The 144179-nt window shown below is 38.0% G+C and overlaps 1 protein-coding gene across 3 annotated transcripts; it reads right to left on the minus strand.

Annotated features, from left to right (window-relative positions):
* Positions 1 to 22813: 22813 nt before the first annotated feature.
* On the minus strand, positions 22814 to 82241 carry SNX13 (sorting nexin 13). 3 transcript variants are annotated; one of them, XM_051609923.1, is made up of 26 exons: positions 82006 to 82241; positions 63991 to 64103; positions 60367 to 60469; positions 59057 to 59146; positions 58559 to 58680; positions 56025 to 56146; positions 55767 to 55868; positions 55010 to 55098; positions 54518 to 54601; positions 51898 to 52036; positions 51315 to 51403; positions 50518 to 50617; positions 50085 to 50278; positions 48437 to 48541; positions 46932 to 47064; positions 46150 to 46187; positions 41200 to 41269; positions 38634 to 38773; positions 36289 to 36396; positions 35257 to 35367; positions 33838 to 33999; positions 32602 to 32673; positions 29993 to 30138; positions 28154 to 28222; positions 26537 to 26649; positions 22814 to 26347 (listed from the first exon to the last, which is right to left on the minus strand). In XM_051609923.1, exons 1-26 carry the CDS (start codon positions 82015 to 82017, stop codon positions 26100 to 26102), a joined length of 2874 nt encoding a protein of 957 aa, XP_051465883.1. In that variant the 5' UTR covers positions 82018 to 82241; the 3' UTR covers positions 22814 to 26099. The 3 variants fall into 3 exon arrangements, with proteins under 3 accessions (XP_051465883.1, XP_051465882.1, XP_051465885.1); XM_051609922.1 differs by having other exon boundaries at positions 38634 to 38806; positions 82006 to 82230; XM_051609925.1 differs by lacking the exon at positions 33838 to 33999 and having other exon boundaries at positions 38634 to 38806; positions 82006 to 82230.
* Positions 82242 to 144179: the final 61938 nt, after the last annotated feature.

The raw sequence follows: 144179 nt of genomic DNA on the forward strand, positions 1-144179 counted from the left end.
CAGCAGCAAAGGAGTTACCTTTCAGCCATCAGCTGGTGTAGGCCTGCATGGACGTGGCATCAGCATGGACATGGTATCAGCCAGCCAGATAATGGCCAATGTTCCTGGCCTCTTTTCTGCAAATCTTGGTGCAGTGAGAACATTTCTTGAGAGCCTCTCAGCAAGAGTAACTGAGAACTGTTATAAATGAACCAAAGTGTAAGAACTGCTTGATAAGAGCAGCTCAGTAAAGTCTGTCTAAAGTGTACCTGTTTCTACCATTAAGATCATCTTCAGCAGAGGAAATAAATAAATGCAATATTACATAAACATAATCCTGTTCCTTCACTCAGAAAAGAAACACAGACTGCATACAAAAAAGAAAAACACACAGAAATCCCAGCTCTAGCTAGCACACAAGTCAAAATTAAGGAAGCAAGATGAATTTTCCTTGCAGTCACATCAGCATAAGTGATGATTTGTGGCTATGCATAGTCAATATCCATCTATATCTGTATTGCTTCTGAAAAGAAGATTCTGATCTGCACTGAAGCAGCCTGCTGACAGTAATCTGAAATCAGTGACAAATGTACAGGACCCTCAGTATATTTTTCATAGCATAGATTTACTGCAGTCACTAGCTGCCATCTGAATACAGTTGTTTAAGATCAAAACCAAATACCTCAGCTAGAAAGTACAATAATCAAATTACTTTGAGAAAGGATATTGAGAGTCTTTTCCCTCTGCCTTCCAAAAAGACAGCCCGCCCATACCTAATCAAACAAAAACAGAAAGACAAAGTGCACAGAAAGCCAAAGTGCCTCTGAAGCTACTGACAGCACCAAAACTAGCAAAACTGGCAAAACAAACTAGAGCATTCAACATATTAACAGTTAACTTTATATAATGGTTTGTTCATTTTGTTACAAAGTGGTTTTTTTGCAGAACCAGTGTTAAAAGCCAACCTGCAAGAAACTGTGATCAGTCACCTTTCTCATTCAGGATGGACCCACACCAAGCAGGGTAAGAAAGAAGACGCAACCCTCTGGATGGGGGACTTGTGAAAGGGCTCATACCTGCCAAACATGGTTTTCTCTACATGGCCATGGTGGGAAGCTGCTCAAATAATACTCCTCTCAACTGCTGGTAGGTTGGTAATGTGTAACAGACAAAAATGAAGCACAGGCGGGACAATTAGACAGGGATGTGACACAAAAAATTGCCTCCTCGGTCTCAGGAAACTATCATTAACTGAACAACACCTGGAAAGTCATTGGTTTGCCTCACCAATGGATAATCTTTTTTATCTGACCATGAAGCCAAACAATTATGGCCTTTCTGAGCACTTGGTTTGTATGCCACCATGTCACCCGTGCTGACCCTCAGAAAGAACAGATTTGAAAGGTATCCATCTTCATCATCTTGGAGCTGCCTGTGCTGTGCTGTGCCTGTAAATGGTAGGTGCCAAAACATTATCTCAGCCTGGGATCCTCACCAGCTTCTGTTTTGCTTTTTTCAGCCATTTTTTGGGGAGAAGACCCTAAAATGCAATTAAAATATTACAGAAAATATTCAAGAAAAATTATTGAATTCAAGGAAAATGCTGCATTCATTTCAAAACACTGAATAAATCCTAAGACTTTCTATCCCACTGTTTTCCTGTTGTATGCTAAGTGCACACACATTGAAGAGAAAAAGTTACATGAGGAGCACACCCTTAAAGTATATTACTACGTCAGACCAGCCAGTGTTACACAAGTGTGTCATGAAAGATCCTGCTATCAAAGAAATTGCAGATTACTCACAAGGGAGTATTATTAAGGTAGCAACCAGCCACCTCAACTCTAAATTTCCAGTTTTTAAATTTATATCTTAAATTTAAGCTAGTAGGAGCATGATCTGGTGCATTATACAGAATGGCTTTTTGGGAAAAAACACCCACCAACATGCTTATTACTGCCTTAACACAAGCACTCTCTTCCTCTTTTTAGCATGCCCAGAATGAACATGCTCTTTCACACACAATCCAGTATGGATTAAGATAAAAGATAAGAGACTCTTTTGAAAGCTTTAGAATTTGTTTCTACTTTGAACAGTTAGTTATCAGAGTTGTGACTCAATTCAGGGGCCGTTTTCTGATGAAGCTGAAATAACCACTCTCCTGGGCTGGGAAAGGATGTTACTTAAAGGGTTCCATTAGTCACCAAAGCATTTGTCTCTTAAATGTGCAACTTTTTGATCTTGGAGGTCAGTAATAGATTGTATCTCTATTGTTGGCTGCTTTTCCTGAAGACTCTCATCTAAGCACTCCAGCTGATGTTTCCCTAATTGCAGTTCCTTTCTACAACAATTTGCCATGGCTCCATTCAAGAAGGGGTTCATGCAGCCTGAAATTACATTTCGAGGCACTTGGAACAGAGTCTGCTCCATCCTTTCTGGCTGAGAAGGACCTGGCAAGAAGAGTAATCACAGAGCTTCACATCGCAGTAGAACTAACCAAAGGGACCCATTCAGAGTAGGGGATGGTAAAATGAGAATGATAATAATATACAACTAAATCAGAGCCATCCCACAACAGGGTCTAGTCAGCATGTGCTGGGCCACAAGTGAGCATTTATTTGCACTCAACTACAGTCAGGGAGCTTCCAGCATATGAAGAATGCTTTAAGAAGGGGAATGACAACAATTATTAGCAAAATTAACAACAACTGCAAGAAAGAAAGAAAGAACATTTTTTTTCCTAAATAATTCAGACAAATGGAGTAAAACTACAAAGAAAAATTTTGTCTTTAAGAATCTCTCTCCTCGCAAAGCTCAAAGACATCAAACCAGGAAGCAAGCAGTGTGACGCATCAAGGTTATTGATCGTCCGTGTTCTTGTTTCCAGTAACTATTTTGATCTCCAGTGTGTTTCAGATGGCTTAAACAGAAGAAAGAAAAACAAAAACAAAACTAAAAAAAACCAACCCCAACAAAATACAAAAAAACCCACTTCCAACAAACATGAAGAAACAATTTATTTTTCTTGCTTTTCCTTCCTTGTTACTGGAATTGCTCCTTTTTTGTGTGCACATTTTAAAGCAAATACCTTCAAAAACCAGTTTGCGTTAACCCAAGTCATGACACACACACAAGACAGGCAAAATACTGAATGTCCTGTATGTATCTTCGACAGGTGTGTAAGACCTTTAGAGTCCACATCTCTGTGCAAAGTTTTATATCAGGCTACAATGGAGAAACTAAGTTTTTGTTTAACCTACCAGCTGAGCATGTCATTAGTAGTCAAGACAGTGCCCCAAATCACTTGAATTTCATCATGTTAAAAACAGTCCCTCCAGGAACAGAAAGCAGTGCCCCAGGTCACCTTGAAGATAATAGATACAACATATGGATTAATATTTTGAATCAAAACCTGAGATTTCAAACTTCCTTTTTCTTGAGAAAAATCCAGCTATACTTTATTTCCTGTTGTCATCTCCTTAAACCCTGCCAGGGAAAATGCAACTCAGGAACAGCATTAAATGTGCACACTACACCTGCATGAACAGTTAAGCATAAAACAAGTTTATACACACATAGAATGGGAAACTTTTCAAAGTGGTCATTAAAGATAACTCACACAGGGTTTATGAGAAATTACATATCTGAAAAAAAATGAGGCTGTGATGTGATGCATATCACCCTGTGGCAATACTTTGCCAAACAGACCAACCTTCTAATAGTAGCATAAATACAGTCTGTAATTTGAAGTCCAAGCATTTCAGGCTTGAAATCCAAGGAAAACACATATATTTCTTAAAGCTAGTCTTTTCCACATTATGATACAATTATAGAAGCTGTAAATTCATTTAGTAGAGGGTCGTAAACATTTGCTAATTCTTTCTTATTCACTAGGTGGCACGATTAGTCCATCACTCCTAGGCTAATGCATTTCGGATATTTTCTCCTATAGCTATTGTACAAGTCTGTCTGAAAAGCAACGTTACATTTTTAAGCATTTTAAGAACTCTTCTGGGTTTTATCTGGACGTGTTTTGCCATCTCAAGCAGGAGAGCAATTTTTCAAAAAGACTGTAGAAACTCAAGCCATAAAATGCAGCATGTGCATATATCACTTTATATTTCTACTGCTCTGAATGGTGATATAACCACATCAAACAAAAGATCCAGCATAGGCATAGGAAGGAAAAACTAAACTGTGTCTGAAGCTTAACTTAAAGTGTTTATACTTCGCTCAAGTTTCCTATGAAAAAAATATTTGAAGGAGGGGGAAAAAAAAAACTGAGGCAGCAGAAAATTGTATCCATTTCTAAATGTTCAGCTGTGGAGCCTGAGCTGAAGGAATAGCAATAAATTATATTTTTTCTGGTTTTAGCCCTTTGGTTATTTTTTACTAAACTAAACTTAAAGCAATAGCTGATGTAGTACAGGTTTGCTTAACTTTATAGAGGAAAAACGTGAAAATGAGAGGAACTGAAGTTGCAGTCTGACTTTTCTTAATCTTGAAGCACTCATAATGCAGTATAGAACACCTAGAGCTTTCCACTGAGGCCCACACACTAACAGGGAGGGCAGATCTGCCAGCCCAAGGGTTTATCACTTAAGTGTGTAGCAAGACTTGGCATGCAGTAAAACAGCCTGAAACCCTGTCAGCTCTAAAGTTGGTTTGGTCAGTAAGTCAACAACTGTCAAGACTGATTTGAAAGAGAAAGGCGGAAAGAAAAAGCTGGTTTTGCTTTGATGGCAAAGGAAGGCAGGAGCGCCTGTTGATTGCCTGTGCTGCTTCTCCAGCACGCTTGGTGGGCTCCTTCTCCTGGAGACCCCTGCAGTTTGTCCACAGGCTGTGAACATGGCGGGTACTGCCAGAAGCTAGCATGATCTGTCCCCAGCACTAGCCCATGGAGAAGGAAAAGGCAAGAACAGCCAAATGAGAAATACTTCTGGCACTGTTCAATCCAAACGAAGACCCAATGTTTGCCCACAAAAGGCCGGTGCCTGCTCCCCATGAGAGTCTTCTCCTTGGCATAAAAGTGACAGAAAGGTTCTGCTATAAAGCACCTTTCGAGTTCCAGAGGGAAAAGAGCATGTATGCATGACAAATAGCTTTCTCAGTGGTCTGTGGTCTAGCTACAAAGTAGACCTAATACCGGGGCTGCTGTAAGCAAAACCTGAAGAGGAGAGGCTGAAATGCCAAGGCAGATCTAACAGGTAACCAGTACGTAGGGAGGAGGTGCACAAGTTCTTGCAAGGGTTTATGAAAGCCACAATTCAGTCTAACTGGTGTGTCACAGAAAAGAAAGGTCCATTCACACAGGTGTCCCAGACCTCCCACAGGAGAAACTCTAGCATGGCTCAGAGAGTAAATCATGCACTGGGTTTCCGAATGACCAAGAGGCCTTAAGGATTATGTTTTCAAAAACACTTACTAGTTTGGCTACTTCTGAAAATCTGGATCACAGGTGATGAAATAGGAGATAGAATAAATCTGACTGTTAGGTGTCAGAATCATAAATAGTAGTGACAAAAATCCCTGTTAAATCTTCCCTTCTGTATAAAATGTTGTTCCAGTGTTTCCTTTTTTAAAAAATAATATATTAATATTTTCAGAAGTGGGTGCTTCCGAGTAATTCCTGAGGTCCATTAAAAGTATTTATTTGAATGTTTTTCTTCTTCCAGTTTGTCACTTGCTCACATATCACAAGTTTAGAAAAAGGCACAGAGTACCACTGTGCTCACAGCCAGCTCCCTGAATAGTCCCTCTGCAGCTGTAACTCAGCAGGAAAGCTGAGCTGCTTGGATGTGTTAATTAGTTGGCAGCTCTACTCAAATTTTCAGCTGCCATGCTTAGTGTTACAGGCCTGTCTTCAGGAATACATATTCATTTTGTTGTTTCACCAAGAAAACCCTGTAGAAGGAAGAACCAGTTCTGAGTTTAATAGGAGTTAATGCATTACTTTACATGCTCTTCATGGTTGAGGGCCCAAAGTCTTCCTTTTGGTTATGTAACTGAGACAGCTGCAAAATGCTGGCAATGGCCTCCACTAGATGAGTCAGTTGGTTCAGTCCAACTCCTAGGAGATAAATAACAGCAGATATATCTACCTTTCAGCTATTTGACCCAGTCTTGGGAAGGAAACAGTGTATGTGTGCCTCGTCCTGCTCTAGCTGCTCACAAGCAGCTGTACCTAAGTGAGCAAAGCTTGAGGTTAACCCCAGAACTGTAATCTTGCAGCCACAATTGTGACTGGATGTCCCTGTCACACAAGCCATCACAGAGCTGTGACAGTCTCTAACACAGCACTCAATCCAATAAACATTGAATCTGTGCAGCTTTTTGTTCTGTGTGGTTTTGTGTCAGTGCCTCATTGAATCATCTCAGCCAAATCCATAGTTACCTAAAACTGTAGGATGGCAATTTTTTAATTATTTTTAATTTTTTAAAAAATTCAAAGTGTATCTGCAGTGAAAAGTTAGCTCTACTTGTTCTTTTTAAAAGCAAGATTGAAAAATTGCTTATTTTATACATTTACTGCATTGTTTTAAACACATTTTAGTGTATAATTCTCTGTCTCCTCAACACCAGCAGCTTCCACATGTTCTGTGCACTGCAGGAGGCTATCTCAGTTTTCAGAAACTTCAGACAAAACCGGAGTCACTTCTGAGCACTGAAGAGCTTCCAAAAGCCTGGGAATTGTCTTTGTCTCCATTTCATCAATAAGCAGCTAGTCATTAGATCTCTCAGTATTATTTCCGCCACTGTTTTCTGGACTCTGTTAATAAAATACACCCCAAACAGGTTTCTTTCATGCATAGGTTTTCTTCTGCAGCTTTTCCTTATTGCAGGACAACATTATTTTTACTGGTGCAAAATAAACTGATGAGGTAACAATAAAGTACCACGCAGTAACATATTTGGAGGTCAGCTAAGGTAAATGGAGTTTGCCTAATTTTCTTTGAACAGTACAGCATTTAGCAACTTCTCATACACTTTGGATAGGTGGGTTTATCTTAGTTTGCATGTATATCTATACAACTTCCATGCAGTCTGTCTGCTCTTCCCGTAAAGTTGAAAAAAGCATTAGAGAAGCAGCATCAGCCTCCATAAATAATTTTGCATTATAATGGCACAGCAAAAGTGAAGGGCAGAAAACAGCTAACAGTGTGGCCCTTCAAGGTAACAAGCCAGGTGGATTAATTTGTGGTTTTATGCAAACTGTGAAAAAAGTGCAAAGTGCCAAACCTGTTGCTTATCTACTATTAGTGTCCCAGAGGTGAGATAGGTTACAGCTGGAAAAAGAAACAGCACAAACATGATTTGGCAACTGGGGAGAGGACTGGCCACTGTCACCCATGCACATGGCCAAGGCAAAGGCATCCACCTGGGTAGAGGTCCTGAAGCTGGGCTCTCCACCTGTAGTGGCCCCAGCCAGGCAGCTTTGAAAAATACTCCCTTTAAAATTATTAGGGATATAGTTTGTTTATAAAATACCATGTCTTAAGGTCTGTACCCTCACTTTCTTCAGAAAACTCAGGCAAACTGCTAAATATATGCCTTTTTAAGGAGTATTTGCAGTAGGAGAGCAAAGGTGGCATTGCTTGCTCCACTGGAAAAGTACAGGAGTACCTGGTCAATTAAGTGCTTCAGTTCTGGTATTGCAGTTTCTGCTTTTTAAGGAAGTCACCTTTGGTTTGAAGCTGAATAGGACTGCAAGTGTTTACCCATACAGCCATACTTTGAATATTGAGATATTATCACAGTGCTTAAACCAATATTTGCTAGATTTGTTTTCAAGGATTACATTGAGAAATTAAAATGAAATTCTGAAAACAAAGTGTTACTGATAAAAATCCACATTGTTCACCATTTTATTATCCAAGAGATGATTTAAAGAGATCAAATACGAACTATTTGCCCTTTCTTATTCCCACGGGAATACTTGAGACACTTTTCGATTTTTAAGGGGGGAAAGACAGCTCTAACTGCTTTCACTTCCCACACTTCGTATCTTTAAATGGTTTATGTATCTCCTCTGTATTCTGGAGCTTTCTGGGAGAGGAGCAGAGCTGGCTAAAGGTAAGGAGCATGCTCACTGTGATTGCAGCAGCTTCCCTGTGCTTCCTTCTCTGGGGTACCACGGACTTGTCAGAGAGTAGGGGGGAAACTCAGGCTGTGACTGGTCATAGCTGAAAAAGCAGGTATCTATAGTGATTGTTGCTTTATATCTGTTTTAAAAAAATAATAATAAAAATAATTAAAAAACCCACAAACAACAAATCAAAACCAAACCAAAAAAACACACACACAAAATAATAATAATAATAATAATAATAATAATAATAATAATAATAATAATAATAATAATAATAATACCACCACCCACAAAACATTGCACCACATCTCATTGAGGTCAGTTTCCACGGTCTTTCCAGAAGGTGGCAATCTTGTTTCACATTTGTGCCATTTCCAGCCAGACTCCTGCAGCAGGACTGCGACTTGTGGCCTGCAGAATAAATAAATAAAAAAAAAAATATTTTAAACAGACAGCTACAGGCTTATCATAGGCACAAAAACAAGAAGAAAAGGAAAAAAAAACCACACCACCACAACAACAAACCAAACTCATTTCTAGAGATAAAAATCTAACAAATTTGAGTATTCTGGCTGAAAAAAAAAAATTTAAAAAGTTGTTCTCAGAGGTAGAATTATTTTTGCAACTGTCCTTTTCCTTGTAATGGCTTTTTAGGAGTGAGAAACTGATCATAAGCCTATTTTTACAGGAGGAATTTTTTAGTGGAAGTGTGTGCCATAGAAAACTTCTGTTTTTTACTGGAAGTGCAATTTGCCTACATCACAAGATGAGCACAGCAGAGATCTATATGAGAAAGACACTAAATTTTGCTTCCTGGAAGAACTCAAAGTAGTAAAAAGCTAATTGGTGTCTGAACACAGAAGAACATTCTTTGAGTAGGTATTTGAAAAAACAATAAAAATGAACACACTACCAAGCAATTCAGCTTTGGTTTGCAGAGAAAATAATTTCCCAAAAAGAAAGGTGAAGGAGCTACTTCTTGTACAGGGGCAAATCCCACCTGCAACACCTTATTCACTGGGGGAAATGGGAGATCTACCACAGCACAGTCTGTGATCCCCAGGAAACCAGAGGAAACTCGAGTCTGATGTGATTTTTCACTCCTTAGGTCTACTTTTCTCCCACACCTTTCTGTGTGTTTTGGGGTAGTTTGGCCATTCTACCCTTCCAAGGTCCTGGATGCAGACAGAGACACACCAAGGCCTTAAAACGTGTCACAGAAAAGAATTTTGTTTGGAACTTTCATGGACCTCAAAGCCACAGGCCTCGTTATAATTTTTGATAGTGTGTGCGCTCCATGCAGGGATTACTGTAACACACACAATACTCCAAGTGATTTGGTCTTTCACACCCCCGAAATATTCTCCCAAATGAGGACCTCTTGAAAAAGAACTCCCTCTTGCAAATTGCATGTAAAACCCTGAGATCAGTTTCTGCAGAGATCTAATCATGTTGTAATAAACCATATCTGATGTTAAAGATTTCAAAACATTTAACATTAAGGGAAGGGCTCACCTACAAACAGCACCACAAGCTGACATTTCTCAGGAGCTTCCCGTAATGTGCCCAATGTCAGGATTTCTCATTGTTGTACCTTGGACACATGCCAAGTTAGGCTTTTGGTGCATTAATGCACTTCTACACCTACAAAGGTGGCAGCTGAAATGGGTTGTTTCCTCTGAGACTCAGCTGTGCCTCACAGCAGGTAGTTTTTCATCATTGTGTAATTTCTTCTAAGTCCCTCCTGATATTTTAAAGGAAATAAGAGCACATAAAAGTAAAAGATGTATATTTCTGATTCTTTGAGTCACCATCCATTCAAGCCATGCTGTGGCTGCAGAACTACAGAGGTCCTTGTCCCCTGGCTCTGAAAGTACTGCACTGATAGTTGACATGCTGAGGACATGGTTGTGTTAGTTTCTGTAAGATCATCAATCTCTCCATCCCTTTGAGTGGCTGTTGCTCTGGGCATCAGTACAGCACAGTAACTGTAAAGGACAGAAAGCAAGAATTAGGCCAATAAATTATATGTTCCAAAGCACAACAATCATTATGTTGTGCACAGATATTTGCAGTTAGCTTAATGAAGTGAGCGAAGGCCCCAAGACTAAAGGGTGTGGAAACATTCAATCTCCTGCAGACATGTAAAAGCAGCAACAACCCAACTCAACATAAGGCCAAAATAAATCACTAAGATAAGAGGAGATTTCTCCAGGAGACCAAAAAACACTCGAACATCTGGACAAAAAAAAAAGAAAAAGAAGTAGTTAGTTGAATGTGTATTTTGGATGCTTTGTAGGAAAAATATCTGCAAAAGACTGTCTTGTCTTTAAGCACTGAACATTGAGACCCAGGGCGTTTCCTGGGGATTAATAACTACCTAGGAGAGTTAATGACGTGGAGAAAAGCTGAGGGTCATTAAAACCAGTCAGTCATCAGCTCATCAGGAAACGTCCTCTGCTGAAATTTGTTATGATTGCAGCTTGCACCCCTCCCTCTTGGTAAATACAAGAAAAAAAAGTAGCAGCATACTTCATCCTGCATAGCCAGAGCAGTCACACCTCTGCCAGGGGAAATGTTGGGAGGCAGCATCCTCATGCTAAGCTTTAAAAAAAAATTGATAAAAATTCTCCCCTCAAATTTAGATTACACCACATAGACACTTAATTAATGTCACACTTATTAAAGGGGGTAGAACGTTAATGCTAACATGTGACAGAAGGTGTCTCTATCTTCCCTGTTAAGAGCATCATGTACTACAGGGAAGGGTTGGTGAAAAATTTCTGGCAGTTTTCTGTGTGTCCCTGAAAGCAAGAAAGTGAACACAGCACAACTCTATAGTTTGAGCTGGAAATGGTCTACAAAAAGTTTCACAGAACTGATAACTGTTCCTCCCTCCCTAACTTTTGCGCACTCCCACTCCAAAGCACTCCCTGTGCTGAGCTGTGCTGCTTGTCAGCTTGCACGTGGGGGATCAAAGGGACACCCTGAAGCCTGGATCACCCTTGCCAGCTCTGTCTCGCCCCAGGATTACAGCACACATGTGAAACAGACCTGCCAGCACTCAGCGGGCACAGCATGGACTGGGGCACTGCGAGGAATGCACCCAGCCCCCTGCAGAGCCTCAGGAAAAACAGCAAGAAGGAAGAGTAAACGCATGATCTAGAATATATTGTGACAGTGTACTTTGCTTGCAAAATTTGGTGTAACCATTGCTTTCTTCTCAGTTCCTTTTACTCTGGCGTGTGGAGATCCACAAGAGGAAAGATGATGTTACATAGTGAAAGACACTGAATACACCAAGTTAGGCAGATAGGCACATCCTTGCAAAATCAAGTAGTTACCCTATAAAATGAGGTATGTATAGTAATTAGTGCATTTTAATAGCTTGTAGTTTGGGATACATACAGTATCTGCACATTTCAAACATGAAAAGTAGTACTGTTTTATTGTATTTCAGTGCCCTACGATTGGGAATAGTTGCACCTAGAAAGTCTTTGACATCTTTCAGTAAATGCTAGATATCTGTTAGGTTAATTATTATTTGATAAGTTCTTTACATAAAATGTTAATTTTGTTAATAAGTGCCCTTAAAGTTATTAATAGTACTTTTAGCTGAACAAGGACAGAACAGGTTTTTGTCTGAAGGCACCCATGTAGTATCAGTTACTTGAATTCTCTGATTTGGCAATGAATGTTGGGAGAAACATGGTTATCTGAACCTTTCATTTGTCTGAGAGTTTGCCAGTAACAAGGGCAAGTCCAAGACAGGGAACAGCTGCAGTCACATATTTCATACCTTAGGTATATGCCATGAGACCGTTGCAGGAGCCGGCAGCCAAAGCAAAGTCACGATAGCTCTGGCAAAGGCTTTCTTTCAGGGAAATCTACATGTGTGTGTAAGTTAAGGTAGTCAGCCATAAAACCTTGAGGCAGCAAGGTTCCCTTTAAAATGCAGATCTAGTAGTGAAGCCTGTCTAATCTAAAAATGCTTTTTTACAAAACCTGAGCGGTATGAGGCAGGGAGTGTGTTCAAGAAAGATAGCTTGAACAAAGAGTAGTTACAGGTACAGCCATCAAAAGAGCTTAACCAACAATTTTAATTTCAGCCATACAGAAAGATCCAAGTGATTAAGGCATTGAAACAGCACAGGAACTATGTGACTGAGGTACTCCATACTGTCCTTAAGGCAGATAGCAGGGCAAGAACAAGCATGGACTGCTCAGGCCATCTCTTTCAGCAGCAGAAGCTTCAGATAATTTTCAGATAATCATAGAATCATTTAGGTTTAAAAAGACCCTTAAGACCATTGAGTCCAACTGTTAACCTAGCATTGCGAAGTCCACCACTAAACCATGTCCCTAAGCGCCACATCTACTTGTCTTTAAATACTTCAGGGATAGTGACTCCACCACGTGACAACCTTCTCAGTAAAGAATTTTTTTCCTAATATCCAATCTAAACCTCCCCTGGCACAACCTGAGGCCATTTCCTCTTGTCTTACCACTTGTCACTTGGGAAAAGAGACCAACCCCCACCTCTTTACAACCTCCTTTCAGATAATTGTAAAAGACTCATAAGGCTGACCCTCAGCCTCCTTTTATTCAGACTAAACACTCCCAGTTCCCCCAGCCTCTCCTTAGAGGACTTGTTCTTTAAACCTTTCACTAGCTTCATTGCTCTTCTTCTGCATGGTAGAAGGTCTGCTCTGTTCTTCCCCCACCATGCCAGGGTGGGCAGTGGAGCTGTGTATGAGCAATTTAAGAAACACAGGGAAGGAGTTGTTCATCTCAGACAGAAAAATTCGTATACACACTGCAGTATCTATGCAGGGGGGACCTTCTGGTACAGAGAGGCAATTCTTTCAGAAGTCTCATTTTATTGATTTATTTAGGTAAACTATTCAGAGACTACAAAGTAAATCTCTGTATTTTCTTCTGTACAGAATCTTGCTGCATTTTCAGCTGGGAAACCATCTTGCTTCTCTTGACTGAACATTTGGTTCCTCTCAGGAGAAGCATTCCACCAAATTTCTCTTCTTCCCCATCCCTCACAGGAAAAGGATGCACCACTTATGCTTACAGACTTTGTTTGGATGTTACTCCTCATGACTTTTCAAGATGTGCTGGGGCTGAAAAACACAGGACAGAAACTTTCCTTTTACTGCAGTAAAGGAAGAAGACTTATTTTTAAGCAGTCCTACTTTTGAGCCAAGTGCCTTAATCTTGCACACAGGAAAATAAAAGTTCACCAGGAGACATGAGAATCTTAGGAAGTTCAATCCAGCCTGCTGTCATGAATGCTAATTAGGCAAATGTATTTCCCCAGTGTTTACTTCCCTTCCAAGCTTCATTTTTATTTCCTGTCTCAGTATAACAATCTTAGGCAGCAGCATCCTTCATCAGAGAGAATGTATAAGAAATTCCACAGCCTCCAAATATTAGCCCATATGTGCTGGAATTTTACCTGACATTTCTGTCATCAACAATAGGCTCACAAGAAAAATTATTTGCCATATCAGCCTTATGATACCCATTTTGAAAAGCAACATTCAATGTAAGGGTTAAAATATACATGGAAAAGTGAGGCAAGGGAGAGGGAAGACTGCCAGAAAATCAGAAATCTCTTCCAACATTTTATACAAACTTTTCACCTTCTGAGTTGAGCTGGAAATCTGTAAAAAATAGGGCCTCACCATCCACACATTTTTTACTCAAAAATAGTGGCGATCAGCACAAAATGTAAGTAAATACAGTCAGATAAACAAAAAAGTCAACTTAATAGCTCTATTATGGTAAACCTGCAAGACTAGGAGAGAGAAAGAAGAATACAGAGAAATTCAAGACATGCAAAACATAGAGAAGCCTGCAATTTCACTGCATAATCTTGTCAAGTATCAGGGACTATATGGAAATTGAATGTCAGCAAAATGAACCTTTATCACTCAGTAGATGGATATCATGCATGGCACCTGGGGGACAGGGAAGACCAAGGTATTCTGACAGCTCCAGCAGCAGCTGCCGAACTTCAGCTAGGCACCACACTCTTTGCTCCATGCTTGCTTGAAGAAACACTTGCTGTACATAGAAAGTAGGTCTAAGAGGAGAATGAAGCTGGGACAGTTTATTGGGAAAGTCTACTGCAAATATTTTTTTTTAAATATCATATGCCAAAAACTGGGAAAGAAAATGTTTCAGTCTTTGTTACTGGAACTCTCTGCAACTTAATTATTCCTCTTACAATTACTGCTTCAGCTGGTTCTGGAGGACTAAAAAGACCATGTACTCTGAAAACAGTTACAGCAGGAAAGCAGAAAATTATAATAGACTAATTTAAAAATATGGTCTTTGTGACAGCACTCTGGAGAAGTAAGATCTCATTTGCCAAAGCCAGGGGAAAAAGCAAGCTACAATAACCTGTGTGACAGTGATAGCCTTGACATGCGTTAAGTTTCAAGCTTCAAGCAGCAACCGGCTGTGACAAGAGTGACTTTTCTAAAAATTCCTCTTTAGTCATCATGTGCAAGCAGACTTACTAAATATCAAAACCTGAAGACTGAAAGATTTTTTCTTCTCAAATATCCATTCTACATCCATGAAATACATGCAGAATGAGGGTAACATTTTAATGGATGTTGGTTCTCTTGTTCCTCAGGAGCTTTTACATATACATGGGCACAAAAAACTAACAGAGCAGGGCAACAGAGAACACTAAGTAGGATATCAGGCCATCCTTAATACAAACAAAATAATTGTTTTGGGGTTGGGAAAAACAAAAAAGAGTTTCTATAGCTTCCTTACACAGTCTTTATGAGCTGGAAGGGCTGAGCACAGGCCTTTGCCCTTTCCACCTACAAGATCGTGTGTATGATGCCTGCTCCACCGACACCACCTGCAACTGCCAACAGTGCTGTCCAAAATTGCTTCTAAATTAAATGTTTTCCAATTATTTTCCCATGAAGCCACAAATAAATAAAATCTTCATGCAGCTTCTCAGTGTCCTGGTTTTGGCTGGGATAGAGATAATTTTCTTCTTTAGGACCCGTTTGCTTAAACATGTTTTAAACCTAGTTTATTATTCAAAAACAACTGCTAATATACTCTCAGGTACAAATTATGGAGAGAAAAAGGAGCAGTATTATTTAACACAGGAAATGTACTACTATAAAGGGCTTTTCCCAAATTAAAACAGCAAAACTTGGTATCAGCGGTCATATCCTTGCAACAATAATAGCACATTAGTAATAGTGATGATGAGTTTTGCAAGACAATGAGGTTGTAACGATGGAAATACCCTGAGCCAAGAGGCTTTAGTGATAGTCAAAGCTGGTAAGTTGGGTTCTTTTCTGTAGAGCAAAGTAACAGTCTGTTTAATAATATACATTGCTACATACAAACACCTCAATTAGAAATTTTCAGAGCTGACAGAAGACAAGAAACATTTACTCAGGGAGAAGAGGGCAGGGCAACCTGAAACACTGAGATTCTCTAAAAAGGGAAGTTCTGGAGTTAACATTAGCATCTGTATTGTGCAGATTCATCATCTTTCAGTCTGTTAATTTTGCCAGACAGCCATGCATCTTATTTTTGAAGATAGCTGTTCTAGAGAGGAAGGATTAAGCTATCACAGCCTGATGTCCAAGAAATTAAATTTGCTACTTCTCTGAATGTCACTTTGGGACTTCCTTAAACTTTTCTGGGGCACGGGGGTGGGATGTTGGATTTCTCCAGCGCTGTTGCTTTTTGTGTGCTTGCACATGGGAGGGAAGGAGAATGCAGCCCTTACACGTGACTCACTCAGAGTACAACTGCCAGGCAGCCTACCCTTCTGCAAATACCATTAGGAACTTTACTGTTCAAAAAAAACAAATCAACATCAGGACTGTAATCATTGCAAAGCTGCTGAATGGGTCATTCTGTTACCTAAGGTCCATTATAATCCCAAAACAACATAGTTAGGATGGGAAAGACTTTTTTAAGTTATTCGAAATATGCATACTCCATTTCAGGTCCTGGGAATCAAATTACCAGCCTGTAAGCGAGATAAGGCAGGGAGAGAGTGCGGAAACCCTGGGGTAGCTGCAGGACTGGGGTAATTTGCTCAGCTCAGTCCTCGGGTGGAGCAAAACCCTGATCACACCAGCTGGAACGTGTGCACTGCAACCCCAGACAGCTGGGAGGAGAAAAGCCCAGTCACAAATTAAATTAAGAGGTGTAATATACTGTGAGAAGAAAAACAAATTGAGATTGTGAAAACAGGTGCCAACTGACATTTACTCAATACTCAGTCACACTTTCCTTTCTCTATATGTGATTAGCAGCTAAACTGAATTAGGATAGATTTCATGCTTTGGTGACCTTCCAGAACCCCCCTATGGAAAAAGACAAACACCTGTAGCTAGGAGGTTTTTTTCAAGAGGGTAAAAGTGCCCAACTACGGTGGAGCTGGGTTGGCCAAACTGATACACCAAAGCAAAAATTTATGCATATGTTGGGTAGCTGCAATCAGATTAATTTTTAAATTTCTTTTAATTAGTCCAATAAGTAGCACTAAAAACAGGGCTTTAAAGCAGCACCAGACTGGCAAACTAGTGGATTTAGTTATCAGCATAATTCAAGACTATCTTAATAGTTGTTCATAGAAAAAGCTGAAACTGATGGACACTATCCTGAGGTCTCTGAAGTGAAATACAACGGTCCCAGTTGTTTCCCAGAGGGACTCACACCATTTCTGCACCTCTGAAAGCAGAACTGATTTTATATCAGCTCCATTTGGGGCTCCTGAAAGAGAAGGTTTAGCTGAGAAGATGCAAGAGATCACTGTGATGCCACTATACCTGAACATCATGGGCTCGGCACTGAGCATGGTTGCTTTTGTGTGGAGGGCTCACAGAAGTTTTTCTCAAGGCTTCTCGTGCTCCACACTGGGTCCTCCTTTTAGCTCCCCTTTTAGCAGGGAAGCTACTGCAGTTTTTCAGCAAATCAACCTGCAAACAAAGCTGTCATTTCTCTTGAGCCAATTCAGATGCCAATGAGGTCCCTGACACAAAAACCTTCTCATAGGGTAACATTTAGTAGAAGGCGTGCCAGTTTTAAATGGTAAATCCCAGACATCCTCCTTGTACATGATTGCAGAAAGTCTCATTTGAAACAAAAGAATCTGCAAGTCTGTTAAGCAGGGTCTGTGGCCACAAAACAGACATTTCTCTTTTTCCCAAAACCATCAGAATCAGCAGAACAAATGATTTTGTTGGCCCTTACCAACAGCTGTGTAAGGATGTACCCACCCTGATCACCCTTGGCTACAGCAAATATTCACCCTGTCCTGTAAGGCTCAGTAACACACTGACTCCTGCCACCCTAAAACTGCAAAACATGAAACATTCCCAAACATGCTACAATGCACAGATCCCAAGTGCTTTGTGAGAAAATGCTTCTAGCTACACCTTCCACTTAAAAGCTCACTGACTTTATTTGATAACATGAAGTTTTGAGATTCTCTCAACAGAGCAGCCTTGAATCAACATTTTTTCTCAAAGGTCTCCACAGCTGAACAGATGATGGCAAGCGCGTACTGTAAGACCACTTGATGAAAATATCAGGGGCCTTAGGAATAGTTCACATTCTCTGGCCTTCAGTTTCATGATCATTATCAAAATAAAATGTTTTTGCTTATTCCTTGCACACCTGCTGTGTGTCAGTTTTCCCCCACTGCAGCTCCCTCACTACACACACTGCTCATACTGACATACACAATCACTTTCTTTATACCAAGCAGACCTTAGGCAATATTGGCCCATCACACACTGATAAAAACCACAGCACTTAAAATATTTTGTAAAGAGAGAGGAATGTAGACCAGTAACATGGTTCAGGGTTTGATTAAATGGGAACAGAGTTCTGGAACCTGCTGTCATTAAGTTTTGGATCAAAATTCATAAATATTTCTGAGGTATTTGTTTTCATCTCATATGACCAACTATTCTTGTGAAAAGTCAGCAAATCAAGCCAAGAGACAGACTCCTTGATTTTTGAAGCCATAAACCATAACCAAAATACTCTGTAGGGAACAGAAAGGATGGATGGAAAGGGTGTAGATCCAAGAACTCCACCGCCTGACTTCTTTTTAACCTCTATAACTCAAGGGGGGGGGGTGTGGGGGGATTTGGGGGGTGTCACATTTGACGTCTCAGCTCCTCTATCCCACTTCTTCCCATTGCTCTTAGTAACTTCATTGCCAGTCCATGAGAACCTTACCACATGTGTTATTCCATGTACACTTGCAGTACGCAATCTTTTTTGAGATAAATGTTCTCAGAAGCATGCTACCCTGGTTGTGCTTACAATGAACCAATCTGGGGAATAAAAAATGGTTAAATGTTGACTATATAATTGAAACAGAGCACGCTTTAAATAGTGATTTATCTGGTTTAAATGTATTTGGAACTGGCTTAAATTTTTTCTAAGTTTAGTTAGTTTAACAAAAAACAGTCTCATACATATTCCCACACTGAGTAAACAGTAACTGCTGCAGCAAAACCTACTAAGCACAAGCAAAACCAGAAATGTCTGGTCTGCTTCAAACACATTAAAAAAAAAAAAATCAATAGCAGATTTATTTTTAACTTGACATGTTACACTAAGGAAATGTTTAAAATCTCAGGTAGTTATCCTTGCAAGATTTTCTTCTTAGGTCTTGTAAACTGAAAGATGCAGCAGGCTTTTAGTATTTAGCAATGGAATTTATTTTGCATGTGGAATTGTTAATAGCAGAGAGATTAATTTAAATTTAATTATTCCAGGCCCATAAGAGAGAGACTTAGAAATAAAAGTCCTAAATGTGATTTCTTTCTCCATGAACTTAAATGACTGCCACAAAGTAGAAGGTAAAAGCACTCATGGTGGAATCAGGCTTAAAGATGCTACACTTACTTATTTAGCATCTGCATTGCTGTTTCATTATCCGCTTCCATTAGCCAAGATTTCAGTCTGTGTTCTCACCTGCATTTATACTGAAAAACTTGGGTAATTCCATGTTCTGAACATCCATAATCCACACAAAATGCAATTCTTTGCCCACATCTTCTCCACAGACACAGCCTCTCTACCTTTAAGCTACTCCAGTGTTCTTGCAATGTGTGGTTTCGTGGCATTGCTCACTAAGAGGTGCTTATATTATCCATATTTCAAGAGCAACTTCACTCAAAGTATCAGAAAACACCCAGTGTCACTGAAAAAGATATGCAAACGTATATCAGACTTTTTTAGCCACTTCTGATGTAAAGACCAGTTGCAAACATGATGAAACTTAAAACTCAAGAAAACAATCACCCAGGAAGAAGTCTTCCAAACACACTTGAACATGGCCATACATTTTATTTTAAAATGAAAAATCAAAAGCGTAATTGTTTCTCTATATTCAATTTTTAAATAGTAACATTCCTCAAAAGATTGACAGAAGAATCTGTATGTACTTAATACTCTGCACTGCAACATATAAAAATATATAATGTTTTTTATACTTTGTGTATAGTTTTATAAAAGCTGGTGGTGGATATATATTTTAGAACTCCTTGTTTAACTTTTCCTTGGAAAAAGGAGCATGAGATTTGCTGATTGGAAAAAAACTGAGACAAAAAAACCATGTTACCTCTGGCAGTTCCTCATGGTGGTACTTCTTCCTTTTTGTCTTTTAACAAAAAGACAAATATTTTTTAACTAAGGTGGCTGTCCAAAACAGATTTAACTGATTTTTAATCTGGTCAACAAAAGCAGTTTACAATGACTATGTAGTTTATTTGGAGAATAATTCTCTTAATAGCTGGTAAACTCTACAATTTCTGGGAAAGGAAATGACAACTTCTTGTGAAACAGTTATTTCTCTGATGTAAAATGCTGAATGCAAAATGTTTGTCTCGGAACCATTTACAATATTAGAGATGAAAAAATAATAATTAATAAATAATAGAACAGTAAAGAAAGTGCCACTAACAACCTACAGAGTTCAATTATTTAGTCTAATTGGTATAAGCAGTGTGAAAGTTTAAAAAGCTGGGGTGGGAAGAGAGCTTGGTGGATTTTTTTGTTGTTTTAAACTTCCAAAGTAATTCTGATGTTGAGAGTTATTTCTGAGCCATCTTCATTTTTCTTCTGCAGTGCTTTCCTTCAGTTTATTCCATTATCCAAGTTAATGGAAACAGTGAGAGTATTGTGCTTCATTTGCTGTTACTAAATGTTACTGTTTGTTTCCTGAAGAAACTGGTTAATGGACCAATTATGCAGGCACATCTCTTTCAGTTCAGTAAATTACCACTTGACTTGGCATAAAATAAATCACCACAACTGGTTTCAGTTAAAACAATTTTAAAACTTAAAAGGTACCTTCGTATTGATTGTATTAACTCTAATCCACAATACTAAACGTGTTCTGGTGGTCACAAAAGTGCACACTTTTATTATATGCATTGATGAAAATCAGGTGAAGGAATTCTTCTCAAAATGGATAGCTTAAGTTGTGACTGTCATTTTATTTAGATATGAATTAGTAGTTCAGTCTTCTTACCTATGGATCTTAAATATAGGATACAGCCAAATCACATTTTCTTATGCCATTTACAGTGAAAGGTGTAACTATTGTCTTCTCTCTTTGCATAGAGGGCATCACCAGAATGGACAGGGAATGCCCATGCAGAGCAAGGTGTGGTAGGAAGACAACTGTGTGTTCACTGATGCTGCTTCATCTTTACTGCGTAAGTTCCCAAGAGCTACTCTGGTTCTTCTGCCTTCCCTCACACACATCACTGTGCAGGAAGCAATATTCCAGCTCTGGATTAGAAGCTAAAACTAATGCTGATATGATTTTGCCAGATGAATTCAGCCATGGTTTAATTTTCTCTCCAGAAATACCCTTGTGAATAAGAAATGTGTCCCCTTAGTATTATCAATAAATGACAGGAATGACACTGCTCCTTAAGCCAAATTAATATGCACACAGCACAACTGACACTGATGTCATTTTTGCTGAGAAATTTCAAGATTGATCCTACTTTTGTTAATATTCGAGTGGGCAAAAAATAAAGCAATCCCTCCTTCCCCCATATTTTCAAACTGCAATAAAATGCTCTACAATTTACACTGGCTCTATTTGCATCACAACATTCCTTATTATCCAGTCTTCCCAATCCAATACACTACATAGAATAGAGATGATGTGGCCTATCCCAGACTGTAATTACACAAATCCCAGTGAGACAAAGAATCAGTCAACCTAGTCACATATAAGACCTTACTTTGCTAACTGACCATATTGATTCCTACAAATTTTCCCTTTATTCAGTTTTTCACTTTTCCTCTGTTGGCGAGTTGCATAGAAACGCAGTTGTTTCACTCTTCAATCTCAGTCAGGAAAAAAACCTGACAAATGCTTTCCTGTCTGGTATCCACCTGCACTCTAGCCCTCGAGAGCGTGTGACAATCTGTTACAACCTATGATTACTATGTGACTGATTCTACTGTTTGAATCACAGTACAACCTTTGCCACAATAAAAATCTTGCCAAATAAAGTACCATAATACCAAAAATTTTAACTTGAGAAACCAAAGGACTGTTTAAGTAATTGTGCTTATGTATTCTTATTTAAAAACATTGCTGAGTTATCTGGAAAGAATACTACTTAAATACTCTTTTATAGCATCACCTGTGAATGTTACTCGTGTCCACAATACAGACAAGCCAAAAGAGCCCACATACAGCATATCACTGCACTTCATATGGCTCAAGACTATACACTCTCTAGAGATCATATCCTTGGCAATATCAGTACTATTGAAAAAAAGAAATAGGATGGATTCTATAGCAGTGAAATAGCACTAATGTTTATATGTAGAACAACTTGGAATTGCTCAGGTCCTTGACACTTCTTTCATAATGTAAACCTTCTTTCATAATGTAAACCATTAAGTTTCTGGTTAAATAAATTGATGCAGCATGATGCTGTTTACTGAAACTTTAGCAATGCTCATATATTCACTAGATATCAAATACAAACCAGTTAATTTGACAGACTGCAGAGTTAAATAACCCGTAATAACAGGCCCGTATTACTCTCACTTAGCAAATGGCAGATATTTTTAATTTCTAAGAATGTTTTGAGTGGAATTTCTTGCCATTAAATTATCCAAGAAAAACAACTACAAGAAATTAGAACTTGCAACCAGCTAGTGAAATTCCTGAAATGTGTCTATATCCTGTAACAAAAGTGTGTAAGTTAGTGAAAGCAGTAAACACATTACCCTAGGGTCAAAGAACCAACAGCTCTGTAGCTCGGGACATCTTTTTGATGAATGTGAAACAGCTGGAATAAATATATCAAGGGTAACAATTGTGCTCCCATGGTAGATCCAGCTGCTGCAAAAATAAACCCGGGGAAAAAAAAAAACAAAGAGTAAAAAGAACCCAACAACATAAAAAAATCCCTCCCACACCATACAATGCCACAGTTTCTGCACATGTCTTTTGAAAATACAAGACACTCTGCAAATACTGGTTGAAAATGAATGTAGACATTAATTTGTTAGAAGTAAAAATATTTCATAAATTGTTTACCAAAAAATCAACAAATGACTGATTTTCTAAATATCACTGAACAGCAATATTTTCTTAGTGGTTTATTGCCAGACTGAGGAACATTCGTACCGGCTAACGAGAAAGTTATTTAAAAACAAACAGTTAAAGACTCATAGTAATCCTGTTAATACTTTATTAGTGTAATTTTTTAGCTTTCTATTGGACAGAACATAAATACAAACTCCAAAAAAAAATTTAAGAGTCCTCTGCCATTCAGTAGAAGTGACCATGGCAGTCTGCTTCATGTTCATTCTTTGTTACACGAACAAGAGGAGGGGGAAGGGTGGGAAAAAGCATCAATAGAACAATTAGGCACACAGCTGACACTTACTGTACAATGATATGCACAAGTAATTTATAACAGCTATATTCATGAGATGTGCTCTTCAGATTTTTCCCTTGCAATATATGAGCTTTGCTCAGATGAGTAAAGATCATTGAGAACAAGGGAATTAACAAAGGATTAACAAATAAGACTTTTAAAACAAGTCCTTAAACTAATGCAACAACAGAATGCAAAATTGTTCAGCTGAGAAGACATTTTTAACCTAGACTTCAAAACATTAAAAATTCATTTATTTTACAGTTATTCAAATACACATGCATTACATGAAAATATTGCACAAAATTGAAATTTAGATTGTGGAATTCATATATTTTTATTTTGGTACACATTCTGGTAGCACTTAAAATTTACTGTTTAGTTCTAGCAAACACCAGCAGCACGAGCTTGAGGATGAACCAAATGAAAAATTCAATTGCTCATTTTCTCTTAAAAATAATTAAGGCTAAAACAAGTGCATTTGTTGACAATGGCACAGTTTTCAGTGGCCAGTCACAGCACCCAAAGGCCAGAAAATACATCCAGACACTTAAGTGCTGTATATTAACATTCAGTTTTGGAAACTTTTTAGGATAACAGGCTGCATGGGTTGACAGGGCAGGTCAACAACATTTGAAATCATCAACAAAAAAACCCATTTAAATAAAGGTACATACAAAGTCTTTTTAACAAGAAGTATTCATTTCTGATTATTTTTGCCAGTCAACAGGCACCACTGAATTAGGAAGCCACATTCTGTAATTAAATACAGAAGACAAAAATTCAATACATATATACATATGCACACACACATAAATGTGTGTATAGGTATATATATGTAATAAATTAAAAAAAAGTAAAATGACCAATACACACAGCATAGTATGTTCAGTTCACATTCCTGGAGATATTATTTTATTGTAGTACAGAAATGTACCAGATAATTAAAAAAAAATCCCAAATTTGCAAATGATCACTATTATCTTGAAATTTTTCATGGTACCTACAGATAGATAAAAGGTTTCACAGATTTGACAAAACAGTATTTGAACTTCCCACTTTTATACTGCATAACAAATTTCAGTGATTTAAAAGACAAATGAGATTTGTTAGGATCAATGATATATTTGCTATATCACCAAGTACAACTGCTGATTGATCTTTCATCAGTCAGATGCCAAGTATGCTTGAGCACCCTGACATCAGAGGAAGATACAGGCATGTAAACAATAGGAGCTGGCTATGTTGGTTACTTCACATAGAACTCAAGAATTTTGTTAAATTCTACAGCACTTAATCATCATGGTTTCTACAAAACCTGCAGAGAGGAAGGGGGAAGGGTTCTTACATATTTACCAACTTGTCTTCCTAGGGATTATAAAAGAAAGGGATTTCATTTACAGTATTTAGTTCTGCAATAAAGAAAAAAACAAGTGCACTTGAGCCCATGCATACTGTATGAGAATGTTAACAGTACAATATGATCATCATTAAATAGTATGATAAAAGGCTACACTGCATTAATAGAGTCCATGAGAAAAAATTATCTATATAGAGGCTTCAGTCAATTTAAGTGGGTCTTCTGAGAACCTTCTATCTTCTCTTAGAATGCCTTCATAAAAGGTCTGTGCTCCCCTCTCATGTAAAAGGATCATTTGTTCCCATTAAGACACAAATTACTCTAAGGATGCTTACTCAATAGCTGCATCTTCCCCTGTGTCTAGTGTTCAGAACAAAATGGACTCTATAGGATTACTTTCTGTTCACCTGGACAGTGGTCTTTAAAGGGGTGGGGACTATGAAAAAGAAAACACAAACTGAGACATGCCATGGCCAAACAGGACTATTCAGTTGTTACTTTATTTCCAATTGGAAAGAAATTCTTCAATGAAACTAAACAGAATGATATGGGGCCTTGATGTCAAATTTTTATTAAAATTTTACACTATGCAAAAAATAAAAAAAATATTTAAAAAAATATTGTTGTTTTATATCCTTTTTATTTTCATATATACACTGAGATGCAGTCAAGAATTTTGAAGCGTTTGCATATGACTAGTGAGATCCTTTACTTGTGAGGAACCATCTAGTACTAGTATTTTTCCATATGAGGCTTACACACTAAAAGGTAAGGAATCTTTCAATTTAGTAGGACATAGACTTTTACAACCCAAAAAAGTTTTGAATTTTAGTGGGCAGTTGTGTGTAAGCTGTGTCTTAGAGCAATTTCCTCATCTCCTTACATGATGTCTACCTTCCTTGAAACATGTACCCCCTTCCTCCTACAACTATGATCATGACATATGTTCAAATAAGTCAATTTAACATAAATATGATGTCAATGAAGTTACATGCAAAATGTATGCCAGGTGCTGTAAGAGCAGAATATGGCCCTTAAAGCTACAGAATAATCAGAATAAAGGTTTATTTCTACTGCACCTCTGCCTTCTCTAAAACTCCCCTTAGAACTAACGTTAGTTTATTTTTCAAAACATGAAAAGTGATGTAAATGTGGCATAAAAGCCACATTACCTCAAGTTTTCCTTAATAACTGTACTTTTATAATGGGGCTATAACTATCTCTCCCCTCTCCTGACTGCTTTTCCTGTTAGCTTAGCCTATACAGGAATGTTAAGAGAGCCCTACAGAGCCTCAACACTCATAAGGTAGAATAACTCTACCTGATTCTCACACATTGCACTATCTCCCAGTGCCGAAACACCCTATTCTTCCATTCTATCACCAGAGTTGTGCTTTACTTGGACAGTCTGGCACTTCTCATTACTGCGAAAACATTGACTCAGGAATGGAAGGAATCAGCATTCTTATACACTGGGCCAGTATTCTTCTCAATGTTGTATGAAGACGCACCAAATCACTTAAGACACATAAACCCTTCAGGTAGTGGTTGAATTACAAGTGAAGATGAGACGATCCACAGGTCTTACAGATGCATTAATAACCTAATATGTGACACTAGAAGACTGGTGCAGAAATAACAGCATGTGAGTTTGAAGCCCCAGAGAATCTGCCCAAGTAATTAGTCCTGGACAAACATACACCAGCTTAATAGGTTTGAAGTGTCACCTTTTCTGCAAGGAAGGCGCTTGAGTAGAATGTAGTCTTTGCTTATACCTCTGCATCTGCTTTGACCGTGAATGCAGTTTGTTGAAGAGCTCATGGAACTTATTTTGTGGAAATAAGGTTTCTAGGAATCTCTCCAGAAACACGTACACCATTCTCTTATTCAGTTGAGTGTGCTGAAACATTTCAAAGACACGAAGAATGCCTTTCCGTGTTGTCTCAGCGCCTATGATGTGCTTCAGCTCATCTACAAAAATGAAAGTTACACAGTAGTTTAAGCTAAATTCTGCTTCTGTGTTAACAGCAAACTTAAACTGAACATTAAGTCTTTTAAATGACGTAGCTTGGAACAACATTTAAACAATCAACAAGAATACGGGCATTATTCCAGTAACAACATATGATAAGGATTATTAGACTTTAATACCAGACTCACCTGGCATTACCTCCAGTAATTTGGTCTTCCCTGCCACTCTTGTTCTCATTCTAATAGCTTTGTCCCTCCGTGGAACAGCCTCTGCTAAAATGCCATTGGGCCAAAAAGCATCTCTGTAACAAAAGCAAATCTGTCAAAACACGTTAAAATTTTACCAAGTGAAAGTTTCTTTTTAATCCCTGAAAGCTACCTCATAAAACAAATGTAAGAAAGCAATTTGCACACAACATAACACACAGTTCAAATATTAGAAAATGGAAAAGGCAAAAAAGAAATCAAAAGCAAGAAGAACAATACACTCGACCTACTAGTAGCTACCATACACTTCTTTAGTGCAAGAACCAGATGAAAAAAAATTAAGAAAATATTACACACCAAAAACATCCAAATACCACATTGTTACAGAAAATACACCTAAGATTTGCTTTTACCAATCAGTCTCTAGTGCCAATGAGAGACTCAAGCCTTAGGTCTATTAATTGCTTTATAAGATCTCCGTTGGTAGTTAAGCTATCAATAAGCTAGAGCTGAGATGAAGCAGTTTCAGTGTAGTATAAAGCCCAATGCAAAAATGTGTGGCTCTATAAAAAGGTATTTTGCACCAGTAAATTACAAATTACTTTCCTGATTAAGCAGCACATTCTTACTGGTTTTTATTAAGAATAACAGGGTTTCTGTAAAGTATAAGCCTTTGGCTGATACTTTATCCTACTTAACATCTACCACCCCCATCCAACTGCAGATGCCATTAAGCCTTTTAGGAAAGAGAATGACAAAGCCTTTGATACTTTCAAACTAGAGTTCAGTTCTGTTGTACCTGCCCACATGCAAAACATATGGCTGAGTACGGCATCTCTAGAGCTAATGCAGAGATGCCAGCTACTATAGTAGTCCTCTAATGCATATACTTCCTGAAAATTATCCTCATCCTGTTTGACATAAAATTTTAATTCCTAGTCTTCATTCCTAATATTTGTATTACTATAATTATAAATTATTAAGAGTACGAGTAACATCTTTTTCAAAGTTGCTGTTGCCCTGAATCATAAAGGGGTATTAAAAACTTTACTCTGACAGGAAGTTATCTTAAGGCACAATAAAATATAGAAATACAGAATGGTTTGGGTTGGAAGGGACCTTAAAGATCATCTAGTTCCAAACCCTCTGCATGGCCTCTCCCACAAACAGAGCCTTTGATAATTTCAAATTCAAAACTTCAGTTAATTGTATCTGCCCACATACAACACATTAGCTTAGAGGCAAGGGTTTTTTAGTAATAAGTGTTTGCATTTCAAGGCAAGGCATACACATGCCTTCAAGGTAAACAAGACACTTCAAGCAGTAATATGATGGAATTTATATATATATACACTCATACTCTACCTCTCCTAGACTGGCTAACAAAGAGCTTCTAAAGGAAGAGGAGAAAACTCAAAAATATTCTTCTTTATGTGACATTTTCTCTCACTTAGCACATGTAAAAAGCAGTGTATGCTCCAATCAGAGTTCTGTACAGTAATAATAATTTCCTCACTTAAAAAGAATAGGAAGGATATACAGATACTAGACGTTCACTAGCAAGTACTTCATACTTAACGTCTATGATAAAAGACATACCTGAAGCGTTTCACTGCATCTGCTACTTGCTCAGGAGATGTCATCCAATCAACATGATCAACTATTTTTCTAAAATCAAAGCAACAACTCTCATTTAATTTTTAAAACAAAAAACAAATAGGCATACAGTTTTAAAGAACACTCTGGGGCAGCAAATAAAGTAAAATTCCAGCTTTCTTCAATTTCATAATTAGGTTCTATAAAGCCACATACTAGGAAGGCAAATTCTCAGGATAAAAATCTAAGCTCACTGAACACTCCTAAAGCTAAAGCCTTTTTCTATTTGAGTAGAAGCACAATGACTAGGCAGGCTGAAAAACTGATGTTGCATCTGCCATCAACACTAGATAAATGTTCTGATTGTAGAGTACTCCTTTATGGAGCACTCTTCAAGTTCTGATTCTGTAAGCAAAGAACCTACTTAAAATCTCAAATTACAATACTTAGATATGCAGTTATTTATTAATCTTTAACAGGAGACACAGACTGATCGTAAACTCTTTGACCATCAGCACATACACACAACATCCAAATCTAGTATGTTCGCAGAAATGACACACGCATCTGTGTATCAGCATAACCCCAGGATTATCTCCCTAAACATAGTATGTATTTCGTTTTCTAAGAAATAGGAAAACACAATTTTGCTGCAGAGTACCATTAAACCCCAAGAATCTGCTAGGACAAGGTATGACGGCTGAATCAGAGGAAGAAGAAGATGCAAATATCAAAGGCAGAAGGAAAATAGTTCTGCACATGTCTGCAATAAGAAAGCAGCCTGTGCACAAACTAAGCTAGTTATACTACAATCTGAAAATAAGAAGTATTCACAGCCCTTAAACAGGCCAGCATGTTTTAGGGAGCTCAGGTCTCAAGATATTTGTCTCCTGGACATCTGGAATTATTTGAAAAAGACCCTGTGCTATTATAATTACATGGTTGCATCATTACTGGTACCACAAGAACTGTCTATATGTTTCACAGTTATGATGAAAAAAACCACAAATATACTTGTGAAGTGTAAAAAGTAATGATATGGTGAGGAATGTCCTGAAAAGTAATAGGAAACTGCTCATCATCTGCCAGAAATGAAATTTTTTTACTCATGGCATTAATCCAAAATGACAATATTGTGCCAACCTTGTTTCTAGATGTTGGGTTTTTTGTTCTACATTTTTATTTACATTTCACAAATAAATAATTAGAAGGGAAAACCTGAAAAAGTAGTTTTCTAAGCTGAAGTCAAGAAACATTACTGATTTAGCACTATTAATTTGCTTTGCATTTGCACAAAAAAAATTCTATACATGAATTACGAATTACAGAAAACATGGGGGAAGAGGGGGAGAAGGAACTCCATAACAGTTCTTTTCCTTGTCCCCCCTCCATCTTTCGAAGTGAGAGCGCAAAAGCTTAACGTAGTAACTGTACAGTTCACATTATTTGATAATGCTGATGTCTCATTTGTGCCATCAAAGAGATGCAAACAGAAATACTGCAGAAAGTAATAACACTAACAACAAAAAGCATGGTGTAAAAGACAGGGCAAAAAAGCACAGACACCATCAATATTACATTTATTCACATATAGGTGGACTTTTGTTGATATGTCAAAGCTCTTTTGGAAGTTTTCTAGCATGTAAGAGTTACTGAAACTTGTCTTTCAGCAATGTTCTGTGTTTATCTCCATTTTGCACCACATTGGTACTTGGCTTATTGATCCTCTTCAAATGGGAACGCATTCAGATCTAATCAGCAATAATTCAGTAGTACCAAAGAGGATTTACAGACACACTCTACATAGTCTCACACAGTCGCTCTATGTAAGAAAAACAGTACCTATTAATTGTGTCACCATATGTTGCTCTAATAAGTTGCTGAAGCAGGTTTTTTATATTTCTTCTTAACCACTGATTTCTTTCCTTTAAATCAAAGACTTCATCCATAAGGAGGAGCATTACTCTCAGCGGAATATTGTCATCCACCTGATCAAGCAAGTAAAAGTATTAGTAAATTTATTTCAGTTTAGTTCAGAAAACTACAGTTCTAGTAGCTACCTCTCAGGCCAAATGCTTCAGTATAAGCAGAACAATGACAAAATACTTTGCTTTATATTTTACTGTAATCTGAAATCTTTCCTAAATCTTCTGTAACATCACTAATAGCAAAGAAAGATTGAAAATTAAAGGTAAACTAGGCTTAAACACACTGAATTTTTTAAATAAGACAAAAAGTAGGTTTTATTTCACCAAAGTGGAACAAAGGTAATATAAGTAAATATGTCTGAAAGAGAGAGCTTGTCCCTGGTTTCCTCCTTTGGTAGCTCTCTTGTCAAATGCCCAGCGTGAAAAACTCTGGAAGAAGCATTTCGCTGGCATCTTTTTCTTTTGGATGCACTGTGCCAAATTCAGAACGTCCTATGAACAATGACAGTTCACTGGAATGAACTGCCCTTTATTTAGATATTATTCTGAACTGCATGGCTATTAAGTGCTTTTATGCTTGTAGATTTTAAAAAGTACAAGCATTCTATTATTTAACAGAAGATATTACTCAGATTGACTTAAAAAAAAACCCAAACAGTTATGGAAATCCTAAAATAGAGGATTCAGTAACTGCAAGCTTTTAAAGATGGATGGCATACACTTTAACTGTCAATATTTTTTTCAAATATTAAAATTTGAGGCAGGGTTTACTAAATTATTTAATATGAAAGTATCAGATTTTCATCTTAGTTTTTATTAATGTTTCTCTTACAGAAATGACAGCAGTTTCTCATGGCCTGCTTATATGCCAAAATACAACCCTGCACACTGTTAAAATTACATAAAAAGATTGCATTTGAAATCACAAATACTCAAAATATAACAAATCAATTTGATTTTGACCAATTCATTATTTAACTTCTTATTTATTATTATAACTTTATAGAATAACAAGCTAAAATTAAAATCTACTATATACTCAGCAAAATGTATTGACTGAATGCACCTTCTCTGAGTTTTTGGGGTTTTTTTATTAGGATTTTTACATTCTAAGCATAACATTCAGAATTTTGTTTTGTATTTGCCATCTGACACCGCTCTACCTGGAAGAGCAGTAGTTTGTACTGTATTGTTCATCCTATGTTGGAAAAAGTAGCAAGCTTTCACAGCTATGTGGACACTTTTTTGGTGGACTACACAAGTAATCTGTATATACAACTGAACAGGGACAGTGGATTCATAATCCAGTTGAAGATTCTATAAACCCATGCCTGGATTTTACAGTACTGCTTCTCCAAGTAAAATTCCATTCAAGCTGCCGTATTTTTTGTCTGATTGAGAGACTGTAAGTTGTGAACAATATATCTTAAAAAGAACAGTTGAGAGTTAAAAGGTTTTAAAACACTGGAGATCTGCCCTTCAGAAACACTTGGTATGTAAGTTATAAGTTATCAAGAACTGTAGCTTTTACCAATTTTACAGATCTATGAAACAGATGCAGGGAAGCTGCTAATATACTTGAGAAGTATTTTGTTTTGCCTGTGCAAAACAGAAGCCTCAGGAGTATCACAGATACACATCTGCAATTACAGATTTACAGATACAGACTAATATAGTGGAAAACAACAGAAAAAGAAAACCCAGAACTCAAGGATATGCTATTTGAGCAAAAATACATCTACCAAGCCATCACAGTAGTTACGCACAGGAATACAAATAGGAATGCTTTGATGTGACCAAAAAACTCAAAACATGAAGTGAAGAACAGGTGCAGATTTATTACCATAGCAAATTGCATATAATCACTGGTAATCTTATGGTATTTCTGTCCTACTTAGAGGTATTTCTTTTTTCCAGTGGTTTTCACATATATGATCAATGTTTCAAACAAAACAACAGCAAAATACCATAGCTTATGATAATATCAAGAGCTTAAACTTCACTTTCAAGTCTCTAACATTACTGTTTCATATATTTTAGGTGTTCACATACTAGAAGTTTATTATTCAGGAACACATTCTGAAGCTTGTTTTTTTTCCCATAAAAATATAGTAAACACTACTTCTGATCCATTAAATAAATGCTTCCAAAAAGGTCACATCAGAAATCAGAATCCATAGAATGGCAACAGAAATTATGCCAACAGTCTAATACCTTATCATCTTCAAACAGACAGAAATTGAAGAGAAGAAGGGAAAAAAACTTCCAAACTCCTAGCCACAAAACTCAGAAACAGTAGCATGTACACTGTAAATTATTCCACTGCTGTGTAAATTGTTTTAGTGCCAATGAAGATGTTAATTTTAGAAGAAAGCAGGCAAGGTTGTTTTTTAAGAAGTTAACTGTTTTAAGTGCCTGGTACAATATTAAGAAACAATAAATACATGGTTTAACATAAAATAAGTAACTCATTAATTTGGTTTTATAAAGAGTCAACTTTGAAAGGGCAAACGTCAGACTCACATTGTCATCAATTGGTGCTGCAACACGGCAATGGTCAGGGTCTGAATAGGTTTTCTGGATCAAAGGAGGCACCTACAATGAAAAAAGTAATGTTTGTGTAGGAAAAAAATGCTTTAGAATAACAATAAAACAGATCAATTTTCTAAATCAATTTGGTTATGAAATGAGCACCAAATATTTGGTCAAAAGTCAGGTGAACACTATCACAGATAAATGTACAGTAGTACTTTATCTTCCAACAAATCAAGCCTGCAGGTATTCTCCTATAGCTATCAAAGTCATAAACACCTTTAAAACAATCCACATGTATTTTCTCAGATGCCTAATGCTTCAAATGAAAAACACCTCAAAATTCATATGGGATACCTCTTGATTTTAACTCCCACCTAGCCACAGGCTTCCCAGTGAGTATAAAGGCAGATACATTGTTAGTTAACACCAGGGAAGTTACAAGCAAGGCCCAGGACTAGTAATTTTATCACCCCAGCAATCATACAAACAAACAAACAACCATCTACACTACAATATTATTATGGTTTAAGAGTTAACTCATCTCAGTTCTACAGCCACCACATACAATTGTCTTGGTAACACAAAATGTAAAAAAAATTCCTGATAACAAACTCTTACAGCTACACACAGAAAGAGAAGGGCAAGGGAAAGGAAGGTTAGATGGACATGTTAGGAAGATCACTACTTTCATAGGAGTTCTAGATAGCATGCCATGCTACCATTGCCCCCCTCTAAGGTATTACATTTTAGGAATACAAGAGATGAGAAAAGATGGCAGGAAAGACAAAATTTAATCAAAACAGAATTCAGCAAAGAAGAAGCAGAAAAGAGGCTATCTCCCTATTCTAAGTTTCAAAATATTTTGTTCGTTGGTTTTGGTTTTTTTTTATGAAAGCAGCAGATGCAGCAAACTAGCTTTAAGAGAATGTCTGGTAAAAAAATCAGCAAAACAGGTGACTCAAACTTCTCAAGTGACTGTACCAAATTAAGTGAAGAAGAATCACTATAAAAGTCTGTAGATGCCATCTTAAAATGTGCTACTTAGTAGCAAAGAGAACTCTGTCTCCTGCTGGTCCTTATTAAAAGGGTGTAGGTATAAACTAGATTGCTCTCCTGTCTAATGACTTGACTCTTCATTATAGTATACAACATAAGTCTAAGTGAGTCAATAGCTCATTTCCTATTAATCCACTAGTATGTGTTAACTACCAAATATTTTCTTACCTTGAAAAATGATTGCTTTATGTCTTGTCCCAATCTCTCTGACATTTTACCCATGTTGTCTGACATTTTAGTCATTCCCTCTGCCAGGCTGTCAGGGAGAGACTTGACTGCATTTGATACATTTCTCATAGAGTTACGCAGTGGGTTTACAAATGTGTCCATCTGAAGGGGAAGATGTTTAACCAGAATTGTATAATCTATGAGGACACCAGTATATTAATAGACTATGAGAAGTTTCACACTGTTCCAAAGAATAATATAAAGAACAACCCAAATTGCTTAACTTCATTACAGAATGCAGAGTAAAGCTTTTAGCTTCGCATTTATATTTCTCATTCCTTATAGCCCTACTATAGCTATTTACATCTTTCAACAGATCTTTTCCCTGAGGCATTTCCATTTCCTATCCCTCAACTTTTCTTAGCTTGAATTTATTTTCCTTCTCTTCTCCAGTCAATGCCATTTCTCCCTTCCAAGCTTCCTACTTCCAGATGTTTCACTTCTGCTTTCAACTCTTCATCTTTGAAACATGTCTCTTTTAAACAGCACTGGAGTGATATGCTTTAATATCATGGCAAGTTTAAATAAAAACAAAGTAGAAGAAACAGTTGCAATTTTCCTTTCAGTATATACTCTGAATTCACTCCAGAGGCACAAATACTAGTGGCCTGCCCTCAAAAAGTTAAGTTTATGAAGAACGTGAAAAGCTGAAAATCAAATCTTAGCAATTTAAAAAACCTTGATAAATATGTCTCTGTTTCACTGTTAAATATTTCAAGAGCTAGAACAACATTTGAAGTGACAATACAGATGCAGATGCTTTTTAAATCAAAATCACTAGAAGTTCAGAAATAGCTGTATTGCAAAGCAGATGCCCACATCACCTGGTCAACTGAAGACAGAATCAATCACTTGTCTGAATAAAGTTCTGGTGAATTAACAAAAAGGATGCACAGCTTAAAGCTCCAAATGTGATCAATGACTCTAAATGGTTACAACTAAACACATAACATCTGTTTTTGAAGGGAAATATATTTCAACTTTTGGGCTAAAGAGCAGAGAGCATGGTAACAGCAGCAAATACAGAATATAGAACTGAAAAAAGAAATAAAAAGGAATGAGACCACAAAAAATCACAGATGTCTGACAGAAAGTAACTTGCAACAAACACACTGTGTCTAGTTTTAAAATCTTATTTCCTAGCCATACAAATACATTTACCTGTTACAAAGCCAGTATATTTTTAGCTCCATATGTCTTCAGATACTTTGTCAATCGTAAAACATTTAAAACAACTTGCAAGTAAGTTGCTTTAAAGTGCTATACAGATGTTTAACATAAGTTCACTATCTCTGTTTAATGCAATCATTGCACTAATGAATTCTCTAAGATGCCCTTGACAGTGCAAAACACTCTTACCTTCCGTGCAAAATCTCCCTTCCCTTTGCTGTAGGCTTTATTCTCCAGGAAGTCATACACATAATGCGCTAAAGCTGGAGAAGCTTTCATCATTTCAGGATTTAATAAGAGCTGAGAAAAATAATTTTTAGAAGGTGCTTTTTAAATAAATAATGAAGAAGATCACATAATTCAGTTTAGTAATAGCTTACCATGCACAAAGATGCTACATCTTGCAATGTATTTTTTAATTCATTTTCTAAATTTTATTCCAACATTACACTATTCTCAAGATGGAAACATGATGCTTCTTGGTACTTTCCATAATTTTAATTAGCATGTTATTTATAGCATCTCACAGAAAAAACCACACCTTTATGACCACTCAAACTACTCCAGGGAACAAACTAAAGAGCTGTGATTGGAAAAAACATTGCTATTAAACGTGAGGCACATATCTCGCACAAAGACAAAATATATTGGCACTCAGAACAATCAGATTTCACAGAGTTTTATTTATCTTCATTATTTATTGTTAACATGTCCATTGAGTTACTTGGCATATTAGTGCTAAACGACCTGGATGTCCCTATGAAGTAAGACAACTGAATTCCTTTAGTTGGGCTGATACAGGCTCTATCTGAATGGGGCTGTGTGGTTTGCTACGCCACCAGAGCGGGTGTCATGCCAATCCTTTCACAACAGCACAAGAGAAAGTAACCACAAAACATGAGTGTAATGGAAGAAAGTTAAGTGGCATACAGCTCAAAACCAACACAGCTGAATCCTCATCAGCTCAGAGAAGCTGGAAGAGAACCAGCTGAGGACAAAAGAGAACAGCAAAGTAATGTCAGACTTACTAGATATCAAGTTCTACAGTATCCTATTTAGGATTGTACACCACTTATAACACAGCTTTAAAAAAAAACAAATACAAAAAAAAGCCAACAACAACACAAAAATCACCACCAACAAAAAAGTATGCTAGCAAATTTTCTATCTTAGAAAAAGAATTCCGACCTAGAACAAAACCAAAAAAACACAACAGCTTACCTGCAAATATGCATTTAAATCTTTTTTCCTCTTTTCCAAAAATTCTCTATCCATATTGTTAAATGTCTTTTTGCCAGGAAGTTTCAGTATATTTCCAAGGTTTTCAAACTAGAAAAAAGATATGATTTTTTTTTGTTGTTTTCTAGAGTGACAAATCCTCATATAAGCTCAGAAATGACAGGGGTTCATTATATTCATCTATTCTTACCTACCATGTAACACCTGACACAAAAATCAGCATCAAACCCAGAATTCAGATTCTTTGGAGAAGCAAAAATGAAAGGTAGACTGTCCAGACCAATGCATAAAAAAATTCTCAGGAGACTGTTGAGGGCAAAATTAAATTTTTGAAAACACAATACTCACTTTTGAAATCCAGACTAAGAGAGTGTATAAATTATTCTCATTATCACATCCAGTCAAAAAAGTTTAGGCTCAATATTTATTATTTTTTGTGCAGAAGTTAGTATGGTTACGACACTACACCAAGAGATGTAGCAAGTCTTCTAAACCACATTTCCCTTCCTCTCCTGATCAAACCTACCAAAGAAATGATGAAGTTTTTAACCCTGGAGTGGACAGTAACACCCAGCGTACACAAAGGTTATCATACCATGTTTGATACACCATCGCCTATGCCTTTTCTCTGGGTAGTGACTGTGATTGTCACTGGCTTCCACTGTTCAACTTCTTTTTGCAAAGACGTCACTTAACTTTGGAAGGTCACAAAGCTTTTTATTTGGATTATTTGTATCTAAACTGAAGCAATGTAAGCAAAAAACATCCTCTACTTTAAATCTAGATATCTACCTCACATGATATTTATTACATTACTGACTAAAGAAACTGCTGTGTATCTATTCCGTACTTTAAGGAGAAAAGCTATATAGATACCATACTTGAGTTTCATTCTAGATCAAGTATCTATTTTATCTGAAAAATAAACGATGATCCCCATCCTTCCTGTTAATTTTAAATAAAATATTATAATCTTTGCCCTTAACATGTCAATAAAAATGCCTCAGAGAAACACACAAGTAGAATGTTCAGTGTATCAGTGACATTCCTGTGTGCACAAAATCAGTAGCAATGTCTGTTTTATTGTCAAAACCAAGCAAAATTATTGGGAGTTTCCAAGAGGCTTTGAGGAAGCACAGAAATTTCTTTACTTTTTGTAACCTTAAGTGTTGGAGGATAAATTTCTATTTTCTGTAAATTTAAAGAACTCAGATTAAGCAACAAGACATTTCTGTGCATTCACATTTTATACATTTTTGCTTCTGCCACTTTTTTTTCCTAGTAATGTACTGGTAAGATAGTTTTAAATGACTGCCCCATATCAGCAGAACATTAACTCAATATAAGGTCAGGGAACCCATTCTTGTTTCAATAGGTCAGGGATTCTTCAAAACAGAAAATCAATTTTCAAAAAATTAAGTACAAAAATTGGTATTTCAAATTTATTTACAGCACACTAAGATAATAAGAAATTCAAAAGAAAGTCAGACTTTGTCGAAAATCAATATAAATATTCAACACGTTTGCCTTTTTAGTAAAGCCTTTTCCATTTTTACTGCCATCATGACTTTACAACGCTAACCTACCTGCACAGAATTTGTTCTCTATGCTTCTATTAATAAAAAAGTAAAAAATTTAAAAATGTAATCCAACACTTCTGACTAGTTCAAAGGTTATGCGGTCAAATTGGTATCCTCCAAAGGGTTGGTTTAAAAGCATTTCCCCCTCCACTTTTCAAAGCACTACATTTTTTACACTTTTTCATGACAGCAGGTTCTACTGTGTACCAGTTGGTGAATTACAAGTCTTTGTTTTTTCTTCTTTCATTTTAGGAGGCTAAGAGTACAGCAATAAACGGCAGACTGTCTAGCAACCACAGAACTGCCAACAGGTGTCCCGTTTGAGACCTCACTGATCCTTAACAATTCCTTTAAAACCTAAATACCTACTTCCCAAGCTCCATTTTATGTCTTAATCTCTGTAACAAATATAACAAATGAAATACGCCACCATTTGAGATCAATAGCACTTCACACAAACATTAAGTAAAATTAAGCAAAGCAAGGAGAATAGCTTTCAAAGTTCCATTTTGTCACAGCAATTATATTCATCATGTACTAAACTATATAAACATGCACCTGTATATACTGCTCAGCCCAAATAAATTATTATATAAATGGTAAAATTGTATATTTCAATGGAAAATACCATAGTGCTGTAACTCCACATCTTAACTCACTTTGAGAAAATTAATACTCATCCCATACCACTGCACAGAAAAAGCACCTTTCAAAGAAGCCTTAAAAGACTTTTATGAGATTAATTACCTGCTCAGTGATCCTCATGTGGAAGTCATGGAAGTCACTGTAGCGTCGATATGTCTTCCATGTCTCTTCACTGTTTGGATTTCTCCGATGGACTGTGATAGCATACAGTGCATATGTCTTGCCGTGGTCATTACACACTCCTGCCACAGCATATGGGTCATAGTCAGCATAGACTAGTAGTTTAAAAACAAAATAAAAAAGGAACAAACAGAAAGAAGGAAGACGAAAGGACACAAATGTGAAGTGAAGAAATGTCTGGAATGACAGACTTGAGAGACAAAAAATGGACATGCAAGCAGAAGAGTAAGCCATCCTTTTATTCAAAGCACTGTATAAGCCATACTCTCCAGAAACTTTATGTAAACTTGAATAGAGAGATTAAGCAGCCTTGAAGTTAGAGAAGTTTCACTGACATGCAAAACAAAGAACAGAAAAGCTTTCAACTTTTAAGAACAGATCTTTAAAAAAATAATTTTAACGCAAAGAACTCAAGATAAAGGTGAAAGACAATTGTGAAACCAGAAAATTCCAATCTGCAAAGCACTCCAATTACATTGCAAAAATCTGTCCATCAAAAAAACTGTAAATACAAGACAGTGCTAGCAAGCTGTAAGCATTTGGTTTTGTTATTAACATCAGCAGTTATCTGTAAGATAAATAACATCCCCCCACTATTTAAGTCAATAGAAACTATATATATATACACGCATATGTACATAATCCCTATGTGTGTATACATATATATAATGTATTCAGTGTGTGTACACACACGCACACAGATTTTATTGATAAGTCAATTTATAAATGCAAAGAACACTGATAGCTATCTTAAATAGAAGGAAACAACCTTTTGTTCTTCATTGAATACAGCTCCCTTGGACATTATTCCATCACAGAATCCTCCCAGGACAGAGTTGGTTTCAAACACTTTGATTTAATCTACTGAGTAACTGCACACTGTTTAAATTGGTAACGTGTGGTATCTCTAAGTATTGAATACCCAGTAACCAGAATTTTCCATTGGCTAGGTGAAAATAGTTTTAAATGAAGGTCTGTGGATTTTTCAACGCACTCACGCCAAAAAATACCCTTTTACTGACAAATCATGAGCTCCAACTCCTTTTGTACTTCCAGCCTTGACTGCTCTCAAGTATAATGCCATGATCCAAGCAACCAGGGAGCACCTCTAGGATAAGGGGCAGCTGCTGACAATGTAAGAATGACTTGCAAGAGAGGTACACACTGGGCACTCTCTTCTTTGCCATCTACCCTCTAGAAGAAGAATGTTGAGTGCTGAACCTGAAGAAAAAACACTGTGCAGTCAGGACACTGCCAGAAGAGTGTTCAGAGAATGGAGTTAGGAAACCCTGGCGTCATGAACGTTGAACATCCCTATTCTCTCACCTCAGGCTGACCACTCTGCTGTGTAGCCACCATACCATATCTCAGGGGCACTGCTAAGCAGCATCTTTAGGAGTAGCACTTCTGGATGGGCGAGTTTCTTCAGAAGTGTACTGGTTTGGGCTGGGATACAGTTCTCATAGTAGTTCTCATTTTCTTCATAGTAGTTGGTATGGGGCTATTTTTTGGATTTGTGCTGGAAATAGCTTTAGTAATACAGTGATATTCTTCTTATTGCTGAGCAGCGATTACACACAGTCAAGGCCTTTTCTGCTTCTCACATCACCTCAGCAACAAGTAGGCTAAGGGACAGGATGGCTGACCCCAACTGACAAGAGGAATATTCCACACTGTATGATGTCATGCTCAGCATATAAAGCTGAGGGAAGAGGAAGGCAGGGGTGGACATTTGGAGTGATGGCATTTGTCTTAATAATTGATTAATTGATAAGTGATGGAGCCTGACTTTCCTGAGGATGGCTGAACACATGCCTGTCAATGGGGAGCAATTAATTAATTTGTTGCTTTGCTTGCATAACTGGCTTTTGCTTCACCTATTAAACTGTCTTTATCTCAACATGCGAGTTTCCTCCCTTCTTCTTCCAATTCTTTTCCCCATCCCACTCTGTGAGGGGACTGAGCGAGCAGCTGTGTGGCACTTAGTTGCCAGCTGAGGTTAAACCATGACAAAAAGATGACCAAAAATGCCACCATTGTAAAGACTGAAATTACTACCTTAAATTAAGCTAGGTCAATAAGCAAGCACAGAACAAAAATTATAAGAGAAGTAACCAGTCAAGATTTATAATCATGTGACCAAAAAAAAAAAAAAAAAAAGACGGCTTTCGGAATTTGTTTTTTTAAATAATTGCTAAAATATTACATTTTTACAATATTACATTTAATGAATGATTCTCCAGAGATAAGAAAAATAAATACTATAAACAACAAAAATTAAGTAACATTTTAAGTATAGATATATACTCTATAACCCGTAGCACCAGTTCTGTAAGGATTTCCATTACAAGGACTTCATGGCAAATATGAATTTGAATGTTTTATGAGGTTAAAAAATGAAAGGATTAAGATTTCAAGGGCCTGTAACAAAAAGCTCAAAATAAATGGTGGAAAACAAGTAAGCAGCCATGAAAAGTGATTCACTTACCAGTGTCTGAGATGTATGCATGGAGTTGAACTGTGTCATCAGAAGGGACATTTGAAAGGTCATCTAAGGACTGTATGGTTGGGGAGAGAGAGGGAAATAGAATAAATGGACAAGAGAGAATAAGACCACAGATACATCATTTGAGAGACGCCTTTTGATTAATCTATTTAGTTTTCAAACTTTAAGTTCATTACACTGATAGAATAGCTTAATACACTGTAACAATGGAAATAAGCCTTTGTGTTACCTGGTTACTAAAGCCTTTCTTTTACACAGAACCTTTTATTTCATAGAATCATAGAATCGTAGAGGTTGGAAGGGACCTCGAAAGATCATCTAGTCCAACCCCCCCGCCAGAGCAGGGTCACCTAGAGTGCATCACACAGGAAGGCGTCCAGGCTGGTCTTGAATGTCTCCAGAGAAGGAGACTCCACAACCTCTCTGGGCAGCCTGTTCCAGTGCTCTGTCACTCTCACAGTAAAAAAATGTTTTCTGATATTCACCTTAAACCTCCTATGCTCCAATTTGTATCCATTACTCCTTGTCCTATCACTGGTCATCACTGAAAAAAGCTTAACTCCATCTTCTTGACACTCACCCTTTACGTATTTGTAAACACTGATGAGGTCACCCCTCAGTCTCCTTTTCTCCAAACTAAAGAGACCCAGCTCCCTCAGCCTTTCCTCATAAGGGAGATGTTCCACTCCCTTAATCATCTTTGTGGCTCTGCGCTGGACTCTTTCAAGCACTTCCCTGTCCTTCTTGAACAGAGGGGCCCAGAACTGGACACAATACTCCAGACGCGGCCTCACCAATGCAGCATAGAGGGGGAGGAGAACCTCTCTTGACCTACTAACCACACCCCTTCTAATGCACCCCAGGATGCCATTGGCCCTCTTAGCCACAAGGGCACATTGCTGGCTCATGGTCATCCTCCTGTCTACTAGGACCCCCAGATCCCTTTCACCCACACTGCTCTCCAGCAGGTCAGCCCCCAACCTGTACTGGTACATGGCATTTTTCTTCCCCAAATGCAAAACTCTACACTTGCCCTTGTTAAACTTCATCAGGTTTTTCCACGCCCAAGTCTCCAGCCTGTCTAAGTCTCTCTGAATGGCAGCACAGCCTTCTGGTGTGTCAGCCACTCCTCCCAGCTTGGTGTCATCGGCAAACTTGCTGAGGGTACATTCTGCACCCTCATCCAGGTCGTTGATGAAGATGTTGAACAACACCGGTCCCAGTACCGACCCCTGAGGGACTCCACCAGTCACAGGCCTCCAACTAGATTCTGCCCCATTGACTACAACTCTCTGACTTCTTCCTTTCAACCAGTTCTTGATCCACCTCACTGCCTGATCATCAAACCCATACTTGATCAACTTATCTACAAGGATGCTGTGGGAGACGGTGTCAAATGCTTTACTGAAATCAAGATAGACCACATCCACCGCTCTACCATCATCTATCCACCTAGTAATTTCCTCATAGAAGGCTATGAAGTTAGTCAAACATGACTTACCCTTGGTAAAACCATGTTGACTGCTCTTGATGACCCCCATCTCCTTGATATGTCTAGAGATAGTGCCAAGGACAAGGACAATTTCCCTACCAGCTTACACAGCTCTGTGATCACTCTAACATATATGACACTTTCATGGGATATCTCAACTCTAATAAAAATACAGCTACAAATAGTATTTTACTGAGCATCAAATGAACCCCAAAAAAATCTTAACTGTGGAAATACAGATGTTGTATAACAAATAATTTGGTTTATCTTTATACCATTCTGTTTTCTTTCAACTTACTTAAAGCACTACACAAAAGTTACAGCACACTTATTGCTTGAGTAATTTCTATGCTGAATGTAAAAAACAAGCACTTTTCTAAGAAATGCTTTCCCTCAATAAAAAATAAACAAGTACACCCTCAGCTAGCTAAGGCCCTGTCTCCCTGTTCAGTAATTACTGGTGTCCAAAGAAGCCTAATGGGTCTTTTAGAGAAGCTTTACTGTTACTTAAAATTAATACATTTGACTACTAAGCTTTAACATAACAAAGCTCTGCAAGATTGCTGGGTGAAATACTTGAATACACAACTGAAATAAACAGAGGATGGCCCACTACACCTGTGATCCTAATCTTCAATTACCAGTTAAAAACAAAGAGATTAAGCTACTTCAATAGAATTTATAGGCACTGGGATTCCAAATATTTTATATATTTTACCCTCAAGTTCTGTCATTCTTCAAAGATATACATTCAGAATGAATATGTACTCATCGGGTATCTTTTATAATTTAACCAAGCCATTTTAACAGTGAGTTACTATAAAAGGTTACCTAGAATGGGACCTACTGGGCAGAAGTGCCATACTTGTGTTAAACCTAAAACCATCAATAAAGTTTCTAACCTTCTCTGCTTCCTTAAACATAAACCAATCTTACATGATTACAATCAAAAATCATGTAAAATCAAATCCATTCAAATAAAGTCTGCAAGAGTCTATAAATATTGTAGTATGGTTTTATAACCCTAAACTATGTCCTACTAGGTTAATACAGATTAATGTGTCAAGTTAGAAGGCAGAAATTAAAAAGATACTTCCACAAAATATTTTTTGTAAAATAACTTCTCCTCAAAATAGTTTTGAGCCTCTCATCCAAAGAATCTTACAATACATTCTTACAGTTAAAGTATAAACTGCAGGCGATGTATTTTATGACGGAAACTTTAGGAAACTCTCAACTGCTGTGGCATGGCACTGTACAGCAACAATTGATGCAAGTAAATTAAATGGTTGAAACTTGAACAGGTAATAACAACAGAAAGTTTGTATTAAATATAATAGAATCATATAATGTATTAGGCTGGAAGAGACCTCTTAAAGGTCATGTAGTCCAACCACCCTACAATAAGCAGGGACATCTCCAACTAGACACGATCACTCAGAGCCCCATACGGTCTAGTATCATTCACGTTAGGTATATTCGAAGGAACACAAATTAATTAAAAAGCGAAAATACCACACCATAACCCAATCTGGTTTAATACCTTGTCATTAGGTAGAAGTACAGAAATTCCCAGACCTTTGAAGTAACCTTTCCAAGGTCTATTTTTCTTCATGTAATTGACTAACATAAGGGAGCTAAACTATGTGTACAGAAATTTACTCTTGACATGGAATCCAGCCAGGAAAAACTAACCTACTAGTCTTCAAACACCTGTAAAAGCACTGAAAACACTTGCCATCCCTGAACAATATGGACTACAGAAAGGAGTTCTTTTTTCTTATTTCTGCTCTAGAATATTCTTCACTCTCTATAAAACTACTAAATGTTGCATTCTGCAAATATACTTTTCACAAGAACAACAAAAATCTAGACTTGGAAACGTTCCATGCAAATATCTCTCTGTAGTGCAACAGTGCTTAATAAAGATTTTTAGACTTTCTAGCTCAGTTTGGACAAGCCACATGAAAGCAAGCTGTGGATAAAAACTAGCCAAAAGAGCTAGTTTTAGAGTCACTGCAATGACAAATCCTCATCCATAAAATACAATTCTGGTGTGTCAGAGTATTCTTAGAAAAAATTCTGAGAGATATTTGAAGTATATTTTTAAGATATTAGTCAATTAACATAACCTCTTGTGAAACCTTAGCAGCATTGTATGTAAACTTAAAAATATGGTTAAATTAAGGGGTTTTTTCTGCATCTAACAGGAGTTTGTGGAAATGGCATCAGCTGAACTCCTCCCCTTTTCTTTGTATTTCAAATTGTAAACAAGATGAAAACAACAGGAAAAAAGCCCCAACTTAAAAAACAAACAACTAAACCTCAAACAAAACCTAAACAAACCCCACAAACAACTCCCCACAGGGTAACAAGTTTACTTTTATGTAAAATGCATTCATCTACAAAATAAAATCTATTCCGCTGTGGCAAGCATGTTCTAATGTGCTGGAACTCCTAAGGAGATACAGCATCTTCCAAGAATGAATCAGAAGGGCCTGTTAACCACAGAACCACGAAACTGCATGCAGATTGCAAACCCTTCTAAGACTAAAAGATTTGGAAAAATATTCTTGTATGCACAATTGAATCTTGCATACGTATCTTGTGGCTCAGCTACATAGAGTCTGAAGAAACACGTTAAGAAAGAGGGGAGGAAGTGATTTTTTTCCTTATTTTTCCTTTTTAAATAACTGTGATTTGGTTTTCTGTTGAAAACATTTTTCAACCTAGTAAGATCTATGTGAAACAGATTATTTGGAAAAAGTCTGGTAGACATACACACTGATCTCCATCCATATGCAACCATTAATTCACACAGAAGTATATTTCAAATACTTAGGTACATTCATGCAACAAAGAAAAGGTTCTGGCAAAGTCAGCATTGCTGTCAAGAATTGCTTAAAAAAATAAAACCAAGAATTGAACTTGGTTAAATTAGAAAACAAAGATCCAGATTTTGAATAGATAAACTCCAGATACTTCTGTTTCCCAATCAAGTCCTAACTCAAAGAAATAAAACAATCAACCTGTAAAAATTTAATTACAGGCTTCACTTTACAGTGTAGTTGAACTTCACAATCTTGGTTTCAAAGGATTTGTTTTCACCTATTATTACCTAACTCCAAATTTATGTCCATTTAAAAAAACAAATAGGGATAAGAAAGTATGCTTTGCATAATTTAGCTATAGATTATTACGGTTTCTGTGAGAAACAATGCAACATTTCATTAAACACAGAGGAAAGTACAAAAGGGAGAGTTTTATTTTACAGATTGATACCTTATATGTGTTTTCAATTTGATTGAAGAACTCTTTCAGAAATTAGGCTGTAATAAAGTAAAATCTCTAACATATACTTTAAACTGCTTTATAACACTTTTACTACTGTTGCTGAGAAAAAATGATAATAATCATAAATAAAAATAATAAGCAATTACCAGATTTATGCTGCCAGTAGGAGACCCATTAAAAGATTCTAGGAGCAGTGCAGAAGGAAGAAGGAAAAAAACAGGTTAGAACATTTTCTTCAATGTATGTCCACCCACAAGAAATAAAAACGCAAAAAAAACCATTATGGAAAATAACGGACAAGGGTGGCATTGGGAAAAATGTTGCCCTCAACGTACTTCAAGTGTCCAATAAAGACACCTAAGGGAAAATGTGTGCAAGTTCACACAGTTATAGATATGAAATAAACACTCCAGAGAACATTACTTTTTAAGCTTATATCACCACATGAAATTGCTTCATTAAGGAGTTAGTTTAATAGTTAAAATTATTTCCATTACACTTGCATGAGACAAATTATTTTAATTGCTTTAAAAAGCCACATCTCCTATGTATTCAATTTTTATTTGCAGATGAATAACAGTTAACTAATAAAACAACTGAACATACTGAAGAACCTCAAATATTTTTAAATAGAAGTGAGAATTAAGGAGTCGTATTTATTTTACTGACACACTTGTTACCAAGACTTGACAAAAAACTTGTAAGAGATTAATGAAGTTACTATAGAAAAAAAAAAAACCTATGTGACTCCTGAAACGATTTACAAAAAAAGCACAAGGAGGAAACTTTAACTTAAAAACCATAGAATCAGAGATACTATAGGAACTTTTTGATTTCTCAAGAACAGTGCAGATAATTTTCTCATTTTCATTTTCAAGCAGAAAAAAGAATAGTCCAAGGATGTCCCCCTTACGGATACACAGCTCACCTCCTTCACCATCATCTGATCCTCTGAAACTAGGATCCTTCAGCATATCCAGCTCAGCTAACATACGCACATACAACACATTCTGTTTGAATGAAGGGTAGAATCTTTCATCTCGAAGCATCAGCTCATAGACCTTATTGAAATAAAAATGCCAACCTTAGCAACACTTATTTTTTTAATTAATCAGAAAGAATTTAATGAATTCTACTTGACCAACATGTAACTGCATTCTATTATGGGTCTCTAGGTTTCCTTTAAAATTCTAATGTAAGTTTGTGGAATTTCAATTCCAGCTTCCTCTTAACAGAAAGGTTATGAGAACTAATTGTGCTGTAATTAAAATACAGTCTCAGAAAGTATCTAAATACTGAGACACACATCTCTAGGGGAAAAAAGCAGCACATAAACTGTAATTGTTTCCTTCCTCTCCTCTTAACCCTACCGATTGCACTACAAACATATTTGGTTTTTACCCATTTCATAATAGGCTCTAAGAGTCCTTTATTGATTAACTTACAAGCACAGAACTGTAATTCCTTAGGTGGATAGATGAGAAGAAGGAAAGGAAGGAAGCAAAAACAACAGCTACTATTTTCCTGAAAATGTCCATTTCAGCCAAGACAGTATAACCTCAGAAAGGTTTAAACACAGATGTATCTATACGTAGTGGAACTAATTCCATAAAGTTTGGATATTCATGTCAACTCCAGAATATTTCAATGACAATTATTTTTTTCATTAAACACTTTGTACAAGCACTATTGTTGGGTAAGAATACAAAACAATTTTCATGCAGGTCTGAGAAAGTTCTTTTCTTTTGTAACACATAAGAAACTTACACTCTTTAGTGGAAATCACATGCAAGGCCCTTGTAACCTACTTTGGACAATGAAGATTTCACAGGGTGTTTTTATTTGTCTTAAATGTGGGCCTCAAGTACAACAGAGTGATTCTAAGTTCTACAACTCATATCACTGAATATGAGAATTGAGTGATAAAGACTACATATGCAGGTAGTAAAAAGACTGGTTTATCTTCAGTACTTGCTGTTTCAGAGACCTACACTGTGCAGGCTTGCAGAAACAGAACAGTGAAATTAACTTCTGGAAAGAGATGAAGAATTTTTATAGTAACATGCTTACATGCACCTTTGAAAAAGAGCTAAACTGTGCAAAAACTGTACCACAGTTATTTTGTACAGGCACAATTTCTTAAATTGGTGCATAAACATAAATAATAATCCTATAACTCTAGAACGTGCTTTATAATTAATTTTATACAGGACACCTACAGTTTTTCTGTCCATTGCTTTGAAAACCATGGGCTATGTATGGCTAAGCAGAAATTGGCAATTTAGAGTATTATTTTTACAGAATAGGAAAATGGCAAAACAGGTTTTAGGCTTTGGATATTTGAGTTCCGTCCTCCGTTTTTAATGGTTGTAGTGACATTTAATATTCTGTAGCCTTAACAGTTCCTATGAAACACAGGATGAAAGAGTATACCTTTCTCTGAATGTCATCAAAGATTTCGGGTGTTGGATCCCCATGGTTCAATGTTTCTGCCAGTTTTGCTACTAAGTTGTCATCAATATTAACTCTTGGAGATGCCTGTCACAGAGATCTAAATCAGCTTTTGTACCATGAAAATAAGTAATATTTTCATAAATAAAATTCAATAAAATTCCGCAATATTCTAGGCAAACAAGACTTCTTTTTGATGAGTATTTCTAGCTCTGTCTAGAACACACAACAGAAGGCAGATCCCGTTCTCCTCCCAAAATTAAGTTCAGAGTATGTATTAAAACACAAAAGTTCCAGGACTAAATGCTATGAATAATCTCAAGAACAATTTATGCACATTATTTTTAAGCAATATCTAAACCAGATTCACTCAGACTTAAAAACATCTTATTTATTTATGACTAAAAATATTTAGATTCAGAAATTAAGAACAAGCCAGTAAAAAAGTAAATGGATGAATTTCTGAAGTATTTGAGGAAGAGGTAACAGTTTGTCAACTCTGCCAATTTCTGGGGAGATTATCAGTAGCTGTAATCATGGCAACTTTTTATGCAGACTCTATCACAGCTACCAGCACACTAACTGTATCAGCCATCAGATTCCCAGTCACCCCTCGATATGACATACTTAATTTCACTGCCCATTAAGTATTTTTAGATGGGCCTGACTTTACACGTTTTCCCTACTTTCGGTAACAAAGACAGGGAGCTAGCAATGAACCAGACCCAGAAGAGCTCACTTGATCTACTAAGCACAGCTAAGAGGCTGAGTTTATTGGATTTGGAATAGCTCTAGTATTGGGTGGCTTCTGACTTCAAACTGGTGAACCATCACTCAGCTCAAAAATCAGAGCAAACTGCACATTCTAAAGTCCACCATGACAAGAGACTACAGAGGTAAAAAAACCAAACTGAAATAAATGATGCAGAAAGAGAAGTATCACAAGAGATTTGAAGGATAATTTATTAAGAGAAGCTTTTGAGCAGGTTGAGAGGTGATTTTTACGCATACAAAAAATTCAGAACAAAGCTGCTTTGGTTTACACAATCTGACATGTGTCTTCTTTAACAGAATATTCTATTATTACAAGACTATTGAAGCATTCAAGACTAGCCTACAGAAAGATAGGCAACAGTGATATTAGACCAATTTGTGCAGACAACTACAGAGATGCACAGAAAGTTATTTCATTTGAAAACCCAACCTTAATCCAAGCTTGCACAAACATTGGGTTGCATCTTTTCAAAATGATTTCTTTGTGGGGCAGGGGGGAAGGAAGAGAAAGAGGAAAGGACAGTACACACAGAGGGACAGAATTTCTCATTGTCTTCGCATTTTCTCTAGTTTCTCTCTACTCCAGAAATTCAGCTTCTGAGGAAAACAGGAGCAGTTGAATTTGACAGGATAGTGCCAGTATGAGCCTTTTTACATGGAGAGGATAAAAAAAATACTTTTTTTTTAAGAAAAGAAGACATTTTCTTACTGCTTCACAAGGAGAGTAATAGCTTAAAAGTCACCCTGTCAACATGTGCTACATCACATCCTTTTCATATTAATGTAGCCATAACTACCAAACAAGTATCTGCACGAAAAATAATTTCCAAACAATGCAGAAAGAAGTTATTCCTACCTTTTCTGATAAATATTGCTCATAAACTCCAAACGCAGCTGCTCTTAATAGACCTTTGGTTTGATTAGTCTGATGTTTTCCATCTTTCTGCTTGCTTTGAAGTACCTCCAGCTGTTGCTGTGCTGTAACCCTGTATCCTTCCACTGTCATCCAGAAAAACAGATGTGCTTGGCCACCAGTCTGCTGCATGTAATCTACAGAAAAAAGCCACCACACAACCACAGTTATTGTTGTGCATCTTGAAATAAGAATTCTCTGTGATGTTAACTGTGTATGGAACTCCAGGATCTGGTTATACTGGAATATTTGTCATCTAGAGTAAAAAACATATTTAGTTCTCAGAAGACACCTACATTTAGCAATTTCAAGTGCACAGTCCTGTACATTAGCATATTCTTTATAAATAAAAAAGATCAGACAAATTAATACTTACCCATAAAAAATTGTAGTGCAACATTGTCTACCAGAATATGGTCCAGAGGGACTGTGCAAAGTTTTCCAAAGTTTGCTGCCAGTTTCACAGTATCTATTTCCTGTAAGACACAGTTCAGTGTATTCATAGGGATTTATTTTTTACATTAACATTTAAAATTTCTATGCACCACAAAGCAGATGTAATAAAAAATAGATAACATCACAGATAATAAAGCAGCCTCTCAGTGGCTAGTTATTTTCACAACCACTAATAAATAAAGATCTAGATCATAAGGTCATGTTCTCACAACTATTTGCCTTCAACAGTGATGGTTTCTGCTGGGAAGATGGCTTTTAACACTGCCATTTATGTAATACTATACAGGTCAAATTAACCCTAAATCCCTCACCAAGTGTGACAGTAGTATGAAAATGAATTAATAAGATTAACTAATTTCAGGAATTGATAGCATGCAGGTCACCACAACTTCAAATTCATCTCTGCCCAACTATCTTCTGTTAATATGACACTTTTTGGTATTAACAGCAATGCTTCCAGACCTAGCTGCAGAATATTTAAACATTCTACGAGTCAATATGCACAAGACTACATTATCCAAAAAATCGTGTGAAGCTTTAGAAATTCTCTCCATATGTAAACTGCAAATAGAAGACTAACTTCAGTTGCATAATGTATTCCTATAAATGCATACTTCAATTTGTGTTTGAAAATGTAAGAATTAAAAAGCTAGATCGAACTAATAAGCCATTTGCAGCTTCACTCTTTTGGAACAGAAAAAATTTGAAACTACTTACTTTTCCTGACTGCAACCTCTGAATTCTTGAATCACATACTTTAATAACATATAATAAACTGTTTATTTGATTTTTTATAGTGTTGATATCTGAAAGCAAAACCAAAGAGGATTAAGCAATGCAGATGAGTAAACAAACTCTTGTTCTGAAATGGTCTAAAAACATCATACAAAAGTGACAAACAACAGCAAAACATATCAGCTTAAAACAGAGGGTTTTGGGTGTTTTTTTCAGCTTAGATACCTTACTGATACAAGTGAACAATAAGAAATACTTTCCTCATTCTCAGATTAACTGCTAACTAACTACCTAAAGTATTACTGAAATTCAGAACCACCAGTCAGGCAAGTTTCAATTCAGTGGATGTATACATACATAAACAGTTTATCCCTATTAAAAAAAGCCAAACAAAGATGCATATGGAAATTCTAGATTTAACACTACACATTTAATCTATTTTTTAAATAACAAAGTATTATATACTATGCTCTATCAGAGTTTTCCTTTCTAAATTTTTGGAACATTCTTCAGAGATCATGCTGCCAAATGCATTCCATATTTTGTAAAACAGTACAGCACTAACCATCTCCTGCTGTATCTAGAGATCGAAGATATTGCAGTTCTTCACTTGCTTTATCTTTCACTGCTTCCAACTCTCCTATATTATCACTTAATTTAATAATATTCATAAAGGCCTCATAGTTACAGTTGGAATCACGAATCTGAAACAGAAATTTTGAAGTGTGAATAATGCAAAACAGGTAAATGTACATGACACAATTTTTCATTAGTTATTTTCATTCAGCACTGCAAAGCAGCATTTTGAAAACACTTTGATGCCTCTAAACCTTCCCCTTGATGCTAAAATTTTACATGGACCAAGAGCAAGGAAGCACGCACACAATCAACGCTTATTTCACAACACCATTTTTTTTTAATCAGGAGTTAAAGACACAGTCTGTCAGCCTCCCTAATGAAGAACTTAAACCAAATCAACCTTTTTCTGCTCTTAGCCATCTCATTAGCTAAGCAGGCAGAAACTGGTGAGACCACAGAGAAGGTTTCAGCTTTGCCAAGGTCACCTGTGAGCCTAGTGTACCCAACATAATGGCTTCTTAAGATACCAAATTACAAAAAGAATCAAAACATTCTACAAAGTAAGTATAATCAAGGAGGACAGGGGAGGGAAAAATTACTATGCTCTCTGAAATTCTAACTCAGATACCCTTGTAAATACTATTTACAATACTTCAATGCATACTATTTTCACAGTATTGGCATAGGGTGAACCTGCTCTGGGGACTCAAAGGAATTTGTGTGAGCATAGATGCCTGCTGTGCTGCTGAGGTCACTGGAAACGGTGCTGTGAACACAGCATGGAGATCAGTGGAAGGCTGTCAGCTTTACAGCGGTGCATGCAGGTGCAGAGGGTTAAGTTCTAATGCTGTCTTTACCATCTGAAGCCAAAAAAGGTTCCCTCACTCACATCTTTCACAAATGCTCACTTTGATATGGAAATGTAATTCTTGCTCAGTATTCTGGAAAGGCACTGAAGTGAGTTGCACGGAGCAGAGAGAATGAAGACTGGATACCTTGGACCAAAGTTAATGAGAAATCTTCCTCAAAATGTGCTTTTAAAAGTAGTAATACAAGCGATACTTCACAGAATCACACAATCTTAGGGGTTGGAAGGGACCTCGAAAGATCATCTAGTCCAACCCCCCTGCCAGAGCCTGAACTTCAAATTCCAAACATTTTCTAAAAATCTGAAATTCACAGTGGAAAGAGAGAAGCTTAAACTAACTTCTAATTTTATATGGAAGCTTTATATTAGACTAAGAGAATTACTATTGAACTGCGGTGTACCTAGAAACATGGAATTAATCTTCTAATTTTCAGAATTTTTTTTTTCACTAATTTTATGTCAAAGGTTCCAAAAGGAGCTAGAACATATTTCAGTCATCTCTACTTCTGACCTGAATTTCTGCCACTATCTTAATTTCATAAGACTTGCATTAAATTTTTAAAGGCATTTAATCTTCCTTATCTTTCTGTCAGCACATTTACTTCCTCATCTCAGAAAGCAATTATGAACGTTAATATTTGGGACATAACGATCAGAAAAGAAAGCTTTATAAAACCTCAGAATTCTATCTTGGGATGCAGCCGGGGGCAGTGCTCAGTAAATAAAGAATGAGGCCAAGTTACAAATAAAGAACATGCGTAGGAGGAAAGGGGAAACGAAAATTGAAAAGCTCGGTCCATATGAGCAGCATTAAAGTCAGGTTCCTGTAGAAAAGCAGCGTGCTAACTTTTACAGGAAATAGAAATGGCTGCAGTGATGGAACCTTTGTACACATACACTTGAATTAATTTCATACAAAATAACTTACACTCTGAAATCTAAGGTATTTTCAGAGCAGTACCTGAATCCACACTGTAAGACTAAAATATATTAATAAAAGAGAACTCTGTGAAAGGAAAAAAATAAACTTGATTTATGACCTATAAGGGAAAATAAACGGTAAGAGCAAGCTTCAACTTGCTTTGCAAAAAATCATTAACATTAATTAGTGTGTATATTCTATTTTCGTTAATTTTACTATATATTACTACTTTATTAAAGTTCAGGGTTTGTTGATGGGGTTTTTTTTGGGGTTTTGGTGTTTTTTTTTTGACAAGTGCATTAGAGAGTTAGCAAAGTACAGACGTTGTCTCTTCCCATTTGGAATAATTATTCAGAATAATAATTCAGTTAAATTATTACAAGTTACCACAAATATCTCTAAAACAATTACTCTGAGATTCCTTAGGAGAAGCAACAACAACAAAAAAAAACCCAACCAAACAAACAAAACAAACAAACAAAAAAAACCACAACAATCTTACAGCTTTTCATCCTGGAGGCCTCTTAAGCTTCAAAGGACACATTATAAGAAAAGTCAAGGAAAAAAAAACAACTTTCCAGATTACCACCATAATTCCTTAACAGCTAACTAAAACTTAGCTGAGGACTCAGCTTCACACTTTGTCATACATCTGCCCTCAGTCAGACAACTCTTGCCAAATCACAACTCATAGTGTAGATAATACAGATATAGTGTGAATGGGTGTGTATATATACACACGGATGTATAAAATTAGTACAGTTTTATATTAACATTTTCTGGAAATATAGTAATTTGAAACATTATAAATCTTACCATCCATATGACATACTGATTAATATAATCAGGATCACTGAGCTGGTTTATTAATGGAAGAAGAATTCCTCGGGAGAGGATTTCCTGAAAAACAGAATATAATAAATAATTTTACACATTTATTCATAAAGCTAGTATAAGTGCAATAATTTAAAAATCACTGTGTAGAGGCTAAATAAAAAGAATCAGAAATTATTCAATAGCCACTAGACTAGCATATTGCCTTCCAACGAACACGTTAGTATCATCTCAAGAAAACCAACATCCACTTCATCATGCTTTCGAATGCTGCTAGAGGTAAAAGAAACTTTAAAAACATTCCACATGAACTGTTCTCTGCTATTGAATACTCACCAAGACTGTACTGCATTTAAGGTAACAATATTAAATTAGAGAAATTTTACAAAATACAGGAAGAGGAGTAGTTCAGATTTTAATTTTTTTCTGCCATTAAAGCAAAGATTCAGGATGGTTTTTAGAGTCCACACTTACCCTGACAAAGTATCGCATGATCTTGTTCTGGAAGTCTCCAGGAGGTAGCAATATATACAGTAAAACCTCACACAGATCCCTTAGGAATCCTAAGGGGGGAGAACAAAACCCCTCAGCACAATTTTTGTATTATGTTATTTCACATCTTATCCGATATCACAAAAACTAACAGATAAATCCTTAAAATTAAATTCAAACATACAATCATATATATTCTTATAGTCCAAGCATCACAACAAAAGCTTTCAGACTGAATATAAGCAGCATTGATGAAAACCTGAAACACATCTTGAGTCTCAAAACCAAAACAAGAGAAGGCCAAATTCCAAGAACCAAAAAACTCCCTCCAATTAATTTTCCTTATTTAACATACAAAGAGGTTTTTTCCCCACCTTAACACTTTTTCCAAAAAGATAAACTGATTTTTTTTTTTTTAATGAAGACTATGGAATAATGATAAAAAAGGCAGATTAACAAAAAGCAGTAAGAATCTGCAAAGCCACACCCTGCCTGTCACAAAGCTTATTTCTGTCTTAAAATTATTTCAGTGAAAAGAGCAATAACTACATACGTACATGTTATTATAATTATAGCATTAACATGCACAAAGAAGAAGAAATGTACATGTGTAGTAGATAATCACGCTTTGAAAATCACATGCCAAGATTTCAGTATATTTCACACAGCAAACACAACTATTAACATTTTAATTTAGTCTGCTATACTGAAATAACTTCAGAAGATAATGCTGAGAGACCTTCTTCATCTTTGGGAGAAGTGCAGACTAGATCACGGCAGACTTCTTTTTCCATTTCAACTTCAACCTCAAAGAATGTATCTACAAGTTCCTCAGCTTGGTCTATATAAAAAAAATAAAATAAAAAAAAATATATACTTTTTTGTAAATATTATAAACTTGAGAGTAAATTTCAATTACAAAATAAGACTAACTATATTTTACACATGTAAGATACCTACCTAAGTAAAATAAAAAATATTTAAATCATTACACTACCTTTCATCTGATCACCCTTCTCTGCTATTCTTTGTTGAGCTTTTCTGAAAACTCGAAGATGAGTGCCAAAGTCATCAACAAGTCGTGTAGTGAAATAAGGCTGCCAGTCTGTTTCCTTTGACCTATCAGAAAAGGAAATCCATGAAAATTAATTCTTTTATCCTGTACACAAAGAACAATAATACATTTCTACTCCTTCCTCCCTTCCAAGAACCACACTGACAGTAAACATGAAAAAGCAAAGAAATAAATCAGTCTCTTAATTGTCTGTGCACTGAAAACAAATCATATACTGCAAAACACCACCCTCACACCACATTAATATTTATGCTTGAATTACTTTAAGGTCAACATTAGTATCTGGAATAGTATTCTGATTCATGACATTATCAAATATCTGTGAAAAATATTGAGAGGCTTCAGCCTGAAACTAAAATACTACAGGGGTCTTTTGCAGTTATACTTTCTAACATTTTATAAGGCACCCAAACAAAATAATTTTAGTATGATAATACTAAATACAAAATAATTTTAGTATATGCATGAGTGCTTCACGTTTCACTTGAAGCTACAAGTGACCTCATAGTACTGACAATTGATTTCACAGCTTATATGAGAGGTAATGAGTGGGACTCTCCAACAATGCACATAGTTTACCATCAGAAAACAGACACTGTCAGATTTGCATGAAGTAATGGTGGTATGAAAAAAAGCAGAGATATTATGATGTCCATGCCTTTACTAGACAAACTGAAAAGGCACTTGTGCATTACAGGTTTAATGAAGCTAAATGTTAGTGATAGCTTTCACTCTGCACTAAGTATTCCACTACCTGAATTCTCTGACATCTACTTTGTTAAAACCCTTCTAATAACACTTCCTTTCTTGTGTTTGTTCCCTCACCTGCTCTTTCTTACCTCTAAAAGAGAGAAAAGGATAAGCAACTGTGGAAGAGACGGAAGCCTACTGCAAATCTAGCTGTGGAAATAAGCAGAGCTGCCACAAAGGGCAGTCAATCAAAACCATCGATAATCCAGATCCACCACCCGCACAATCAACAAATCATAAAAAGACACTAGGTGGCAGCCTTACATCATTCTCCCAAACGTGCAACTCAAGGGGGAAAGAAAAAAAAAAACAACCCTCAAGGGGGGGAAAAAAATACAACCCAGTGTATTCGGTCTCTTCAGAAGCTCACAGTGCACATGAAATTACAGATGATGGTACCTAATGTCTAGTACAGCTATATCCAACTACAGCCATAGATACACTAGACCATTTTTTCTTAATATTAGTAACAACTGCTGCAGGCCTGTGAAACCAATTTGATTTGTACAGAAAAACTGCAGAGGAGCGGTGGCTATTTTTGAAGACCAGCAGTACGGTAGGAAGAAAAAATTGAATTTACTATAACTTAACCTGCTTTGACACAAACCCAGTGCTTAATACTTTTCAGTGAAGTAGCTTCGCCAAATACACCAAAAGAAAAAAAAACAAACACTGAAATTGGGTATCCAGGTCCATTTAATGTAAGCACAGGATTGCTTGCTGTAATGTACAGTTTATTTAGCCTATTTTTCACTATTTCCAACACTATTTCCTAGGATTTCCATTATCGCACAATCAACAAGATTCTACTATAATGAGTTTTTCCTAGCGTTATACCACACTCTCAATCTTGACCTTTTGCACCAGAAAAGCACACTGACCTACATTTTCAAGTCAGCAGAGGGGAGGGGATAACACCACCTCTGAATTGCTAAGAAATGTATTGTATCTAGGTGATCCATAACCTGTTCTGAAGAGAAAACACATAACCATCAGCACAGTGGGATGAACACCTGAAATCGCAACTTAACAAAGAAATAGATATGAAGGCATTTGGTACCTGGTCTGAGAAATTAGCTATACTAAAAAAGATAAATAATTTCCCAGACAAGTTATTTCCCTGACTTTGTGCTACTTGATGAAGCAACAGCAGAAAAACCATGGGACAATTAATAAACTATCCATTTGTTCAGAACCAGCCCTATTTTTAAAAACGGTTCACATATGTGATGTACCAATTCACTCCCGAGATTACCATTCCTTTAAAAATACTCATTGGTCTTCCATATTGAAGAGCAATACCACTTTTAAAAGTTATTTGAGCAGATACAGATATTTGAATTAAAGGCTTTCAGATTGACTTACCTAGAAAATAGCCATGCTTTTTACATGAAACAGACCTGCGTATAAAAATGTGATGATTCATGCAACTCAATGCTCTAAGTTGCAGATGAAAAGCTATTCGGTAATTTTAGACATTAACTTCTGCCAAGAGATCACAACTACAAACATACTCTCCATTCATGCCTTAAGGAATCAGCAAAGCAGTTCTGAGATTGACCTTAAAATTTTATATGTCCTTACTGTAATATGCACTGAACTATGCCAATAGATAACATTAATCAGTTACCTACTACCACACAACCTACAGAGGTATCTGTCCCCTTGCTTAGACAGCATATTGATGTATTTACAAATAATCTTACCTGGCAGAAAACTGAACAAGTGCATACTGAAGAGCCTGCCTGATTTCCAGAAGAAATGATTCATCATCACTTAGCGTGTAATACCAATACTGCACATAGTCCCTCAGGGAAAACTGGATTACCTGAAATTGGAAAGGAAAAAATAAAGATGAACTAATAAACAAAAGACAGCAAAACGTAAAATCACTTTTGATGCCCAATAATGCAACAGCCATAATTTCAAAAGGATAACAAAGTGAACCATACTCCCCTACCACTATGGAATTGTGAGTGAAACAATACAACTCACACAATGAAACCTCTTTTTCATGTTGACTTACATGCATTCACCATGCTATGGTGAGAAACTATAATACACAGAAAACAGACTCAAATATTGCCCAATATCCTGGTCCATCCTCAATGTTTTTTCACTTACCACTCAAATACAATAAAATTTCTTAACTTCTATTTGTCTCACAATTATTTAGATATTACATAGTCCTGGTTAGAACTTACCTGTTGCAAAGGCTCATCAATTATATTTGCACCCGTCAGTCTTCTGTCAATCTTAATAGGTCTGGCTTCATGCTTCATTTCTTCTATGCACTTAAAGAGATTAGAAAATGTAACTTTGCAGGTTTTGACTGTAATTAAAAATCAGCTCTGCTGCTTATGATGTACGTGTCATTCCAGTAACAACTTCATACAACATTTTCCCCATCACTATAATGTATAGAATATATAAGATATAACCGTAAAATCACAGAATGGTTTGGGTTGGAAGGGACCATTAAAGGTCATTTAGCCCAACCCCCTGTGCAACAGGCAGGGACACCATCAATTACATCAGGCTGTTCAAAGTCCTAGTGAATATCACTTGTTACTGTTAAATTTGACAACTAGTTCTGTGGTTAGAAAACATATTGCTGAATGGCAAAAAAAAATTCTATATGCTACTGATGAGAAAGGTGAACACATATCCCCTTTCACAGTGATTGACCTGACAGCTAAGAAATCCCATGTTTTAGTCAAAACAGCTGTGAGACTAAATATAACGTAACTAGCAATCTTTGGGTTAAAGTGTCTTCTCTGCTCTGATGAGTGCGAATGTATTAGGCCAAGATTTATCTAAAACTTCTGAGCTGCTGAGATGTAGTTGCTTGTAAATCAGGAATTTGTAAATGCTACCTCTTGGCTATTAAGAATTTGTTCTGTTCTAAACAGATAAAGATTTATCCAATTAGAAACCCTGATTTTAGGTCCATCAAACAAAATGGTGTGTTTGTTAAGAATTCAGAAAAGAGCTGGAAAGGGGATCCCACTGATGCTCCACATTTATCTGTGTTTCCAGGATTTATGCTAGGACTTAAAGACAGCCAAAAATAACAACTACATCCCTGAGCTATGGTAAATCTAAACTTTATTACCATTTAATTTTGTTAATTAGGCAAGCAACTTTCTGACCACCATCAAAAGAATCTGGAGACTACGGACTCAGTAATGGAAGAATCCTAAATAGTCATGACAATCTTTCAAGAAATAGCGAGAATGAGCTACCACTCCTGACAAAAAGCACAACAGACACTAGTCCAGAAAAGAATGGCTTACTAGCTCTCTCAGAGACAGTATTAGCCGGTTACATCTTACTAATTTCTCATAATGAAGCCAGAAACAATACTTGAAACAAGCTTTCCATAAACACTTAAAAAGCTTCTATTTCAAGAAGGAAAAAATTTGCATTTAATTAAAACTGTTTATTAGTATCATTCTAATTTTCGAAGTTAGAAAATCTGATTTTGAAATTATTATTAGTAAAGTCTCCTTACCTTAGGGATTCCGACTGATGTACAAGGAAGAAATGAATGTTCACACTGCTCAAGGTATTTTTCTGAGTTGCTTTTTCCAAATAAGAGAGTAACCACAAAACCCCTAAAATGGAAAGAGAAAGACCATCTAGAACAAATAATCTTTTCCTCGTCTCTAGAAAGTATTTCACAGCACATTATAAAATGTCAATACATGACAACACTGCCTACACTCCTATCACAGTGCTCTTTCACAATTACAGCATGTCACTCAAAATAAGTGACACGATAATAAGTCCTTTATTATCAGTCTTGATATATTCTTACCACATAACAGATCTACATAGCTCAGTCTATACTACACAGTCTGCTGCTTGAGAACCTGTGATGGCATGCTACCTATGCTCACAAACATCACACAGAAAGAGGGGTAGATACATATGCTGCTCTTGTATTTATATAAAAATGCTTTTACTTCACCACTATGAAAAAATAAACTATCTAAAAACATATTGAGGCCACTGCATTGCAGCATAAGTCACAAAAATGCAAACCAGGAAGAAACTGCTGTAGTAAGTGTAGTAACTAACTACTGATTGCACATGCTTAAATGAGAATTAAGACTATTTTCAACTGGGAACTTGTTTTAAGCTGCATGGGGGAAAAAAGCAAAACCAAAACAAACCAGTAGTCCTGCCAGGCTGCATAAAAAGAGAGTAATGGAGAAAGTCTAGAGGATAACTGAATTCAAACACAGGCTGTTAGATTTTTTGGGATTGTGAGGTTTTTGGGGAGTCTGAGTTTTTGTTGGTGTTTTCTTTTCTAATTAATCCATCATAAAAAATCTAAATAAATGCACTCCTGGACCATTTAGAATGCTAGATCCGAAATTCATTATCTTCTTCCCTCACAATTCTACAATGATATTTAAATTATGGCTTTCAGTTAAGCAGGACAGCAGTTGATTTTATTACTGTTTTCTTTATGATATAATGAGGAAAAAAGCAACCATTACAAAAAGTTCAACCTTGCCACCACAGCAGTAATTTACTTACAGCTTATGACACTAGGGCACAAAAACACAAACATAAAGCCAGTTTTACTAAGAAATAGACTAAAACCTAAAAGGCAGTGCCAATTATAGTATAATCAAACTTTGTAGCCTTTGAAAACTCAAGCATTAAAAAAAAGATATGAAGTTATTGCTGCTCAGATTAGCCTTGGAACGGCTAAACACACATAGCTTTTTAGACAAATTTCAAAGCATTCCATTTAAAGGCCAGCTGACCAACATTTGTGACCACAGGAACTCACAAAGTTATTCCAGGCTTGAAACATGCTCATAATACATTCTGTTAATACAGACTGCCACTGATACCCAATACTTTCACTTATATGATTAGAATAAAATTCCTAAGTGAAGTAAAATACAGCATTTGAAGGTCTTATTTCCCATACTGGGAACCATTCTTTTTCATAGGTTCGTTCATTCACAAGCAAGGAGATGGTCAACTTTACTTGAAACACTCCAACACAAAAGAAAAAAAAAAGCTACACAAAATTACTATTGGTAACTGCATATTGCGTAAGAAAACTTTGCTTGATACTGATTCTCTTGCAGTCATCCTGATCTGCCAAACACCCATACTTTCTATGTATGAGGCCAAAAAACAAAAGCAGGTCTAATTATTCTTCTGCTCCAGATATTTCCAGACATCTTTAAAATCACAATACCAATGGTGCTAGTAGCGTAACTGAGTTCAAGGACAAAACTTTACTTACAAAAATCTTAGTATTAGTTTCACCATGCTTAGAAGTTAATAAATGTTTTGATTTGGGGAGGGAGGTGTTTTGCTGTTTGGGTTTTTTTTTAATTATTAAATATTTATTAATTATTTTATTTTGGTGGAAAGAGCTTACATCCCTATGCAACAGGTTACCAGATCTGAACGGAAGAGGAACATACTATGAAACAAAAAAAGCTAGCATTTTATAAATGAGACTTGAAACAAAACAAAATTAAACAAAGGCAACTTTTGATTTAAAGTTTTTATGCATACACACAAATGGCTTCTGTATCTTTCCACACAACAGTACACATACTACAAGATACCTGTGTAAGAGCAAACACATGGTTAAGAGTAAATCAAAATTAGGTAATTAGATAGCACATAACGGAAGTGAAACTGTATGAACATATTAATTATGTTGATAAAACTATAGCATCAACACCATGAAATGTTTAGGTCAATGCAACTAGCTACAATTCCACATTTTCTTTTGCTAGAACTGCAAAATGGGACAGAAATAGACTCCCAGACAGTGTAAGTCAGAAACTATTTATATAGGCCACTGTTTTTAAGCAAGTATAAAAAGTTAGAAAACTGCATGCCAAATTGGACACGAACTCCAAGTTTCAACATAAAATTCTACCATAAAAAAATCCATCAACAAGATTATTATTTTGCTCCAGATGAGGTTACAGTAAGTATTATGGAAAATACTATTATAATGAACTAAAACTAGATATTTTTTTTCTAAATTTATTTACATGATGCTGTGATATATAATTGCTAATCCTAAGTGAAAAATTTGTTTCATTTGTTTGTTTGTTAAGAGAAACAGGACCAAGTACTTTGTACAACTTCATCAGAACTAATTCAAAATGAGGAAGCAGGAAAGAATAATTTAGACATAAATCTATTTGACCTAGTTAGCACTCATGGATCCAAATACTAAAATTTAAAATAGGTGTGTCACTTTGAAAAAGAGTAACAGTGTAAAACAGGGCCAAATCACAGTCTTAGCCAACAAGACAGGCATGTTAAAGTAATTAACTAATTATATTCTACTGGAAGGGCTGAGACTTCATATATACATAAGTAAACATAATACAAAGATGGACGCAAATTCTGCTTTAACAGATACCTTACCACAAGATGAATTTATTCTTAACATGATGTTCACTAGCTACTTAGCCATATGAGGGACAGGAAGGAGGAACATCCCTTCAATACATTTAGAATTGGGATTAAAAATAGAAGTTTTTAATGGTTACAATGCAGACATTATAATATACAATGTAACAATGGTGCTAAAGATACAAGCATCACCTGTTTACTCCCTTCTTATCTATAGATCTAGCATGTCTACAGCTGCTGAACCAATCTCCTTGTTCAAGATGTAGCAAAATGCAGCATCATTTCATGCACCCAGGAAAACACTCACTTTTCGCATTAAAGAAGGATCATAGGTAGGAAAATGAGATAAGGAAAGGGGACATAATGACTTAGTAAGTACCTGGGAAAATAACTGAGCAGTGATAGGCAGTATGAACTGAAGTTAACATTTGTTTTACATGACTATTTGTCCTCTAACACCCATAATGAATAGCTTTGCTGTTGTTTTTTTAAATCAGTTTTGTTGTTTTGTTTTTTTTTTTGCAGGACAAAGGCAGTATAAGCACTATTTAACAGCAGAAAAAAACTGATAAAATTGAGATTTCAAGAAAAGTAACTTGACTCATGAAGAGCTGCTCAAACATGGAAATACTAGATACAGAGAAGTCACTTCAGATTTTCAGAGCAAACTGTTTGCTTATATACATATTAAAACTTTACTTTCACAATAAAGCAGTATACTTACCCACCCACAAAGCAGAGGATATAAAATGCAAAGTAAAATATAGCGAAGGGTCCAAAAGTTACTAGAAAAAGCACAATGCCAAGACTTCCCCATCCCCATATGGAAAGACTGGCCTGTAAACAAGAACACATGGAAAAGGAACCATTAATATGATATTCATACAAAATCAGTGTCTCCAAAGTAATATTTGTAGTTTCTGTGAAACTTCATATATTTAAATAGAAATTATTTTCTTAAAAACGTGTTGTTATCAAGTACTATTATGGACTAGGAGTGCTGTTTAGCTAACATTGTAACATCTTTCTTTCAATTATCATTACTCATTTCTCACTTCAGATGCAACTATCATCCTTTAAACTGTAATTTATTTTGTCTCAAAATTCTCATTTTGTGCACTTTTGTTTTCTTGAGATGCCCTTTTTCCAAGCCCTGTGAATTCTCCACTGCTTCCAAGAAAAATGCAGGCCTTGTAAAAGAACGAGGAGAGATGAACACCACCCCATTTTACACAACTAAGAATTTCATTTTCCACAGCCAAGCAACGCTACACCACTAGATTCAAACAGTAGGCACAAAAAAGCATTGTTTTCTCCAGTCAAGTCACCCAACAGTCAGCAGGTGCACCAAATATTTGGTGCAAGTTTATTTCTACTCTTCCCTTTAATTAAAATTGAGGGAAACTTAGAAACTGATTACTACCTCTAAGAATTTCTACTACAGAAATCAAGAGCATTCAAAAAATTCTCTGAAATATCTAAATACAGTTCTGTTTTAAAATCAGAAAATTTAATATATAGATAAAAAGAGAGCCCAGATCAACATTTTCTTCAGGCAGGCATTATCACCTTCTAGGAGAGATCTGGCTTAGCAGGCAGGACAGACACTTTGACAATGGGGGCAGACAATGGTTGTTTGGAAAGCCCATGGTGCAGCCAAAGCAAACAATAAGAGCATCTGTAGGGATGGTGGGATTTTGGGGCTGATGTCACAGCAGGCAAAACTTCACCTTCACTGGTGCTTCACCAAGAGTATGAAAAAAACACCATGATTCAGGTTATTGTACCAAAATAGGTTACAGTATAAGTGCATTCATATACACATATGTATGTATGTACACACTTGATCTACCATCTAGATAGATTTGTGTATGTACATTTATCTACACATATGTGTATGTACATTTACCTACACATATGGAGAGTAATCTAAAAGGTAAGGAAGTGAAAACCTGACTGAACAGAGCTACAATAGTTTTAGACCTTCACAATACTGAAATGCAGTCAATAAAGTTTATATAAATTTAATTAAATCTAGTCTCTAGTTCAATATGGAAGCATGTTTCAGCCAAGTCCCAAGTATGTGAAATCAGTGATGACAAGTATTTATAGGCCACCAAAACTGTTCCAGTTCCCAGGTTCTCAACTTTTCTTTTTTTGTTGTCTAATTTACACCTTTCCTACCAGTGATCAAATGGCACCCTGATGAGAATTCAGACAACTGCTATGTCAACAAGTAACACTAAAAAAGTACATTTAAATAAACTTGTCTTGCAGTTTGACATTTAGAAAACAAGCAAAGATTTAACACCATATTTGCAGAGAGCCCTTTTTTAGATTTTAATTTGCAGAAGAGGGGAAGCTTACCTACGGCTCTTCTTTCTCTAAAGGGACTAATTAGATTTCATCTTTCCATCTTAGGCATGGGATTCAGAAAAATCAACTTCCTGATGAAAAAAGTCCTAAAAATCCTACAAGCAATGAAAAATAATACAACACTCCTATATAAAGCAGCTTCAGTTCCTTTCTGAGAGCAAGATATCAGACTTGCCCAAAAGCAAAATAGTACCTCAGAGTGTTTCATAGATGTACATTGTAATCACCAGAATATTTTTTTTTTTCCTATTTTCCCGTAAGTTTAATGGAGTGTTGCGATGAAATTCTATTTTCTTCTTTGTCAAAGTTTCTTAGCCAGAGACAGAGAAGCTATACTGGCCTTTTTCTTGGTGTTTGTGGTTGGAAAAAATTATGCTCGTCTACATATTTATGTGTTTAATTGAAGTGCTGCAATTCAAAAACTGGATTGCAAGTGAACCAATTTCCTTTAAGCTGAAAAAGTGCTTTATTAGATGACAGCTAAAACGCTGAAGATCAGTGGCACGATAAAAAAAAAATCTTGGCCATAGCTCAGTAAAAGATTTTGTTGACTCGTAATATGTAAATGCAGTAGACAAAGTGTTTGAGAGGAGGGGAAGACAGACACAAGGAGAAGGATACCTATCTGAAAAACCTGGCAAACAAAACAATTACCTAAAAAAAAATATATATGAGCTCTCATGATACATTTGATGTCAATAAAGATTCCTCTTATTTATGGTCTCAGAAGTACACTACAGAGCAATACAAGCAACTTGAATATACACACACAGAGGATAACATTTAATTATGGTCTTCTTTTGTTGAAAAAATCAGTATGCTTAATGGCATTATTCAAAAAAGTCTAAGTTCTAAATATGGGATAAGCACTCTAGATGACTTAAGAAAACTTAATTACACAAGATAGTAGGATGCATATTCAGAGCTGGATGAATGCATAATTAACAATGAAAGTTCTTCAACTCTTAACAGATAAAACAGTGACCTTTTGTCCTACACTCTAGTTTTGCAATTTAGCGTATGGCTACAGAGATTCAAATCTCATTTGGTATTTTAATAGGATTTCTTAAAACTTGCACAACTTGGTACACAGCAGTAAGTACAACAGATACTGGCCCAATTCTTGTACACTTTAGATGAGTGCTTTATAGTAATGGATTCTGAGACATTCAGAGGGATCTAGTCATCAGCATGGTTCATTCCATTTAGGCTGACTGTAAACAAAACTTTTGTAACTTTACACTTTTTAAAGGAACTTCAGCAATGTAATACCCAGACACAAATGAAAACTTTGTTTGAAGTTCCTTTAACACATCAAAATCAACTATTAAAAGCAAAGAAAGTTCAAACATGACACAAATATGACTATGCAGCTGGTCAGTATGGAAACTGCTCAACCACTTAAATTCAAATCCCACCACTTACAACTTACTTCCAAATAAGTTTTATTTATAATGTCAGTTTTTTAGAAGATTCACAGATTTACTGAAGCTCTGCCTAGCTTTACTAAAGTTAACTTCAGAATGAATGCTTGTCACTCTTGACAGAAAGAGCAAGCCAGTCTTCTGAAGGGATGCTATAATGCTGGCATTCAAGTAGCAGCTATCCAGACCCTTTAAAGAAGCTGACATGCCCTATGCTGGAAGGGCAAAATTCCAAGCTAAACTGCCATACTGTATGCATACACACATGCACACAAAGTCAACAGTTCCACCTCAACAGCCCCTTTTGCTAACGATGACTACTACAGATGTAGTACCTTAGCCCCACTATCACCACTTATTTTTCGTCTCTACAGTCTGACAAAAAGTTGTAGCATCAGGCTTACAGACAGTAATTTTCTTAGCATAATATGGAAATCTAAAGAAATAAACTGCAGCTGAAGCCAAGGGCTGCCTGTAAGCCCAAACAGTGCACTGAAGAGCCTCATCAGTTAGAACAGACACACTAAGGTGAATATTCACATGAGCTTAATTAAGCTATTACTGATGACAAGTCTATCACCTCCCAATGACACTTGCTTGTTGTTTTTTTTTGTTTTTTTTTTTTACATTTTTCCCCACTGTTTCTCCCACAGTATATAGTCAACTTCTAGAAATAGTACATAAAACTTGTTTTCTTGTATACATCTCCTTTTGCTTTCTTTGGCTTCTCTTTTCTAATCAATGTTGCCTTTTGATGATCCCTGTTGCACACTGTTACCACTAACACTGATGAGCTAAAACTACACAGCTTACCATGACCATTCAAGCAGAGGCTTATATAAATCCCCAAGATTCACTGCTCATTAACTGTGTGCTAAGGGCACACAGTCTTAAATCAACAGTTTAAAAGAAGAAAAAATCCCACTATAATTTAGAAGGTATATGGTTATGCGTAACGTAATTTACTAGGTATGAATTAGCTAGAGTATTTTTCAGGCAAATAAATGGCAGCATGGCAAAGATTTAATGTACCAACCACAACAGCAATGAGTTAACTCAAATACCAAACACAACCTTGTCTTACTCTACTTTCCAGTAGCTTCAATAGATTTTTTGTTTATTTAATCCAACTGACAAGTTTTTAGAGATTTGCCTCTATGCCATCTTCAGGTAAAATCCTCAGCCTTTATACAGCCTTCCCTACAATGATTTACTGAGGTAAGTAAAGGCTTGCTGTTGGGATATTAACTGGTGCTGCCAATTTAAGCTTGCAGCTGGCAGTAAGATACATCAGAGCAAAAAAACTGCTATGCCAGAAGAACAGCTGACAGGCAGACCTTTTCTTCTTATTGTCTCTGCCACCAAACAGCGGATCCATGTGTTCCCTCTCATAAGGCTCTCAATGCCACCATCCTCCCACTCCAACCAGGAACTCAGCTCTCTTCATGATTTCCCCACATGCTCAGATTAATCATGGCTTCAAGTTTGGAGACAGGGCAGGAGAGGAAACAAAGAACATCCACACAGGAAGACTGGACTCGAATCACCCACTTGTCAATCTTAAAGCTTCAGCAGAATACTACTTCAGTCTTACAGCTGTAGCATCCAAAAGACCCATACTACTTTGGAAGATGGCCATTTTGGATTGTTTTCAACTTGATTGGTTGCAACAGAACAGTATGATCATGAAAAGAACAGAGTCATTAAAAAAAAATAATCAAAAAACAATAAACAAAACATACCTCTTTGTCTACGGTTCTTTTAATTTGCACATTCAATTACATTTGTCCATTAATATTTTTTAAAGGACAGTACCTATCCTGCCCCTAATTAGACATCCTCAAACAAACAGTTATTTGCAATTTAGGGAAATATTTTTTTTCTTAAATATGATGTTTTGCCGAATATATTTAATGCTACCCCTGGGGTCATACTAAAAGAAATTGTCAAGGGTTGCATATACAGTAGATGTCAAGTTTAATTTTGTTAATTCTACACATCTGCCTTTTAATTTTACTTCAATTTTGAGTGTAAACAGAACATGTTCACATATATACCTTTCTATAATTAAGGTGACTGTCATTTTTGTCAGGTGAGTAAAAACATTATTTTAGTATTCAAATTACTATCTCTTTACTAGCATGACAAGTAAAATCGGAAAGCTGTATTAAACTGAGTGCCAATTTCATCTGCAGAGAAATTGTTAACATTAGACTACTAGGAAAAATATTTAACAATTGTGAAATAAGTCATTAACATCTTCGTAGTTACACTCTCCTATCTGCCAAAGTTATAGCAATCAAGTGAAAGACATGTCAAGCAGTGTTTTGAAAATAATTCCTCATATTCTCGTTTCCTAACACCACCAAAGGTCTCTTTTTAACATTTTCCTTCTTAGCCTTTTGCCCTCTTCCTTCTTAGCTTTTTGCCCTTTTCCTTCCTTAGCTTAAAAAATCAAGGCAAATCAAAACCCTAAGCTCCATTCCTACTTCAAAATATATGGAAATAATTGTAGTGAATATATACAATTCACTGCAGTATTTGCAGGAAAACTCTTGGGGATTTTATTTTTATTTTTTTAAACAAATTTTATATAGTCTATTTTGCTTTTATTATTCTAAGTTCAGATTTTTTCCAAATCAAGCCTTAAAATATTTAAGTATATAAATACATGATAATCATATTTTAAATAAACAAAATTACACATAAATGTTAAGAATTAAGAAGTTCGGCCAATGAAGTTTCTTCTAAATGAAGCATTCCTGCTGATCCCTCCTCGTTACAGAGGCTATGCAAGAGTTCATCTATCCCGTCTACCTCACCTCCTCCTCTTCGCTCAATGCACACTTTGTATGGCAAACGGCTTAACTGGTTAACAGTTGGATTGATTCCAGTGCAATCATATCTAGATGTATTTATTTTGGATTTTCTTGCTGCTTCTCACACTGGCCAAGACAGTTATACAAGGTAGTCTAACAAAGCTCTTGGAGACAAGCAATAATTTTTCATCTATGTTCTAAAATCAGTTACTGCACTGTTTTGACAATTCAAAGTTAATTTCTAGAAGTGCAAAACTTTAAATGAAAATATACACTAAGATTTTCTTGAAGTACAAACATTAAAATACAGCATGCAACTCAAAAGTTTAAAAGCTACTGTGCACGATACTTCAACTTTCACTATTTATCCAGAGAGCAACAAATTTCATCACTAAAACATACCTGCCGCTATAGACAGAATATTACTATTAAAATAAAATATTATGTTCCATATTTTGATACAATTGGTTTGAGTAATAAAGCTGACAAAGAACAGACTTCTGATTAACCCTGATAATTGTTCTATCAAAAACAGTACACATTTTCAGCACCAAACTTTCTTGGCAAGTGAAAAAACAACAACACAGAGTAAAATTCAGCCTGGATTCAAGAGTCAAGACTTATTTTTTTCCTCTTTCTCACAGTTGCTCTGCCAACATTGCTGATCACGACAAGAAATTGGGAAGTTGTGGCTATTCAGCCTGGAGGAAGAGAAGGCTTTGGTGAGACCTTATAGCAGCCTTCCAGTACCTGAAGGGGGCCTACAGGAAAACTGGGGAAGGGCTTTTCACCAGAGAGGGCAGTGATAGGACATGGGGTAATGGTTTTAAACGGAAAGAGGGTAGATCTAGATTAGACATCAGGAAGAAATTCTTCACCATGCAAGTAATGAGAACGCTGGAATAGGTTGCCCAGGGAGGATGTGGAACCCCCTCCCTGAAGGTGTTTAAGGCCAGGTTGGATGAGGCCTTGCGCAGCCTGATACAGTCTTAGGTGTCCCTGTTCATAGCAGGCAGGTTGGAACATGATGATCTTCAAGGTCCCTTCCAATCTTAACTATTCTATGATTCTATGGCAAGGGGATTTTTTCATTTTAAATTGATCTTCATTTTACTAACCTTTCTTTTCAGTGCTAGAAGCTACTTTACTATACAGCAGAACCATCAGCAAGGGACAGAAAGCCTCACTTCAAGTAACCTTATTTTGAAAGTGGACTAAGTATTTATTTCACTATGAAAAACAAGAGGCCACCTTCATGGACATACACACTTTCTGGTAACATGCTTACATTACAAGCCACTCTGACTCATAGTCTAGTTTAAAAGGATATGGAGTTTTGGTCAAGTTTAAAAGAAGAACTTAAGCATCTTAGATAACGATGTGAAATAGGAGACACAAGCCCACTTTCAGCTGCTTTCTTAAATATACAAATGACATACTAAATTTTAATATAATTTTTTAAAAGTTATCTTTTTCCTTTGACACAATCCGTATTGTCTCTAAACTAGTTTAGCTGTGTGGACAGAAAACAGACAAAAAGGAATAAAGCATTTTGGACCACCTTAGGTGATTCAGTTAAGGCCAGGCTTATTGCTTGACAGGATCACCTAAGGGGATTGAAAGTGAGAAACAAAGTAATTCCTCTAACTCTACCTTGAATTCAAGCCAATGAGATAATCAGGACTGTTCAACGTTCAGCCTCTGGATAAGCAGATTACATCTATTCCAAGTTTTGCTAGTGCAAAACACTGGCATACTTCATTTGTGATTGCTGCTCAAGCAGCATTTTAGACTTTTTACTTTCTTGCCTAAAACTTCAGCAAGCAGTCATTTAAAAGTTCCTTTCACCAATGTTTTCTTTCTTTCACTGCTAAAGAAACCTGACCCTACTAAACAAATTTAAAGAATCATCAACTTTGCTTCCAGAACAATTTCTACCAGTTAAAATTCTCAATATTTATATTGGTAGAAATACATTAAACCAGGCTCTCTCCAGAAGAGTCAGATCTAGTAGCCCATCTCTTTTATGTTCCATCTAATTAAAAACTTGTAGGCAGAGCTCAGAGCTACTGCAGAAACAGTTGCACAAGACGTGTTTTCTAAGAAGTTTCTTCATACCCTAACAGCTATGTTTTTTGAAGGTAGAAATGTCTTTAGTTTTAAGGTCCTTTCAAGCAGTAAGCAGGTCCCTATTCCTTGAACTCAAATCTCTACTGTATTTCTCACTGTATTCCATTACCTGTATAAGCTCATACTTAATAAGAATACATATATATGTGTGAATATAAGTGGTTTGGGACACAGCCTTCTGTTCTAAGGCAACCTATTCCTGTCCATGACCTTTAGAGTGGGAAGAAAGTGGAAAAAAGATGGGTTATAAGAGAACTGTTGACATACAATTACTTTTCTTAGAATAAATCCATTATTACTTCTACATACTACTTCTATGGAGTAATAATGCAGCTACCGTGTGCAAAATAGTTTGCATAATCTTAAATTGGTAGAATTAGCTTTAAGAAAAGAAGATACACAGATAAAGTATCTACTTTAGGAAATCTCAGAAACTTCAATAACAGCCCTACAAAAATACAAAGTGAAATGACATGAAAGGGCTTAGTTTTTGAAAATATAGAGCTATCAAAGACATGAAGGTATAAAACAAAATCCCATAAAATTATGAAGCTTTTAGAACTGAACACTGCAGCAACACTTACTGTGCTATTTCTTCCTGCTTCTTCCTAAACAACTTAGTACATATGAAACAGTTGACAATACCTCCAGATTTTATACTGAATAAGACTGAAACTTTTGTTCCTACCACTTGATGACTTGCTTAGATCTACAAACAAATAACTACTCTCATACTCCTCAAAACCACTAGATTCTTCTAAAGACTGATAAACCATACTTTTCAATTATGTATCTGTAAGATATGAATGATAAATTTCCTGAGAATTAAATTTATCATTTGTTTAGATATATTTCATATATACATATTATATGCAAATACACAAAATCCAGGCTAAGAACAGAAAACCAATGAGTTTCTCCAGTGTAATGTCAACTGGCAGCTTGACTACAGGCAGTACTACAACTGGTATTATGGATTCCAGAAAGCCGAAGCTCAACAGAAAGCCAACATAAATGATTTCTCAAATCATACTGTCAGGAGAAGACCTGCAAGAAGGAAGGTTCAGGCCAGGAAGGAAGGAAAATAAATGCCAGTTGGCCTCACCTCAGTCCTAAGAAGGCTGAAGCAACCAAATAATCTGTGACCAACCCAAATGCTTTCTATGATGAGGTAACTGACGTTAAGACCAAGGAGGAGGGCTTAGATGTTGTGCCTTGAGCAAGGCCTTTGACACAGTGTCCCACAGTCTCATTAACAAAAAACTGGTGAGATACGGGCTGAATAAGCAAAGGATAAGATAAGCAAAAAATTCACTGGATTGCTGGATGCAGAGACAGATGATCAGTGGTGCAAAGTTCAGCAGGTAACCAGTAAACAGGTAGTACCCTTCAAAGATCAATACAGCGACTGATGCTGTTCAATTTCTTCATTAACAATCTAGGTGAAAGGCCAGAGTGCATTGTCAGTAAGTCTGCACAGAATACCAAACTGAAGTGAGTGGTCAATACACTGAAGGGCAGAGCTACTCTCCAGAGGGTTGTCAACAGAGAAATGGGTTGACAGAAATCTCATGAAGTTCAACAAGCATAGGCTTGCATCAGAGATAGACTAAACATGGGTCACAATACAGTCTGGGAGCCAACTCTCTGGGAATAAGCTCTACAAAAATGGATCCAGGGGTCCTGGTTGGCAGTAAGATGAATATGAGTTGGCAGTGTGCCCTTGCAACAAAGGCAGCCAACAGCATCCTACTCTGTATCAGCAGAAGTGTCACCAGCAGGTCCAAAGTGATCCTTCTTCTCTATTTGGATATGTAAGACTAGTCCTAGAGCCCTCTGCCCAGTTTGGGTCTCCCCTTTGCAATACAAATCCATCTGAAAGCCAATGTACAACATCCAATTCCACCAAAAGGGATTTTGTGTCAAAACAAGATACATCCATATACTGAAGTCACATACTGGCTACACTGGCCATGAAGGGAACAGCGAAGAAGTTTGAGTTTATAAAAAGGACACTGAATGCAAAGGTTTAAATAAAGAGGTGCCAGGCATCAAAAACAAGTAAGGACCCAAGACTCATGAGAGACCTCTCTCCTCATTCAACAGAAGCAGTTGTTAGAACAGCAGCACTGCGATGAGCAAGAAGGCTTCATTATGTCTCTAAGTCAAACAGCAGCAAGATCATTTTGATAATGAGCAAAACTTTAAAGCAATCACTCTCTCTACAGTTACACAGGCTGGATATTTATTTCCTAAAGAATGTGCACTAGCAGATTTTTAACTCATCCATGCAGTCTGGAATGCCAAATGCTGGATACAGGATGACTGGGAACATCAGACATGTTCTTTCCCACTGCTTTCAGTACCAATTAAAAGCTATGAGAGACATACCCAAAGTGCAAGGCACTGTTTAATGATCAGTAGGTTAGCTGTGGCAAGAATTCCCTGGTGAACTTTTAGAGGATTTTCTATTTGGCCTTGTCTGACAGCACCAACAGGAAGTGTGGAAATGCAGAGAGCATCCTACAGGATATGTAGCAATTCAAACTTCCTGCTCAAGTTTGTTCCTTTGCATCACAAGAGATAGTTTAACCTACACTGCCTCAGCAGCACCAGCCTGTTGAGTAAAATTATTTCTTAGAATTGCAAAAATACACTGAAGAACAGGAATACATTAACTTAAAATAGTTATATTTATGAAATAATACCATTCTGACACAAACAGATTAAAACAGAACTGGGAACACCTCATTCCTCACAGAAGCGTGGGAATAAGGAAAGAAATGTGGAAGGACAGACATACAAAATAAAAAAATCACAGTAATGAAAGCATAAGCTGCATTTAAGCAGCTAACACTCCTCAAATTCATGAACATTCTTTGAAATAAAATGTGTAAAGCTCATCTTCCTATCTAGAACCCCAACTACAATGGGATATTGAACTAAGCATTTTATACATCAACGTTATAGAGAACAGGTACCTGTGAACTTAGGCCATAAAACCCCTCACTTGAATAAACACAGCACTATCTCCACCCATGAAATAAAAAGCAGTTCTCGGTATTTAGTATTTCTGGTTATCAAAAATTCTTCCAACCAAGTCAAGGCACAGAAAGGACATCAGGCCACTTGATGCAGGAAGGGACTTAAAGGAAAATAAGTGAGCAGAGATGGGTTTGTCTCTCTCTCCTGCTGGTGACTAGTGGACTAACTAACTGGTGAGGTTCAAACCAAATTAGTCTTAACAAATGTTGTACTTACTGTTCAAGAAAATATGCAGAGCAGCAGGACTCAGAAGTTTAAGGGCCACTGGTAAAACAGCTTCAAAATAAACTACTGAATTAACTGCTATGGTCAAACTCGGTATTCTGTTTTGGGGAATCCCTGGATTTTCAGAGAATCCCACTTGAACAAAACAATTTAAAAATTTCTGATGCTTTTTCACAGAATCATGGAATTGTCAGAGTTAGAAGGGATCTCTAGAGATCATCTAGTCCAACTGTCCTGCTAAAGAAGGATTGCCTAGAGCACATCACACAGAACTGCATCCAGGAGGGTTTTGAATATATCTCAAGAGAGGGGAACTTCACAACCCCCCTGAGCAGCCTGTTTCACTGCTTTGTCACCCTCATAGTAAAGAAGTTCATTCTCATATTTAAATGGAACTTCCTATGTTCCAGTTTGTGCCCACTGCCCCTGGGAACTACTGAAAAGAGTCTAGGTCCACCCTCCTTGCACCCACCATTTAGATACTTGTTGGCAATTAATACAGTCTCCCTCAGCCTTCTCTTCTCCAGGCTAAAGAGTCCGAGCTCTCTCAGCCTTTTCTCATAAGAGAGGTGCTCCAATTGCCCAGTCATCTTTGTTGCCTCTCTAGTAGTTCCCTGTCTCTCTTGAACTGGAGAGCCAAGAACTGGACACAGTATTTCAGATATGGTCTCAACAGGGCAGAGTGGAGCGGGAGAATGACCTCTCTCAACCTACTGGCCGCAACCTACAGGCCACATTCTTCCCTATGCACCCCAGGATTCCACTGGCCTTCTTGGCAGCAAGGGCACATTGCTGGCTCATGGATAATTTACTATCTACCTAGGACTCCCAAATCCTTCTCCTCAGAACTGCTTTCCAGCAGGTCTATCCCTAACCTATGGTGTTCTTCCTCTCCAGGTGCAGGACCCTGCACTTCCCCTTGTTAAATGTTGTTAGGTCTCTGTCCAGCTCTCCAGCCTGTCCAGGTCATGCTGGATGGCAGCACAGCCCTCTGGAGTATCAGTCACCCCGTCCCAGTTTTGTATCATCAGCAAACTTGCTGAGGATACACTCTGTCCCCTTGTCCAGGTCATTGATGAATATGTCGAACAAGACCAGACCAAGTACTGACCACTGGGGGACACCACTGGCTACTTGGCCTCCAACTTGACCCTGCTCCATTGATCACAACCCTCTGAATTCTGTCACAAAGCCAGCTCTCAGTCCACCTCACTGTCCACCATCCAGCCCACACCTCCTGACTTTCCTAATGAGGATGTTATGGAAGACAGCGTCAAAAGCCTTGCTGAAGTCAAGGTAGATGACATCTGCTGTTCTCCTCTCATCCAACCAGCCAGTTATGTCATCACAGAAGGCTAGCAGATTGGTCAAGCATGATCTACCCTTGTTTTTTAAACGTTTTTAAAATGTCAAAGTTAAATACAAGAATGAATTTTACTCGTGCTGTTTAAACTGCAACATTGAGATCACACCCCCTTCCATAAAGAAAACAGAAAGTCAATTGAAACTGTATCTTCTTCAGAAAAACCACCTCCCCTCTGAGGATTTTGCAGCTACTTCTGCTTCAGAGCAAGAATAAAATCTTACTCTCAAACTCTGACAGGGCACGAATTGACCTCTTTTCCAAAATAAAAGGCAAGTATAAAAGGAATTCCCTAGCTGAACATACCTATCACCTATGCTTACTGACATTAAAAATAAATGTCCATTTCACCCTTAGATCTATGACAATAACATAGTCAACATTTTAAGATGTAATCCTATATAAATTCTATAAACAGGGTTAGAGTACTCTTGTTAAAACACTTTACTATTTTATCTCATTAAACAGCACCTCATTTTTTCAAGTCAGAAATCAGACTCTACTTTTTTTTTTTTTTGGGGTGGGGGGGGTGGGGAAAAAGAACAAGTAATTAAACCCAAGATCACCAAGGCCTTGTACTTCCTGAAGTTTCTCTCTCATGTAACTGCAAGAGCCAACTGCAATTGACTTTTCTATTACTCCAGCCTCAGTACTCTCAGCCAAGCAATGGTGAAAAGCACTAATGGGACCTCAAAATATTAATTCGTTAAGTGTTGCCAATAACTTACACCCAACATCAATGGTTTCTTGTTTCTAATAATAGCAGCTCTCCTAATGCTAGTTGAAATGCTTTGTCATCTTTGTAAGGGTGGGGAGAAAGCGACAAACGTATTTAAAACAGAGATAATTCCCCAGAGTGCAACCAGACAGAGGAAATCAACATTTGGAGCTCCTTCAGCTATCTAACCAGACATCCCTTTATTATTTTCATTGAACTAAAGACCTTTACACTACTCCTCTTTCACACTGTTTTGGGGAATATTCCAGACTGACATTTTACAGTTGTTGCTGAACTCTGCATTCAGCCTCAGCAGTATAGGCACAACTGCACTATCTAAGAATAGTCCTGAGCTTTTAGCCACTAGCTTTCGCTAATAGCCAGCAATATATTTTTAAAAAAATAATACTAGGAACACATAAAATCCATTCTTTGCAAAAGGGTAATTTTCCCAATTTTTCCATTCCTCACATTTTTAACTGAAACTTCACTCAACATGGAGTTATTAAAAGAGCTGTCATAGCAACAATTAGGGACACAAAGCAGACTAGCTATGGTGTAGACTTCGTTTAGCAAATATACTGAAGGATAAAGGGGTGGTTTTTGCCTCCCAAGAGTTTGCATTGGATCCTCCAATTAGATCTAATCTGGCAAAACACTGGCACCAAGGCAAAGCTCCAGAATACAAGTTCCACAAAAGGACAGAAAATTAATTTTTTTCCACAACCTGGCTAATTGTCTACACACTTGAAACCGTCTTTACCAGCAACAGGAAGCATCAGAGCAATCTTCCACAGTCACACATCAAGGAACAGATAAAATTACCAATGGTACTGTAAATCAAGCAGTTAACTGTGTCCTGCACCTTTCAGAGTTGGACTAACATATACATTACAATGTGCTACTGCTTCAGTTAGGCTAATTCAGTACTATTCTAAAGCTCTTTAAAAAAACCTGCTGAATCAAACCTGATCCTTAAGAATCAGGCTAATTTGCTTGGCTTCGCTCAAAAATAGTTCTCACTGGTTAGCACCTATCAAACTTTTTTGTTAGCTTGATAAACATATCTCATTAAAAAGTAGATTGTGTAATGGAAAGGAAATACTACATTAAGTTAGTTAATTATCTTGACCAGTTGCAATAACAAGAAATACCAACACGTCGGGGCTCATTTTGCATGGCTTGTTTTCAGTTGTAGACAGTAAAAGTCTTCCTACTTTGTCAAATTTCAAAAACCTTCTCAACTGTCACTAATACTGTAACAAAGTACTCTTTCTAAACTGAGAATTAAGTTATCAAAAATGTGTCTGTTGATAAATTCAGAAGGCAGGCCTCACTAAGCATCTCAAAAGCAGTTTAATGCAGCTGCAGGGGAAAAAAAATGAAAAACGAAGTTTACTCCTAGTATTTTCTAAAGTGCTTTCTTTAGAAGCAACGTGTGCTACAAAGGGAGATAACACTGGCCAATAATTTGAAAGACATTCTAAAACTTCTTGTCATCTAAGTCCCATCAAAATCCTATTTAATGTTTGATCCCATCAGAATTTAAGACACTATTAACCAGCAAGAGTCAGAGTTGTAAAACAGCAGCTGCCTTGCTGTGGTCAGGGCAGTACAGTTGCTACCACACAAGAGTCAAGAGTGGTGAAGACAGTTGTCTGAAGACACAAGACCTTTGCAACCTGTGTCCATCATGGCCTCATCAGACCAGATGAAAATGTGTTGAAACAGTAAGTCGCATGGAAACAGCTGCTCTGGGTCTTGAAATGCAAAGCAGACATCTGATAAACAAGAAAAGGGGAACAAGTGAAAAAACACAGAAAGTCCAACCTAGCAGAACAGGCAAACGATCACGGCAGTGGGTCTCCAAATGCACGCAGACAAAATGTATTCAACGTGACTGAAGAAATAAGTTCTGATGACCAAGGTCATAAAGAACTGGGGAACAGAGCTTGCTAAGTAGGTGAAAAAGTGTATGTGTTTGGCATTCAAACAACATGATTTCTGATGCAACTAAAATAAGACGACCTGCAGTAAGGGCCAAATAAAAAACACAACTGGTATTTTTTTCCTGACAGGAAGTGCGATCTTCCCCTGAAATTACTGATTAAAAGGTCCTGATCCTAACTGCATCTATACAAAACTGGACTGAATCTGCTGGGGTCTCCATATATGGATACAGTCAAAGGATGAAGGAAACTGATCTTGAGAAACTTTAATTTATGCTTTAACTGCATTATAACAATAGATTTAGAACCAGATTTTGTCTTTCTTTCATGCTTAAATACATTTAAGCATAATGTTGTCTACATTGTTAAATTCTAAAGCTGTTATAGTGTGGGGAATGTTCGTAAATTTTTAATGGCTAAAAAAAATTATAGTGACCTTGACCATGCTATACAATAGCAAACCACAGTTTAGAAATATCCAACAAATTTTTTTAATCTCATTTCACTATATGTTTCTCAATAAAAATAGTTACTTTGAGAGAGGGGAAAAAAAAAAACAAGCCACAACAGACTTAATAGCTGTCCAGTGTTCTCCCTGCTCAAAGTTACTAAGATAAATTCAGGTAGCCTACAGACATGTGCAGTTTTCACTACTGCCCTCCTACACTGTTAGTCCGCCATACAATCCACCTCAGTTTTCACATCTAAAGCAAAAGAGAAAAAAAAAAAAGTAGATTTGGATATCTATAGAGTATTACACATTTATCAGTAGGCTTGAAGCAATCTGCATCTTCCTGCAAAGTGTGGAAAGGCTTAATGGGTGTGACTGCATGCAGTTTTCTCAAGGTGTTTTAGCTACCAAGTCCCCATTGGAATGCTCAAAAAAACCATGCTGGAAAGGACTCCTTCCAGTTCTCATGTCAGGTGGGCCCTCTCACAGCCAAGAGCTGTCCTGTTGTTCAAAGAACTCCCCACAACTGCTTTTCAGGCTGGCAAGAAAAGCCTATAACTTTGCCAGACCCCTCAAGATTTAAAGTCACCTCCTTGGCAGAGTCCAAGTCCGGAATATTTCACCCTGAAACATCTTGTTTACAAATATTTTATAAACAGGAAATAGAAGTAAAGGACATCAGAACACAGTCTTTCAGACACCAAGTAAGTATCATACCTGGTGATCACATGCATAAGAACTAGATTTAACTTTGAAAAGCCAGTGGAGGAAATGTCATCCACACTGGAACACCAGTGCTATTAGAAAAAAAAATGTTAAATTCCACAACAGTCCAAAAGAGTCTTGCATAGACACACATAGCCATCATCAACAAACAGAACACACAGTCCAGTATGAGGCCCTGACCCAGAATGTTCCATGCCACCCTTAAAATATCTAAATGACTGCAGTTAATGCTTACACATCACACTCACCAACACTATTTAATGCAGTTTATTAACCCTTATCACCCACCAAATGCCCTTCACGTAAAAATAGGTCATATATTTTGACAGGTTTCTCAGTCGGTAAATTTTATCCTCCCAGAGAAATCTGAGAGCTCATGGCACTACAGAACCACTTTCCTAATGCCCTGAAACTTTGAACTGATGCAAATCAAAAGCTTCAAGATACTTTTTTAGTTGTCATTCAGGAAAGCAAATATAAACTTTTCAAGTGTCAGAAATCAAGTCTTCTCCTTTCAAGATGCTTAAGACAATTAAGTATTGGACAAATAAGCTTCAACACAGGATAAAATGACAAGTTATAAAACACTGATCACAGACAACATGGTCATGTTAGGAAAGTATCTGTATGCCAGACACCTTGCTGACATATTAAAAATAGAAAATCAATCTGGTTTTGTAGAAAAAAATGACTATGAGGGGGAAGTCTCAATTCCAGCAACTTTCCAGAAAACAACGCCGGCTTTTCCCCTTGAGAGCACCTCTGGACACAGCAGCTATTTTTCGCTCACACTGGTCCTGAAATACCTGCTTGCCTCACAGCTTAGCTGTCCAGCTGCTTTGGGACACAAATCCCTTACCAGGGAAAAGCGAACTGCAGCAGGTAACTTCTGTCAGTTACTCACAACCACAAACACCTGCAACAGCAAAACTATTCGGTCTAAGCCATTTAAGAAGAAAGCAAACGCGAAGCCTTCACGAAGCTACAGCAGGGAAGGAAGCCAGAGGGGCAGAAGTCGGAGCCGGCGCTCGGGGCCCAGGCGGGGACACCGCTCCGGCGAGGCCTAGGGCCGAGGCAGGCCTCGCTCCTCACCAGGAGTGCTCCCCTAGAAACGGGGCCCGCAGCAGGAGCGGCCCTGCGGCCCCTCGCCGGCTGGGAAAGCCTCGCCGGCGGCGGATCGCGGGGGAGGGGGCCCGGCCCGACCGGCTGCCGCACGGTGCAGGCACGGCGGGCTGGACGCTGGAGCGTCCGTCCCCTCGCGTCCCGCCCTGCCGGCCCCCGACGGGGAAAGTGCGCCCGGCCGGGGAGGAAAAAGCGCGATAAGAGAGGCCCGGGGCAGCCCTGGACGAGCTGGCCGGCGCCTCTGCCCTCCTCGGCCAAGGGGGAGGCTGCGTGCTGCCTCAGCAGCCCGGAGGCCCCGGCGGAGGGCGAAGCCTCCTCTCCGAGCGAGCTGCGGCGCCCGGGCGGACGGAGCCGCTCCCTCCCCTCCCGCCCCCCGCGGCAGGGCTCTTACCTCTGCTAACATTATTACCCCGCTGCGCTGCGGCGCCTCGGCGGCTCTAGCCCCGCAGCATGGTGAAGGCTGGCGGCCGCACGGAAAGCTCCCCCGACCCTGCGGGGAGGCGAGGCGAGGCGAGCGCCGCCAGCGCCCTGCGGGCTCCCTCAGCGGCCGCCCGCCGCCGCCAGCCCCGCGGCCGCCCTGGCAGCTCGCTCCGGAGAGGCAGCCATCTTGGGGAGGCTACGTGCACCGCCGCCGCTCCCCGCCCGGCGCGGCCGCCCATTGGGGCTGCGGGACGCGGGGCCGCCCCTGCCGGGGTCGGCTCTCTCCGCTCCCGGCTCCGCCCCGCTGGTTCTGCACAGCTGCCTACCTGGGCCCGGGGCAGCATAGCCGGTGCAGGTGGCCCGCAGCTAGGGCCCGGCTCAGGGCTGCGGTGCGGCGGCCGGGGCAGCGCCGGGGCCCCGCGGTCGGGTCAGCCCCGGGGCCGCCTTAGGCTCGAGGGGTCAGTGCCGGAGCCCGAGCCCGTCCCGGCGTTCAGCGGCCCTGTAACGCTGCACAGCCCAACAGGGAGCTGAGGGCAGCAGAACTGGTTTTTTAACTCTTTTTTAATTTTTGCCCAGTGTCCCTTGAGGCACTGGTGTGCTCTGCGGTGCCAGGCAGCTGTTCGGAGGGTGCCAATAGAAGTATTGCCTTAATCTTCTGACCGGTCAGCATGCCTCTTGTCCAGCAGGGATGCCTGCAGCACACAACCATGTATTTATGTGCTCTAGATCTTGAGAAAGAGACATCTTTAAACCTGTTGCCTACAGTGGCGCAGAATGTGGAACCGAAACACGTCTCTGAGCAGGAGCCGCGTCTGCACCTCGCCTCTGAGCCCTGCTCGTGGCCCCACAGCTCAGCGTCTGGGTGCACAGAAAGATTCCTTTCTGAAAATCGTTGCTTTTCGTTTCACACGTTTTTTTGTGGGTGTTTGTTTGTTTGCTTTATCACTAGACTTTGAAGTTATAAAGTTAACTTTAGGTGCATGAGGAGAGTAGAAACAAAATAGGGTATTTTCTGCATTGCTAATAACAAAATGCATAACAATGAAGTAGTAAAGGTTAGCAGTGAAGGAGGAGAAGCAACACTACTATTATAATATGAAGAAAACCAACCTTGTTCAGTTACAGTGTTTTTTCTCCCCAGTCAAAAACAAAGACCCTTTTCTTGCACAAAGCATGTTAGGCAGCTCTTATGGCTGGTGGTCTGTGTAGTTCCCTGATGTTCCCAGGGATTGTTTAATACATAGCACTTCAAGGTTGCCCACTTCTTAGTTTTATTTGTGACTATTACTGAGTTTCAGTTTTACTCATACAACTGTTTGTCCCCTGTGGGAGGCCCAGCTGCTAGTCAAATGAATCAAAAAAAGCAGACCCTTGATATGAATAATTATTTATTTGCCTTTTTGAAATAATAAAAAATACTAACTTTTTAAAGTATCTTTAAGCTTTGTTCTTCTGAGTTTGTATTTTTTAATGTTTCATGCTCACATTACTCTTTCCTCCAAGCTCATCCGTCAGAGAAAATCCACACACAATTCTGTTTTAAACAATAGGTTTAACAATAACAGAACCATGCAGTGGTCTTGCACATGGTATTTCACCGTCTTGATAAATTAAAAATTGTTCCAAAACATTGGGCAATGGAAGTTATGAAATACCAATTCCATTGTATTGCTTTGGCCCCCTAGCATTTATTAACAACTTTCCGCTGAAAGATGACAGTCATATATACACACAGCTGAGGTTCTCCATGTCCCATAATACATACCCATAATACAGCAGAATGATCAGTAATTCATCAGCTGTGTAATTATGCAAAGGCATCATACATATGCTAGGCAGGAAATAGAATCAAAATACCTACTGTTTGCCATATCTCTTAGTATATATACACTCTCTGGGCAAGGCATGGTATCATGAACTGATAAGATAGATTACTCTGCTTATAAAATGTAAGGGGTGAACAGGAAGTAAAAGTCTCATGACATTTATGAATATATATAAATTCTAGTAGTTGAACCACCTAATGGTCTAGCAAGAGAAACTGACTGGCTTGGCACCATTTTTCTAATATCTTGTATGGCACATCAGGTAAGGATTTCAAATGAAGTAATCACCTTTGAAAATTTACTGCAAAACAGTATATATCCTAAGTGTGCCAGATGTAAAAGAAGAGCAAAATCTTACACAAATCTTACAGCAAGATTAAGTCACAACTAATACTTTGTACTCGAATTTCAATTTGTTCGCACTCCTGCTTGGGATTTGGCAGCTTAACAGCGTACTACTCTGGGATCCTCCTTTTGTTCTTGTACTGCTGGAATAAACCTACCAGGATTTCTACTGAAAACTGTTCCCTGTTTTTTCACCTGTCATCTCAACTTCAAAAGGAAAAGGTGGTGTAACAGCAACAGCAGGAATGAGGCTGTGAGGAGGGCAAGAACCACACAAAGGTAGACTCAAGGCAGAAGAGGAGGCAGCATCATGATGGAGAGGCGAGAAGAGGCAGCAGTTTGGAAAGAGGATGATGATATGAGTGACTTCTTGAAAAACTAGCCTGCTGGCAGCAGCACAAAGGAGAAAGAGAAGAGAAAGCTGCCCATTACTGAGGAATTAAAATGTTATGTTGCCTGTTCCTGTTCTTGGAATAAACTGAAAAAATGTAGGTACAATTTTATATTCTTTTTTTTCTGGGGAGAAAGCCTAGAAACAAGGCTTCAGCTGTGATTGAAAGGATTATCAGTGGTAGGCCAGCAGCACTTGAACACTTACTTATTTCCCTGAGCCCATCTTCAAGTGACAATAAAGCTATTAGACTTGATGAGTCATCATAAAAGAGCCATATTCCTTACATTATATCCTTGTGCATTCATTACACATACAGCTTGGTACCGGCAGTGCAATGAGCCAGCATCCTCAGCGGAAGCAGTGCAGCCACAGCAGCACCCTGCTAGTCCAGCAGAGCAGCACGCTCGTTATTTCTCTTGTCACTTCCATAAACCTGCAAACACTCTGCAAAGAACTGTGTGAGAGCAAATATATGTATCTGTAGTCAAAGGCAAACCTGGCAGAAAGTGTTGGCACCTGGTCCTTAATATACTCAGAGAATTTTATTTCTCATACTTCTAGACAAACACTTAATTTCGACTAGGAACAGCTTAACACTGATGGCTGCAAACACCTTCATATTTCAAAGACAGCTCCTACCTGTTGCCAAATGTCAGTGTTCTTTATTTATTGCAGTTTTCACTGACTATAAGCAAAGAAAGTTGTATGATGGCCTACATCCACATTTTGAAATCCTGCTGGAGAACTGGAGAGGGGAGGGGGGGCAGTATCTACTGAAATAATGTGTAAATGCAGCATTAAAATCTGAAATAGAGCAGGAGGAGGAGATAGGGGTAGCACTGGCAGGCTCTCCATCCAGAAGTTGACAAAGATTTTTCTGAAGTGAAGCATAGTGAACACACTAAGTTGAAAGGCAGGCTCAGAGACAAAAATATAGTTGTGAGGGGGCTGGCGCAGCACACACAGAAGGGGCACAGACAAGATTTAGCAATAAAAGAGCAACTGTGCCAACTTGCAGTGAAGCAAAATGAGTGCAAATTATTTTCCAGCACTGAAAGGAGGGCAGCCCCACAACCTAAATAACTGTTAGCTCACTAGCTTATGAAAAACGAAATCTGACATCGCTGACCTAATTGCCATCAAAATAACCTCTGAAACGACAGTAACCTGCATTTAGAGGGCAAAAGGATATGTTCTCTTGATGTACACAAGAAGTCAAGTGAAGACTGAAGAAAGAGGAAACAACAGGCAGGACTGGGGGAGGGACACTGAACAAACAACAGACCAATTTTGCTTTACTAAGCGCTTTCTTTTAGAATTGCCACCAGACTGTTTCTAACTTCATCAACAAGCCTGAACTTTTGTGCCTTTCTCTACAGTCTAGGAAAGATCTTTTACAAAATTATTTCTGTATGCTATAAGTTAGCTGTAATGGTCCATAACAAATCCACATAAACCAAAGTTTGTCTTCTGGTCTCTTGTTCAAGATGTTTGTAACTCAGGATGGCAGTATGACTGGAGTTTGCTCAGTGTTGTTTGGTTTGGCATTTTTGTGGTTTGTTGTTGGTTTTCTTGGGGGGGAGGAGGGGCACAAGGTGGGGTGAGGAGTTCTGAAGAATGTGTACTCATTCAGGGTTTTAAGTTCACTGTTTAAAAGAAGTTGTCTATGGTTGGATTCTATTGCACTTCAAGTAAGATCAGATGACCCCAAAAATTTGCACAGCAACATGATTGAAAGGGGAACTCAGACTGTCTTTTATGTGCAAAATTTGAATATTCTGTTATTTCAGGATGCTGCCTATTCTAAGTCTAATAAGTTAGGCTTCTGATCAGGATCACAACTCTGTAATTTCCAATTAAAGAACTCATTCGTTTTCTGATTTATCAGCATTCACCTGATTTGGAATGCAAATGCACAGCAAATGCAAGAGTGTATGTGAAAGGGCCACTCTAGACAATATTTAGATTATTAATTACCAAAGAAGCATCAGTTGTAATTCTTGCTTCATCCTTTGGAATAAGGATGCAATATCTACCCATTGTTCATGTTCTCAGACTTGTTTGTTGGTGGATGAAATTTCTTTTAAAGCTTTTGCAAGCTTACATTTCTTCACTGCAGTGAACTTTCTGCTGTTCAGCTGTCTCCAGCTAGGACAGACACTGTTTGCCTTAGCAGCTTAATCCTAGTTGTCTAAGGAAGTGTTACAACAAGGATAAATTATGTTTCTTCATACAAAGGAAAATGTCTCAAAATTGTAATAGTCTCTCTTTCAGAAGTCTATAATGGCATGACTATAGTAATCTCAAAATTATAACATAGATGTTACTCATCAGCTGCTGAGCTTCTAACCATGGATTTTCTATGAAAATAATGCACACAAACAGAAAGCTTCCTATGGAATTTGCAGACTGCTGCTACAGAGGGGAGCAAGACAGGATACAAAACTCAGCTTAATTCTCCAAGTTCATTGGGAAGCAACCAATGCAATTCTTTATCTGGATGATACACTAACTTGAAGACAAAACTGCTAAATGGAATGCTTATTCTGCAGTACAAATGATCCCATTCCCTCCTTCCAAGTGGGTCAGGAGTCATGTGTCCCTGTGGTTTGAAGATATTTCTGTTGCTCTTCAAACCGTTTGCTGTTGCCCACGCTTGACCTGAAGACAGCAACTATCTGTTGCAAAAGGGTTTGCATTGTTTCTCTTTTGAGATTTGAGCTCCTGAATACGTCTGCCAGGTAGAACAGCCTAAGTGATGGTCTAAAAAGTACCTCTCTTTGATTTGGGTTTGTTTTTTTTTTTTATCTTTGGCATACATATGGCCATTTTTAGAATGTATGGCAAACAATTTGTGTACATGGGTGGTTTTTTTTTTCAGTCCTGGAGACCCAGTGGACTGAGTTGACTTTTCTGGTAAGAATTTTTTTGCATCATTATATCATGGTTATCCTCCCAGGCATTAGGTGTATGTCACAAGCAGGTGAAGTGTGGGCCACAATTTTCAGGTTATGTACTGCTTTAATTGTGATTACAGTGATATGGATACTGTGATAAAATCTTACGGTGATAATGAACTTTGCCAGTGACTTAATACCAAAATGAAGATATCCAGTGGCATGGGGAACACAAAATGGGTTGTATCCAAAACATTTTGGTGGAAAATACCCCCTTAATAAGACTGATAGCTAGCAAAAGACAAGTAAGAAGCAAAACTATTCACTATGCATTAAAAAATGTAGCTCCATTTACCATATTCATACTCTGCAAAATTAGGATTGGTGATATCCTCTTTACATAAAACCAGATGAAGATAAAATCCTGAGAAGTCTGAGGAATCAGACTAACTCTACTGCAGTTAACACATGATATGATAGGCTCTTTAGTTAGAAAATATATTTAAAAACCAAAAGCACAGCAGAGGATAAATATTCTTGTAGTTTAATGCATTATTGTGGGGAAGGTTGGGGGAATTAGACATGATTCTAAAACTTTTTGCCCTTTTTTTTAAGTGATGTTTTCCACTAAGTCCTAAATGCCTAATCCATAATCAAATCCTCTAAGAGAGTTAATCTGCTTCTGGGGGGTGGATGGAGAGGGAGAAAATGAGAAGAATGGAATAGCTAAAAGAAAAATAAATATTCTGTCTGCAGTACCAGCTACCCTAGGTGTTCAGAGTCATTAGCCAAGCTCTAAGAACCATGACATTGGAAACTGAAGTTGTTTGCATTTCTCCTTTTTCCTGAACCTCTAAGGGGCATTCAAGTCATATTTCAGGCTTTGCTTTGCAATCATAAGGGTTATACACTAGTTTTAAAGCTTATTTCTTCTTGTATTTCAAGATGTGGCTCCACAAACTTAAAGAAAGAAGCTAAACATTGTAAAATACAATAAATTTGTAGGACTTGGCAAAAACTGTGAGGATACTAGAGGGCCTTTCTTCCATTGTGCATCACTGCTGTTTGCATCTTCTCTGTAGGTGAAGGAATTTATTGGTATTGTATGTGCTCTCAGAGCTGAAGCTCTTGCTACTGAGACCTTTGAGGTCACTTTGCAAATTGGCCTCATTCTTCTAGTCATTTTTTTTGCTGCTGCTTATGGCAGTTTGTTCAGTCACAAAGACTGATTAAAAAAAAACAAACCACAAAACAACAAAAAAACACCCTACAAAATGTAGAGATTTAATTTAATCATTAAAAAGAGCCATGGGAAATCAAAATTCTGGAAATGAAATGCTGCTTGTAGTGCATTAGGAAGAGAACATCAATAATTGCTTATTTGAATGACATTTCCCCAGTTTTCTTGAAAACAGACCTAGAATACTCTCTTCTGTGAACTTCACAACACAAGCCAGTTGCTGTTCCCCTGAAGGAGGGTTAAAAACTGGTCCTATGTCAACTCCAAATTGGTTTTCATGTATTGCAAGGACTACCAGGTCCCTCCTTGACCAGAAAAACCTGTTCCTCAGGCACTCCTCTTCCTCATAGTTAGGCGTATAGTCAGAGAAGCCATTATGAAGACAGTTTAACCAGGTGGATTTTATATACAAAATAAGTCTTTGACTAAAGGATTTCTATGGTTTGTTTGGGTTATTATTGAAACTCTGCTTCTCACAAGATTTTCACAAGATTTTTTTTTCACAAGTTTTTTAATGTTACTTTTTGGAAAACATTTTTTTCTCATTGTAACTCTTCCTCTACAACATAGGAGACCTTCTGTGAAATCCCAGCAACCCACGTAGGATTAAATTAAGGATCATTACACTTTTAATTTCAAATCCTACTCATGTGTTGCCAGTACTCCCCTTTCTCTTAATGCACAAGAGCATCTTATCTATAAACCTGTGCAACCTAGACAGGGAGGTGTGGAGTGCAGCACAGCTTTCCTGTGTGGGTTCTTCCTTCTCTTTACCAGGAGGACTAATTGCCACTTGTCCATTCTTCTTGTTTACATCCAGTTCCCAGAAAGACAGGTTTCTCCAGAGTTTGTTGTGAAAGAATTGTAACAACATACGCCACTGTTGCTGGCATGAGAACATCAGCAATACTTCTAAGGTCATGAGGGATCAGTAAAGCATAATCTTGGATAGGCTTTTGCAGAGTGACGCAAACACCCAAGTATTAATTCTTGCAGCTAAGACATCCTAAAGTAGGATGGTGACATTTTCCATGTTAAATCACATAATTTCCTGAAAATTCCTGTTCTGTCTTGATATAGTTCCTCTTGAAATGCCAACTTGAAAAAGGATTTGGAAGTCTAAAATGTATGTTTCATCTTTCCCTTCCTCCTTGATGTCAGTAGATTTAACAAAGGGTATCACTTTTTCTACAGACTGAGCATGCAGTACTTCAAGCTTATTTATGCCTCATATTACAAGCAGTACAGATGATGAAGTCAAATTATATCCTCACATTAAACCAACAATACAAACACATGGATTTTATCTGGAAACACTGAATATAAACATCACTTGGCCCAGACTACTCTGGCATCAAAGTTGAGATTGCGAAGTTGCAGACTAAGCTAAATTATTATAAACAGATAGCCACAGGACTCTGGAATGCAGTTTTAAGTTGAAATTCAGATTTGCTTAGTCATCAGACTGATAAGAGATTCTGGATTTCGGCAGATTGACTAACAGCCTTTTTTAAACCTGTTCTTGCTAGATTCCCACAAGGATCACCATTTCACTTTTGAGATATGAAATAACTGCCAGAATAAGCCTGATTTACTCCAAAGTCACCAGTGCTTTGGAGGCAAAAAAGGAAAGGAGAAAAGAAAATATTACTTCTGTCCAACTCAGACTGCTTTTAACATGGTTATTTTGTATTATTCTTCATCCATTAAATTAAAAACCTTCCAATGAAGAACAGTAGCAGCTACATCAAGTTCTTCCTCAGTACAAGGTGCAATTAAAAACTTTTTTCATTTTTTTCAAGTGTTTTCAGAGTTAAAACCTTAATGGCAGGTAGTTCTCTAGTTTAAACTCCAGATTATCTCACAACAGGGACAAAGAGCAAGGCTGGAACAGATATTTTCTAGTTGCAAAACACGAGTCAGCTGGACTAGATCTTTTCTTGCACCTTTCTGGAGCAGTCCAATAAGCTTACAACTAGAAAATATGTAAGGGGAAAGAAACAAAACCAACTTTGAATAATATATTTATTATGTAATTTTAAGATTATTTTTTTAAAAAAGCAAACACAGTCCCATCTACATCCAGCTGTAGAAAATAAATATCTGCTCCCCAAAGTCTCCTAGTGTTCCTTTTCATCCATCTGTACTCTCTCTGCTTACTCAGTGTAATTTATTTTTTTTCTTCCTCACCCTGCAATCTCTGGACTTAATATTTATTTACTTCTATTCCTCCTTTTTCATACCGGGAATATACTTTCCTCCTCTTTTCTGCTCCTAGGCCCCTAGTGTGGCAGCATCTCCACATTCCTTACAGAAATACCTCTTTCTCATGCCTGATCGTGAATATGGACTGACGTCTTCTACTTTGCAACTGGGGAGGGTACTGTCCCATGGGAGCAAGAAGGCTGCCTGGCTTTGCCCATCTTCTGCCTCTCCATCAAGCCAAAGAGCTTCTAGCTCTGAGAGGAGAGGTGCCCTGGGACAAGGCTAATAATAGCTACCAAAAGCAATTCTGGATTTAATATGCCAGTCATTCTCCTAGTGGGGAAAGGAAATGTCTGCTCTGTAACTTTAAACTGTCTAGCTGTTCAATAAATATGAAATAGCTTTAGACATATTGAATATACCTTGTATTTCATCATTATAGCAGGTCCTGTAGTTGTTGTTTCACCTAAAGCCACCGCCTGTGGAGTCATGTGTCCAAGCCATGTCATGATGAAAGATTCTGCTCTAGGCAAGCAAGTTTTTGTCCTTCCTCTTAACACAGAATTGCTTACATATGTGAATCCCAAAGTGTTAGAAAACCAAAGGAGTACAGAAGATGCACTTCTGTTTTGTGATATAGATACCCCTTGATTCAAAACCCTCCCTCTTTGCTGCTCCTAAAGCTTTAAGCCTTCTAAAAACTTCTCTATCTGTCAACTTTGCTACTGGAATAACTTTTTAAATCACTCTACAGACAAAACTAAATAGGTTTAAGTGTCTGTAGGATTGTGACCAAAACCCATGATGGCTCAGATACATGTAGAAGATAGAACCATCTTCTGATGCCTGCATACTGATTGGAATGGGGTAGCTTTATTCCAAACAGTGTTCCACAAGCAAGTCAGTAGTTCAAAGGACAATTAATCAGTATTTTGCTCTGAAATCTGGAGATTTCCAGATATCAGAAGACCTCTCTATCACTTTAGCATTCTGTACCCAAAAATAACTATAAAGAGACTGAGCTTAGTTTCCCAAGGGCATTGATTTCTTAGATAATAAGGAAAAGTATCTTTCTTCTCTTACTTTAGGTACAAGCTGTGAGTAGAATTTCATTATTTCATTGGGATGCACATAGCTAGGAATGGACTAGTTACACCGAAGCTGTCATAGCTTTGTAAACTCCTTAATTCTTTATATTATGTCCAGAGAATGTTCAATTGTGGAATGAATTATAATGAATTGGAATGAATTTAAGATGAATTGTATTGCTGCACTGGAGCTAGAGGAAGTAAAGTTACATCTACTTCCACAGCACATTTTCTTTTTTTTTCATTTGTAGTTAACATTCTCATAATGTATGTAAAGTACACAGCTGCTGATTAAAAGATTGCAAAAGGGATATGGAAAAAACCCTATTTAAACATACAGAATGAAATAGTTTGAGTGGCACTTTGTGATTTGTTTTCCAATTAGGAATGACATTTAATTTTCAGAGTTGAGCTGTTTTTCAGATAACATTTTGTTGGTTCACGTACATATGCCTACTGCTTTGATTACCAACTGGAATTTTCAGGATTTTAGGCACAGGGTAGGCTACAAACTCCCTTGTATATTTCCCAATAGTCTCAGTTTTAACGTGTAAGACTATACTTAATGTTGTGAGTGACACAAACCCCAAATTACTTATGGTTCACATTTTTCCATATTTCTGTGTTATTAAATAAGCTGTACGTTTTAGCTCTTCACTGACTTCACAAGCATTTGGAGTAGGCCTTTCTCTCCAATAACGGGAAAACAGCTTGTTATGCAGATCATAAATTGTCTTAAGGTCAGTTTTGAGGCATGCAAGCATTTGTATTAATTTGATTAATTTCATGTAAAAATCCAATGGTCAAACTAATAAAATGTCCTTTATCCATAATGAATATTTGTAAGTTTTTTAGTTATAAATGACAACTGCTACAAGGAAAACATACTTTGTAAAGTACTCAACTGTATGAAATGCTTCACAGAAATAGATAAACCTACATCTCTACTGCAAAGTAGAATAGGCAAGTAGGAGGCCAGCAGCCATGGCTACATCTTCATATTAACCTGGCACAAATTTACTCCATCTTCCTGTGAGCCCAGTTTCTTGCTCCCATCATCTTCCTTGTGCTGGTACCAGTACTGATGCTTTCAAGCAGGTGCAGTCAGGCAAGTTTAGGACCACATTTGGAAGCAGCATTTAATCAGCAGGATTTAATCACATTTAACTGACTGTATAATTATGACCTGATTCTGCAAAGCTGTAAGTTCAAGTTTTGCATCTTAAAAGACTGTGTATTTTAATAGTGTTATAATTTATAGGATACTACACACAAAGTAGCAGACCTATGGGGAAAGCAAAATGTATTTCCACTTCAGTGTGATACAGCTGACAGTAGTACTGAAGGAAAACTGGTGAGGGAATTAGTAGGTTGGATATGTGCTTTTTATATAATATCAAAAATAGGTGTGCCACAAAGTAAAAAGAGGAAGGACTGTGAATCAGATTATTTCCTGTTTTCTTTTTAGAAAAGTGTTTACTTTTATATGCTTGCAAGTCTTTTAAAAATGCTTTAAACAAACTGCCTAAATTAAATCAAAACAGTAATTATGATTCCATGAGTTTTTCTGTGTTGTTTAGGACTGAGGCTTTAATCTCTGACATGTTATATCATATTAGTGTCTATTACATACCACCATGCTGTTATTTGACAAATAGGGAATCTTTCATTATTCTAGGTCTTGCACATAAAGTGTCTTACTATGCCTATAAAAATACTCTTTTTTCCTATAGAAGCTTAATTAATGCTGTATTTTAATTTTGTTTCTCACAAGTGATAGGGAAAATTTCCAAACAAAATAGTCAGCTCTTGTTTACGTATCTGCTATTGCATAACACACATATTACTGCAGAAGGGGTTTTTTGAAATTGTCTTTTCAGATTGATTTTTATAAGATAACAAAGCTGCATTTGTGGGTGCATATGTCTATCAGTGGGTGTGCATGCATGCACACATGCATGTTTATCTCTCTGTTTTACATTAATATCTTTGAGCCCTTTGGCTAATTCTAATGAAATTAACTTAGGACCAGAGTTCTAAAAATAACTATGTTCCTACAAGGTTTGGAAAATGGCCAAGTAAAACAAGGAAATCTCACCAGTGTCCTGATTGAAGGAAAGGTTGTAGCATAAGAGCATACATTATTAGACATTGGAGAATCTACCTTGAAGACATCCTGCATAAACATCTCAGATGTGGAAAAGAGAGACTTTCTTGGCCTGTGTCTAAGCTGGCTGGTGCATGTTACGATACATTCAACATGCATAGCTGTTTTGTTTTATGTCTTCTTTACCCACCCTGGGAGTATTTGCAAGTCCTTCATTTATGTGTAGTCTTGGATGTTATAGATGTAAATCCTTAGAATACTCACCTTCATTAAACAACCTGAAGAGTTAAAGGACACCTAATGTCTTCATCCAGCCTGTGGAGATGTTTGTTGCCTGCAGGCAGCAGTACCAAGCAGGGCCTGCTACAGGAACATACATCCAGTCCTGCTACCCTGTCTTCTACCCTCTAGGATCCTCCTGGGGTTTGTGGAAATACTCTGCAATCAGATAGCTAACTGAAATGTCTAAAGATAGATTTGCAAAAGCTTCTCACCCCATTTTCACCTGTGAAGTCATAGGCCAGCCTGCACGGACTAGCAGAGACTTGGTGCTGCCGGCCACCTTCAAAGGTCTCAAGAGCACTAGATGACATGGCTTACAGGATTTGAAAATGCATGAAACCTTGCAGGATCTGCCACACTTGATACTTTACAATGGGTGGGTTTTTTCCATTGTCTGATACTTCCAAGCAAATATTATATGGCAGTTTAAAAGTTTGTCCTTTCTCATGAGTCTCACGTCTCTTAGGTACTTTTGTCAAAGCTCTTAAGCTTACTTATTCTTACATGATCTTGAGTTTCTTTTTTAAAAAAACAACACACACAGAACATAAGTTTCTTAATTTGGTGGTTGAAGAGAAATAAGAAGTGATGTGATGATGAAAAAGCAAATAAAAATAAATAAAAATACCCACAGCCCTGCACTTACGAAAATAATCTCAGATTGTTTGAAGACCAGTCTCATGATTTTGACTCATGATTTTGAATGTCCTTGTGTTGTCCTTGTATATTAATAGTGTATCTTAACTGGACAAAGAAGCCAAAGGGGATATGCAGAACACCCATAGCAACAGCAGCACTACAGTTACATACTACTTTTAGATTTTTTTGTTTGCTGTAGCCTAGAAAAGGCGCTCTCCATTTGGCACAGGATATAACTCTACTATAAAAATGTGTTGTAAATTGTAATTTGGTCTTTTCTGGTCATTCTATATGCAAATATATTAAAAATGTTTGATGACAAACTTTAGTTTTCTTCTCTGTGAAACTGCATTTAGTATAGAAATGGATTAGAAGAGACAGGTTTATTATTACTCTTATTTTAACTGACAGGCTTTTGATTTGGCAAAATATTTTTTCAGCTTCTAAAAGGCTAAGAAAATATAAGGGCAACTATTTACCTCTTTTAAATTAATTATAGAGTACATTTTGGTAAATAATAATAATCCCTGCATGAAACTATTGCTTTAAAGGCAAAGTAAAAAATAAGTGGATTATGTAGCTTTTTCATGTAGTGGTGTACATCTATAGTAAGAGCTTAGAAGCTTTTATTGAGTTTATGATCTTTTATGGAGCTTTTTGGGAATCCTGATATTTCTAAAATATTTTACTATAGAAGCTCCTATGGAAGACCACTGAAGATACATACAACAGAGTCTAGTTACAAACCTTAAGTATCTGTGAATGCATCCTATAGTTCAATTATTAAAAATATATTTATAGCCAAGCTGTTTTATAACTAAATAGGTATTTCCCAAAGTCCAAACGCTAAAACACACAGCGAAGAAAAGTTATTTTATTAAATAATGAGCTTCTTGGTATTCCAGTTAGGGTAAGAGATTTCAAAATAAAATGGTTGAGGCTCCTGTAACGTCTTTGCACAAGACCTAGAACTACAAAACTTAACAGTCTTGATAATTTTAAGTTAAAAAATACTTTCAAACCATACTTATGTGTGATAAGGAGCAAAATAAGTGGCCTTAAAAACTGGAAGTTAAAGTTTGGTTTTGCACAATTTATGACCTAGTCCTGCATATACTCTTGCAAAAATCCCATGTTGCCCCATGTCCATCTAGCACACCCACTGCAGAGCTTTGGTCTTCTCCAAGACATTTGCTGACCTCCTCCGCAGCAATATCTCCAATGTCCACCATGATTTGCAAATATAACCCAAATGCCCCAGCACCCAGCATGTCCTAAATCTCTCTTTTTTTCCCTGCTGGCTTTACGAGACAAAGCACTTGCTGTAACTAGCTCAGTTAGGCATGTGCTGGATGCCTGTAGACCAGCCAAGCACTTCTATTAAATAGGATGTGAAAAAATCCGTATTCTTCATGTCTTTCTTTTAACGAACATAGTAGCAGCTCTCTTTTCTCCCGAGGTGTCGGCTGTTTTCACCAAATTTGAGGGTGTGTACCAACTGTGAAATCTCTGTGCTTTTGTTGCCGCTGATGCTGCTAGATTCCAGGTTAGCATAAGGTAAACCTGTAGGTGCAGAACTATGTCATAACCCCAATTTTCAGAGCACACAAAAAAGTGGCAAATTCAAGTTTAAAGAAGTCACATTACCCTCTTCCACCACCTTCCACACTTTTTCATTGTGCTTTAATATAAAAAGCATAAGCAATTATGATATACAGGTAATTCTGAGCATGTTCCTTTCACACCCCTGCGTTTCAGTACAGTGCATCGGCTCCCAAAGTGATATTGGGTTAATTGTATGATTTGGAAACAATAGAAAAGTGGAAGACCAACAAATGCTGAAGAAGATCAAGCCTCTGAATTGGTCTGTCTAATGTGAAGTCGGAGCATATTCCCTGGATATGTATTCAGGGATGACCCTGTACTGTATGGCTCCAAGCATATAATACACACTGTATGGCTCCAAGCATACAATATACCAAGCCTGCCATTTCCACAGTAGTTTTGTAGTCCCTGGATTTTGACTATGTGGTGTCACTGATAAGCATTTCAGTTTTGAGGCTTGTTCTACATTCTGTCAATCCAATTAAAATTATGTTTATTCATGAAAATCTGTAGCAGTTTCTGATATTCTCCCAAGCTTCTAACATTAGTGCAGGAGTACCTCAAGATTCTTTATTTTGCCAACTTTTTAACAATCTGTCTGAATTTCCTCTTAATCATATTATCTTCTTCTTTCCCATATAAGCCTCAGGAGACCTAATTTAGTGCATTATGTCTTCCACAGTGATGGCTCTACTTTATGCTCAGCTGGAGAACTGACTAAAAATTAAAAGTAAAACCCTCTTCAATCAAACGAGGAAGCTACTAATAGGTGTATAAATTCACAAAATTGTTTACAAGTCAGAAAGTATCTCTAATACAGTTGCTCTCTGTCAAACAGACAGCAATGCCAGAAAACACACTTACAAAATTAATGAAGAATTACCGTATTTTTCAATAATTTTTCAAGAAATGTTTTCAAGAATTACTGTATTTTATTCATCACCAGAATTGCTTGGTACAAAGTCTCTTGAAGACTAAAAATTGCATTCTCTGCTGGAACATAAATCATAACTAATGGGAAATAGGTATTTTCTCCACAGCTTGTCCCAGCTGGTGTTGCTAATGTTTATAAACATATACCTATGTTCAATTATATTTTCAGGATAATACTTTTTCTGAAAGGATGTCGGAGTCTGTCTGATTGTTTAATTTTATCAGTTGAGCTGCTCAAGGCAATATTTTTGAGTTTGTTGTGTTGTTTTTTTCAGTGGGACAACTGTAATTCTGTAGCCAGAGGAATTCTCCTGGTGAGTGAAGACAGATGGTTCATGTCAGGATCTGCATGAAGAGGCTGCAATTCCTGTTGAGACGCCTCACCTGGGACCTTCACCCACACAGCCACTGCCATTGGCCTAGGACCTCTGGTTCAGCTCTGGCACAGGCCATCAACCTCTGAGCTCTGCTGTAAGTGTACATTATTTTCAGCCTTGTTTGTTGGGATGTGATTTTGTTTAGCTTTTGTGGGTTAAACTTGGATTCCTTACTTTGCCTGATAATGCATAGTTGGTGGGACTTGTTGCTGTCACCGTCCCTGCTCTGCTTGCCCTGCTGTGGTATGGTGGGACTGTGCTCACTTGGTGAGGTCCTGTCCATACTGTGCTCATTCTTAGCTCCCCTTCTCTTGTGTGGGCAGCTCTGCTTTTGTTACTCCTTAAAAACTCGTCTCGGTCTGCTGGTTACCTTAATTTAATTGATTTTATTTTATTTTTTCAATTATGAAGTCCAGCTATAAAAGGAGAAGGTGGTAAATCTTCATCTTAGATTTCATTGTACTAATTACAAATGGAAAGAGGGACATGCTCCTAATTTTGAAAGAGTTTTGGGAGATCTCTGCTAATCTGAAAAGCTGCTGTCACATCCACTGTAACAAACTCGGCCAGTTAGTTTTCATTCCTGGCTATAACTATTAGTCATTTATTTATATAAGTGTCAGCTTAATATACTGAGCCTTGTTTTAAGTCTATTACCATGTATTAAACAAACTGGAACATGTTTTCTAGTGCAGGAATTGCATCATATACTAATTCTATATACCAGAAACAACAAAGTTCACTTTGGCCTGTTGGGTTTTATCAAGAGTATAACACCAAAGAACAACTTGGCATAACCTTGTCCTGTCTCTTATTTGAAACCAAAGCCCCTTACCATTGACAGTAATGGATACAGAGCAATGCACAAACCATAATTTTTTCCCTGCATTCTACCAAGTTTATTTCTTCTGGAGCTCTCATGTTGACATCTCAGAACATAACTAATATCACAAGTTTCTGTCTGGAAGTCTGCAACTAATTTGTTGCATGATCTAAGTTGCTGCATGTTGCTTACATGCTAGCATGTGAGAAAATCGGGGCAGGAGGGGTGGGGAAGGCAGTATGAGTAAAACAAGCAAGATGATGCTTTGCTAGGAGAATCAAGGATATTGGATGCTTCCTTCTGTTTCAGAGATCTTGGGTGGCTTATCAGTCATCTGACAGATGATGTTGATTTTATATTTGGGCTATGAATTATTCTGTTATATTTACCATGTGTAATTCTGCATGAAGTGTTGGAAAATAGTGAAATACTTTGTTTTGGAATGTGCTAGAATGTGAGATGAATTTTCCACTTCAGTAGAGCAAGTCAAAGCGTGAAACCTAATAACCCATTCTGAGTAGAGCTCTGCTTCTTCCAGAAGTGCTTAGAAGGTGCCAAAGGTATTCTGAGTTAGCAAAACTAATTCCTGTGTCAATCAGGGATTGTTTCAGTATGAAACCTAAAGGTTGCAAGACAAGTGTGGAAGGAATGCTTTCAGGGGGAGCAGCTGAGAGCTGTGGCTGCATACCCAAGAAGTATAATGTAGCTTACACATCACTTTTGCCCTGATAAGTGTAACTCCAGATAACTGCTTTGGTTTTGTTTGCTTTGTGGCAGTTCTAGACAGCAACTCTGAACCTATGGAATGCCAGACAAAGGCAGAAAAATACAGTTGCTGTTTCAAAGACATCTAGTTGAAATGATTGCTAAGGGCTCTTTCTTTTTGTCAGAAGATTTTTTTTATTATTATTATTTTTTCTGAATAAAACCACCAGCTATTAACCGGTAAGGTTTTACTTTTCGATGCTTGGAGAAACAGGACTTGATTTTAGCTCATGAACTTTAGATATAAGAACCTCTTTCCTCAATCAAGCACTTTATCCAAACTAATCCTTCATCTCTGTCAGTATTTGGTGTATGCATTATAAATATTGGAACTGCTGAAGAAGGAATCTAAGGAATCACTGGGTACATTTGGAATTTGTTTGGGTACTGTGTGTTCTCCATTGTGAACTTAACTTTATTTCTTTGTCTATTCAGGCACAACAGAAGTATGAGTAGGTTATTAACTGCTGCTTTTAGCTAAGCTCTGCAATTCAAATTCCAAATTGCAATATGGAGGGTTTCTGCAGCCAGAGGCATATTCAGAGTGAACCAGCATCTCTCTTAAGTGCAGCACTATCTCCAGAGTCACTCACGTGATTTCAGTGGGCTGAGATGAAGTTGGCAAAGTATGTGACTTGTGAATCAACTCAACTACAGCAAAGCAAATAGTGTTTGGCAAGCAGAGGCATGGATACTTTGCCTCTTCTCTTGTCTTCCAAGATGAGACTGAGGTTCAAAATTCCAGACTGTGGAGGTCATAGGTTGTTTGTTCACATTAGAAGTGGGTCATTATTGTTTATTTTTTTACCTCTTATTTCTTACCTTGCAAGTATTCAGGCTGCTTCCTGAACAGAGTCTGCCTGGGCTACTTACAGACTTATAACCCAGCCTCTGCATAGCTTTGAAAAAAAATAAGGTGGTCAGTTGGAAACCTAGATTTTGAAGGAAGTCAGTTGTCTGTAGAAAACCAATATGCTTTTCCAAATTGTTTTTCAGTACTTTGACAGTTGTCCATCATTGAACTTCAGTACAGAAGTGCACAAGTATCTGAAGAAACTTGTCTGTAAATATTGTAGATAGAAGGAGTTCTGCAATCGAGAAATTTATTGTGACCTGCTTTTAGGGAAGAATCATGCAATTATGGGTAGTCTAGGTATTTGCACTGCTTGTCCTAGGTATCTGAGACCTTCAAGACTTTGCTATGATAAATGACACTTTTGTAACCAAGTAAGGGATTGGCTTGGACATCATGATGTGGATCATCTACAAAGATAAATGTACTTTCAGTAAAATGCATTTTCAAATTTTTGGAAAATATTACATATCATGTCCCTTTCAAATAATACAAAATGATGCCTTGAATCTGAATATCCCAGGCATACTCAGAAAGATGAACAGGATCCTCCTGCAGACAAGAAATATCTTTTATAATATTATTTTTCTCTTCTATATTTAAAGAATGCTAGTGGTAAGGAAACTAAACAAACATTTCCAAATGTGTGAAATGGATTTTCTGCCATTACTTTGTCCAAATCTTCTTTTCAAAGTCACTGGACTTATACAAAATGAAGAAACTGGGAAGGAAAGGAATTACTGTGCATGAGGGAGGCAGCAAAAGCTTAAAATCAGAGCAGAGCAACAAAATAAGAAAGCAATAATTTATTACTGTATGACTATAGGTTGATAGACAGTTATTTGACATAAGCTGCACTGCACAGTTTCCCTCAGTACTTCAGTAGTCAATACTTCAACTGCAAGTATTAGTGCAACTTTTTGAACACCTAACGGCTTGCAATGAACTTTTTGCAAACTTTTTGACTACTTCAGTATTTGTGATGTGACAAGTCTTCACAAACTGTGATCATGATATAGCAACAATAACAGTATAGCTTCCAAAAATGCTTCTGAAGTGCTAGTGACAGACTTAATGCTGCGCAACATCTCTGTAATGGGAGGTAACGTGGTTGTAACATGTCAGCAACTGTCTGAAATAGAATTTGCTGGTGGATTTGAGACTTTCTGTAAGCTATCACAGAAGAGAGAGACATTGTGCTTCCAGTATATAGCGACAATACAGTGAATAATCACAAATAACCTACTTTAAAGTAGTTAATAGCTATTGCTATACAACTGCAGAAACAAACTTCCTGTGGTTTAATTCCCACTGTTGGGAAGGGGAGTATATAATTCTGGTTAGGATGATAGGCATTAAGGAGTACAGAAAGTCAAATATAATTCAGGATTCTTCAGGAGAAGCTGGAGGTAAAACAAATCTTGATGTGTTTGAGAAAGGGATAATGTTACATTATCTATCCTATACTTAATGGCAATTTAAAGTGAGGTTTTGGTGCTTCTGCAATGCAAACATAAAGCTTCTAAATTAATATATGCTACTGATTTTTTTTAAAGGAAATATAAATGCATTCTATAGCAATACATTAGCCTGACACACTTTTGTACATGGAAAAAGTATTTTCGCCATCATTCATGTTTCTTTCACTTTACTTTGGATGGTGGACTAGAAAGTGAAATTTCAAGGACAGTAAGTTTGAATATAAAATTAATTCCAGAAGAACTTAAATAGTGTCACTGAACCTAAGAAAGCCTTGAACACTTCAGTTTGAGTGAGATGTACAAGTCTGTTGGTATGCAATTTTATGGCAAATTGCTCAAATGTGATTTCTGAGACAGAAAGACAAACACTGAGAAAATGCAAAAAAAAGGTAAAACTTAGTATTTAGGAGAGAATTACATAATTATTTTATACCCTCTCTCTCTCTGTCTATGGTAAGTATACCAGACAGGTTTATTAATGTCATTGTTATTAAAATTAATGCAGTGGCTTATTTTTATCACTAAGACAGACCAAGCCCACAAAGCTAAGATTGCTTTACTATGCTTCCCAACAGGCCTGCCTTTGCACATCACTAATCATTTACATGTCAATTAACACCTTTTACAAGAGTCAGATGTGTTTAACTGGGATGGTAATTTTACCATTATTCCATTAAGCAGGAGTACATGCTGATAAGATGCCCCTGAGCTTTCTCTTCTCCAGGTTGAAGTCACACTTCTCTCTCTGTCATATGAAAGGTGTTCCAGTCCCTTCATTTATGTTGCCCATCACTGGACTTGCTCCTGTGTGTCTATGTCTCTCCTTTACTGGGGAGCTCTATCCCCAGAACCGGGCAGCAGCGGTGTTAGCCTCACCTGTGCAGAGCAGAAGGTAAGGATCAGCTCCCTCAACATTGTCTTGCTCTGTCAGCACTTCTGAGTGCATCCCATCAGGTTCCATGGACTTCTATATGTCCATTTTGCTTAAGTGTTCACTAACTTGATCCTCTATGGATGGTCAGTCCTCATTGCTCTAGACTTTCTCACTGGCCTCGGAGGGGCCAGGAATTTCTGCAAACAAGTGAAGAAGGCATTTAGTACCTTGGCCTTTTCCATGTTCTTCAATATTAGGTCCCCACTCCATTCAGCACAAGGTGTGCATTTCTTCAAAACTTCCTTTTGTGGCTCATGCACCAGTAGAAGATCTTCTGGTTATTAATTTGAAAAAAAACATTGTGTACACTAGATTTTTCAAAGGGCATATGTTTTCTAATAACATAGGGCTGAGCATTTTCTTGATTGGATTTCATTTTAATAGGTCATTTGAGTGGTCACACTCCCTTAACTGAGATAAAGGCAAGGATTAGGAAATAATTAGCAAGGAAAGTTCTGTTGAGGGCAGAAGTAATGATATTTAGCTTGTTATAGATTTGCCTTTTATTCCTAATGCCTCCCTCCGCTGCAATAGCCCCAATTATCTCTGATACTGCTTTGAACCTTACCCTCCATATGGCAAATCAGGTGAAAACCAGTATGTGGTTTTCATAATGTGGATTTATGCACAAGCTGAATAGCTGGCTGCAAAAGATGGGAGAAGGTAAAATGCCTTAATTTTGTTGGCTTTCTTTTTATAGGTGGCTATTAGTTTATGTTTATAACCTCTACTCAGTCACAGATTTCTTTAAAGCTTGTAGGAATTGAAATCTTTCCCGTTTGATTTGTGGGGGCAAATGCATTAAAATCCTATTGTGATAGACTTCCAGATTTGTGGGTATATAGCATGGTCTGATCAATCTCGTTGCATAAGCAAACTAACCTAAAAAGGGTATGTAATAAGCGTGTCCTACCTGGGAGACAGGTGTTAGTGAAAGGGAAGGCATTGAAGTGGTCCAAGTTCCATTTCCCTTTCTGCTGTCGACTTCTACCTGTCTCTAACGTACTTCTTGTTGTATTTCTAAAAGGGATATTTTTTTTTAATATAAAAACTGTGTAAAGTGCTATAGGAAGATTACATAAAGCGTCAGTGTCTGGGGAAGCTAGGTACTCACAGGACTCCGGGCAGTGACCACCTGCAGGATTCACTGCTGTCCTCTGCTGTCACAACTGCTGTAATGCAGAGATTACTTTTCCACGGGAACAAGGCAGGATTTCTCAGCATTTTCAAGTTAGTTGTTATACAGGGTCTGGGCTGGGATGGAATTAAGTTTCCCGCAGCAGACCCTGAAGTTCTGTGCTTTGTGTTAGCAGCCCGAGCAGCGCTGCTAACACCGCAGCGTTGGGGCTGCAGCTGAGCTGCGGAGGCTGCCGGTCTCCTCAACCCCCCTGCCAGAGGCGCCCAGGCTGGGGCTGCCCAAGGGCTTGGGAGGGGACACAGCCAGGACAGCTGTCCCAAACTGACCAAAGGGATGTTCCATACTATAAGACATGATGCTCAGCAGTAAACACCAAGGGTGGGGGGAAGGAAGGGGAACAGAGAATGGAGCACTTGGTATTAAGGCATTTGTCTTCTGAAGCAACTGTTACATATACAGAGGCCCTGCTTCCCAGGAAATGGCTGGAGAACACCTGTTGATGGGAAGTAAAAAAGAAATATTTTCTTTTTGCCTTGCTTCCATGTGCACCCTTTGGTTCTTTCACTGAAGTACCTTTTTCTTGATCCTTGAATTTTTAATCTTTTCTTCCCCTGTGCTTGTAAGGAGGGGAAGCAAGAGCAGCTTGGTGAGCACCTGGCAACCAGCCAAGGTCAACCCACCATGATTATTTAATAGAATTAATGATATTTCAGCTTAAATGCGAATGTGAAAATAAAATTCAGAATTCTTACAGCAGGTGTAGAGAACAGTAGATATTTGTCGACTTTAAAATGTCCGTGATTAAACAAATTAGCTAATAAATTTTTTGAGACTTGTTAATACACATGCAGTCCCATTGGACTGACAGTTACCATCAAGGAAAAAAATATATGGCACCTTGTTTTCAGTAATACTTGCTCAGTCTATTGATCACCATTAATAGAGTGAGAATAACATACACTAGTAATAATCTCTAGTTGCTTAGTGATTTTTAAATAGATTGATACCTATCAGGAAGTTAAGCACATAGTCAGATTCAATTTGTAATCTATGACAAATCTGCACTCACTTTCCCAGTATTCAAAGACTATACTCATTAGCAATACTTAGGTCCTGAATATTGTAATGCTAAAGCCGTCTATCTAAATATAACCAATATTAACATCAAGGACTTAACTCTAGGTGGCAGTTTATTCCATTTATTTTTTTTAAATTGAGGCTTAGCAGCAGCATATTGATCAGCAAGCTTTTGTAAATGCAACATTATAAATGCTGAAAGAGACAGCAAATCAAGCTGTGATGAGAGCTATTCTGATTTTTTAAATTATTTTAGTTTATTTCTTCCTATAGCTGGATCACTGAGCAAATGGATCTTAGAGGGTGTGACTGAAATTTTACTTCAGATTAGTCTTCTGTAAATCTGAGATGGCTGTAAAAGGGTCTGATGTTGACTCCCCACATCCTCTGCCAGTTCTTTTAACAATTTTTTTAACGAATCAGTAGCTACTGAATAAATTGCCTCCATTATTCCTGCTATTCTGGCTTCTAGGGCTTGGTGTAGGTTGCTGCTCCTCAGCAGCCTGTGCTTGTGTTTGCAGCCCCTTTGCCGGGGTGTTTACTGTTGCAAGGTAACCTTTTGTTTTGGCTCTCTGCAAGCCATTTGCAACAACGTTGTGAGTTCACAGCAAACTGTTTTTTCTGGTTGTTATTTGCTGAAACATTTTGTAAAACTACTTCCTTTTTAAGACACAGGAATTATAAATCATTAATTTAGGGGGAATGATGAATCACTAAGTGATGGTGTAATAACACTGCATGGGAATTAGATCCAGGCAGTGCAGTTCTGGAGGGACTCTGACCAGGTCACTGACATCCTGAAGCAAAAATTAATAAATAAATAAAATTGGAGCAGCTAGGAGTGGTCCAATATATAGGCACTATGATGAAAAGTTGTTGTCAGACTTCTCTGTTGCTAAAATTGCTAAAATTTCAGCACCATTTTGGCTCTTTCAGTTTTGGTCTTAGCTTTTTGCAGTGGTCAATGTCATGTAACGGTCCTCACAGCCAATATACACCCACCTTGACAATGATATCATTAGATAAGCAATGCTACTACATTGACATAGTAGATGAAAGCTGTACTCCAGTATCTTTTACAGGTCAGGTTTTCTGCAGATACCACTAAATGCAGTTGCATATTTGGGGAGGCAATCTGTCTGGGCTACATAATTTAAATAAAGCTTGTCCTAAGCAAATTATATTCCCTACTGGGCTCCACAACTCTTCACATAAATTGCTATGCTCAATTTATTCCCATAGAGGTTTGGTTTCAGATGGGCATGATAAGATGAAAAAAAAATACAACCACCAGTGGATTCATGGTTGTGGGAAGAACCTCTTCACATGAAGAAAATCATAGGACATAATTCAGGCTGGAAGGAAAGAGCTCTGATGGGTCCTAGTTTTACCTCCTGTTCAAAGCAGGGTCAGTCAGGAATTGGGCCAGGTGACCTTGCTATCTGCTCAGAGGTTCATTTTGCAGACTGATGACTTTGATGTTGGGTTACACACGCAAATAAAGCCAAGGGAGAGGAATTCACATCCTTCATATTAACAGGAAGCAATTTCTGGGACTGTCAGTATAATTCATAATTGAGAGAGTCAATGGATATCATTAGGTATTACTTACAAGGAAGACTTCTCCTTTCAACAGACTTTCCCTTTCATCCTGTATACTGAACTGTATGAAGAATTTTAATAACTGTCTCAAGTGATGTGCCATGATATTTCACGTATATACATTTGCAATGCAGCAATGAATGAGAATTGTGATTTGTAGCTGGAAAAGCTAAAAATTAAAACCAAATAACCTGGGAAAGTCACTACAGAACTTCTTTGCAAAATTTGGAAGCATCAAGAAAAATAGAAAGATGAGCAGGTACAGAGGAAGAGCATAACCTGTTGTAAACAAAACTCAAGCTGTTTTTGTTGATGGACCAAACTCTCGTCTATCTGCTAAGCTAGATATTTAATACTTGAAAAATTTAGGACAAGAGACTAACTGGTTACAGAAAGTGTGTTTTGTTACACAGAGCTAATATCAGACTAGGTGATCCAATGATCCCTTTTGGCTAGAAAAAAAACAAAACAATGAATGCTTCAGATTTCATCTGCTTGTTGTGGGATGGAAGTCAGCACATGGTATGATATATTCTCAAGCACTAGGAATTTGTCAATTTGAAAAGCTTTAAATCAGCTTGGTCAGTTCTTTTTTTGTGTGTGAAGCTATAGATGATTAAACACTAATTTCACATAAATTACAATATAAATAGTCGAAATATTGGTAAGATATGGTTCACCAAAGGAAATAATCTAAACAGATTATACTTGAGGAAAAATAAGAAATGTATGGAGCTTAGAAAGAAGAATGATGAGGAAGTTACAAAGTAGAATCAAAAGAAAATGTTTGAAAGTAGGTTGAGACGTATTAACTTGGTATACTTTGAAAGGAGAAACCAGAGAAGGAATTAAAAATGTCAAGAAGGAAACTGTGTAATAACTTCTAAACTTTGCTTTTAATTGATTCAATAGCATACAAACCCATCCTGCTGTAATTGATGCCAGTGACAAAACATTCAGTGGTTTCAGCTGTGGCCAGATTAGTCTCAGAAACTCCAGCACCTTCAACTAAGGTTGGAACAAACGTGTGCGTACTCTACCTAACCCATATGCAGGGTGTACCATATGCTAACTGTTTGGTTTAGAGTTGACTGGGAGAAGTCTCCAGCTTAGACAGAAATGTTATTTTCTTGTTTGTCTTAAACTCTTTGTGGGACAGTAGTTCAGACCTAACATACTTTGGATGGTGTTCAGTATTGCTAAGATTAAGGTAAATATTCAAAAGCTAAATACTGATTTCAAAATTAACTAAATATTTCTGGGTTAAAGGAGCATCTAAGGAATTGTGTCCCTGTCTGCATTGCAGCTGATCCAATCCTGTTACATAATATGAGTTTTGCTGATAAGACTGACAGTTTCAAATTTTTAACTTAAATAGCTTTATGAAGGTAATTAAGTTTTAGAGAAGCTGTATCTATTGTTTCAAAATGCAGTGTTGCATATTCATAGAAATCCAACTCCAAACTCTTGTCTAATTGAGATGAGTGTGATGACTAAGGATTATAATAGACTGCTGCAACAGAATATGGGAAGTAGTCCCAGAAAATTATGTGGTTTTCATTTTATAAAGCAGAAACTCTCTGTGGATAACCACTAAAATCTTTGCATCTCAGGCATATGTGCTAAGTGCTTTAAATAAAGTAAGGAAATTTTCAATTAAATAAGTTTGTACAGCAATATGTGTTTTCCTTTTAAGTATTACTGTACTTGAGAAAAGCATATTGGACTCTAAACAATCTAGATGGACTAGAGAAACATGGGCACCTAACTGATATGTTTGGTACCTAAAATGTTGCCTAATTTCCAGTATTTCAGTAATTCTTGGTTAGATGCATATAGTCACCCAATCCCAGACAGTGGGGGTTCACTGACTGAATCCTGATGGACCTGCAAGACATGCTTTATTCTCCCAAGCACAGCCAAAGAGATCCAGTTCATATGTTTACAGAATATTCCCATCTATTAACTTATTTCTCTGAAGGTTCTCACCCCCACAGCAGATGGGAACATGCTTGACTACCCTATGTGACACTGCTAACTGTGATAGTTTAAGGAGCAGAGACGCTTGTGCATGTGTTGCACTCTGATACTTCCACTGTGGGGGCATGGTGGCAAGACACAGAGCTGTAACAGACACCTGAAGAAGCAGTGATGTCTCTGCTTTCGCAGACATTTGATAAGCAAAACTGTGCCACCATTTAAATTATAGCTGTGAATGCTTCAGTCTTTTCCTATTCTGTATAACACATATTAGCTCTTAAGAATGCACATAACTGGATTTAGTCTCAAACAGGACAGCTTAGTAAAAATACATCCTCCAGGAGCGAGGGTCTTCCACCAATTCTGCCTAAAACAAGCTCTATGAAGCCTAGACCAAGCTTTCCTATCTTTTTGCGTCACTTAAGACAATTTAAGGCAAGGTATACAGTCTACTTTTATAATTAACTCCTTATGTGCAATCATTAATTATCTCTTTTCAAAATCCCCACTCTCTTTTATTATAACCAACGGAAATACCAGATGTCGAGCACATAAGTGTGGCCGTGGAGGCCTGCTCTTGTGCCTACTGAGCACTGAGAGCACCACAGGCTCTCCTAATGGTGCCATTAAAGGTTGGCAGTTTGGTTCCAGTACTTTTAAAAGCTTACCATATGGTGTAGCTCTCTCCTGAGGCTCAGTAACTACTCCTTTTTTGTTCTCTTATTTTTGTTGTGAAAATAACAAAATCCTGAGCTCACGGGCTGAAAAGGACTTCATTACCAGGGTTTTTTCATCTCTTTTTCCAGATTCAGAAACTTGGTTAACTCTCTTACATGATGCCCTGGGTATACATAGCACAACCTAATTTTTTGCTCAAAGATATAGTATGAAAAAGACTTATGGGCCACTTTAGGCTGTTTAATGCAAGCTCTAGGTGGTAATTTTTCAGTTCTGGCAGGTGTATGTGTACATGGGAATGTCCTAGAAGCTTCATCCTCATAGCATGCTTTGCTATGGACTAGATTTCTCTGTGATTATCTTCACAGAGAAGTTAAGGGGCCCAGAGCTGGTTTAGTTTAATGAATGCACTCTCATTTGAAAGTGCTTTAAATTACAAGTCACAACCACTGTAAGTATTAATATTCATTATAGTTATTTGTTTTATCACTGCTATGACTCCTCAAAGCAATGTGAGATTCTACTGATACCAATAGCTGCAATATTTCCATTGTTACATGAAGAACAAAGGCTAGACTAGGAAAGTCATAAACCTCCATGGAAAACTAAGTGTTTTTAAAGTAACTTGGGTAATTATTTTTATATGTTTCTACATTTTAAACTGCCTTGCTTTTTCCGTACAACTTCTATTCTGTTAACATAGGAACTCCCGACTTCACACTACTATATAGGCACGTTAGGGACTTGTCATCAATATCCAGAAATAAACAGCTAGTAAAGTAAACTCACCTCAAATCAACAAAACAAACTTCCCTCTTTTTCCCCATGTAGTTAACATAGCTAGCACTGTACCTTTTCCCATGCTGCAGAATTCCTCCAGAGATGCATAACCTCAGATCCATTTCCAGATGTGCTAATAAGAAGCTTCATTCCTTGAGCAGACTCATTTTCCATGGCTCTGAATGAAATTTAGCAAAACAATTAGTCTGTATTCTTAAAGAACTACTGAAGTGTATAGTCTGAGACAGCTTTCTCTTCTCTTGTTTAAACTTCAGGATAGAAACACTATGCTAGGAAGCAGTTATCTTCTGTCCTGATCACTGCTCTTAGCATCAGGCTATCCATTACATGCAATCCTGTGTTCTCTATGATGAAACTAGGAAACTGTAATAGACCTAACCTGCCTATTAGATGAAAATATTCTATGTCCAAATAAAAAAGTTTTCTAGACTGACTCTCCATCTTTTTGGGCTACTGTTTCTAATATCAATTAGTAACTTGAATTTAATAATTATTATGCAATGTGACTTCTTTCCTCAAAAGTTTTTGGTCTTACTGGTCTCAGTGTTATTCTGAAGATACAAAAGTTTCTGATACATAAAAATTCAAAGTATTTTTTAAAGTTTAATTCAAAATTATTATTTTTTGAACAATAAATAATGACTTATTCTAAAAATGAGATATCAGCTCTTCTAATAAAGATGGCCTTGGGCATTTTCAAACTCCTGATACAGGAGATTAAGAGAAGGAAATGTCTCTGAAGCAGTCTGAGTTACCAGAAAAACACAGACTGTAAACAAATATTTCATCAAAATGTCGTTGTTATCCTTACAGAAAAGCTAAAGTGGATTGCCAAAAGAGAAGAGTCTGGGCTGTGAACTGGGCTACAGGAATATATCACAAATAACAAAATAACAAAAAATACCTGAGGTAACTCCAGTGTCAGTTATAAAAACTTTTTTACTCGCCTTACATTTTTTTATTGTTTCCCCCCTCCCCCCTCCCGGAATTATGCACCCATTAGGCTCTAAAGGATTTAGTGAAGTGAGAACTCAGTAATCATCAGCTCCCAAACTTTTTTGGAATCCTGTAGTAGCTGGGTACTTAGGTCTTTCTGAAAATTTCAGTCTTAAATTGACATCTCAAAGATTTAAAGGAAAATTGTTTTGCTGAAATGAAGAAAATATTGTAACAGTGAACCTGGCAATGTTAAGAAGAGGAATAGAGACAACCTTGGAAGGTGACTTAATCAATCTGTCTGAGCAGAGCAGGAATATTATGCCAAGTCTCCTGCAGCCTCTATTGCTGTTAATTGATTCCAGTGTGTTGTTTGGCTTTTTCATAGCAGCATGAAATTGCTAACTCATGCTCGCCTGCTAATAGAACATATCTCTTAGCTCTTGTTTCAAAGTAACTTTACTTAAACATTGCATATTTTTGCACTCTTCTTGCCCAAACACAGTATTTTCACTTTTGTAATGGCATTTCATCCTTTCCCCCCTCCCTAGGCTTCCCTGCTGAATTCTCAATATAATTTTTAGTTCTGCCTTTCTCCTCTGGTGTACATACGGTTCCTTCTAGGTTTGTTTTTTCCTCAGATATAATAACTGTATTCTCTATTCCACCATCCAAGCTGGGAAAGACATGGACCAGGGCATGAGACAGGCAACCTTTACATCTGCTAAACCCCTTCATCTTGCCAGTGAACCACTGAAAATGCATTTTTAGGTATTTTACCCAAACAGTTTGCATCTGAAGGGTGGATGTCAAGAATGGACCACTCTCTTTTCAGTGGTGCCCTGTAATAGGACAAGGGCAAACTGCACCAAGCTACAACAGAGGAAGTTCGACCTCAACATGAGGAAAAACTTCTTTACTGTGAGGGTGACGGAGCCCTGGAACAGGCTGCCCAGAGAGGTTGTGGAGTCTCCTTCTCTGGAGACTTTCAAGAGTCATCTGGATGTGTTCCTGGTTGGACTCGATGATCTTCAGAGAACCCTTCCAATCCCTATGATTCTATGATTCTTTGCTTTAATTCATAATTATTATAAAAAGTGAAGTTAATTTAACAGCTCTAGAGTTTATCAGCCCTTCTTTTGTTAATATTTTTAAACATAGGCATTTACAGGTATCTTTTTTTCCCAGTTGTCCTGGTTTGAGCCAGGATTAAGCCAATTTTTCTTTTCACTGATTTTTTTTTCCTTCAGTAAGCTTTCTTGTAACTAGCAACTGTGTGTTCTGCTAGGCTGATAAGACAGTGGAATGTTTTTCTAACTACTGAGGTTTCAAGGTTACATCTTCACTCTGCCGGCTCAGACACTATGGGGAGATCTCTGACCCCCCCCGTGGGAGGCTGAGTTAGACAGACAGCAAAATTGGCCAAAGATATTCCATTCCATATATCTACGTAAGCTCAGAGGAAGGACAGAGATCTTAGAAGACAGCTTCCTTCTTCTTCTTGCCGCTCTCTTCGGTCCATGGCCGGCGTCCGGGGAGGACTCTGCTCATCCGTCACCGCCGACCCTTAGGCTCGAGCTCTCCTGACCCTCATAACTCTCCGCTTTCTCCAACAGCGGCTCCGGGATTTCTCGGGACTCTTCCCAGTTCAGGGGAGTGCTGTGGGAGTTGCTGGGGGTGGGGGGAGGCGAGAGGCTTTTGCCCATATCTGAATATATCTGTATATAATTGTATATATTTTCTTGTGTGATTCATTAGTGTTTTAATTAAAGCTGTGTAGTTTAGTTTTCAATCCAGCCAAGTCTCTCTCCTTTTCTCTCTCTCCTTCCCTGACTGGGTGGGGGGGGGAGGGGATCGAGAGCATTGTTGTCGGACCTGAGTCAAACGGTGACACCAGTATTCTAGGAAGTATGCTATCCTTGTGAATTTCTAAATACACTTGTTATCAGTTTTGCAATTGTGTTGATTTGGTCTTTATGTATATGAGAAAGTTCATCAGGTTGAGCTAATCTGAGAATTTTTAAGTTAAATACTTTCTCACCTGCTATTTCTGTACTCTAAAGCAGAAAAATTACTCCTCTCTTATTTATATTAATTTTCTAGGCCTTTGCTATCACTTGATCTTCTTAATAAAGACATTAAATTAAGAAAGACTCAAAGCACATTGACCTTCTTTGCTCAGGAGCAGACCAATGCTTGACCATCAACTTACTGCTTATAAAATTATATATTGTTACCTTTGGTTTATCTTTTTATTTGCATCCATTTTTTGTTCCTAACTTTTGCACAGCATACCTGGGCTTTTTTATTCTGATAATTACAAGTTAACCTAATTTTAATTTTCTCCCTTTCTTATATTTGTTTTTAATATAATTTATTTGAGAAAGCACCCATTCTGCTTACATTTGGTTGTTGTTGGGTTATTTTGTTGGGTTTTTCTAGATTGATCTTTTTTTTCCTTTGACTGATCTTTTAGATTTCCTTAGGTCACTGCATTTTTTATCAATTAAACCTCTGAGTCCACTGAAGTGCATTCTCTTGCTGTTGTTAGTTTCCATCCTTCACTTTCTATGGATTGTGAACTTTCTAATTTTACCTTTTTCACCTACATGGAACAGAAACCTTAATATTTTTATTAGTTAGTATGTACTGCTTTTAATTACATCTGGAGGAAATGTTTTAGTTGTGCCCTTCATTTTCTGTTAGAAAAATAAGTTGGATATACACATTTCATTAACCTATTATGAAATCTGTTTTGCTACCCTAAAATAACCTCTAAAATGTATAGTTCTTCATTGTGAATATGAATAACAGGTTACCTGTATCACAGCAATAGTTACATTTCTGTAAAGCTACTTGTGTGTTAGATTCCTCTATGATAAGTGTTATTAGCATAAAAACAAAACAAAAACCTTTTCAAACTTTTCTATACAGTAATTTGAGTTTGTTTCACTCCAATGTGCAATTTGACATACTTTTGGGCAAAATACTTGCAATATTTTAAAAAATATAGTGGTGTTATATTCATGTGGGAAAAGCATCTCCTACCCAACTCCTTCTAATGCTTACTTAATGCTGAACTGCTAGCTTACTTCTCACTGTATCACTTATTCATGTGTGTGAAATACAGTCTTCTGATACATCTAAAGGCTTGTGGAAAATAAGCATTGGATTACTGGGCAGTGTTGCCACATTAGTATAGTGTTCATTTCAGAATATGTTTTACTTCAGGTAGACTTGCATATCCTATGCTATTTTGTTCATGGAGCTGAACATTACAGAAAGAAGCCTTATGAGAAAACAACAATGAACAGCGCCATTTAGGCAAACAGTTAATTTTATCTTTGTTTTGCCAAGTCACAATTCATTGTCCTTCTTGATGGTGCAAAACTAATTGGCTCTTATCACAGTTACATTACCTCCAAAGGCAGATAAAATTAATGCAAAGTAAACATCACCATGAGCAGAAACTGACTGATTAAAAGGGAAAGAGCGTCAACTTCATGCACAACAGGCCCTCTCAGAATTACAAACCAAGGAGTTCTTCAGGCTATCAGCCTCTCTTCCAGTTAATTATTTTCTATCCTTTGCTATCTCCTTGGGTCACCTTTAATACATCTACTCTGCAGTATAATACGACTGATCAAAATAAACTAAGAAAGAGCAATGCTGTATTGCATGACTAATTACTTTTTCAGGTTACTTGTTTACAGCTTTTAAAAAAATATTGCATAGAGTCATAGGGGTTGGAAGGGACCTCTGAAGATCATTGAGTCCAAGTCCCCTGCCAGAGCAGGAACACCTAGGGCAGATCACACAGCTCTGTGTCCAGACGGGTCTTGAAAGTCTCCAGAGAAGGAGACTCCACAGCCTCTCTGGGCAGCCTGTTCCAGTGCTCTGTAATCCTCACAGTAAAGAAGTTTTTCCTCATGTTGAGGTCGAACTTCCTGTGTTGTAGCTTGGTGCAGTTTGTCCTATTACAGGGCACCACTGAAAAGAGAGTGGTCAATTCTTGACATCCACCCTTCAGATATTTATAGACATTAAAAAAGTCTCCTCTTAGTCTTCTTTTCTCAAGATTAAACAGCCCCAGGTCTCTTAGCTTTTCCTCATATGACAGATGTTCCAGTTCCTTATCATCCTTGTAGCTAGCTCTCCGTTGGACTTTTTGCAGCATATCCCTGTTTCTTTTGAAGTGAGGAGCCCAGAACTGGACATAATACTCCAGATGTGGCCTTACTAGGGCAGAGTAGAGGGGGAGGAGAACCTCCTTTGATCTGCTGGCCACACTGTTCTTAGTGCAGCCCAGGGTACTATTGGCACTCTTTACCATGAAGGCACATTCTGTTCCATGGATTACTTGTCCACCAGGACCCAAAAAATATTTTAAAAATCTTTTGCTGCAGACAGTTGCCATCAAATCTGAATGGATTAGGGAGTATAGGGCATGACCACTGAGGACTCAGGATCATCCTTTGCCTTTTTAAGTTTAAAAATGAAACTGCCAGTGGCTTTATTTAATATCAGTCTTCAAGAGAGAGTGCACAAACATTCTTGAAAAAACTGACATTTCAACCCAAAGTAAATACATTATATTTATTAAAACATTGCAGTTAGTTTTATATGAAACAAGTAAAATTTATATTAGATTATAAGATTTATATTTACATGGGGTTTGTATTTGAAGACTTGACAGTTACTCTGTGGAAGATAATTGATTTTAGGGCATTTGATTTTTAATTAAACAGAATGGCTTAAAGTCTCTTATGGGGAAAAGTGTCTAAGAGGTGTTAAAACCCACACATAAGCAGGAAAAGTTTAGAAATCATTGTGAAGTACAAGCTCATACACTAACACCAACTGGAAAAACACATAGAAGACTATTGTAAAGAGGAAATAAATTAATTATTCCCCATGTGCACTGGTGATTGTACAAGAAGCCTGGAGCTTAAACTGTGAGAGAAGGTGCTCATGTGAATGTGCACCTACCTGAAGGAGAGGGGAAAGGGGAACTTCTCTTCAAATTATTCCTGGACAAGACAAAGCCTTTCGCTTTATCATCTTCATCAGACAGGACCCAAATGAGCAATGTTTACTCTCCAGCCAAAAATATCCTGGAGATGACAGTCTTAATTGGATGTATCTATAATTAATATTTTCTACTATACTTACTGTATGGAATATTAAATACTTCAAAGAGAATGAATTATGAGTTGATATGGGAGTCTGAGTGAATCCAAAACATTAGGTTAAGTGGGAACTGGGAGCCTCCATTCTCTGTGTATGTGGAGCAACAGAGAGAAAGACAGAAGCTAGAGGATGAAATTGCTTAAGGAACACAGAGGTATATCTATATACAGCCTTCCAAAGGAGTAGTCTGTATTGATTGTAGGTGACGCTGTTTATTTTACAGGCCATTTTTCATTACCAGTCCTTCAAAGCACAATGTGAGTCTCTCAATTTCATTAAAAAAAAAAAAAAGGCAAAATAAAACAAAACAAACAAAAAAAGTGTAAATTTTACATTGTTTTACCAACAGCTTTTTCTATTTTCATGTAACATGGTGGGTGGGTTGTGTTGCCACCAGTAAACTAATTGTGCTCTGTTTCATCCAAGGCAGACAGTTAGTACATAAATGGGGTACAGACAATCTGAAAGCAACTAAGCGGTAGGGGTTTTGCTTTGTTTGCTGAGGGTCTGCGCGGCATTCACTGATCATTCCCAGAAGCTCACCATGGAGCCTATGATGTCAGATAGTGGCTTTGAGGTTTTTTTGCTAGGCATAAGGCAGTCTACCTCTTGTAGATTGCACTGAGTCACCAAACTGCCTCAGCCCTTTTGCAAACCAGCAGAGGGAAGTTTAAGTTAGACAAGTTCACTCTTGGGGTAAGGATTACTGATTATTAGAATGGATGCCATGGGAGGTTGTGTAATTGTCATCTTTAGGGGCTTCAGAACAACAGTAAGACAAAACCTCTTTGTGGGATGACAGGGTACAGCTGATCTATTATTCTGTGATACATACTTTACTTTCTAAAATCCAGCATCGGTAGCATTTTACAGAAAAGAAATTGCATTCCACTTCATATTGTTGACACATGGTGTCAGAATATTCACTTTCACTTTATCACATTTCACATCAAAATCTAAGCTTGTGATAAAGATGAAGAACTGAACTCTGCTATCCATGACACTGTTTTTCAGATAAATGGTTTCACCTTGGAGAATTGTAAAAAATCACAACTACATTCCCTGCAGTTGAATGGGTAAACAGAAGGTGAAACTTTTTTTAAACAGCAGCTAAATCATCCTGTAATGAGGGAATGGATCTGGGGCAAACCTATTTGAGAAACAGACATTTCAGATAAACTTGTTTGAGTTTAAATGCAATTTCTTCCTTGTTAATTTATTATTGACCCATTCGGAATCTGAAAATGTTATTGATATCCTTTTTATGTATTTCCCAAGTCTTTTGCTACTCTGCAGCATGTTTGTGGGCATTAGATAACAAATCTCTCTCCCTTTCCATCAAGATCAGCTTTTTTCTCTCGCGTGGAGAAGCTTTCTTGCAGGGATATTTAGCTGCAGCCTCCAACAAGCATCAAAACAGACCTTCCCATAGATGCCCTAACAGGTAGCTAATGCCAGGCCCTCTATGTTGCTCCGATGGCCATTAGCACGCTGGCACCATTTCACTTAAAGTTAGCATCTGTGTATCATAGCAACACAAGAGAATGCTAAACACAGATAATACAGCAGCTTTTTGTTACAGAGAACAATTGGAGGATTCCTGAATTGACTCTTATGTTTGAATGATCTTTATGTGCAAATTCACATAGCAGATTTCTCACATCAGATACTTAAATAACAGTATTCTAACCTTAAGCCAGATACTAGATGAGCAAAATGACCTCATTCTGTCTTAAAATACGTGGCTATATAACCCACTCTTCAATCATGCAAGGAGAAACAAGTTCCATAATGTTATTGTGATGAGGGCAGGTCAGCTGGTTATTTTTAGCTGGAGCTAGCACATTTAGAAAACTCCCACAAGAGGAAACATTCTTTACCTGCAGCTGATTAGCATTCAGAGCTGCACAACTCCATCCATTTAAGTGTCAAAACAGCTATTTTAGTCTTATTTTTGCAAGCATATGCTTGCTTGTTTGGTATTAGGAAAAAGGTGCACTCAGAAGAAACGGCATAAGATGTTTCTAATTTCAAAAGCTAAACACAAATACTGATTACTAAAGTCTCTTACATTGGAGTAATAAGCCCATAAACATTAGCACAGCTACCCTCTGTCATTAATGGCTATAGCCATTAAAAATCTCCTGGAGTAGGCAATGGAATTTTCACTGTCATTTTTATAGTTTCTTTGAAATTTTTCATATCTACATATTTAAAATTTTAATTCAAGTTCCCATTCAAGTTCAAACCCCTTTATTTAGCTCTAGTTAGGACGGTATTTTAAGATAGGCAGGATCTCTCCTAACTGTGCTCCTTGACCTGGCCACCTAGGTTCACTCAGCAAAGACTTTATCTTTCTCTTTACTTAGCTAACCAGACAGAGGTACCCCAGGCAGAATGCCAAATTAGCATCTAGAACGGCTTGGAAGTATGATCTACAGTTTAATTTTAATTGTATACCTTAACAGAATCATGTGGGGGAATGCTCTCAAAAAGAACCTTGCAAAAGGTCCTGCTTGCTGTTGTCTCCTGGACTTATTCCTACTGCAGGGTGAGATTCTGTCTGAATTAGTAGATATATCAAGGAATCATAAAAATGACAGAGGGAAAAAACAATGCTTTGTTTAATTTCCATTCCTTCCTCTTCTGCTGGCATTTCTCTTGTCCAGCTTCCCTCTACCACAGTGTCTTTCTAGGTCATTCAGGATGCTAATATTTAAAAACTGCAGACCAATTAAGAGATGATGAAACTATTGTTTCTCTGGAAGGTGTTACTAGCTGGCAAAACCTGAGACATCCATCTGTTTTCTGTTTTCAAAGGCACTTGAAGCTGCTGGAGATCTGACCACAATGTCAGCATCTAAATTGGTCCTATATTTCTAATTTTTTCTCCTTCAGCTTTCATTGACCCCTTCCCAAGGACAGGCCAGGCAAGCAGTAGGTCTGGAGTTGGGGACACCTGTTTTTTGCATGCAGTCCTGCTTCTGTGTCCCTGCTTTATCCATCACATACGAAAAGTACTAGTTCCAGTACCAAAGAGCAGATTGTCCTTTAATTTTGTGAACATTCCTGTGAATAAAATTTGATTGCTGGATGGCTTTCAGTAAATAAACACAGAAGAACCATTAATGCTGCCAGATTGAATTAAAGCAATACTGCTGGGGAGTGTTTGCTCTAGTAGCAGTGACTTTTACTGCTCAGTACTTCAGGAAAGCAATTAAGACAAACTTTTAGGCCTGGTAAGAGTTTGTGTACCATCAAGGGAGTTAATCTGTTGTGCATTAGTTGCAGTCCCAACGATATAAACTCTTAATGCCCAAGAGACAGCTCTCATTTCCCTCATCCAAAACATTCTTTCTGCTCTCATGCTAACAGAGCTCTCATCAAGGGATGGGACCATACCACCACCATCTCCATCCCAGAGCAATGTTTATGGTTGCATTAGGACACCTGTATGCACTGGTCTAAAACTACATAAGATTTATTCAGAATTACAAAATGGAAAATACCAGGATACTCTTCCCCTTTTTTCACCTCAGTTCCTATTGTGGTATTCAGCAGCAGTTGTGATAACCAGCTCGACATTTAGAAATTTTCAGTGGTGTCAATATCTTGGTAGATGTCCTTATGATGTCTGTTAAAATTGCTATTAGTTTCCTCTAGCTAATTATTCTTCTTTTAATCTGAAAAGTGCCAACTTCTGTCACTGGAAAAATACTGAAAAGAAGAAAGGAATAAAAAAATCCTTAAATCTGACTTGCAACCTCTAATGAGAAAAGAAAGAAAAATAAATCTGTCATCTCATTCAGAAGAAAAAATGCTAGTTTTTTTAAAGTGAAATAAATGCTTTCCCTAAACATGATCGCAGTTGACAAAATGCTGGATGTTTAGGTGGCAATTATAGCTCTTTCAGAGACTGTCAAATCTTGTCACAACACATGTTATAAATGAGGACAGATTTAGACATCTTTTCTGACAGTTATGTGTAGGATGTGCATGGTTGGCAGTTAAATTTCAAATGCAGGGAAATTTTCCTTCCAATAGATCTTCGCTTGTTTATTAAGAGGGAGTTACCGTGCACTGAATCTACCATGTGCAGCTTTTCATTCTTACGGCTTTTGATATTTCACTTTAACTTTCTTTGTGACAGCCATCTGAGCATTGTTTTAGGTAAAAAGTAACCTATGGTGCTCTGGAGATACATGAAATTTTTAAAGCTCTTGGTGTTTCCAATACTGAGATTAGAGTAGGAAATGTGTCATATTATGCATAGATGGATAGATAGCAAGAAAGCAAATAACAGTGACTGCAACAATGCTGACTGAAGGGAGAAGCTTTGTGATGCACACAGAAAATGGGATAATGCACTAGCCCACATTCATCATGTGAGATGTGCAAAATGTTGATGAACCATTAGTAATAATGTGCATCACAAAGCGCAATTCCTGTGATTATAAACTGCTTGGGTGTTATCAAAAGCCAAACCTGACATGGATTTCAAATTGTTTCTGATGTTAAGGGGTCAAATAACATGGGGAGAAGAGGCATCACACTACCATGGGCAAGAGTCCTGGCTGGGTCAGAGCTTTTTTGGAAGCTCTGAGTGTGACAATGCTGGAGCAGCCTCACTAGCGTATTGTGAGTGCAACGTAAGCCTTTTTGATTGCAACAGCCTTAATCTGCTCACAACCACAGACAGTGAGAAGCTTTGCATTCACCCTTTCTGCAAAGGTCAATAAAGAGAGGAGACTGGGAGAGGCAGCATCTCCCAGTGAGGTGATGTCCAGCATACATTGCACTATGTACAGCCAGTGTCTGCCACTAGCTGAGTGGGGCTGCAACTCCTTTAGCCCCTGCTCCAAATTCTAGTAAGAAGTCAAGATGGGGGAAGCTATGCTATTGAAAGGACAGCCGTGGTGTCCTTTCATGTAGGACAGTAAGGTCAGTGGGAGTTTTTGAATGAGATGTGTGGAGTCACACCCAGTTATAAATTGTGCCGATTTCCATAGCAGCAGGGAAGGATGAATAATGGGCAACTATTCCCTCTCATCTTCAGAATGAATATAGTGAGTTGCATGTGTCTTAGTTTTTCAAGTAGGAGGTGTAAGGATTGAAAAAATAACTAGGTGTCTTCAGGCCAATGTAACTGGAAAAATTTCTTTTTCCTTCTCTTGCTAGGCTGCAGGTTGGCTCTTCTGCATGTCCTCCTGGAAGAGACTGGTGAGAGGAAAAAAAGCTGTTTATCCATTTTGCAGCCCTTTCACATTTAATATGATACATTATAGACTTTTATGAATGGTGTTATATAAAAACCCTGTGAATTAGATAAGTGTAATGCTAATATTTCAAAGAGATAGTGAAGAAGAGATGTCATCTGTGATATCAGGACCTTGTGACTGTTCTATTTAGCTATAGTAGCAGTTTAGCATAACAGAGTTATTCACGTGCATAGTGTTAAGGAGATATTTGAGTAGATTGCTGGACTGGGACCACTGCGTTGGAGGACTGAACCCATAAACTGGAACACTGTGGGCAGCTATACCTTTTGCAGATCTGAAGTTTTTGTACTTTCCATTTTTGTAAAAGTGACAGTGTTATGTAACTAGCAGATAGATGAACTTGTGCTCATTCCTAAAGATCATGAAATATTCAGAAATATTAATGATACAGCTTAAGCCCTTGAATTCTGAATGGATAGCTCTCTTGTTTCTCTCTGGTTACAGACCATTCACTTAGCCTTAATGACAAGCATCCAAATAAATGCTTGCTATTTCACAAATGTGAAAATAAATGTACTGTTTCTATGCTTCAAGACATCAGCATTTATTGCCTCATTTGGGAAAACAACAGACTTATTTGGTTCATTTATACTCTATTCAAATACTGTTTTGAGAACAGGGACCGGCATCTTGCATCTTGGAGCTCTTCAAGAACAAGGCTGTATATTCCCAGGCATCTTCCCTTCTGTTCACTTGTATGAAAAAATCTTAAGGGGTAAAAGATTACAGGATCCCAGGTATACATACTTAATTTGCTCATAAACTACTAAGTTGTAACATATCAACAATTTTTTATTAGTTGTTTGATTCCATACTGAGCTGAGTGTTTGTCTCTTCTTGACTCTAGAGGTTGATTTACTATATATGAATAAATTCTACCTGACAGTGTCTCTCCTTTTTAATCATTTAACCAATGAAACTTTGTTGTTAATAAAATATTACTAGATATTTGTCTATTTGAGGAGTATTTTTGACTTGAAGAAAAAGTCATCATATTTGCATATATGCATCCAGAATAAAAAAAGGATTAGCTACATCAGAAGTTATCTTCATGTTATGCGTTTGTTATGGGAATACATTGTCTAATTTCACAGCTTTAGGCAATAATTCTGATTGTGATGGATCCTATCAGAAAATTATAAGCACCAACAATTTCAGTCCTTTTAGTGTCAGAAAATTAACCTTTAGAATTATAATTTTTTGAGGTTTTGCCAGACTTGTTCTTCTATTTGTATTCACACATTTCTAATTACAGGGGAAAAAAAAAAAGAAAAAGAAATAAATACATCCCCTGTATGAATAAAATAAGCAACATTTTCTCAGATAATATTTGTAAGGGACCCATTGACTGAACTTGAGAAAAATTACAATGCAGTAGCAAAACATCCAAGTTTAGATGGAAGCTCTTTAAGGCTTCCTTTAATAAATGGGCAAACAGATGTTTCTTTAGGGCAAACAAATATTTCAATGCCCAGGGATATAGGTATTTCTAAACTACATGGGTTCAAAATCCTGATCTCAGAATTCTTACTTTACATGTCTACATTCCTATATATCCTAGATAATGGCTCTGCCTCTGATGCTGGGGAGTGGAAAGGCTATCGTGCCATTCTGTCACAACTTGCCTACAGGAGAGTTGGGGAAGAATTTTTACAAGGGTTTGTAGCAATAGGACAAGGGGTAATGGATTAAAACTGTAAGAGGGGAGATTGAGATTAGATATTAGTAGGAAACTCTTCACCTTCCAGCTGCTCACAGCTTGGATTGAGAGGTTCCTTCGTATTTCAGCTTCTCAGTCTATCATTTTAAAATACCTGCAGTTGCTGAAAATCTGCTTCTGCATCACTAGCCAAACCATGGGCCCAAAAATCCACAGGATGGTTGTACAATATTCATGCCCAGTATGCAGTTAAATCCTGAGAAGTTGCTTGTTTTCTTCAGGGTCTGAGTGAAAATATAACAGCCATTCTTAATCTGAGCAATGAATTGGGACAGGTTGACGTGAAGCTGAGTGACCTCAGTAAGAAGGTGAAATGTGATAGAGGTAATGCTGGGGAAACAGGAAGTCTGGTTTTAGACAGAACAACAGAAAAAAAGCAAATTCACTGGTTCTTATGGTTGCCAAAGATAACCCTCTTTAAACTGTTCTGTTCATTGTCTGAGGAGTCACGAGCAGACCTGGATATTCTGGATATTTTTACAGGGACTATTATTGATCACTTTCTTACTGAGGATCAGAGATAGTGTGAAGAAGCATTGAGCTACTAAACTTGATACCAGTCCTCAGTTTCTGCTAAAAAACCCCACAACTTTTCTGCTTTCAGAATCTCAGTGCATAAACCAAAATAATCCTTATTCAGATGATTTTATTGGCACTGGGGTTCTGATGGGGTTCTAAAGGAAATGATTTTTCCATGGACTGATTAGAAGGATTTCCCGTTCTTTATCATCCAACAAGGAACACTGCTTCATCATCCTGTTTCAGCAGTGCTGACAATATTTGGCTTGGTACTAGAGCCTGCCAGATATCAGCCATGGGTACGGACACATAAGAGCATGACAACTTTTACAAGATACAATACTAAAAAACCCGTTTAATTCAAGACAGCCATGATTGGTCATTGCTGGCCAGTACAGCAACCAACACTACCACCTTTGAAGATTGGTTTGAGTCATCATCATGAAGTTGGTTCTTCATAGATTCCCTTATTGTGCCAAGAACTGTCTGTACTCTAAAATTTTAATGATGTCATACTATCAGAAAATAAAATTGAAACAACTGTAAAACAAATGTACAAATACCTTTGTAAGGCTTTGGCAACTGGCTAAAATCTGGCCTGCTAGAGACCAGACAATTGTACTTATATCATAGTTAAGAAACTGTACAAAGCCAGACTTATTTGGGAAGGTGTGGAGGGATGGGAATATGTTGATTTTCTCATGTATATATATGCGCCACTGACAAATAAGTAAGATAGTAATTGTTATATTTAGCTATAGCTTTGACAGTTTGATATATATGTGTCCTGGTTTAAATATTAGAGGTGAATCCCAAAAAAACAATAAACAAATTTACTCTAACACAAAGAAAAAGGGTAAAACGTGGGGGAAGAACACGTAGGTATCTATATACAAAACCGATCTCGATGATGGCAGGGATGTGGGAAAAACAGGGCCGCTCCAGGGGAGAGGTCCATGGCTCCTCCCAGCACCTGATGCAGTTGGATTCTGGAGCGAGCATGGGGGAAACCGAAGGAACAAGCAGCAGCTCCTTGACGGAGAAAAAAGCAGCAAGGGAGAAGGGCCTGGCTTCCAGCTCTCCTGGCTTTTATATATGGTGGCAAGAAGTGGGCGGGAGTACTGACCCTTCCAGTCTTTCAGGGTCCTTAGGACCCTCTATCTCTATAGGTGACCAACACCGTGCCAGGGTCTCCCAAACCGTAACAGTATGCGATATACTCATATCGTATGCAATATAATGAAAAATATACACATTGGGCTTTTACAAATAGCAATAAATATATATAAACTTTCTAATGAATAAATCCTTGCTTAATATGAAACTTTACAGGACAGTTTAGTATTTTCTGGAGTTTCAGCTAGAGTGATTACTTAAGTTGCATGACTGTATTTCTCAAAATCAAAATACATAACACTTGTTTAATTTGAACAGCCTTACACAAATAAATGTGTATGTTAAGTGAATTCGGTAAAAAAGAATGTTACTGCTATTTTATTAGTTTTACCTTTAAGAAGACCTGAATATTCTCTAGTAGCTATATTGCATGCATAGAAGATTTAGGGCAGAAACGATGTTTTTTTCTCTCTTAGATACAAAGACAGAAATATACAAAGAGAACATGCTTTGTCTGTTTTTCTTCTTATGTAATTCTAGTACTATTCCCTAGTGGAATAGGAGGAGTTTCAAAGATCATGCACAGGTGAATTTTTTTTTTATACTCTTGATTTCATTTAAGACTGCAGGAAGCTGAGATAAAATTTCTCACTTTGTGCAGAGAGAGAGACTTTCTCTCCAGCTCTTGGCTGTAACTTGGAATATATCTGCATGTGCATGCTTAAATATTAAAAATGCATTTATATATACTTACGCATAAATACGACATACATATATTTATATTATACATAATCTTTATGTATGCATATGTATGTTATATGTCATAAATCTAAAATATGCAAGATTTTATGCTGTACTTCATAGTTTTTAAATAATCATCAGCACATAAAATAAATGAGCCTCCAAAACCTGCACTATTTTACTTCTACAGAATAGGTGTTATTCAGTGAACAAGTACATTTTTCTGTTCATGGTACGACACATTGTGTGAAATCTTTCAGAATCTGAGCATTCATGAAGTACAGAGAATATGTGTGACCTCTACAAAGTTACTCGGTTACATGCAAAAGAAATGGTAGGCTGATAAAAGTCAGACACGGCCTCTTGTCAGTGACATTTCCTGAATTTCTTTAGCTGAGAGATAGTAATTGTAGTGAACAACTTAAAAACAAAACAAAAACCAACAACAAAATACATGACACACAAAAAATTAGTGTGGAATATTTAAAATAGACTAATTCCTAATGTGATTTTTGTATGTAAAATACACTTCTTGTTAATTCCAGTTTCTAACATTCCCCTGAAATAATTTGGGCCATCCTCAGACTTCTCAGGAGCCTCTTCATGTTTCTAAATCGAATGCATTAGTATTGTTCACTTCATCTTGTAGTGTTAAGACTGAAAAACTGCAGGTTTAGAAAGAGTACCTATTTGATAGTTCTGAACACAATACATCTCCTTGATGTCATATGCATTTGTAAATGGATATTAACTTTACAAATCCAGAATTTACGTAAGAATAGACACGTCCCTCCCTGGTGGTCTGTCTGTAGAAGAGATGTGTAATTTTCTATCAACTCGACTGATAAAAATTATGCTTTGAGACTTCATGTAATAAAAGGAAACCTTGTAACGACTAAGAGCAGACACCTTGGGTGGGATCCATCCCACCTAATTTTAAGCACCTACATTTGAATGCAGTGTTGTTCTCTCGAGGTACTTCTCTCTCTTGCCTGAACTGGGAGCCAAAAGTAATGCAGCCACCTCTGGGCAGACGAGTTTCACTTCTTGTGTGAAAGCAGGATGCCGATACAGATTGTTGTTTGTTGGATGCATCTTTCAGAGGATGTTGATACAGTGTGATAGAGAAACATTTTTTGACATTCATTGAAGAAGGAAAGGCTTGATGCTGCAGGCTTTGAGGCTCTCTGACTATCTTCAGCTTGGACAAGAGCCGAGAGGGCTTTGTACCTCACGCGGATACAAGTTGAGCATGTCACCTTCCTCCTGTGTGCTGAGTACCTGCTGTGAGGTCCTGAGGAACCTCAAACCTCATTAAGGTCTTTGGATAGAGCCCTGAGCTTTCTCATGAGATGAAGTTGCCCTATTTATACTCTGAGAACATATGCATACTGTACTATTAGTGCTAATATCTTTGTCAGAACACTTTCTGAAAGCAAAATGTGAGAACATTTGTGGGCAGTAATCACAAAACAGGGTTGACAGCTTCCTTCTCTTACTCAGTCACAAACGTTTTTCCTTTCAACAGATTACGGAATGTAAATGGAACTGGTCATTTTCAGAAACTAGTGTTATTTGGCTGCTAATACGTGAATACCAAAAAGGAGCTGACAAGGTTATCACCAAGTAGAAACTGATAATACCGGGGTGCCTGCAGCTCTACCTTAAATTGAATGAGGAGCTATGCAGCCTGACAATACCTGTGAGTAAGAAGTGCATACTGCATCTGCTAGAAGTTCATATAACACAAGTGGCACTAAGCTGTCATTTCCATTGCCATCTGCCTAGGAGTTATACATCAATTTTTATTTCACCAGTAGTCTTCCATCATCATGGAAGTCAATCAATAATAAGAAATACGTATTTTAATGCTAATATCAAATGTTATTACAAAACTATCCTGTCTGTGTAATTATCTCTTTAACAGTAGAGCAGCCATGACAATGGAATCCATTTTTAAGTCAACCAAGACAACAGAAACTATCTATAGCCAAGACCAAGTCAATGATAACCTTTCCTCGTTGCTGAGAATTGTGCAGGGAAAGCTCTCTTTTCATGGTCATCGTGGTTCATACTGCACTGGTACTAAGCTATGGGATCTCAGATATTGACATTTCAGAACAAGAAGAAATCACAGGAAGGAATAGTAATATTACCAAATTGTTTTGTCCCCCTCAACCAGAAATTACTTGCTCAGACACTCACATGGAGCTGTTGGTTGCACTTGATCATCAATGAATCATCATCAGGCCTAAGCTGCCTGCATCAAGCTTATTGACAAGAGGCTTCCAGTAGTAACTTCTGCCTGTTTTTCATCACAATTGTCATCACTACAGAGCGTGGGATAATAAAAAAAATGATAAAGCAGGCAGCTGTAACACATCCTACCTGATGAATCATTAGAGAGAGAAAGATTTGCGCAATTTCAGGCTCACTCCATTCAGAATCATGGATTATCTGCGCACAAAATTAATTGTAATACGCACATGACAAAACCAGATACTATCATCCACCCGAACAAGCATTATCTGGTTAAGTTCAATGACATGGTGTTCCTCAGAGAGTTGTTTTTCTCAACTTAAACACAGCTTGTTTTTAAAAGAATAGTTAGGGACTTAACCTATAATACTCTTTATGTTCTAACAGTGATTATAAGCAACAGTTAAGACCAAGTGCAAAGACCTGGTTTCTTATTTCTGTAATTACTATGAACTTTTACAAAGACTAATGCATCTGGAATTTTGTCAACTAAATATATTAATATCTGTGGGCAGTTCTTGATATAGTTATGATCTATCCTTGTTTGGATGAAATCCATTTTCTATTCAGGGTAAGTAAAGGAATATTTAATGCTTGCTAACTTAGTAATGGCAAAGAATAGAAACTATCTTCCAAAGTGTGGATCAGCATGGCAAGGCTGAAAAAGGTGCTCACTCCTGTAAGCTGAGATTTGTACAATTAGGTGTGAATACAAATGCACTCCTTTGGTGAAATTCTAAGTCGTATGCCAGGAAGAAACAAGGACATTAAAAAATCAAGGAGACAGCAAGCAGACACTGGGAATATGTAAATAGAGCATAGAGTGACAGAACTGGCTGCTCAGCATGAACAAGACTCCAGATATGACAATCACTGGGGTCTATCGTCAGATGACTTCAGGAAAGACATCTGGTTCAGAACAAGCAAAGGACGCAGTCAACAGATCAGGCAAGTCTGCAACAGTCAGAGGTGTTTAAGATCATGACAGAAGAGGATTCAGGATCAAGAGTGAAGGGCACTATAGGAAAGCAAGGACAGGACAGCTTCAGCTGTAGTCAATCCAAAGCTAATGGGAAATCTTTCAACAAACATCCAAGCCTTGTACTTAGATCTCTTTTTAGAAGAATGATTGCTAGTTCTGCATAGTTTACTGTGGCATTAGGGTGCACTTAAAAACATGTAGTGTGAGTGAAAGAGCCACTTGGGGGGCACAGTGCTGCTGCAAGATGGCTGTGTGCAGGCTTGGAATTATAAGCAAGCAGACTAGACTTGTCCCTCATTTCACAACATACTGCGTTCAAGGAAACGAGATTTGTTTATATGCTCTGCATGCAAATAGGTCAGGATCAAAAAAAACTTGGCTCTATCATGTTTCTGAGAAATAGCCCATAATTTTCCAAATATTTGCTAACCATTGGCACAAAAAAAAAAGGGGGGACAGGGGGATATTAACATGTTTAATATTAACCACCTGAATAGTTCTGTCAAATGTAGGTACATGTACACATTCCTGAAAGCCCAAGCACTGAAAGAGCTAATCACAAATTATCTCCAATGTGTAGGAAATATATTTTCATAAGACATTTAAGTATAGATAAAACTACTCTTTTTCAAAATGTTAGTACAAAAATCCTGATCTTTAAAATATTAGGAAAAAAATCCTTATTATCTTTAAAGTGTTGGCATCCGTGTTGATTTATTTAGATTGCCTAGTTCTGTAGCGGTTAAGTGGTTATTTACCAATTGCGTAAAACTGTCTGAGCAGCTAAACTGCTTAACTTTTTTTCAGGAAAAAACCAAACACTTTCTGTAAACAAAATGGACAATTATACCCAATCTGAAACATGTAAAATGTTAATGTTTATGAGCCACTGAGCAATATCCTTACTAAAAGGCTAGCAGCCTCACCCAAAACAAGACATTTCAACTAATTCTCAAGCCAACAGACATCACAAAAAAGTTACACCCCTCCCTCTCACCAAATTTCAGTGTTTTTCCTACAGAAGACAAATATTAAAATTTTAGAGGATTTAATGAAAGCATTCTTAGTAAGATACACACAACTTCAACAGCAGATACTCTTGTAAGCTTTAATATATTGTCCTGGTTTGAGTCATATATATATATATATATAGCATATACAGAGAACTGCACAACACTGATTGGGAAGAACAAATTTTTTGGATCAACAATGCTAGGATGGTAAGTATCAAGCTATTAACTATATTTAAAATAGAAGTGATCTGAAGCAGTGGAAGTATCTAGGCCTATAACGATGAAAGGCAGCTGGTATTGATTTCTACAGAAACTGCTCTGAACCTTAAAGAAAAAAACAGAGGTAGGAGTTCCATTAAAAACTGAAGAGGAATGTTAGAACAGACACCAGCTAAGTTTTGGGGTGTACTCAGCAAGTTGGTGGGTGCCTCCCTGAACTTCAAGCTGACTTTTAAGAATCATCTCTGTAAAGTACATCTTGTCAGTCTGCTCTGGATGTAACTAGAAGCATAGGAGTGTTGCAGTATTACACCCAAGAAGAATAATTGAAGCCTCTGCCAGAGACCAGGAAAAGAATCTGCTGTCCAGCAGTCAAGGAACAGAAATACATCCAAAGGGACTGATTTTTTGTTCAGCAAAGAGCTGGCATATGACATCGACTAGTAGGGCAGACTTAGCTTTTGCTCATTGCTCAATGGTTTTCATGGACAAGAGTTACTTCCATCTTACTCAGATCCACAAGTTAACAAGCTTGTGGGAGCTGGAAGTACAGTTTGGTCTTGTTAAATGTTAGGGATTTTTTTTTTTTTTTTCTGTTTATCTCAATGGGTTTCACTTTTGCTGAAACAATGGTTTATGAACTGTATTGGAAAGGGACGTAGCTGAATCTCATCTCAGTTTTAACAGTCACACAGTACAGAACATCCTACATGTTGCCTTTCTGTATCATAGTGGGGGAACTGCTCACTGCTTGATGAGTCTTAAGTACTGCCTGATGAGCTGTTACACCTCAGTGCCTTTTTAATACCTAATGTAGTTTCCCGTGAAGGCTGGGAACTTCAAAAAGCTGTTTTTCCACAGTTTTAATAATATTAAAGTATGTGTCGATGTAAGAAATAATTTACTGAGTGATACAGAGTTTTCTATGTATATTTTTTTTCATTGTTTTCAGTATTTTCAGTGTTTTGATCTGACTGAAAAAAAAAGGAAAAACTGTTGATTTTTTCTCCTAGTGCCCTCATTAGGCACTACCTTAAGTGAGGAACCATGGGAAATATAATTTTTCTGTTCCAGTATGGTTTCCAAAGCCTTTTGTGGCCCTCCCAAAAATGACCTTACTCGTCTTCTGTGTGATGAATATGCACACTTTTTGTACTAAAAACTCCAGTTACTGTAAATCATTATATGTCAGCAGACGCCAGTTCATAATGTGGCAGAGATGAAGCTGCAACAACGCTGCAAGTCTCTTTTTAAGGATGAAAAGGTTTTAAGGATTTCAGCATCTCATCTTGGGCTTTAGAACTTATAAGGCAGGCATACCACATCCTTTTCTCACCCCCATGACTTTCAGTAAATGTTTGTAATAACTCAAAAAGACGGGGATAAAATGGGGAATGCTACATTTGAATCATAGAATCCTAGAATCATAGAATTATAGAATCCTAGAATCCTGGGGGTTGGAAGGGACCTCGAAAGATCATCTAGTCCAACCCCCCCTGCCAGAGCAGGGTCACCTAGAGTACATCACACAGGAAGGCGTCCAGGCAGGTCTTGAATGTGTCCAGTGAAGAAGACTCCACAACCTCTCTGGGCAGCCTGTTCCAGTGCTCTGTCACTCTCACAGTAAAAATTTTTTTTCTGATATTCACCTTAAACCTCCTATGCTCCGATTTGTATCCATTACTCCTTGTCCTATCACTGGTCATCACTGAAAAAAGCTTAACTCCATCCTCTTGACACTCACCCTTTACGTATTTGTAAACATTGATGAGGTCACCCCTCAGTCTCCTTTTCTCCAAACTAAAGAGACCCAGCTCTCTCAGCCTTTCCTCATAAGGGAGATGTTCCACTCCCTTAATCATCTTTGTGGCTCTGCACTGGACTCTCTCCAGTAGTTCCCTGTCCTTCTTGAACGGAGGGGCCCAGAACTGGACACAATACTCCAGATGTGGCCTCACCAATGCAGAATAGAGGGGGAGGAGAACCTCTCTTGACCTACTAACCACACCCTTTCTAATGCACCCCAGGATGCCATTGGCCTTCTTAGCCACAAGGGCACACTGCTGGCTCATGGTCATCCTCCTGTCTACTAGGACCCCCAGGTCCCTTTCACCTACACTGCTCTCCAGCAGGTCAGCCCCCAACCTGTACTGGTACATGGCATTTTTCTTCCCCAAATGCGAAACTCTACACTTGCCCTTGTTGAACTTCATCAGGTTTTTCCCCGCCCAAGTCTCCAGCCTGTCTAGGTCTCTCTGAATGGCAGCACAGCCTTCTGGTGTGTCAGCCACTCCTCCCAGCTTGGTGTCATCGGCAAACTTGCTGAGGGTACATTCTGTACCCTCATCCAGGTCATTGATGAAGATGTTGAACAACACCGGTCCCAGTACTGACCCCTGAGGGACTCCACTAGAAAGAAGAGCTACACATATACACTCCAGCAAAATAGTCCAGTCTATAAATAATATTTGGTCAGTAGGAATAGATAATGTAGTAAAGAACAGCAATACTAGATCCAGCAAAAGCAAGATAAAGGCTGCCTGAATATTACCACCATGCACAACTTTATTATATTTATTATTACTGAATGGAGCAAGTATAGCAGTAACCAAAACTTTGAGGTGTCTGAGAGATGCCTATTTTATTCCACTATAAATTCAGGAGTTCCAAGCATAGCATTAGAAGAGTGACTAGACTTTTAGAATATAATTATAATGTAAATGCTTTCTTTAAGTAGATGGAGGACAAGAGTATGTAACGAAACAAAAGTATGTATCAGTTTGAAGTGTATCGATCTGTCAGAGAAATAATGCTGTGTAATTTCATTAGCCAGTTTGGACTTAAGATCTGCCACATAGCACTCCATGGCTTAACATCTAGCAATGCCACTGAAACTGATTCCCAAGTTAGACAGACCAAAACAAATTAATGAGATTCCTTTCCAAGTTGAAACATATGCACACACAGTTTTATTCCTGATTTTGAGAACTGAGATTTGTTTTGAGGGTACAAAAATGCTGCTTACCATAGCAGTTTTCATCTGCTGTATCCCTTGAGCAATCAGTGACATTCAGGCCTGAATTCCAAACCTCCGCCTTTAGCCACCAGTTTAGTTTTACCATGTAGTCCTAACTAGTTCTTCACCAGTATTAGAAGCAACAATTTAAACATTTGTTTCTTAAAATCTAACATCTGAAAGCAAAACAGTGGAAAGAATATGTACAATCTATCTTGAAAAATAAAATTAGTGAAGCACAGTGTGAATTTTTCACTGTAATACATGGAGTATCTATAAATACAAATGGAAATTCCAAAGCCTTTTGTGGAAGATACCTAATTATTTTTTTATATTATTATTTATTTTTTTAATTGCTTAGATTGCCAAGAACTACACTGCACTCAGGCTAACCTCTACCTGGGAGAAATAGAAGAAAGCACTCCCTTTTCCCCCAAGTAATAAAGAAATCTACCCATAAATTTAGATTAGAAATAAAAGCAATTAAAACAGATTTCACAGACTAAAGTGCTTCACGTGCCATATAAAGCAGTATTAAGGGAATTCTGGAGACTTAATAATTACCAGAGACCCAACGTGGGGTTCAGAAAGACGGGCATCCTCTACTTGAAGATACTAAGAAATATCAAGACTGATAAAAAGACCCCGAGGGGAAAGTAGTGCTGGAGAATCGTGCATGTAACTGCCCAAAGGAACGCAAACCCACCGCCCGAGGACCCTACAGCAGCTCCTACACTTTCTCTGGGTGGCGAGTGCCGTCCCAAACGCCTGTCCTCCCTCCTCTCCCAGCACCCACCCCTCTCCTTTCGCTTACAGGGGACGCGGGTGAGAGGCAGGTGCATCTCTGCCCCTCAAGGCCGAGAGAGGTCCCCAGTGGGAAGGGCGGCAGGGGGGGCAGGCGGCTCCTCCGCAACCGGCCGCCAGCCGTTCCCGCGGGAGCACGGCGGGAGCCCCGCGGAGCCGAGGCCCAGCTCGCGAGGACGCGACACGCTGGCCCTGCCTTCCCAGGCCCGCGGCGAAGCCCCTCCGCCCGCCGCTGGCCCCGTTCCCGCGGCTGCCGCTCCTTGCAGAGTCCCGAAGTGGAGGGGGAAGGCAGGGCCCAGGAGAGGGTGCGGGCAGCGCTGCCCCCTCAGCGGGGCCGCCTCTGCGGCCGCAGCGCTGCCTGGCCTCGGCCGCGCCGGGCAGCCGGGCCCGGGCAGCGGCAGTTTGTCGCGCTTCCTTCCCGAATCGCCGCCCGGGGAACACCCCTGCCCCTCCGCCCGGGCGAGGCGCCCCCCGGCCCTGTCCCCACCGCGGGGCGGCCCCGACCCGGCCCGCTCGGCCCCCAGCGGCCGCGGCGGGGAGCGCGGCTCAGCCCGGCCGCCTCCCCCCGCCTCCCCCCGCCGCGCCGAGCGGCTATTTTTAGTAAATCCTCCTCGCGTCGCCACGGGCGGCGATCGCAGCGCGCAGCCCCTCGCCAGCTGCCGCCGCCCCGCCCCGCCCGGCACAGGCTCGCCCCGCCGCCGGCTCCGCCGCCCGCCGGCGCGATGGCCCCATAATCCCCGCGGCAGCCGCCGCCGCCGCAACTTTTCCTCTGCGCCCCGCTCCTTCCCCCGCCGCTCCGGTGGAAGATGGCAGCTGGGGGAAGAGCTGGAAGTTGCAGCCCGCGAGCGAAGAGATAAAGCGGAGGCGCGGGAAGGTGAGTGACACCGGCCGGCTCCTGCTCCGCTCGGCTCCGCCCGGCGCGGCCGCAGCGGGCGCGGGGTCGTGGGCGCCGGCCGGTCCCGCCGCCCGGCCCCTCTCCTTGCCTTGCCGGGGTGGGTTTTTTTGGACCTTTGGGAAGGTTTCAGGAAGTTGGGCCGTGTCGGGGCGGGTAAGGTGGCGGTGTGTGTGGGGGGTATCTGTCCTCCGGCAAGTTTTGTTTCACTGGTGCGTGAGTGGAAGAGTTTTCCGTGCGTCTGCCCTGCCTGGCGTCTGTGCTTTACCTGGTCCGTCCGGGGGGTTCCTCTGCGACTCCTCCTCCGGTGGGGCCGTGGCCGTGTCCCGGCGTGCCGGGAGCACCGGCGGCAGCTCGGGGGCTGGCTGGAGCCTCGGCGGGCGGAGGGGCCGGGTGCGGGCTCCCCAGGGCCGGCCGGGTGGCGGGAAGCTGCGGGAGGGCGTCGCGGGAAGCCGGCCCGTGGGGGGCCGAACAGGTGGGAGCGGGGGCGGGCGGCTCCGCTGGGGCCGGGGCCGCAGCTGCCGGGCGCGGGCGGCGGCCGAGGGCAGGTAAGGATGCATCCGTCCCCGCTGCCGGGACGGAGTTTGGTGCAGTTGTATCGTGGGTGGCAAAGCGGTGTGTGCATCCCCGCAGAGGCAACTTGCACCTTAGCCGCGTTGCGTACCGGTCAGGTAGTTTCTGATGATGGTACAGTTGTTTTAACTTATCTAACAAGTCTTAATTTTGATCTAAAATGGAATAATAGTAGCAAGCGGTGACCGTGTGTGCTCACCAGTTACAGAAAAGAAGCAGATATTGCTTGTAATGCACAAAACGCGTATTAATCTTTGAGAGATTTACACTGAGCCCACAGCAGTCTTTAAGTGCTCCGGAGTGGTCTAAAAACACTGTTAAACTACATTTAAAAGGGGACAAGTGTTTTAAACAAGCTGAACATTGAAAAAGAAGTAGTAAAGCCAATGATGGAGACCTTTTGACATATGAAAATGCATGAATGTTCTTTTCTGATGCAAAAGCTGTTGAAAATCTCTCCTCACAAACAGCACAGAAAAAGCACCGACACAGAAACTGAGGAATTTTAAACATTTGTCTTTCAACGCTGTCAGCTTTAGTTCCTTGACATTTTGTTTTCTGTGACAGAAGAATAGTTTTGTGGCAGTTATTCAGGATTTAATTTGCAAGCTCACAAAGGCCTGTAAGCTCTGCTGAGAAGTCATGAACAAAAAGGGGAGGTGTTTGAGATTAAGGTTTTTCAAATGCTGTCTCCTATCTCCCCTCTCTCATCTACCCTCCCTCTCCCCCCAGCCATGCTCCTCAACAGCTTCCCTAGATCTACTGAAGATATTTAAAATTCTCTTTTTATTCAATGTTTCTACATTTGCTCGTATGTCCAATGCATTCTTGTATCAGTGGCCCCAGCCCACATATGTTTTGTACCCAGAATGCCCACTTTGTTCGGAGAGAAATGCAGGCTTGTTCTTTGTCATAGTACCAGAGCAGTCTTGGAAGGCAATTCCACACTTCGTACACTGAAGCTGCATTGTGGTTTCTATAAAATAGGTAGGTCTCATCTGTCTATAACTTTCCACCATCAATGATGCAAACAGTAAACTATTTTTGACCCCTCTTTTTTGTTACAATGGCAGAGATGTGATCCAAAACATTGGGAAAAAAATGTATTGTGGCCCCTGAGAAAAGATGCAATCAATCATATTTACCTGCCACTGATGCCAGCTTCTTCATATAATTATTGAAATAGCTATGCTTTATATGAAGATGTTATTGTCTGTTCAGAATTCTGAAAAGAGAAAAAAAGCATGCTTGTACTTCGTAGTGACCAAGTTGATGCAAATGCAGCACCATAGTTAAACCTACCCAAAACACTGTTCTCAGTATCAGATTCCTTTGTATATTGCTGTCAAAATCTATGTGAATGTGTAATGCACCCAAATATTTTTAACCTGACGTTAAGATGCCAGTTTTGAAAACAGTAGTGTTTGTTTTTCCATTAACCTGCTTTTCCATAAATGAAGAGCAGTCTACAGGATGAAGCAGGAATAGTAATTTGTAAGCTGTTGTGTATCTTCTGCTGTTTACCACCATCTTCCTGTGCCCAGAGCTGTTTATAAACAAAAGTGAAATTGTGTCCTCACTACTGAAAGTCCCAATACATGCCTAATTTGGTGTAGTTGTCCCTATTAGATTTTTGTTTTTGAATAAAAGATAATACTGTGTTTTTCTAATTTCTCAATAGAAGGTAACATTAATGTGATGAGTTGACCCTGGCTGGACTCCAGGTGCTAACCAAAGCTGCTTTGTCACTCCCCTCTTCAGCTGGACAGGGGAAGGAAGATAGAATGAAAGGCTCATGGGTCAAGATAAAGACAAGGAAAGATCACTCACCAGCTACTGGCATGGGCAAAACAGGCTCAACCTAGGCAAATTAGTTTAATTTACTACCAATCAAGTCAGGGTAGAACAATGAGAACTAAAAACTAAATCTTAAAGCACCTTGCCCCCCTGCCTCCCTTCTTCTTGGGCTTAACTCCACTCCCAGTTTCTCTACCTACTCCCTCAGTGGTGCAGGGATGTGGGTCCCCAGTGGGGTCACAGGTCCTACCAGCAAACCTGCTCCAGTGTGAGCTTCTTCTACAGGTCCACATGTCCTGCCAGGAGCCTGCTCTGCTGCAGGCTTCCCACATCGTCACAGCTTCCTTCAGGCATCTGCCTGTTCCAGCGTGGTGTCCTCCAGGAGCTGCAGGTGGGTATCTGCTCCACCATGAACCTCCATGGGATGCAGATTGACAGCCTGCCTCTCCATTGTCTTCCTCACAGGCTGGGGGGGAATCTCTGCTTGGGCACCTGGAGCACCTTCTCCCCTTCTTGACTGACCCTGGTGTCTGCAAAGTTGTTTCTTACTCCTTTCTCTTGGCTGCTGTTGCACAGGTTTTTTTTCCCCTTTAATACATTATCCCAGAGGTGCTACCATGATGGTTGATGGGCTTGGCCTTGTGCACTAGTGGGTCCCTCTTGAAGCCAGCTGGCATTGACTCAGTTGGATAGAGGGTAAGCTTCTAGCAGCTTCTCACAGAAGCCACCCCTGCTCGCTCCCTGCTACCAAAACCTTGCTGCACAAACAGAATACAATAAACCCAATGTACTTTCCAAAAAGCATTTGAAGTGGAAAATAATTTTCAGTTGTTCATGTCACTACCTGAGGTCATTCCATAGAAGGTGCTGTTAAAAATGTGGTTTCCATAGTGAAAATATTGATCAAATTAATGTTTGCCCATCATGAAAATTAAATGAATCCTGGTAGGAATTACCATGAATACTAAGGGTGACTAAATGTAGTTGGAGTAGTTAGTTTCTTAGTATTCATCTGATGCTTAGTAGGAGAAATGTAGTTTTAAAAATAAATCCTATTCTGTATGAACAACTATAACCAGTGAAAAATGACAAAAAGGTTGGAATATGGCCTAGTAATCTCCAAAATAGTAAAGTAAGCACATATTTACCAAACTGCATGTGCTGTTGTAATTTTATATTTGTTAATATTCAGACCAGCTAATATAAAGCTACCTTGGGTGTGTGTATATAAACTGCAATAGAAAGTACTTCTGGTTTACAGTGTAGTCATAGCTGAACCATATAGCTGAGAGAGCTCAGCAAATCTCAGGAGTCAGGGTTTTTTCCCTTTTGCGGAAGAGGTTTGGGCCAGATTTGCTGAGGATTACATGCCATATCCTATATGCATAATGTTTACATGAAATTAGCTTTCTGTAGAAATTCAAGTTAAAAGAATGAGTATTAGAGTTTTCTAGTCCCTTTAAGAGTATATAAGAATATATTCTTTCTGCTGCTGCATTTAAGTAGGAAGGTACATAATACATTTCATGAGTTAAAAAAAAAAAAGATAATTCTCACATAAAGATAGAACATTGGTTCCATGGTAAAATATATTTGTCCTGTTTTAAGGTTTCAGTAGTGTTTTCCAGAGAAGTAAGCATTTTTTTAAGAGAAAGTTGCATTGCTGAATTGCTAAGGTTAGGTTGTTTACTGAAACTGATAACTGACTAATTATCTTAGATCTAACATATTAGTTGATGAAGTCACCTTTCATTTCCTCCTTTTGGAGCAAATGTTTTGAGTTTTTAGGTTAGAATGATTATATATGATTATGACCAAAGAATTTATCCCTTATTTAATGTAACTCACTTGGAATGAGTGCATTATATTGTGAACGTCAGCATATGCCCGGTAAGACTGTACTGATGTTGACTTCATTATTGTGAGTTTTATTAGTATATGCTAACCCATAACTTCAAGCAGGTTAAAAATTGCAGTGAAACAGTGCTTAACTACTGTACAAAAATGAAGTTTCAATACCTTGAATCCATCTTAAAATAATTTCAGCTACAAGGTATGATCTAACTTTCCTATGAGAACGTATCTCCCTCCATGCTTCTCCATTTTTATACAATATGTAGTTCTGTAACTTTTGCCAAAGTAGTTTGCCAACGCAAAAAGTTAATTAGAGTTCGAACACTATGTAGACAAATTCACAAATGAAAAACATGAAAAGGGCTAGAAAAGCAGAGGGATAACTGTTCTGGATCAGCATGTCCCCAACCTGCAAATATTCTGGAGACTGTGGAGTATTCCAAGGAAGTACACCATGGTGCAGTTGTTGTGCTTCCTCACTCCTCCTTACTCCTCTGCTGTTGGGCAGCTGGGGGCAAGATACTGGGCTAAACAGATCTTTGGTTTAATTAGATTTTACTGTTCATACACTCTTATGCAGTCAAGATGGGCTAGATGACATTATACATTTCAGAAATTCCTTTATGAGGAAAAGTGATTGAAAACTTGGTTACATAACCTTCATGATCAGATGTTTACTTGTCCTTAGCATGAATTAGATGTATTATGTAGATTATAAGCTGGGAAGGTAGTAGGAAGTATTCTTATTTTCCAGTAATTTCATGCTAGTGGTGTTGTTCAATGTAAATCTTAACATTTAGCACTCACAAATCATGATACATTGTGAGAGTTTCTTTATAATGTGTAATAACTGTCAGGATAGTTTGGTTTTAAAGCTATTGCATAAATGTGAACAATTTTTTTTAAGGAGATGAAGTAGTCTTTAGTGAAGGTAGTTCAGAAGTGCCTGTAAGAAGATGACTACTCGTGGTATGCCTTTTATTTGTCCCTAGTTCTTCAGTCGTGGAGTAGAAGATTCTGTATCTCTTCATTCAGTTTCTGCCCTGAGACTCCCAGTTGTTTTAAGTTCTTTCCTGTTCAAGACACAGAGTGCTCTTTCTCTGGAATGGCTGATTGTTACTCTCACTTTGTTCAGACTGGAGCCTGTATCTGGTTCAGGCTGAGCACACAGGCTGTCTTATTTTCAGGCTAAACAGGCTCAGTGCTCTCAGCTTCTCTTCAAAGAGCGAATGCTCAAGCCCCTAACTCTCTGGTGGCTTCTGATGGACTCAGGAGGAGGCATTTTTTCAGGTGTTGGGAGCACCAGAGCTGGTTGCAGTATTCCAGATGAGGTCTAGTGCTTGAGTGAAGTGGAAACCTAAAACTTCATATTGGTAAATATAACAAATAGCGAAGAGCACAAGTTTCTGAAAAAACATTAATAAAGCATTGAACATCACTGTATTGTCTTGAGGCCATAAAATTAATGCAAGATATTATGTGCTTTTAAGAATTTGTTACTGCAGCTTATATAGAAACAGTTTATTTGATAGTTCTTATCAGAAAAGTTTCTGAATAGTGTTGTGTTGGAGTAGGGAAGTAATATGACTTTGGAATTTTATTTTAAAACACTTGACATGCATTAAAGAAAATCACATGACACAGACGTTCTGAATTTTTAGACTTCTAATGATACAAAACTCATTATTCAAGTTTTTGACAGTTATCATTAAGTCTCCAGGGTTCCTAACTATTGAACAGAAATCTTGTTTTGACGAGAGCGGGGTGAACTGCAGTCATGAATGTAAAATTTCCAAGGCAAAGAATTGAAACACTAAATTTCAAGAGGAAGCTAACGTAGTAACTTGGTATGTATAAGTTATTGGCATTCTGCCTGATTCATAGATAGATAGCTATTCAGTTGTTCATATATTGCTTAAAATTCGAAGAATATGGTGATAGCATACAATAAATACAGCTAGCACTTTAGGCTTTTATGTTTCTCATTTTGGTAGAAAATATAACCAACACTGACTGTTAAGCCATACTATTAATTAAGTGGAATTTTGATTTTTCATCTTGGAGTTGAAGCTGTTCTGATTGTGATGCAAATAGTTACTCTAGATATTCTCTGAAAACATAAACTGAAACATCAGTGAGTTAAAATGGAAAATAATATTCAATACCTAAAACAAATCATAGAGAGTTTTCTGTTGTGGGTTAGATCTGCCCTTCTGACCTCCATCATCCACATCAGGTATCTGTCTGGAGGTTTCCATGAGATCCTTTTTGGCCTCTGTGAACTCAGTTTTCCTTCCATAAAAATCAGAGGAAGTAAGAAGCAAAGGGAAAATGAAATTCAGTCTCGTCAACAGCAGCAGAGTGAAGATGTGGTCAAGATGCAGTTCTGTGGCAATTGTGCCACAGAGCTCACAAAAGTTGGAGAGGAATCCAAACCAAGATACGATTCAGAGAAAGGTATTTTAATTTCTAAATGTTATATTTAGAGTTAATTCATGGATAGCGGCTGTAGTGGCAGTCTAGCAATCCATTCCTCTTGCATTTGTACATTCCTTGCTTGAAGGTGGACGTCTTGCACCGAGCACAGAACACTGTTGAACATAATGTAACTAAGAAAAGTTGAGTAAAGCCTTTTAGAAGTACTAGTTCTCATAGTCCGTACATATTAGTCTCTTACGGAGACTCACTTGGAAAATGAAGTTAGTAAGTGCTTTTTTATTTTCTCTTTTCCTTTTTTTTTTTTTTTTTTAAGAAGCTTTTATCAGAAAGTAGTAAAAAATATACAGGATTAATGTGATAAATGGGTGTGTGACCCTAAGTTTTTACTGGATTTCAGTGAGATACAACTTTTAATGTTATAAGATTTCTTTTAGGACTTTTGAGAGCTGGTCAACTGTTCTTTATCTCTGTGCATGTCATTGATACTTAGTCAGATTGTGAAGAAAATGGAGATTTCAAAAGATGGTGATAGGAATGGGTGTCTTCTAAACAATTTGCTGAGGAGAATACTGATACTTAGAGTGTTAGAACCTTGGTTGCAATGGTCCAGGATTTTACTTATGAGAAGTTTTGTCCCTGACAATAATAAAGTTACAATGTCACTTTTTCATGTGAAACTTTCAGCTCTCGATGAGCTGTTTGTGTTGTGAGAAACAGAAAATTACAAGGAAGGCTTGTGAAAGCCCTGTTCAAGGTTCAGAATGAAGACATTCACTGTGGAAGACTGTAGTAATCTCTTTCCCAGCCAGGAGCAGAAATGGCATGGAGCATGGAAGTTTATTCATGCTCATTTACTCGCTAGGGCAGCCCAGAGAGGCTGATACAATTTAGACAGACCGTCAAAGCAGTGGAGAAGCTACAAAAGTGTATCAAAAGTAATTCTTGATGATTCTTCTTTGCATCCTTTGTCAGTTACCTTTAAATTTTAGATTTTGGCATGCACTCTAGGTGCATTTTCCTTACATCAGCATACCTGCATGCGTCTGGCCCCTCCATCACTGGTTTTCCTGAGTGATACCTAAATATAAGTTCGTAACTTACTCGGTTTATTCTGATTGCCTGCAAAGAGAGTGTGCTGTTATGCGTATAAATTTTTTTTGGGGTGTCTTGCAAATAAAATCCTTTTTCTCTAGGCCATAGTGTAGCAGTGGAGCTGCTTCCGCAATTTCACTGCAGTTTTTATGGAGAATCTGTATACTTTCCATGTGAGAAATGTGGAAGTGCTGATTGACTTTGTAGTGACAACTTGAGTGTCATTTCTGACCCAGCTTCTCATTTGTTTATGCTCAGAATGGTTATCTGTACTTCTGGAGAGATCTGCTGGGATGTTTATCCTCTGTGAAATCTGTATGCATCATTTCTCCTCACTGCTTTCATTTCTGTGGAGTGTTTATATCGCTGTCTTTTTGTCAGAAGAGAATAGTCTGGGAGAGAGAACAGGAAACACAACTGAGAGTCCATCTTTTTCAGGGAGCATTTGGACCATAACTTAGGTTTTATGCATATAAATGTCAGAAGGATCAAAATACACTACTGTATAGATAGTGAAGCAACATAATAAACTCATTACTTTGTTAACAAAAACCCCTGTATTCTTCATGGTGATTTCAGGCTAAGTACTTCAGAAGAGAAAATGAAAAGGCATATTTTAAGACCACAGAAATGTAATAAAAACAAATTAAAAGTAAGCTAGATTTCAAAGGTACTTTAAGTTCTCCTTGCTTACTCTCATGGAGGGGGATTTTCTTTCATAAAATTGATTAGCTATGTGATACAGAAGTTAAAGTATTTCTCTTAAAGCATCACAAGTGCTTCTTTTTCAGGTCTGTATTTCTGTGGCATGCATATGGTGATTTTGTATTACTCCCAGTTGTGTGAAAAAGAACACTATATAGCTTCCAGCTCTAGATATGTTAATGTCAAGATAATGAAAAGATTGAAGTCTGTAATTTATGGTATATAGTTACATTCTAAAGTGGATTGGAGCTGCAAAGATTTTCAAGGCCACAACTGGGGTTGAATCTATCTTGTTTTGTTTGTATTTGTGTTTTGTTTTTGTTTTGTTTTTTTTTCTAAAGTCATACATTGCAATGGGATGTGGAGTATGTGCTATACACAAATCAAAGCAAAGGCAATGAATGACACTTCATCCTTTAAGCAGTTCTGAATGTCAGTGCAATGATCTGTCACATTTTCATATACAGGCTCTTACTCTCTTATCTACAGATTTTTTTCCACTAATGTTGTTGCTTCAGTTAGGCAAAGGAATAATTAACTGTACTGGTATTAACACAGCTGATATTACTGACATGTGTAAAGGTATATACAATGAGAATCTGACTTGCATCAGGCTGAAAATGTGTTACCTAGTTATTCAATCTAATTATACCTAACTAAATCTAATTGCATATTGTCATCCAGTCCCCAGAATTTTAATAATAATTGGATTATCATACTTTGGTTGATATTTAAAAACCTGAAGCATAATGTAAATTCTCTGCGACCTTTTCTGTAAAATATAAGTTTCTGGAAAAACTAAGCAGTGTTTAAAGAAAGTTACCAATTTTGGTCAGGAAGCTTTTGTTAGTGAAGACAAGATTAATGTGAATAATCAGGTTTTTCACCTGTTTTGTTATGTAGTGAAATACTTTATTATGTAACACAGA

This window comes from Apus apus, chromosome 2 (assembly GCF_020740795.1).
Source record: "Apus apus isolate bApuApu2 chromosome 2, bApuApu2.pri.cur, whole genome shotgun sequence".
In the NCBI taxonomy this organism is placed as follows: domain Eukaryota; kingdom Metazoa; phylum Chordata; class Aves; order Apodiformes; family Apodidae; genus Apus; species Apus apus.

Bases quoted from the DNA above. Each gene is read 5' to 3' on its own strand.
- SNX13 (XM_051609922.1), bottom strand. The intron at 52,037-54,517 runs GTAAGATTTATA...TTTCTGTTTCAG, and splicing joins ATCAGTATGTCATATGGATG to ATTCGTGATTCCAACTGTAA. The intron at 30,139-32,601 runs GTGAGTCTGACG...TTGCTTGATCAG, and splicing joins CAGCACCAATTGATGACAAT to GTGGATGACAATATTCCGCT.